The sequence below is a fragment of the Cibotium barometz genome, chromosome 65 (genome assembly GCF_041138505.1).
Source record: "Cibotium barometz isolate CiBa-2024 chromosome 65, ASM4113850v1, whole genome shotgun sequence".
Lineage (NCBI taxonomy): Eukaryota > Viridiplantae > Streptophyta > Polypodiopsida > Cyatheales > Cibotiaceae > Cibotium > Cibotium barometz.
The window spans coordinates 27303002-27416849 of NC_141110.1; the positions used below are offsets into that span (position 1 = coordinate 27303002).

General features: G+C 43.1%; 1 protein-coding gene across 1 annotated transcript; it reads right to left on the reverse strand.

The window, feature by feature from the left end:
• Window positions 1-4209: 4209 nt before the first annotated feature.
• Window positions 4210-77820, reverse strand: LOC147603121 (uncharacterized). Its single transcript, XM_086797450.1, has 8 exons — window positions 76933-77820; window positions 76592-76673; window positions 76364-76439; window positions 75548-75631; window positions 75307-75464; window positions 74851-75103; window positions 57498-57561; window positions 4210-5502 (listed from the first exon to the last, which is right to left on the reverse strand). The coding sequence occupies exons 1-8, from the start codon at window positions 77654-77656 to the stop codon at window positions 4736-4738; spliced, it is 2208 nt and encodes a 735-aa protein (XP_086653576.1). The 5' UTR covers window positions 77657-77820; the 3' UTR covers window positions 4210-4735.
• Between the last annotated feature and the right edge of the window lie 36028 nt (window positions 77821-113848).

A 113848-nucleotide genomic window follows, 5' to 3' on the forward strand; every position in this document is an offset into this window, starting at 1 on the left:
TTTCACTTTGTGATCACCCATTGCTTGATGGCATACATGTTGACATGGGAAGGTGGAAAATAGATCAAGAGGTGCAAAGATTGGGTGCAATTCAGATAAGCAAGTACGCCCTACAACCACCCTACAAAGTGTAAACATACATGAAGCCTTTGTTGTGAACATGCATTCTTACAATATACTTGCTATGATATGTATTGTGTACGGTAATATAATTATATATATAACATTTTTCTCTTACAATATGTATTATATGTATAAGAGATTTGTATAAATACACAAACATAATTGGATGCACACTCATTATCTATTTGTGTTGTTATTGATATACTTACTATCTTAGCATAATATGGTCCATTATTATTTTTAATGGTTTAAAACACAGATAGGCATACAAATATTAGTCAAAAATTAGATAACACAAAATCTCAAGCTGATCTATATTATAACAAGCTAGTAAGTATATTTATACACTCACTATCTTAGCATTATATGGCCCATTATTATTTTGAATGGTTTAAAAGACAGCACATGGGCATACAAAATATCAATCAAATAACACAAAGTCTCTATATTATAACAAGTTACAATACTATTGTGGGCTTTCTTCTTCTAGATTCATCTTGCATACAAACTTGGCCCGCATCAAACAAGTTTAAAATAAAATTCACACAATGGCATAGACAATTCCTTTAGACCTAGCTTATTCACACATCCAAACGGAGCAACTCTCCAAACTTGTACATTGCCATCACACATAGGAAGTTGGTAGCCTAGTCCAGCCACACAAAAGGTGTCTCCAATTCCAGAATTGTAAAGCAACATGAAGAGCTTGTAAAGTAGTGGAAAGTGTGAGCAAAGAACACGAAGTAGCACATATGACCTTGTAAAGTAGTGGAAAGAGAGAGAGAGAGAGAGAGAGAGAGAGAGAGAGAGAGAGAGAGAGAAAACAAAGCAGCACATCTTATGGTGTTAGTGCTTCAACTCTTATGAAACATATTGTGGACCTGAAACATCCATATATTCAATATGATTCAAATAGAGGTAGATTTAAAAATCTTTTTCATTTCTTAATGATACCTAGCACTAACGAAAATCACGAGTGTTAACACAAAACCTGAAAACTATATATAATGTACTTTCCCACAAAAACTATTCTCAACCTGTATCAAAAGGGTCCTCACTAATGTTCACATAAGGGCACTCACCCCACAAACTATATACAATGGAGCTGCAAAAACCAAAGCTGAATCAATTCTTGTTGCGATGTAGATTTAAATATTTTAAATGTTTAGTATGAAAATTCATGCTTACTAGTATAAATTCCAATATAATAGATCTAGAAAAAACACTGCTCTTTTGGGAACCTACCCATGATTATTACATTAACACCCTATGTTTTAGGGTAAAACAGATGACATGGAATTTCTACCTTGGCATGAGAGGAGATATATGGCAATTTTCTTCACAGGCCTTTCTGGGGACCCCTCGAGTCTATGCATCTGGCTAAACCCATTTGGAGTCAGTGAGAGAGACTTCTCCCAATATAAACTGATTCTTGAGGTAAGTGTTATTAATATTCCATAAATATGTATTTGCCAAACGACATCTCTAATGACTCTTTCGTTTGTGCTAGTTTTTGTGATATTAGTGCATGAATGTAAAGGCGACAAACCATGGTAGATGTTGCTTACCTTTGATTGTGTTCCTTCGACACCATACCCGAAATAAGGCATCTATGTCTAGCACTTGAATGATGTAATGTGGGATGAAGTATTTGTAACAAATGATACAAGAGAGAGCATCATGACTTATACGCTCTCTATCAAGCTCCAATCAATAGAATGAGATAAACCCGAAATGGTGATCCGCACACAAACGGTTGTTGGTCTCACTAACGAGTCACAGAAGAGACCTCTGGCTTTGAGTGTAAAGAGCTCTAGCTCAGATTCCTCTTGTCAAAACTTGCTTGGCCTATGTCTTGTATTGATAATCCAAAAATCTTGCCCATTAAATGGTCAACCAAAAACAAAATTCATTGGATCCCTTAGCTTGTGAATGGGTATTAAAATGTGTTAAGGCAAATCACTCAACTCGAGGTGAAGGCCTTCAAGGTATTTCTCTTTTACCATTTTCAAGTCTTGGATTGCTTGGGATATCATTTCCATATTGAGAAATGCCAAAGAGGTGCTACTTAACTACATTAAAGAATATATCTTTGTGGCCTTCCCATAAGCCAAGGCCAATTAGAGTCAATTTTCTTCCCAAGGAAAGGAGACAAAACCTTTGGGAAACTTGTAGAGAAATTCAAACAATTACTTCTCATTCCTTGGAAACAAATAGGCATTTGTTTCATCTAACAAGATCTCTCTCTCTCTCTCTCTCTCTCTCTCTCTAGATACCTAGTATGATGTCAAAAATCCTCATTCCTTTTTCAATATGATTGAGAAGAGAGGCTTTTTTTTTTTTGCGAGTGGTGTATGGGAACAAATTATGGTGACTTGTCTAGTGCTTGTGGGAGAAGAGAGGCTTTTTTTTTTAATCGAGTGGTGTATGGGGACAGATTATGGGGACTTGTCTAGTGCTTGTGGGAGAAATGGAGTGCTCATTTAGCGCGCATTTTTTTTGCAAGTGGTGTGTGGGGACAAATTATGGTGACTTGTCTAGTGCTTATGGGAGAAATGGCGTGCTCATTTCGTGTGCATGCCTTGGGGGGGGGGGGGAGGGAGAGAGAGAGAGAGAGAGAGAGAGAGAGAGCATCTACTAGCGCCTTACAAAAGACAAAAGGTCTATGAGAACAAGATCGTACATAAAGAGTTGACTTCAAACTTTGTGAGAGAGGATGGACCATTAAACCCCTCTCAAATTTGAGACTTCATTGGCAAAAGTTAGTACTTGCAATTAATATTTAAGTCTTTCAATACTTGTTTCTCATAATAACTCAACACGGCCTCAAAGTCGAGAGTAATTCTTACACATAAATGTATAGGGAGGTACTCGCAATAAATTCCTTCTTCAACCACAATTCTTCTTCACATGACACATTCTCTAGATTGTAAAGCTACACAAATCACAACTAGATGTTTTACCTTGCAAACCTGTTCACTACGCATAGTCTCATAAAAAATTTAGCTTCATAGCTTCTTCTTCTGAACCTTCCTCTCAAAGTGAACATGCATGATGAGCTATCTTGTGCACCGTGGTGTATATCTTTTAGCCAAGTTGTGAACATTTAACTTTTAGAAAAGTCCCATCCCCCAACATGGTTCTTTGGTTATGGACGATCGAATCCACAAAGGCAGACATTTTACAACCACGAAGGTCTCACCACATGTTCAGTTCACCCCAAGAAAAAACCCTAAATTAGCCACATCCGCAAAGGAGGAAAACAACATCTTATCAAGGTGTTGATAAGACAAAAACAATATGTACATTGACAAGCTATTTTCTTCATCTGTATACAGTTTAGGTTCATGACTTAACCGATGTAAAGACAACAATGACTCGTTCTAAAGGATCTAAGTATGGCAAACAAAGCAAATCATAAAATGGGCTGGAAAATTGAATGTTCAAAACGCCAAAGAAACATTTATTATAATAATACAAGTATGTCAAAAGCTCAACCAACAAGCAAGAAGTTGCTTTAGAGCGTCTTCAAAATGTGTAACCTACTACTTCCTCTTTCATACATATGCTTTACTATGATGTAAAGCGGCTAATAGATTCTTCTGCAGGAAAGCAAAAGAGGGGCGGCAACCTTAGAAGGAGATTGTAGGGAAGAAGTCAACCTCCAAATACTCTAAGGGAAGATGGCAACTCTACGTGCTTTAAAATAGGTCAGGTCAAACGCCTAGTGCAAACAGCCTGTAATATCTAAGCTCTAGAGGAACAGAACCAAACTGCTGTGAAGAAATATCCCCGTCACCAAAATTGCTCGACACATGTTACATAATTTCCATGCTCGACTGATTGCAAACCAAGCTCCGAGTAGTGCCATTGCCATGATTTTTAATCATTCTTATAATTTATAATTACCTTTATTAATTGTTCTTATGTGGTTACCACCAGCGACTTGCAAATGGACTTTTCCCTCTGCTTTATGAACATGCATTCTCATTCATATTGGCATTCAAAAAGCAACAAAAACCCCTCGCCCCATCAAAGCCGACAGTATTCAAAGCTCAAGTGGCAAATTCAGATGGCTCAAGAATAGGGAAACCAAAGACATGGAAGATTACGATGCAAGCACTTATTCAAGGTTGCCCTGCACTTCTTGGCCAGAGTCCTCAAAGTGGTGGTCAAGGCTTCACATCTATACCGCAAGGAGCCCACAAAACCACATACTGTTATGGTTGATCATGTGATGTATAGCCACAATGAAGGCGTTGCGAGTCAATGAGTGCTACCAAATGGGTCTCGCAGAATTTTGACCAGACTATTGTAAATTGAAGCACACTGGAGCACCCTCAACATGAAACAAATATAAGGGCTTAAGCCTCCCATGCTTAGCACATAGCAACCCAACATTGTGGCCATTGCCCCCGAGATTATTTAATAAGATGGTATATGACAGTTAAAATTCAAGGGTCCAACACTAGGAGTGTGTTATGAGAGTTCAAATTCACATATTACGGAGACTTTGCTTCTGAAGTCTATCATGTACGGGTACCCTAACACCACAGAGTATACACTTAACAAGCAAAATATCCTAATTGAAAGGGCCAACACTACGAGTGTGTTAGCGGCGTCGAGAAGGCGAATGCCTATCATTGCGGTGCATGGACTGCAATGCATCATGGGCCTGTGCCCAAGCCCTCCGCCTTGATTCTAAAACATCCTCCCTATACTCTTGGCTATACGGCGATCTTTGGCTTGGAGTGGATGGTGACTGGTATGGCCGTAGACTATGCATGGGACTTGGTCTAGAGCCTGAATATAGGCCTCCTAAAGGTGGCAAGGTGTGTGGCTCATCGTACGAGACATTTGGACTTTTCCTTCCAGAATCAGATGACGATCTACCCAAGTGAGGGCTCCTAGCTGAAGCTACTTTTCCTGACCTTCCCTGCGCATTTGGCTGCCAAGGAGAGGTTTTGCTATACACAGAGACACCTTCATAACTAGGAGACCGTGTCTTTGAACCTTTTAGGTAAGAGTCATGACCAGTGCCAGGAGGGCCTTCCCAATCATCGTTTCCTGTATACACAATGCCATCAGAAGTAAGAGCTGCTGCAGAAAAACTAGATGAATGGCCAGTCCTGCCCGTTACTCTGTAGGAAGAACGACCATGACCACTAAAATCTGCTGGTGAACCCCAGGTGTGTCGATCTGCATCATCAGGTATAGGAGCATTCACTCCAGGGAAGCAAATTATCTTCTTCTTATTGATGGATTTTTTCCTCCCATACTCCCCAACAATCTCCCCATCCTCCCCTATGAAACTGCCTTCTGCACTATCCTCACTTGTACCAAAGATAGTGATACCAGATGGTTCATCTTCTTGATCTTCTGCAGGTACAAACAAAGCAAATATTATAACAGCATGACAAATACCTTATTAAGCTTTGAAAGACACCAAAACGAAAAAGGGTTTTTTGTGTTAAAGACAGCTCTTCATAATTATGTTTAAGAGGATGACTTAAGCATCTTAATGTACTCCTTGGCTAACTAAAAACTGGTTTCGTTTATCATTGATTTCTCTTATTTACAGATGCAAACTAATTGAGTTGCTATCTGTATTGTTTGGCCCTATTCTTATGTTTGATGCAATCTTTCAGTCTTGAAAAGCAAACTTTTTGGATGAATTGTCTAACCCTAACCTGCCACTTTCTCTCTCTTCGCCAGCGCTTTCTCTTTCTCTCTCTTCGCTACCCTTCCTCAGCCTCCCATTTCTCTGCTGTCTTTTGTGCCTTCCGCACTTGGGCGCTGCCCCTCCGCCTCCCATATCCAACCCACCCTTCCTCAGCCTCCCATTTCTCTGCTGTATTTAGTGCCTTCGGCACTTGGGCGCTGCCCCTCCGCCATGCATATCCAACCCACCCTTCCTCAGGCCCCCAAGGCAGCAACATAATTTTCTCTTATGCCCCCAAGGAGGCAGCAGCATAACCCTCTCTCTCTCTCTCTCTCTCTCTCTCTCTCTCTCTCTCTCTTGGGCTCTCTGCAGAAGAGCTACCACTCTGAGCTTCAGCGTCATCATCTGCCTCCCCTTTTGGAGTACAATGGCACCTGCACCTACCCAATCATCCAAATGGGAGGGCTTCTATGGCAAGTTGACCGACATCACAGACAAGATGGAAAAACGCATTTAAGGACAGAAGGAGAAGAGTGTGCTAGGGGATTTATCAAAGGACGGGTTGAAAGTGATCAAGGACATAATGGTATGGCAAGAAGACACGTATTTAGGTGAAATCAAAGCATTACGAGAGGAACGGTCAACCATGCAAACGGAGATCTCTCAACTTAAGGAGAATGTGCAAGGGATTAAAGAATGGGAAGATGGAGAGATCAGCCCTGACATCGAAGAAATCAAGACAGAGCTCAAGAAGGGGTTTGCTGAGGTGGTGAAGGAGGAGGTGAAGGTGGAGACAACTAAGGTGAAACAGGAAACATGAGGTGAAGGACGGGACAGCTTAAGCAGAAGGTGCAAGGGATTAAAGAACGGGAAGATGGAGAGATCAGCCCTAACATCGAAGAAATCAAGGCCGAGCTCAAGAAGGGGTTTGCTGAGGTGGTGAAGGTGGAGACAACTAAGGTGAAACAAGAAATTCAATCAATTCCAATCCAATATATATATATATATATACAATGAAGAGGGCTAGAGGCACAATCCCTCCCTCTTGAATTTGTCTTGATCACAAGACGTCCATATCTGTACTTCGTCTGGACCAACCACTTTCTAATAAGCTCGAAGTATATCTCGATAGTCCTTGAAGTACTTCTTTGGCATCCGTTTGGCATCCAATAGCGAATAATTCTCAAATTCCAAGAGAAACTTTCTAACCAGTCTTCCTTCTTTTTCTCACTGAATGAGACTCAATCTGTTCTCGCTTTGCCACCCCTGGCAGATCCTTCAATACAAGCTCCTCTAGGAGTAACCCTATACATGATTCGAATAAATTGTTAAGGAAGCATTATGTGTCCTCCAATGATCTCAAAGGTCCAACCGATAACATAGATCGTTGATCTTTCTTGGTATCTTGTATTGGTCCACATACCATCATTTCCATTTCCAGACTTCGGCAATCCAAAGATAAAATCCATAGCAATACTCTCCCATAGAACATTCAATGGGTGCAATTATCCTGCTAGCTTTTGTCGGTCAAACTTGTCCATCTAACAAAACGAAACATTCTTGAGCATAAAACTTAATGTTCTTTCTGCTAGGCCAATAGTAATAGCTTTTGAGTTGTAGACACTTTGTCTTCAAGTCCTTTGTTACACATAAACGGGTTTCCGTCATAAAAGAATCCTCCTTGATGAAAAGAAAAGTCACAAAATTTCCATTATATAATTTGGTCCAACTTAAGATATCCCTGAGATATATCTCCATATAGCTTGCGTGTAAGCTTGATAATATAATCCACAATATCCATATGGAAAGATTGCTAAATGTGTGCACATAAAGCCGATTCCATACTTCCAATATAAATTTTGTGAATTCCTAAATCCTTAGACCAAGCTGTCTATTGCTCATGCTCTTGCTTCATAGCCTATGAAGTGGCTGGTTATGCTTAATAGCAATGATGGTAAGAGTGGTCCCCATTTGAGATCTTTTCTCTTCCTCATTGATAGAAGGAAGCCTCCGCTTCCAAGGAAGCCTATGCCCTGATACCAATGAAACTCGCGGTGCCCGGGGGACTAGGACCTTTGATACACTTGTTGATACCATCAATGCATATTAAAACATTTAGACATGGCCATAGCTTTAACACATATCCATCATCACTTTGCATAAAACACAAAAGCTGGACGAAACATCCACAAATGTTGAAAATGGAGCTTGCACATGTGACACCGCATAGAGGCCGGAATGGGCCGAACCCCCCTCCCCCCCCCCCCCCCCCCCCCCCCGGGAGTATATTATTACCCAAGGGGACCTTTCACATGAGACACCGGCCTGGCCTCATGTGAACATGGCACAATCTAGCTGCTCTATGGAGTGACAGTCTCATAGAAGTGGCACCAAAAATGGAGATGGACCAAATGGGTGGCCAAATGGTGACAGAATGACAATCGGGATCCACCTCAAAGGAAGAAGTTTAAAGACTGATCCCCATCAAGAGTCGAGTCTCAAGAGAAGGAGCAGAGTGAGGACAAACCTCCACTCTTTCAAAGAAGATTGTCGCTTAAGCAACGCGAGGAATACGCCAAAGAAGGGAAGTGTTTCCAATGTGGAGTTTCCAATGTGGAAACAAGAGACATATAGCTGCAAATTGTCCTGACACACCAAAGCAAGAAGCCAAATAGATCGAAAGATCATCAGATTGGCATCTTGCCAGGAAGTTTGTCAAAGAGGAGATTGCATTGGAGCAGTCTTGTACCATGAGGGCCATTTTGTGGCTTATGAAAGTCTTTGATGAGGATTTCAAGGATTGTGGAAGCCCAGCGGGGCGTGCTATGACAGACTCAACCACGTGTCCAAGAGATAAAGATATAAAGAGAGAGGAGAGAGAAAGAAGGGAATGGGGATCTTGCACAGTACACCACACTGAGCGGGGAATAGGCCCCCCCCCCTCTTAGGAATTTATTCAAGAACAATCACAAGGACGCTGGCCAGGATCAATACATTCAATGAATACAAAACAAACAAAAATGTCGAAGTAGAATCCAAGTCGATGTCGAGGCACAAGATCTCTAATGTCGAGCACAACACGGGGATGACCCACAAGTATCTCTCATCAGGCTAGTACCAAATCCAATATCTAAATCCGATGAATCCAAGTCCAATGAATCCAAATCCGAATCCAAATCCAAATCCAAGTCCAAGTCCAAGTTCATATCCAAGGCCATGGCCAAGTCCAAGTCCAAGTCCAAGTCCAAATCCAAATCCTAGTCCAAGTCCAAGTCCAAGTCCAAGTCCAAAAATCATTCGCTCATCCCATGAGTAATCTCCACAACTCCTACAACCTTGTTGATGAAGAAAACCATGCGAAAGCTCTTTCTGGCAAGAAAACTGATATAAAACCTGTTTTAATGGTTTTTGGGCGATAAAAACCTCCAAAAAGTAGTTCTTAGGGTTTTTAGAGCAATTTAATGGTTTCTAAAATTTTGAGGGTTTCTAAAATTTTGAGTCCGCACATGTCCGTACAGCTCCATACACGCGTCCGTATCACCCATGAATATGCCCATACAAGCCTAGGACTGACCGTACGTTTGAAAAGCAAGTTGTAGGTGTTGATGGCGAAGAAGAAGCTCTCCATGATCATAATGATGCCCACACACACTCCAGGATCTCCTTCGTGATGCTACGAGAGAGATTCAAGCCTTTTTATACTTGAAGAGGGCTTTGGTTTTTGCCAAAAGCTTAACCAAGCTTTTGCTTTTGCCTTTTTTCCTTTGCTTTCCACTTTATAATAAAATATTACTCACTTTTGTCAAAGTTCTTTAACTTTGCTTTTCTAATTTCAGGGCCTTGCTTTTTGGCCCTGGAGCTGTTTTTTGAAAAAACGCCTTTTAGCTTAATGGTCCGGCTCAGCCTCCTCTTTCCAATGGTATCCTTGGCTTGTGGTCAACCTTGTTTGGCTTTTTGCTTTTTCTTGCTTTTTGACCAAGAATGATGCTTTTTCTTAATCAAACCTTATGGACCCTATCTGTCACCATTGAGCTATCTAATGGTCCTCTTATCTTCTTGTGTGAGCTTTGGGCTCTGGATGAGCATACTCCGTAGTGGTGCTCCATCGCTAGGACTGGCACGGCGTGATTCGTAGTGCCAGGGACGGGTGGATTGCACACGGTGTATGTTTCTGGATTACCACCGCTAGGACTGGCACGGCGTGATTCGTAGTGCCAGGGACGGGTGGATTGTACACTGTGTGTGTACCTGGAATTGACTTTCCGGTGGGCCTGTTTGTGCCCAGAAATGTCAAGTATTGTGCAAGTACATGAACGGAGATTATCCTTTAACAATGTTGCATTGTGCACTCATGTTTGCCTGCCTTTGAAATGTTTTCGCGTGAACTGGTTTCGTTTGCATGCCTGACATGTGTGTCTAGCTCAGGGGTCGGGGACGCCCTCCCGTGAGCCGTGGAATGCCTTGTCTTCTGACAGGTTTTGTGGCGTGTGAACAGGTGGGAAATCCTTATTTAAATAAGAGTTTTAAGTTATAAGCCTTATAACTTACAGGTTTCATACTTCATTAAAAGTAGGTGGACACTTTATAAGTGTGGGCACCCTCTTTTGGCCTGGGCACCCTTTTATAGCATGTGGGGTGGGGGTTGGCCACCTACCCCACCTACCACACCCAATCTTTTGCATGGGAGGAAGGCGCCTCACTTCCAGCCCTCTCCCTTGCATTTTGGAGGAAGGAAAACACAATTGTTGGCTGGGATTTAGAAAAAAACAGGCTGGAGCACTCATTGTTCTCATGAAACTGGTCGTACAGCAGGTACAGCAACAGGTACAGCAGGTACAGCAGGTACAGCAGCAGGTACAGCAGGTACAGTACCTTCATTAATTGCTGATTCTGGTCGTACAACAGGTACAGCAGGTACACCAGCAGGTACAGCAGGTACAGTACCTTCATTAATTGCTGATTCTGGTCGTACAGCAGGTACAGCAGGTACACCAGCAGGTACAGCAGGTACAGTACCTCCATTAATTGCTGATTCTGGTCGTACAGCAGGTACAGCAAGTACAGCAGGTATAGTACCTTCATTAATTGCTGATTCTGGTCGTACAGCAGGTACAGCAGGTACAACAGCAGGTACGGTGGCTCCAGAAGATTTTCATCGCGAAGAATGGGGAATTCTCCTGCTCTCCTATGTCTGGACTCCTCTTCCATTCACCGAGTCAACTCCGTGAGGGTGCCCCATCGCTAGGACTGGCACGGCGTGATCCGTAGTGCCAGGGACGGGTGGATTGCACGCGAAGTGTGACTCTGGAAGGTGCTATGGACGGGGCAGCCCTTGGTGACTGCAGACTCGGCATCAACAAACATGTTTGGGTTTGATACTTTGTTTTCATTGTGCATTGCTTATTGGAAATCTGGCCTTGGGCCCGTGTACTTGTAACAAATTCTCCCAAGTAATAATATCATTTCCTTGGGGGGGGGGGGGGGGGGGGCCGGCCGTTCCGGCCTCAGTGTGGTGTCATCTATCTATGCTCAGAGTTGTTAATTACTTTTTTGCTATTGTCTTTTAAGAGTGTATATTAAAGTGCTAACTGGAGAAGTGAGTCCAGGAAGGGGTGACCCCTGCTTGGGTCTCGTTTCAGTGGTATCAGAGCACGGATCTTCCTTTTTCTACATTGGGAGACGATCCAAAGGCTTCCTGACCACTCTCCATTAGTGACTTTACTCTTATTATGGCTAGCCAAGCAAGTAGCAAGGAAGTGCCAAATTCAAAGGGGCACTCCAGTGGAACACAATCAAGTGGACGGATGCCTTATGCCCGTGATCATGTATGGTTGGGACAGCCGTCCCGTGGCAAGGAGAAAATGCAGGAGCAAGAGCAAGAGCCAAGTGCCATGAATGCAGAAATTCAGCGTATGCGAGAGCTTCTCCATGCCAGGGAGATGGAATTGGCCAGCCTACGTGAGGACCCACACATTCAACAAGTGCTAGATGCAAAGAAAAAGGAGGCAACCGTCTTTTAAGACTTTGAGGCTTTGGCTCGTGGATCAGGGCTGAAACCTCGTGAGCTAGCTTTTTCATTCTTAGTGGATAAGGGTGATGTATTGCAGGGCCAGGATGGGGAGCTTGTTATAAAGAGATCTCCATTGGTGGACATGCCTGGGATAGCCTCTCCAAAGCTGAAATCTGCTGTCCACAAAGAGGAGCCTTCCATTACATCCCAACGTGATTCTACCTTACATGGGAGGCATAGCCATGCCTATGAAGGTAACATTACTTCTAGAGATGATCGTTACAAGCCTCATTCTTCATCATTGCAGGTTTCTCATGGGCTTAGAGAGCACCGACATCCCCGTACTACTACTTTACCTGTTGAACTCTCCCATGAAGAGCCATTTCTTCATGCTCCCATCTCCACATCCTCTCCGGATCATGCTTATGCTGCAAGAGAAAGTGGTGGGGCTACACACATGCATGCAGGTACAGCACATGGTTCACGTCCACGTATGCCACCTAGGTATGCAGGAGCATCTATGGATGCCAGGGCTGATCCACATGAACGTGGAATCAAGAGGACTCACGGGGATTATGAGCATCATGTTCATAAGCAAAAGGAATTCAAAGCCGGGGACAAATCCGTCAAGTTCGAGACATATCATGGTGAGTTTGATGCTTCCAAGGTTATGTCATTTGTTTCCCAATTTGACATTGCTTTTAGTGATGAGGATTTTTCAGAAAAGCCCAAGGTGAGGCATGCCAGCATGTTCTTGAAGGGCACGGCCGCTCATTGGTGGCTTGCAGAAAAGCTCTCAGGCACTCCCGTGGACACTTGGGCTGAATTCAAAACTAGATTCTATGCCCAATTCTTACCCCCTAATGCCAAGAAGAACATCCGCAAGAAGTGGGATTGGGTTAAGCAGAATGAAGGTGAGTCAGTTCATGCTTATGTATCCAAGTTTTGGAAAACACTCTTGGAAGTTTCCCCTATTATGCAGGTAAATGATGAGGAACGTAAGAGAAAGTTTGAATCGGGACTCCAACCGGTTTACCAATCGGGCTTGGAGTTGTACCCAAACCACACTCTACAACAGCTCATTTCAGCTGCTTTGGCCACCGAACAATTGGAGCAAAAGCTGAAGCAAAATTATAGAGATGGACATGCTCAAAAGGGGAAGGACAAGGCTGTCCCAAATCTGCATAAGGGTGGACAGCCACCAAAAAGGGACTCCAATGAAGTTAAGGGAGCTCCAAAAGCTGAAAGTACCTCAGAGAAGAAGCGTCCCAACAAAAGGCCTAACTATGGACTTACTCCGGAACAAAGGGTGCAATATATACGTGACGGTAAGTGTTTTTCTTGTGGTAGTAAAGATCACATGGTCCGGCAATGCCCAAAGAAAGCAGGCAAAGAGGATGCAAAGGAAACCAAGGTTAATGTGCATATGGTGCCCGATGTACAAGGGGGGACAGCCCATGATGCTTTGGATAGGATGGTATGCAAGGCATGGGGACAGCTCAAAGATCAACCTGCATTATTTATGTTTGATGATTGTGCCACGGACAACTTCATATCATTGGAAATGGCTACAGCATTGGGCATTAGTGTGGATGACATGGGACCGAAGATTGAGGCCGGAAGTGCATTTGTTGGCAAGCAAGTCAAGGTCACACCCCTTATTGGCAAGCTTCGCATGCATATTCAGGGATATTTGGACCATGAGAACTTCCTCATTGCACCATTAAATGGGTGTGATGTATTGCTTGGAAAGCCTTGGCACTCCCGTCTTGATCCTCGCAAGGCTTACAACACCAACCGGATCACATTTATGCATAGGGGCAAAGCGCATGTTATTGATGCCGGTGTGGAAGGGAATTCTATCCCTATTGTATCCCACATTCAAATAAATAAAGCCATGAGAAAGGGTCTTTGCTCGTACATGATTTTTGTTCGTGATAGAGTAGACCATGTTGATCATTCTCTTGATTCTCTCACATGTGATAGGCTGGAATTTTTGAAACAATATGAAGATTGCTTTACAGATTCACTCCCAGGGGAGCTACCACCACCACGGCCCGAGGATCATCGTATAGACCTTGTGCCTGGCAGTTCTCCACCAAATAGGCCGGCATACCGTGTGAGTGCATCACAGCAGGAGGAGATCATAAAGCAAGTCAATGAGCTCATGCAAAAAGGTTTGATCCGCCCTAGCTCTTCACCGTATTGCTCTCCCGTACTTCTAGTGCAGAAGAAGGATCTCTCTTATCGTATGTGTGTGGATTATCAGGCTCTAAATAAACTAACCATCAAGAATAGGTTTCCTATTCCTCGTATTGATGATATTTTGGATAGATTGGATGGCTCGGCATATTTCAGCCGAATTGATTTGAAGAGTGGATATCATCAAGTACGGGTAGTACCAGAGGATGTGCATAAGACCGCTTTCAGGACAGCATTTGGTTTGTACGAGTATCTTGTTATGCCTTTCGGTCTTGCAAATGCTCCTGCCACTTTTAACTGTATGATGGACAGGATTTTTAGAGATCATCGATCGTTCACTGGAGTTTTCTTCGATGACATCTTGGTTTATTCCAAGAGTGAAGAAGAGCACAGAAAGCATTTGGCCATAGTCTTTGAAGAACTCCGCAAGCATAGACTTCACATCAATGCTAAGAAGAGTGAGTTCTTCCTCTCCGAAATTCATTATCTTGGGCATATTGTTTCTCAAGATGGCATACGAATGGATCCCGCCAAGATTGAGGCTATCAAGAATTGGCCTGAACTCAAGTCAGTGCATGAGGTTCGTAGTTTTCTTGGGTTATGCTCATACTATAGACGGTTCATATGGCATTTTGCTTTGATAGCTGCCCCTCTTCATCAGTTGACAAAGAAGAAAGTCTCCTTTCAGTGGACTTCATTGGAAAGCAAAGCTTTCTATTCACTAAAGGATGCAATCATATCTGGGCCCGTGTTGATCATTCCTGACTTGCACAAGCCATTCTTTGTGGAATGTGATGCTTGTGGAGATTGTTTAGGTGCTGTCCTAAACCAGGAAGGACACCCCGTGGCATTTGAGAGCCGCCGTTTGCGTGATACGGAGCTTTCTTTGGGGATCTATGAGAAGGAGCTATTGGCAGTGATTCATGCATTGACCATTTGGAAGCACTATCTTTTGGGTGCAGAGTTTATGGTGAAGACCGACAACCAAAGCTTACGATATTTTCTCACACAAACTAAGCTCTCAGAGAAGCATATGCGGATGGCAAATTTCCTCTCTATGTTTCATTTTCAGATTGTGCATACACCGGGAAAGAAGAATGTGGTGGCCGATGCATTGTCTCGAAAGCCGTATGTAGCTTCTATCTCAATTGCCTCTCATGGAGACTTGTCGTCTATGCAAAATAAGTACCATATAGATGCTGATTTTTCAGATTTATGGGCTGATTTGGTGGCTGGTCATACTCATGCATCATATGTGATCAAAGATGGGTATCTCCTTAAAGATAATTGCCTTTGTGTGCTCACAGATTTGAGGCAAAAAGTGTTGGAAGAATGTCATGCTCCACCGTATGCAGGACATAGAGGTATTCTACCTACTACTCGTATGGTTGAACGCTACTTCTTTTGGCCAGGGATGAGGAAGGACATTGAGGCTTATGTACGTGCTTGCCTCATTTGCCAAAAGGTCAAGTTTGGTCGTCAGAAGTCTCCGGGATTGCTTCTACCATTGCCTATTCCCTCGCAGCCATGGGAGAGTATAGCTATGGATTTCATCATGGATTTGCCTCGCACTCAGCAAGGTAATGATGCTATATGGACTATCGTTGATCGGTTTAGCAAGCAAGCTCATTTCTTGCCGGTCAAGAAAACGATCAAGGCAGATCATATGGCAAAAGTTTTCTTATCACAGGTATTCAAGCATCATGGTATGCCTAAATCTATTGTGGGTGACCGTGATCCTCGAACTACCAGTCTCTTCTGGAGAGCACTTTTTGACAATATGGGCACAAAGCTGAATTTTTCATCCGCTTTTCATCCTCAAACCGATGGTCAAAGTGAAGCAGCAAATTCAGCCGTATTCGACCTTCTCAAATGCTATGTAGCTGATCAAAAGACTTTGTGGGAAAAGTATTTGCCACTTGTGGAGTTTGCATACAATAACACGGTGCATGCTTCTACTGGGAAGGCTCCCTTTGAGATAGTTTATGGCAAAGTGGTATTGCCTCCCATCCTACGTACTAAGGATGAGATTTTTGCTGCTGATGACTTTGTCAGGGACTTGGATGTTGCCTTTGCACAGGTACGGACAGCCATAGCCCGTTCTCAAGAGAAGCATAAGAAGGCTGCAGACAAGCATAGAAAGCATTTGGATGTCAAGGTAAATGATTGGGTATTGCTGAAATTCGAAAAAGCTAGACTCCGTAAGAGATCTGGTAAGGAGAGGATGTTTCCCAAGCTCTCATCCAGGTATTATGGGCCTTTCAAGGTCATTGAGCAGATCAATGAAGTTGCTTTTCGTTTAGCATTGAGATGAAGTGGATGAGTTGGAAGAGATTTTGCAACCAGAGCAGATTGTGTTTCATAAAGAGCGTAAGCTATCTGCAGGCAAGCTTGTAAGACGCTATTTGGTGAAGTTCAAGAACTATCTCCCCATTGATGCTAAGTGGGTTGATGAGGACTACTTCAAAGATTATCCGCAGCTTCTCCATGACTATTTGGAAGCTTTTCAGTTGCGGACAACTGTTTAGAAGACGGGGAGATGTCACCATTGAGCTATCTAATGGTCCTCTTATCTTCTTGTGTGAGCTTTGGGCTCTGGATGAGCATACTCCGTAGTGGTGCTCCATCGCTAGGACTGGCACGGCGTGATTCGTAGTGCCAGGGACGGGTGGATTGCACACGGTGTATGTTTCGGGATTACCACCGCTAGGACTGGCACGGCGTGATTCGTAGTGCCAGGGACGGGTGGATTGTACACTGTGTGTGTACCTGGAATTGACTTTCCGGTGGGCCTGTTTGTGCCCGGAAATGTCAAGTATTGTGCAAGTACATGAACGGAGATTATCCTTTAACAATGTTGCATTGTGCACTCATGTTTGCCTGCCTTTGAAATGTTTTCGCGTGAACTGGTTTCGTTTGCATGCCTGACATGTGTGTCTAGCTCAGGGGTCGGGGACGCCCTCCCGTGAGCCGTGGAATGCCTTGTCTTCTGACAGGTTTTGTGGCGTGTGAACAGGTGGGAAATCCTTATTTAAATAAGAGTTTTAAGTTATAAGCCTTATAACTTACAGGTTTCATACTTCATTAAAAGTAGGTGGACACTTTATAAGTGTGGGCACCCTCTTTTGGCCTGGGCACCCTTTTATAGCATGTGGGGTGGGGGTTGGCCACCTACCCCACCTACCACACCCAATCTTTTGCATGGGAGGAAGGCGCCTCACTTCCAGCCCTCTCCCTTGCATTTTGGAGGAAGGAAAACACAATTGTTGGCTGGGATTTAGAAAAAAACAGGCTGGAGCACTCATTGTTCTCATGAAACTGGTCGTACAGCAGGTACAACAACAGGTACAGCATGTACAGCAAGTACAGCAGGTACACCAGGTACAGTACCTTCATTAATTGCTGATTCTGGTCGTACAGCAGGTACACCAGCAGGTACAACAGGTACAACAGGTACAGTACCTTCATTAATTGCTGATTTTGGTCGTGCAGCATGTACAGCAGGTACACCAGCAGGTACAGCAGGTACAGTACCTTCATTAATTGCTGATTCTGGTCGTACAGCAGGTACACCAACAGGTACAGCAAGTACAGTACCTTCATTAATTGCTGATTCTGGTCGTACAGCAGGTACAACAGGTACAACAGCAGGTACGGTGGCTCCAGAAGATTTTCATCGCGAAGAATGGGGAATTCTCCTGCTCTCCTATGTCTGGACTCCTCTTCCATTCACCGAGTCAACTCCGTGAGGGTGCCCCATCGCTAGGACTGGCACGGCGTGATCCGTAGTGCCAGGGACGGGTGGATTGCACGCGAAGTGTGACTCTGGAAGGTGCTATGGACGGGGCAGCCCTTGGTGACTGCAGACTCGGCATCAACAAACATGTTTGGGTTTGATACTTTGTTTTCATTGTGGATTGCTTATTGGAAATCTGGCCTTGGGCCCGTGTACTTGTAACAAATTCTCCCAAGTAATAATATCATTTCCTTGGGGGGGGGCCGGCCGTTCCGGCCTCAGTGTGGTGTCATCTATCTATGCTCAGAGTTGTTAATTACTTTTTTGCTATTGTCTTTTAAGAGTGTATATTAAAGTGCTAACTGGAGAAGTGAGTCCAGGAAGGGGTGACCCCTGCTTGGGTCTCGTTTCACTATCCCCATGTCTTCTTCCACCTGTTTCGTGTCTGGGCATGGGTTTCATCACGTGAAATAGAGCTATGAGGGCCAAATAGTTACAGATTGTAGATATGGTGAGGAGATATTTCTTTTGGCTTCATGACCAACCTGGCAAGAAAAGCTAAGTATGCTTTGAGTTTGCAAAGTTGGTGCTTTTGCTATTCACTATGAAGTGTTTTTGATGTTCACTAAACCTTGTATAGCCATGCAAGGAGAAAGGTGGTGGTGTTTGCCTTGAGATGATTTCAGGGAAACATTGTTATGGCTCCCTTTATTTGGGATGCACTGGACTTATGAAACTCATGGTTCACATACCCTGTGTAGTGTTCTCTTGTCCTACATGCTCTCTTGAAGATTGTTTCTACCATGAGTGGATGGAACAATAGAAAGCAGATGGAAGGGAACATGGGCACTTCAAAGGGTAGTGTCGAGCACAACATACCATGTGTAGTGTTCTCTTGTCCTACGTGCTCTCTTGAAGATTGTTTCTACCATGTGTGGGTGGAACAATAGAGAGCAGATGGAAGGGAACATGGGCACTTCCAAGGGTATTGTCATGCACAACATACCCTATGTAGTGTTCTCTTGTCCTACACGCTCTCTTGAAGATTGTTTCTACCATGTGTGGGTGGAACAATAGAGAGCGGATGGAAGGGAACATGGACACTTGAGAGGGTAGTGTGAGTTGGTGGCCAAAATGCCTTTAAACTATGTGTAGTAGAAATGCTAATGAAACACCAGGCTATCTATGCTTGCGAGTGATTATTTTATCTTATTACTTAACCCATCTCTCATCCAAGATGTGTGGTCGGAGTACCAACATGGAGTGCAAGTGGTAGAGTGGACATGATGCCTGGTTGGCATGGGACTTATGTCTATGCCAAGGGTCATGTGGATTGACACCTCTTTATGTGCCTTGAGCATGTTTGTGCTCTAGACTAGCACCTGTTTCTGTGCCTTGAGTTATTGGATTATGGATTTGGATTTAATATCCCATGTTTGGACATATATTGTTTGGAGATACGGTTGGCCCTATGCTCGTATCTAGTATATTCTATATGGAGACATGGTTGAGTCTTATTGCCATGTCTAGGATATACTTATTTGACTCATTTTTGAGACAGTTGGTTCTTGTGCCTGTGTCTAGCATATCTTCCACGGAATTCTTGTCCATTTATTTTGGGACATGATTATGATATCTAGACTTATGGGACTGTTTTTGTCTCGCCCATTTACTTTGGGACATGATTTTGATATTGGTATTATGAAGACTTGTTTAGTCTCACCCATTGCTTTGGGACATGGTTTCTTTCAGTTATATTGGATTTTTGAGATTGTCTCGCCTCGCCCACTTGATGGGATATGATTGTATCTTCGATATATGGCTTGAAGCTTAAAGTTGCGGACAACTTTTAAGACGCTAGGGAGGATGTCACCAACCAGGGTATTTCCTGGTATGAAAAAGGTCTGGTGAACTCCAGAACGTCTAAAAATTTGGAAAGTACAAGCTTTGGAAATGGGAGATTATCCTAGAATACAAAGGATCACACTCCTAAAATCTAAGATGGTCACTATTTTTTGCCTGACTCCTATGGAAATTCTGTTCGCGTCATCACATCTGGAATTGAGCAGATACCAAGAGTTACCAAAGTGCCTATAACAGAATGTCTACCATATTTTTAAAGATAAAGTTTATGAAAGAACCCATCTCTTAGATTGGAACATGTGGCAAGAAAGTGGACCAAAGTGAGACAAGTGGCCTCACACTCGTCACAAAGTGGATCAAAGTGAGACAAGTGGCCTCACACTTGTCAATTCAACTATTGTGTGGCTCTTCACTTGTCGTTATAGCCTTCTTTTGCCATTTTAGCTCATGGGAGACCCAAATCTATAAATTGGAGTCCTCTCTCTCTCTTCATTAAATGAGACTCTCTTGTTGCACACCAGCCTCTACCACCGTTACGGACTGCCCTAATGATGGCTACTCTCTTTCTCTCTCTCTTGAAGGCTGCCCATGAAGAATACCAACTGTTGGGGACTATTTTGGAGGCTTGCATCGCAAAGAAATACTGAAGGCAAGGGTATTTAATCATTTTATTATGATTTCTAGCCATTGTACTTGTTGTATCAGCCACTATACTCGTACCAACCACTGCACCTGCTGTACCAGAATTTATACTCGATGTGCCTGTTGTACCAATCACTGTACTTGATGTACCAACCATTGCACTTGTTGTGCCAGCCATTGTACCTGCTGTACTAGCCATTGTACTTGTACCGACGACTGAATGGAGAGTTGTACTTGATGTACCAGCTCTATTGCATGAAGACTCGTGGTTTTTGGGGAAGAATCAGTACCCACCCGGAGGTATATGGATTGTATTATTGGCTCTGCATTTCTACTGCCTATGTTCCGGCTTGGTTGCTTCGTGTTGGACTCTGTTATGGCATTTGTATATGGATAATCCGGCATCTACCGTGGGGAGAGTAAGGCCCTCAAAGCTTGTACATGATATTATTCTCCTTGGGTACTAAAATACTCCAAGGGGGGAATCAGCCCATTCCGGCCTCTATTCGGTGTCACATGTTCAAGCTCCATTTTCAGCATTTGTTGATGTTTTGTCCAGCTTTGATGGATATGTGTTAAAGCCGTGGCCATGTCTAAATGTTTTAGTATGCATTGATGGTATCAACAAGTGTCTCAAAGGCCCTAGTCCCCCGGGCACTGCGAGTTTCAATTGGCCTTCAATGAGGAGCAGTTTCATTGGTATCAAAGCCCGGTCGTCTCTCTTTCTCAAGAGGAGACTGTGTTTTGAAATCGGAAGCAAACACAGACACTTGACTCAATGGACAGCCAAGGCAATCTGTCATGACCTTGTGAAATTGGTACAGCACAAGTGTGGGCATGGTGGTCGGTGAGCAAGATACATTTAATTGTTCATACTTGGGTGCCCGAACAAAAGGTTAATGTGTGGACATCCCCAAGTGTGAAGGGGTACCAAGGGAATAAAGTTTTTAATGTTTATAACCTTGGGTGGCCCCTAGGCATAAGTTTTTGGAAAGAGTGAGGCTGGCTGAAGCGTAGATTGGCAGGCGTGGGAGTTTCTGAAAGAAAAAAGCGCATACAAGCCGCAGGCGTGGAGAGCTTTTCTGAAAACAGGGCGTACAACTGACAGGGCTGCAGGGCTGCGCCTTTCTCACACTTGCTTATTGGAAGGGACTGTAGGCGGGCTGGATTGGACAGAGTTACGCAGGCTGGTTGGGCAAGTTGGAGGTAATGCACAGGGGCTGAACAGCAATTCCCTCTCCTCTTTGCAACTGGCTGGCTGCAGGTACACACGCATGCCCTTACTCTCTCTCTTCTCCCTCCTGGCGACTGTCTGACTGCAGAGGAACTCATGACTGAACTACACGTGGACTGAAGTATAGAGAAGTGCAAGGACAGACTGCACTTTCCTTCTCTCTATTCTCTCTCTTGTGGAGCGTGACAACTTGCAGGAGATATAGAGAAGAGGAGTGTTGCAGAGCAAAGACAGCCGACTAATGTTTCTTTCTCTCTCCTTTGCTTTTGGCAAGAAGATGGTTGTCAGTTGGGAAGTGTGAGTCGTGAGAAGGGAACACAAGGCTGGACAGCAGGTTCTCTCACAAGTTTTCTCCCTTTTCCAACTGGAAGACAAGAGGACAAGACAGTTCGGGGCTTTTCCTCGAGTCTTTTCTTCCTTGTGGAAACCGACATCAAGACTGTAAGTTTCTCTTTCTTTGTGAGCAAGTGGGACTGTAGGTGATGTCTTTTGAAGTCTCTCTTTTCACTGGCTCAAGACTGCTCTAGAGTGGTTCTCTCTAGCCCTTTGTGAGAGGACGGGTTTGGCGATTCAGAGGATGGAAACAGGACAAGTTTGTGGGCTGTATTGGATGAGTTTGTGGACTGGTTTTCATGGCTGAGATTATGGCAATGTGCATGGTTCAATCAGATGCTTCTTTAAAGCCTCATGGATGTACAGGCTTAGCAGATTAGAGGTGATAACAGTGTGGTGTTCTTGGGACACAAGGCTATGTAACCTCTATGCTAAGAAGGTCCTGAGGATTGGCACATTGGACTTGTAGACATACAAGCCATGGATAGCCATGTTGTAATCATCTAAATCTTTCCATTGAAATTGAATAAAGGAGTACCAAAAGGGGCGCCAAGCTTTGGGGCCAACAGGTGTCTTTCTCTTTTTTCTGTTTTGGAGCACTCTAGCTCTTGTTTATTTGATTAATTGTCTAGACTACAATTGGATTGGGTGACTGCTAGTCTACCGCACTTTGGTGTCTACCAGAGGCCGGTTTCACAATCCTTTGGAAGTGCCAAATTCAAGGGATCAATCAAGGTGCCTCTCGAGATTCTGATGCATTACAAGGAAGGCACAAGCCCCTTGAGAGGGTTTATGTGACAGTGCTTTGATGGGACAGCCATCCCGTGGAAAACAGCCTACATGAGAATGAGCCCGATGCATTGAGAGCTGAATTGGAACACATGAAGAAGCTTTTGGAGGCAAAGGAGCAAGAGCTGAAATTTTTGCATGAAGATCCTCATGTGCAAAGTGTCATTGAAGCAAAGAAAGCTGATGCTATGGTGGATATGACCTTTGACTCTATGGCTCGTGAAGTGGGCAAGAAGCCAAGCGAGGTGGCACTCTCCTATCTCATCCGAAAGGGTGATCTCAAAGAAGGAGAGGACAGGGTGTTAATGTTCAAGAATCCACCTCATATGAAGCCTGGTGACCCAGCATCTCAACGGTTGAGATCTTATATGCACAAGGAAGAGGTGTCAGTCACTTCTCGCCATGCATCTACTCCACATGGGACAAGAGGAAACAGGTATATGCATGTTAGAGCCAGTGAAAAGCATGATGGCCTAGTCGTTTCAAAGGATGTATTTCATGGTGAGAGCGGTTGGCATGCAAGCCGAAAAACTTTGCCCATTGAGTTATCTCATGGTGAGGCATTGCATCATTGAGGGAGGTCACATGCATCTCGGCCACAGATTCATAGAGCACATGCCACTGTGCCTCGTGAGACACCTTTAGTTGCTCATGAAGCCTATGTAGAGAGGGCTGCCCCATTGGATAAGGGGAAGAGAAAGAGGGAAGAACACGAGTCACATGCCAAAAAGCTCAAGGAGTTTAAGGCATGTGATAAATCTGTCAAGTTTGATGCCTTTCATGGGGAATATGATGCATCTAAAGTGCTAGCATTTGTGGGACAATTTAACATTGCTTTTAGTGATGAGGACTTCACTAAGAAGTCTAGACTCTAAAGTCCGACATGCAAACATGTTCTTGAAGGGGATAGCCGCACATTGGTGGCTCACCGAAAAGACCACCAAATATCCCATTTGTACTTGGAAAGAGTTCAAGGACAGATTTTATGCCCAATATTTACCTCCAAATGCGGAGTAAACTCTCAAGCAGAAGAGAGAGAGACTTGAGCAGAAAGACAATGATAGTGTGCAACAATATGTGAACAAGTTCTAGAAGGTCTTCCTTGAGGTTACTCCATTTATGCATCTCTTCGAAGATGAGTAGAAAAGGAAGTTTCGCTCCGGGTTGCAAATAGAGAGATATGAGAGAGAGAGAGAGAGAGAGAGAGATGAGAACTGTACACCGTATGGGATCCCGAATTACCCACTGAAGGGCCCCCTATCCCGTTACCGAGATAGTATTTGCTTTATTATCTTTAAAGAGACTGACGATAAGCCAGACGCAAGACCTCTGAAGACCAAGTGTTGGGCTGAACTATACACTGTTGTAGAAACACCAAAGATGTCCAATCTCGAGCCTATGCACTCTTCCCAATGGTATGAGGGAGGGATGCAAAGCTAGGGTTGAGAGAGGAGCTGTTTGGGACTGTTCCAGACTGAGTATGAATGTTGTAAATGAATATAAATGCTCCATTTTACCTTCACCAAGTGGCTGGGGCAAAACGATGAATGGATGAATGCTGAAAACTGTATGGATGCAGAAAAAGCAAAGTTTACTGATGGCTGAATGCTAAGAACTGTTGCGTTTGCTGATGAAGGGCTGAATGCACAAGCGTTAATGCTCCTCTTGCTGTAGGATGACACGCTTCTCCAAAACGCATGGGACTGAAGTGAATGCAAGACTGAATATGATGCGCCTGAATGTTGATTGCTGAATATGATTGAATGAGTGAATGATTATGCAAGGATTCTATTTATATGGACACATGAAGCCAGTCGGCTGGCTACTGAGCTGGCCAACTGCTCATGTCCAATAATACATGCATAAATGTGTATAAAATGCTAAAAATGATGGAAAAAATACCAGAAAAATCCTAGTAAATATCCTGATAAATACTGGATGATATCTGGGGTTCCTGCAATGGTCTAGATGCTATGCATGAATGATGTGCAATATGCAGGATGCTTTCCGATGCAATCCCTAAGGTTTCTACTCACTGTATATGCATAAATGTGTCTCTTTAAGTAGGTTAAGGGACTTAGACTAACTGACTGACTTGCTATGGCTGAGAATGACCTACGTAGCTCGTGCCTGACTTATCCTGGACTGAGGATTACAATGGGGTCACGGCGTACGACAAATATCATCCTGAAAGGAACTAATACTGTACAATGTTGCACTGATGATGATGAGCCAGTTTGTCACCATGCACTACGGTGTAGAGTGCATGTGACACAAGATAATGGGGGTTCTAAGGACAAAGAGAGGGTTGCCCCAAACCTGCAAAAAGGTGAACATCCACCTAAAAAGAACTTTCGGGAAGCCCAAAAGGGAGGCAAAACAAAATATACATATACATACATACATACATACATACATACATACATACATATATATATATATATATATATATATATATATATATATATATATATACCTAGATGAATCCACGAACATGTCCAAATTCACCTTTTAGGAACGTGCATGTTATATACTCATGGTAGTCAACCCACAAGACTATATAACTATCAACTCCATTATGCATAGTATGGACTAGATACTACGACATCCCCACTACCGTCATCAATGCCCAATAGTGGGTGTAGAACTTTGTATCAAGATATGCCCTGACACACGCACTCCACACACACACACACACACACACACACACATAAGAGCATATATTCACACAAAGCCCTTCGTACTGAGTTTCTGTCAAAACTCCAGAGATGTAGGGCAAACTCAGCCATAGTGAAGCCTAGCACTAAGGGAAGTAGCAAATAGAAAGAATTAGTACAACAAACACCTCAACTAAGGACAATGGGCCAAAGAAGAACAAGTTTGGCTTGATTCCCGAGCAAAGAGACCAATATGCAAAAGAGAGCAAAAGCTTTTCTTGTGGTAGTAAAGCGCACATGTTTAGGCAATGCCCAACCCGCAAGCAACAGCAAGAGGATAAGCAACGTAAGATTATGTGCCGGTCGTTCCCGATGTGCAAGGTAGCACTGAGCATGATAGCAAAGAGAGGGTGGTATGCAAAGCTTGGGGGCAAATCAAGGATCAGCCCGCCTTGTTTATGTTTGATGATTGTGCGACGAATAACTTCATCTCTACACAGATGGCAGTCGCCTTGGGCATAGAGATTGGGGACATGGGACCCCAAATTGAGACACAGGCTTTTTTGTTGACAAAGAGGTGCGCAAGTTACTCCTCTTATTGGGAAGTTGAGAACACATATACAAGGTTATCTGGATCATGAGCACTTCTTGATTGCTCCTCTGAATGGATGTGATTTATTGCTTGGTAAGCCTTGGTATCATAGGCTTGAGCCCCGCAAAGAGCATAAAACAAACAGGATCACTTTTATGCATAAAGGTCGCATGCATGTCATTGATACTCAAAGAGGGGGATTCCATCCCAGTTGTATCACACATCAAGATCAACAAGACAATGAAAAAGAGTCTTCCGCGTATTTGGTTTTGTTCGTGATAAGATCGAACAAAGTAATGTGAATGTGGATGTATTGACTCAAGATATGCTGAATTTTCTTAATGCATATAAAGATTGTTTTGCTGATGCATTGCCACCAGGAGAGCTACCTCCTCAGAGGCCTGAGGATCATCGCATAGATCTTGTGCCAGGTAGTTTCCCACCTAACAAACCCACATAACGTGGGAGTGCCGCACAACAAGAGGAAATCATGAAACAAGTTAATGAGCTTTTGGAGAAGGGTTTGGTTCAACCAAGCTCATCACCTTTTTGCTCTCCCGTGCTTCTCATGCAAAAGAAAGATGGCTCATTCCGTATGTACATGGATTATCGAGCTCTAGACAAGCTCACCATCAAGAATCGGTTTCCGATTCCACGCATAGATGACATCTTAGATAAACTTGATGGTTCGGCTTGTTTTAGCCGCACCGATTTGAAGAGTGGTTATCACCAGATTCGTGTGGTACCCCAGGATGTCCATAAGACCGCATTCAGGACAGCTTTTGGATGGCCTTACCAATGCCCCAGCAACACCGCATTCAAGACAGCTTTTGGATGGCCTTACCAATGCCATAGGCAATTATCCTTCATGAGATAACCCTCTTTGAATACAATGTGTCCCAAATAGTGTATTTCTGAGAGAAAGAACTCACTTTTCTTGGCATTTATGAAGAGTTTATGCTTTCGCAACTCCTCAAACACTGTGGCCAAGTGAATCCTATGTTCCTGCTCATTCTAGAAAACCAAGATGTCATCAAAGAATACACCTGTGAATTTACGATGGGCTCGAAATATCTTGGTGGTGAAGGATATGCGTCCAAACATTATGGAGGAATGTCACGCTCCACCTTATGCTGGTCATAGAGGTATTTTACCTACAACATGCATGATAGAGAGAGATTTCTTTTAACCAAGCATGCGTAAAGACATTGAGGCTTATGTACACGCATGTATTACTTGCCAGAAGGTGAAATTTGATAGGCAAAAGCTTCTAGGTTTACTTTAGTCTTTGCCTATTCCCTCGCAGCCATGGGAAAGCATTACTATGGACTTCATTATGGACTTGCCAAGATCCCCACAAGGGAATGATGCTATTTGGACCATTGTGGACAGGTTTAGCAAGCAAGCTCACTTGTTGCCCGTCAAGAAAACCATTAAAGCCGATCATATGGTGAAGCTTTTCCTTGCTCAGATATTTAAGCATCATGGTATGCCAAAGTCCATTGTTGGGGACAGAGATCCAGGACTATAAGGCTCTTTTGGAGGGCTCTATTTGACAACATAGGCACTAAGCTTGAGTTTCTCATCTACCTATCACCCGCAAACGGATGGTCAAAGTGAGGCTGCAAATTCTGCTGTGTTGGATTTGTTTAAGTGTTATGTGGCAGATCAAAAGAGTGCATGGGAGAAGTATCTTCCCCTTGTTGAGTTTGCCTACAATAACACGGTGCATGCCTCCACGGGAAAGATCCCGTTTGAGATTATTTATGGCAAAGTGATTTTGCCACCCTTCCTTCGCACAAAGGATGAGATTTTAGCAACCGACAAGTATGTGCATGATTTGGATGTCGCCTTTGCTCAAATGCGGACAACCATTGCACGGTCTCAAGACAAGCATAAGAGGGTTGCCGACAAGCATAGAAGAGACATGCAAGTCAAGGAAGGTGATTGGGTATTGCTGAATTTGGAAAAGCTAGTCTTCGGAAGAGGCCAAGACGAGAGAGATCATACCCTAAGCTTTCTACTCGGTATTATGAACCCTTCAAGGTGATTGAGAAAATCAATGACGTGGCTTACAGGCTTGCTTTACCCAATCATTGGAAGATTCACAATGCCTTTCATGTGAGTCTTTCGCGGGAGTATGTGGGACCAGATCCTGAGAAGCCTATCACAAAAGATCCGCCAAAGGTTGATGAGCTTGAGGATATCCTCCAACTAGAGCAGATTGTGTTTCACAAGGAGAGAAGGCTACCAACTAGAAAGGTTTCCAATAGATACCTTGTGAAGTTTAAAAATTATTTAAAGATGATTACTTTGTTCATTACCCACAACTTTTGCAGGCGTATCTTGAGGCTTTTCAGTTGAGGTCAATTGTTTAGAAGCCGGGGGGGGGGGGGGATGTCACCATTTGGCCACCCATTTGGTCCATCTCCATTTCAGGTGCCACTTCTATGCGACTGTCACTCCATGGAGCGGCCAGATTGTGCCATGTTCACATGAGGCTAGGCCGGTGTCTCATGTGAAAGGGCCAGTCACTTTGTGTGACATGGACGAGAACCAGTTTTGTGCCACCCGTGTGTGACCAGGATCATGCCATATGGACGAGAGCATGTATCATGCCACCCGTGTATGGCCAGGACGATGTCTTGCCCATGGGACTGTCACTTCATGGAAGGACCCATGTTTGTACCGCGTCTTCCCTATGGGACTGTCACTCCGTAAGAAGACTAGGGTTTACACATTCTATCACACCAGATTCGTGCCCGACAAGAATGTCTTGTACAAGTTTCATAAAAGGGAGATTTTGTCCATTACATGTGCACATGCATCCATCTTTGCATGTTTAAAACTGTTTTCACGTGACTTGTATTTGTGTATTTGTCTGCTATGATGTGCCACTTACTGAGCGGGGACGCCTACCAGTAAGCCGTGAAGTTTGCCTTGTCTTCTGACATGTTTTGTTGCGTGTGAACAACTAGTAAGTTTGGTTTACTCATTTATTTTAATGTGTTATTCTAACATTTGTATTTATAAGGTTAAGTATCCACATTCATTAAAATTATTGGCCATGGGCAATAATAAATGTGGGTGCCAAAAACCCATTTGAAGAAAAGTCGTGTATTTGCCATAAAAGAACACACAAATAATGTTGGAAGAGACACGTAAGGTAAATGCATGGAAGAAAGAGCGTTGGGCTGCTTTCTATCTATGTTGCCGACGTGCTGAAGGGAAGGTGAACTCTCTCTCTCATGGTCGGGTGCTGAAACAGAACCCGTACACGATCCTCTCCAAGCTGACTGCAGCAAAGACCCGACTGCGCTCTCTCTCTCTCTCTCTCCCCTTCACCAAAGCGTGGAGAGCCGGGAAAGACTCAACACGCAAGCGAGCCCTCATCCTGCAGTTTGCAGGAGAGACGGAGAGGGTCACCTTCATGAGGAAGAGGGTCGTACTACGGGGTTTAGAGGGAGCTCCTATTTTCTTGGATGATGATCTCACGAGGATGCAGCTTGAGCATAGGAGAACTTGCATGCCACGAGTCTTACACGCGAGGAGAGAAGGCAAGAAGGCCTTCTATCGAGATGGTCGGGTCATCATTGATGGCCGGCCCATGGATTAGCGGTTTGGGGTCTATGGGACACAGACCAGGCCACTGACAGAGATACACATGGCAGTATGGAACTGTAATGGTTCACTATGGGTGCAGCCTGGACGACTGGAGCATGTTATGGTGGGGAGAGACATCATACTTCTGACAGAGACACATCAGAGCCCAGAGAGAGGGCTACCTCGAGTAGAGGGATTCCAGTGGGAGTCAGCATACAGGAGGACCACACGCCAGGGTACCTCGAGAGGGTCGGGGGGAGTAGCAGTCCTATTCAGACGGGAGCTACAGGGGAGACTGAGAGTGGTAGCACAGGATCCAGAGGCTAGATACATGTGGATCAGCTTACAGCTCTCACAGGACAGGGTTATATACATAGCTTTATGTTACTTTTCTCCATCAGGATCCTCCTATGTCATTACAGAGGACATGCCACAGGAGGAGGAGACAGGAGCCTCGCCATACACTTGTCTGTCAGAGGAGATTATGCATTATTCTACACTAGGGGAAGTATTTCTTACGGGCGACTTCAATGCCCACACACAGAGCAGACAGTGTGAGGTGTATGACTATGATGACATGGAGATCCTCCACCCTGTGGATCCAGAGGAGATAGGGGCTAGTCGGGCATCAGAGGACACTGGACCAGATAGAGGACATTATGGGGACCACTTACTAGAGTTGGGAGCCAGGCATCGTCTCGTTATTTATAACGGGATGCTACAGTGGCCGGGATCAGGAGGGCTGACATGCTTTCCACATGGGGGTCATACACGGACCGGAGGCACGGTGGTAGACTACATTATGGGGTCTTTGGAGGCATCACAGCTTGTCACCTCATTCTCCATTCCACCTCGTCCTATTGGGGCAGATCATACATACTTGGCATTTTCACTAGCCGGATCACCAGTATCACCAGCCCCCCACATACCGACGCCACACACTACCATCTACTTCACACATGACATGGCAGACATATACACTGGCAGAGTAGAGGATGGGCTCCTACTCATGGATCCCCTAGCACCTATGGATACCATTACAGCCCAGCTCGCATCACTCCTACACACGGCTGCATTACAGAGCTTCCCACATCGTGTACACTCAGGAGAGCCTGCGAGACCTGGGACTATGCCCCAGAACAGATGGTATGATGACGAGTGCAGAGCCCTATACTCACGGCTCCGCATACAGAGAGCCTTGGGAGCCATCACAGAGCAGGAGTCGAGAAGAGAGATGAGGAGACTTACTCGCCGCAAAAGGCGGGCCTTCGCAGATTGCAGACCCACAGACATGGCACACATATGCAGAGGGACTATACCATGCCCCACAGCAGCCACCTATACCTCAACCACAGGAGCCTCGACCTACCACAGCTAGCTTCTTTACCCACTCGATGGTACAGGAAGCTATCCGCCGCCTACAGCATGGACGGGCCGCCGACCATATGGGCCTGCAAGGTGAGCATCTCATATATGCAGTAGATTCTTTAGCTCCTTTTCTTGCACACCTGTTTAACAGGGCACTAGCAGAGGGTTTGCCTGCAGAATGGACGATGCATACCATTGTGCCGATTCACAAAACAGGGGATATGCTCGATCCGAGCAACTACAGGACGGTTATGGTTGGCCACGTGCTGGCCAAACTGTATGGTGCAGTGCTGGAGCAGGAGCTTAGCTTATATGCTGAGCGAGCAGGTTTACGCTCATCAGGGCAGGCAGGCTTCAGGAGAGCTTTCTCTACCACCGACCATGTATTCACTTTGAGATGTATGATTGATCAGGCCAGAGTGAGGAAGAGAAAGCTCTATTGCTGCTTCGTGGATTTCCGCAAGGCATTTGACACAGTACCACGAGAGAGGCTCTTTCAGCGCCTGCAGTCTCTTGGCATACCAGCAGATATGACATGGGGCATCTATGCATTATATGAGCAGGTTTTTGGGCGAGTCAGATGTCCAGGAGGTATGTCCGAGACTATTGCTAGCACCATTGGTGTGAAGCAGGGATGCCCACTTTCCCCCACGCTATTTGGGTTATACATTGATGAGGTGGCTGACTTCATTACACGGGGAGGCGGAGATGGAGTTGATTTAGCAGGTACCTCAGTACATATTATGCTCTATGCTGATGATATTGTATTAGTGTCTGAGTCTCCAGGTGGTCTACAGCAGCATTTACATGCACTCCATGATTTTTGCACACAGAGGGGTCTTACTGTGAACCTTGGGAAAACCAAGGTTATGGTCTTTCATACATCGAGACAGGGCAGGAGTCAGCTGACATTTACTCTCGCAGGATGCCAGGTGGAGGTGGTGACATCATACGTGTACCTAGGGGTTACCTTCTCTGCAGCAGCCACACGCTTCACCATGGGTTCAGCAGCCAGAGCTAGATTGACACGGGGATATGCAGCATTGGCTATGCTAGAGAGACAGTGCCACCAGGCGCATTTTCAGGAGCCCCGGACGAAGGGGTGGCTATTTGACACATTAGTCACACCGGCATTGATGTATGGAGCAGCGGTATGGGCGCCAGGCCTTGCTACCCATTGGTGGACACAGATAGAGAGACCACAGGCCCTCATGATGGCACGCATGATACGCAGCAAACCGTCAGTACCTCATGACATTATCCGAGCAGAGTTTGCTGCGCCTCCTATGATGGTAGAGGCCATATTTCAGACTATATGCCTGCTAGACAGATTCAGAGAGATGCCACAGGATAGATTGTCATAAAGAGCTTTTGAGGCATCTAGACAATTGGCTGAGGCAGGAGACAGAGGATCATGGTATGCACAGGTCACACATTGGTTCTCACAGCATGGCCTAGACATGGATCATCTACCACCATTCCAGTATGATAGGGATGCACCACATATCCGTCTCTCTCATAGTGAGAGGAACAGAGTATTGAGACAGGATCTATGGCAGCTCTATACACGAGAGACATGGATATCGCCTACACAGCCTCTTCCACCGAAGATGCTATACTACAGAGATCACTTCATGAGTATCACTGATGATGGATTTATAGAGAGGCCTAGATACATGGAGGGCTTTTTATCACACGGCTCCCGAGTGGCTATTGGTCAACTCAGAGTTTCATCACACCGATTGGAGATTGAGACTGGCAGAGCAGCACGGATCCCCCGAGAGGAGAGGGTATGCAGATTGTGCAGAGAGGAGGTGGAGAGTGAGGAGCATTATGTATGCAGATGCAGAGCATATACAGCCATCAGAGAGAGATATCCCATTCTATTCAGAGAGCCACGTTCCCTACGCCAGATCTTTGAGGCAGCAGACCAGCGCATACTGGGGAGATACATTCTAGACATACAGCGCCACAGAGAGACATTATTACAGGCTCAGACAGCTCCAGAGGGGGGGAGACAGACACAGATTACTGCATTTTTTCAGAGATCCATCCCCCTCCCAGCCCCTACACGGCAGGGAATTACTCTCCAGAGAGCAGAGACACTTAGAGCCCGCAGGAGACAGAGGGCACCTGGCTTTCGGACACCACGCCTATACCAGAGAGATGACAGAGATCAGAGCTCAGTTTCACAGAGAGGGTGCGGAGCGACTGGCTCGCTTCAGAGCACACCCAGGCATGTTCTTCAGGGAGCTGTGGACACCCCCTTCACTGATGTATACCATTCTATACCCCCAGTATGGTATAGGATGGAGCTAGCTAGGTTGCATATCATGATTGTATACTCCATGCATATAGCTTTGCATTTCTCCTAGTAGTAGAGCTCCATCCCCCGCACACCCAGATTCAGCTTTTTTTTGTTCAGTACTTTTTCATTTTGTTGGGATGACAGAGGATACCCCATACAGGTACTCCGATTTGTCTCATAGGCCGAGTTCGGTCTTTTGGAAGACGTTAATAAAATCTTTCTTTCTTTCTTTCTTTCTTTCTCTCTCTCTCTCTCTCTTCGAGGGTGTTGCAGTCTCTCTCTTCGAAGGAACCCAACTGCTCTCTCTCTCTCTCTCTCTCTCTCTCTCTCTTCGAAGGTGCTGCAGTCTCTCTCTTCGAAGGAACCCGACTGCTATCTCTCTCTCGCTCTCTCTTTTCTAAGGCCCTATTTGATGTTGGTACTTGCTCAGTATTACTCTACACAGCCTGTACCCACCGCTAGTTGCAACCAGAATATTGAATTGCCTGCACACTTCTCGTGGAAATGGCAATGGTTTCATTCATACAGTAAAAACCAAGTTTTCTCCTCTCTTATATAGCAAGATTTCTGCAAATCGAATTTATCTATTTTGTTTTGCAGAATTTATATTGCAAATGTTTCTTTTCTCTCTTTCTTTTGGGATTCTATGAAGTCCTATTTCCCTGGACTTGCCCTAACCGTGCTCTCAAGCTTTGAGAGCCAGTGAAGGTCAGTGGGGTTGGAAAATTTGGGAGCAAAGCTTTTATCGGAAGAACCAGGTTTTCCTCCCTCCGCGGTGAACCACCCTTCCAAGTGTTAGTACGGGCCTGCTCGTTGGTGCACGGTCCCGCAAGACCAGTATAGTGCGGGTGCCTAGCCCAGTGAAGGTGGGAGATTGCCGATGACACGGTCTTCATCAACAAATTCTCTTGACCGGCAACATCTATGGTATTGGATTCATTTGTATTCACTCCATGTTATGGAGGAATCTGGCTCATAAGCCCATGAAAAATGTAATCATCAAATACTCCAAAAAATACAATTTGTATTAAGAGGGGATCGGCCCTTTCCGTCCCCAATGGTGATGTCAAGTTGTGTATGGTCATTTTCAGATTTGTGGATGCTTATGTTGTTCATAATTGTTAAGGTTAAGTGATCTAAATTTGTGCATTTGTTTTCCGATTGTGGTTGGTTTCCAGTGAGGAGCAGTTTCACGTTCTTTGTCTTGCCATCCATCCAAGGCATGTACAAGGCCTCGTCTTGTAAAGCTTTGTCTTGGGCTTCTTCCAATGTTTTCGGTCCAACCATATAAACTGCTTGCATAAGCTTAGGTTGCAATCCATTCAGAAACTTATGTAGCTCCAATAGTGGTGGAATGGAAGTATAAGAAGTAAACTTCAAAGAAACTGCTGAAAATTTGTTTAAGTAAGATGCCACATTCTCATCAACTTTCTGCTTTACCTCATCCCACTCCTTCTGCACATCTGCTTAAAAGTTTGTAGATAGAAACTTATTGTTGAACACAGTCTCGAATTTGGTCCATGTCTTCGGCTCGATCCCTTCCTATACCACTTTAAGCCACCAATTCAAGGCGGCATCCTTCAAATGCATGCGAACCGTTCGAAGTTTTGACTTTTCGCAGTAGTTGTGTCCTCCAAAAGCGCATCAAACTGTTTAACAAAAGATAATGCTTTTTTTGTATCCCGCTGTCCATGAAAAGCATCAAACTTAACGCTCTTCTCTCTTGGTTTGAAGTCCATCTTGTTGGTTGATGAAGGCTTCTTTGCCTTCCTCTCCTTTACCTGTCCTGAAGAAGCTGCATCCAAGGAAGCGCCTAGGGATAGCCTTCATGTTTGCTCCATGAAAAATGGAACGGGTAGCTCTGGATTCTTCTGCAATAGTGGCTCCTTTGGCACGGAGATAAGCTTTGGCAGCTTCTACTCCTCCAGCTTCGGTGGCTTGGTCCTTGATAAAATCTTAAGACATCCGAGCCCTTCTTTGGTCGTGTTCCTTCTTGGCTCTCCAAGCTAGGAATTCTTCATCTTTAGAAACTGTCCGAACTCTTGAAAATCCCAATACTCTGCCGATGTCATGGCTGTGGTGTCATGAGAAAGACAGTCGGTCTTGGTTCCCATCTTGAAGTCCTATATTGGCCAAATCCAGGTCCAGAACCTGCGCAGAGATGCCATGAAACTAGACTCAGTATCAATCCACCAAAGTGTGCTTTTGCAGTACACCAATGGAGCATTGCTTGGCCACATTGTTTCAAAAGATGGGCTAGCAGTGGATCCTCAAAAGATTATCTTCATTCGATTGCATGCTCCACACAACACTAAAGAATTGAGCAGATTCTTGGACATTAAATGGCATACAAGGTTTCTCATATATATAGCATGTAACTATTTAGCCCTCCTAGCTCTTTTTCACATGATGGAACACAAGTCCGGAGGCCGGATAGATGAACAGATTGATGAAAGCATGGAAACAGGGTTCAGGAAGTGCTAGTCAACAAACAAGTATGCATCATTCGCGTCTACTGGGTATTCCAAGTACTCGCCAGGTAGTCTCGAGCCCAGTGGAATATCACATGCCATAAATCCAAGCATTGTCCACACATCAAAAATAGCACACAAAGTCAAAAAAATTCAAACATACATCACTATGCAATGCACAAGTAATAATCCTCCTGTTCATGGATTGTCCTATCTGGTTTCATCGGAAACCATGCTGAGCTATCTAGCTCCCGAGGGACACCGCTCGGACTATCGCTCAAGGCCATCTGGTCATTAAGACCGCCCGAGAGTTCACTCAAGGCCATCTGGTCACTAGGACCACTTGAGAATTCGCTCAAGGCTATCTGGTCCCTAGGACCGCCCGAGAATTCATCAATAGTCGTCTGGGCGATCTGGTCGCATTGACCGTCCAACTATGAAATCCAATAGTCATCTCGGCCGTCTGGTCGCAATGACCGCCCGACTGTGAAGTCCAAGATACCTGGCATCATTGCCATCCAATGGATCATCTAGCATCATTGCCTCCCATATACAAATCTCGTTTTAGCATCGTTGCCGTCAACGGGTCATCTGGCATCGTTGCCTCCCATATACAAATTTCGCTCCTTGGGCTATCAGACATCATTGCCACCCAAACTAGAGCATGTCCAAGTAACCATTATATAAGCAGAATAATGATCAATTCCAGTCAATATATATACAATGAAGAGGGCTAGAGGTACAATCCCTCCCTCGTGAATCTGTCTTAATCACAAGACGTCTATATCTGTACTTCAAATATATCTAAACCCACCGCTTTCTTATAAGCTCGAAAAATATCCGGATAGTCCTAGAAGTACTCCTCTGGCATCCAGTTCGCATCCAATAGCGAATAACTCGCGAATTCCAAGAGGGACTTGCTAACCACTGTCTTTCTTCTTTTTCTCACAGAATGAAACACAATCTGTTTTGGCTCTTCCACCCTGGTGGCTCCCTTAATACACGCTCCTTTGGGGGTAACCTTGTACATGGTTTCCATAAACTATCATGGAAGACATTATGTATCCTCCAGTGATCTAGTGATCTGAATGGTCCAACCAATAACAAACATGGTTGATCTTCTTGGTATCCTGAGAAAGGTCCATATACCATCATTCCCTTACTTAGGCAATCCAAAGATAAAATCCATAGCAATACTCTCCCATAGACATTCAATGGATGCAATAATCCTGCTATCTTTTGTTGATCAAACTTAATCATATGGCAAAATCAAACATTCTCAAACATATTACTCAATGTTCTTTCTAATACAAGGCCAATAAAAGTAGCTTTCCAAAGCTTAAGTTGAAGTCAGTATGCTTCTTTGCCCTTTATAAGGTGGAGCATGGCTTTTCTTTATTCACTTTTGGCCTCAAATCCCTTTGTTTCACATAAACGAGTTTTTACTTCATAAAAGAATCTTTCTTTGATGGCAAAAAAAGTCACAAAATTTCTATTCTAAAATTTGTTCAAATACAATCCTAGAAATCCTCATCTAAGACTTTCATAGGCCACAACATGGCCCTCATGGGCCAAGACTGCTCCAATGCAATCTCCTCTTGACAAACTTCGTGGCGGAATGTCAATCTGATGATCTTCCGATCTGTCTGGCTTCTTGCTTTAGCTTGTCAAGACAATTTGCAGCTTTATGTCCCTTGTTTTCATGTTGGAGACACTTCCCTTCATTGGCGGATTCCTCACGTTGCTTGAGTGACAATCTTCTTCGAAACAGTGGAGGTTTATCCTCACTTCGCTCCTCCTCCTCTTGAGACTCAGCTCTTGATGGGGATCGATCTTTAAACTTAAGTAAATCCCGGTTGTCGTTCTTTGTCTTGCCATCCATCCAAGGCATGTACAAGGCCTTGGCTTGTAAAGTCTTGTCTTGGGCTTCTTCCAACGTTTTCGGTCCAGCCATATAAACTGCTTACATGAGCTTAGGTTGCAATCCATTCACAAACTTACACATCTCCATTAGTAGTGGAATGGGAGTATATGACGTAAACTTTAAAGAAACTGCTGAAAATTTGTTAAGATAAGATGCCACATTCTCACAAACTATCCGCTTTACCTCATCCCATTCCTTCTGCACATCTACTTCAAAGTTTGCGGGTAGGACCTTCTTGTTGAAGTCGGTCCATGACTTCGGCTCAGTCCCTTCTTGTACTACTTTTAGCCACCAATTCAAGGCGGCATCTTTCAAGCGCATGCAAACCATGCGAAGTTTTGACTTTTCGGATTAGTCATCTCCTCCAAAAGTGGCATCAAACCGCTTAACAAAAGATAATGCTTTTTGTGTATCCCGCTTTCCATGATAAGCATCAAACTTCACACTCTTCTCTCCTAATCTGAAGTCCATCTTGCCAGTTGATGAAGGCTCCTTTGTCTTCCTTTCCTTTAGCTCTGCATTCAAGAGAACGGACCTAGGGATAGCCTCCTTGTTCCTCCACGAGGAGCGGACCTCGTCGCTCCTGATACTTCCGAAATGGTGACTCCTTTGGCTCGAAGATAAGCTTTGGCAGCTTGAACCCCTTCCGCTTCGGTGGCTCGGTCCTTGATGAAATCTTTAAACATTCGAGCCCTTCTTTGCTCCTATTCCTTCTTGACTCTCCATTGGAGAAATTGTCTAAACTGTTGAATTATTCAAGCTGAGGAGGAATCTTACATCCTCTCCCACTTGAAAAACGCGAGATGTCCTCATCTTGCAAAGTGGGAGTAATCCTTGGCCAACTCTTCTTCTTTCTCCCAGGTGGCGTCTTCTAGACGGAAGAACTTCCACTTTACTAAGAATTCTCTGAGGACTCTGGTCCTGAGATTCTTCTCCCGAACGTCAAGGATTTCCTGAGGTTGGAGTACCATCTGGCCTTGAGTCGGAGAGATCAATTGTTCATCATCAAGCATGTGACTCGAGCTAGGTACATACTTCTTAAGCAAACTAACATGGAATACATCATGTACCTTCAGATGGGGAGGCAAAAGAAGTTTGTAGGCTAGATCGCCCACTTTCTTTATGACAGCATAAGGCCCACAGTATCTCGGAGAGAGCTTCTTGTACTTCCCTAAGGATACGAAACTTCTTTTCGGTCGTACTCGAATGAAGACCATATCTGACTCTTCAAACTCTCTCTCTGGTCTCTTTTTATCTGCATAATGCTTTTTTCTGTCTTAGGCTGCCTTTATATCTTTACGGATTGATTGCATCTGCTGGTCCATGTCATCAAGCATTTATCTGGACATTTGGACTCTGATCAATGGGTCAGACCAAGTCAACAGTGTAAGGCAATCTTGTCCATACAAAGCTTTGAAAGGACTCATCCCAATGCTCCGATGATAAGAAGCATTGTAAGCAAATTCGACCAAATGCAGATGATTTAACCACTTCTTGGGTTCCCTGCAGCAGCATGACCAAAGGATATCTTCTATTACCTGATTCACCCTTTCCGTATGGCCATCTGTTTCGGGGTGATAGGCTGTGCTGAGATCCAAAAAAGTTCCTACTGCTTCAAAGAACGCAGTCGAGAATTTTGATGTAAACTTGAGATCTCTATCACTTACTATCCTCCTGGGTAAACCATGCAATCTGAAGATCTACTTAAGGAAAACTTTGGCAACATCCATTGCAGAGTATGTTTCTTTCACTGGAATCAAATGGGCAACTTTGGTTAGCCTGTCAACTACCACAAAAATGGAGTTGTAACCTGATTTGTGAGGTCCCTTGCCCGCTCCGGGGCTCTTGCCGGCGGCGGAAGCGGCATCGGCCTCCCGTGCGGGGTGGGGTCCACACACTCGGGGCCTCGCCCGCAGATGTCGTCCGGGACAAGAGGCTAGCCCGGGCGGCCCCTCCGAGACCGGGCCCGGAAGACTCCCCTCGTCCGAAAGGCACGGGCGATTCTGCCAATTGGGAAAAATCTTCTAACGGAAAAATTACTCTAACGAGTCAAGTCTTAACTAGATAAACTAATCTGACAAAACCTGAAGTCACATGGTCAGATCAAGAAAAGACTTGCACTTGGTCCATGGAATCACCACTTTTTTCCTCATTTACGAGGCACAACCGATAATCCCCTCCCACAGAACAAGGTCTTCTCAGGATTTAAACTAATTAACGTAACTAATCGTATCTAGGTACTCTGTGTTGGGATAAAGGCACTATGCCCACCCTTATAGTGTGTACAAGCCCATAAGTTATAGTACATAGTACACTTAGTACTTTTAATGTACTAAGTGCACTATGTGTACTAGTGCAATATACATGTGTGATAGGGGAGTCACACACTCATTCCCATGAGTTGACTTATCCCCACAACTCTCTCTCTCTCTCTCCCCCTTGTTGCTTCTCTGTGTATGTCTCCCACACATGAATAACCTAACCCTAATTCATTCTCTCTCCCATTCAACTGGTATCAGAGCATAAGTTGCTGTCTTGATCCTCTGTAGCTGAGTTGTCTTCAGAGTCTCCAGCCAATCCAGAAGCTCCAACTCGTTGAAGAAAGCACGGTGACCAGCATCTGTCCAGTGGCGCTAGAGGGAGGTTTGCCCAGCCAATCAGGTGAGCGTTCGTAGAAGGCTGCCCAGGCTGCCTAGCGCAGTTAACCTACAGCAGCTGGGCGTAGGCAGCCCAGCCAGCGTGGGCTGCTTATTCAAACTCCAGCCAGTAGCGTAACGAAGGGCAGGCGTGTCAGGCGCCTACTGCAACCAGGCGGATACGTAAGCGTTGGGTAGCTGGCTGCTGGGCATGAGCGAGTACGTGTAGCGCAAGCCACTGAAGGAGGCGGCGAAAACACAGCAACGAGCACTGGCGACGTGTCGGCTGGCTACTAGGCGAAGTTGGGCGCCGTGCTGGAGCCTTCGCGCACAAATGGAAACTCGTCACCGGCGATAGCTCAACTCTGAAGCCTTGACCGTCTGGAGGTAACAACAACAGAGGAGACTTTAGGCCTGGCGGTGAGCGAGACAGAAAGCGCTTCAGGCCGTGGTGTTAGGTTTGTCAAGGGCTACGCGAGCGACACGGAAAGCGCATGGAATCGTGATCTGCAAGGTGGCTTCTCGTGCCAACGACGCTCTGGTGCCTTGACGACCTCCAACGTTGGATTAAAGTTACCTCAAAAATCTGGATGGAAAGAAGGATCGGGCTTGGGTGTATCTGAGCAGAGCATCAGATTTCTGCAGCAGCACCAAATTCAGCACACCCCCCTTTCCTGCAACAAAAAATCAGAAATTACAAGGTATTCTGCTTCAATTTTTTTTTTGGGATTTGCAATTGAGCAAGTACAATCATCAATTGAGCAGGTACAAGTGCCAAATTGCTCAATTTCTGAGCAAAATTGGCAAAATTGGGTGACATTGGTCACAATCAAGATCAATTTGCAAGAAATTGGATGTCGAAATTTGGGGCTTTTGATGTAATTGTGCAATTAAGCACTCATACATGCTGTATGATGTGAGAAATCGCACATTTGGGCAAAATTGCAGCAAATTGCAGTGCAAATCAAGGGGCTTTTGTGCCAATTGGGTTGATTTGCATGCAGGCACTCGCAGTTGATGCTGTGGATAATGTGTTGATGCCTTACAAGCACTCAATGTGCCTGTAAATCAAGGGGCTTTCATTATTTGGATGTATATGTGGCCAGGGGGAAGCATCGTGAACACTCTGGATGCCTTTATGTGCGTCAATGTACCATGTATGATCAGCAATTGATCTTAAATCAAGGGGCTTTTCAAGTTCGTATGCTTGTTGAGCTTGGCAAAGCAGCAGGCAAGACTTTTATGCCTTAAATCCTCAGAAATCAGCTTGCAGTCAAGGGGCTTTTGCCCAATTTCTGTTCGGGACTGTTTTATGCAGTGTTCGGGACTGTAAAAGTCTGATTTTCACTCATTTGGACAGCCAGGAGAGCATTTATTGCTACTGTACCTGCTGGTACAGATTTGGCACAGCTTTGTGCAAGTTTTGGCATGACTGTACACTGATTTGAGTGAGGAAAAGGTTCAATTTCAGCTGCTGTACTTGCCGGTACAGATTTGGTACATCATTTATGAGCAATTGGTACTGTTGTACAGTACTTTGGAAGGGCAATAGAGCACATTTAAGGTGCTGTCCAAAATCTGCAGCAACCAGATTTTGGTGATTTCATCACATAAAGTGGGAGAAAAGTTGCATTTGTGCTTCCGCAGTGGGAGATAAAGCTTGGGAGAATAACTGTGAGCACTTTGTGTGCTTTTGGTGCAGTGTTTGCACATTTTGCAGGGAGTCAGGCATTGACAGGTTGCATTTTGCTATGGCAACCACAGGTGACAACTCTTCATTGCTTCACATCAAGAAGCTTGAAGGCTCGCAGAATTATGATATTTGGCAAACCCAGTGCTACAATGTGTTGCTTCAGAAAAAGCAGCACAAGCCTATCAAAGAAAGGGGTGTGATGCCCGCTTCTCTTACTGCTGAAGAGTGGGAAGATATGGATGAGCTGGCAAGATCTACTATCATGTTGTCTGTGTCAGACTCATTACTTTTCAGCATTCGTGAAGAGAAGACAGCTTGGGGAATGTGGCAGAGATTGCAAGACTTGTATGCCCAACAAAGTGCCTCAAGCAAAGTGTATTGGTTGAAGAAACTCATAGGTCTTCAGATGAAGGAAGGGGCTTCTATGACAGCCCATCTCAATGAGTTTAATGGTATTGTCAGCCAAGTCATTAATCAAAAGTTGGCAATGGACGATGAGTTCAAAGCCACTTTTTTGTTATGCACTTTGCCAGAGAGTTGGGACACATTTAGGACAGCCACTAGCAATTCGAATGCTATGCTGTCATATGCAAATGTTGAGGGTGCTCTTCTTCAAGAAGAGATGAACAGGAAGAACAACTCTGTTGGAAAGTCCAATGCAATGAATGCACGTGGGAGATCCCAGCAAAGGGGTAAAAGCCAAGAAAGGGGAAGGAGCAAGTCCCGCTCTAAAAAGGACTTGGAATGCCATTATTGTGGAAAGAAGAGACACATTAAAAAGCAATGCTACAAATGGAAAAATGATCAAAAGGAAAAGGGAAAAGGCAAAGACAAAGAGAAAGATGAAGCCAAAGATGTAAAGCCAAAGGGCAAAAGTGGAGTCAAGATTGAAGAAATCAATGTGTCACATGTAGGTGGCAGTGAGGATGAGGTCCTATTTACGTCTTCACTTGATGCCCATTCACTTCTTCCAGGTGGTCATGGTATGCACTCATGGATCATTGATTCAGGTGCCTCCTTTCATGTCACAGGTTGCAGAGACTTGTTTGTCAGGTATACTGCTGGAAACGAAGGAGTGGTTTATTTGGGTGATAACCATGCATGCAAGATTCTTGGCAGAGGTGATGTGAGGCTTGTGTTTTCAGATGGCTCACAGCTTATGCTCCATGATGTCAGGCATGTACCTGAGATCAAGAAGAACCTGCTTTCTACTGGACAGCTTGATGATGCTGATTATGTTACCACATGTAGTCGTGGAAAGTGGAGAATTAGTAAGGGCTCACTGGTTGTTGCCAGAGGCTCTAAGGTGGACACTCTTTACTTCATGCATGCAGGTGTTTGTCACCATGCTAATGTAAATGCAACCGAGTTGCCGGAAATTTCTATGTGGCATAGCCGGTTGGGACACATGAGTGTCAAGGGAATGGAGCAATTGTCTCGTTTGGGTTACTTGCCTTCTCTAAAGTTTTCAAGTTTTCAGTTTTGTGAGCATTGTATGTAGGCATATGCTCACTTATAGTAGTGCTATGTGTGAACAGGGCTTAACCAAGGGCACTTTTTCCCATGTGGTTTTTCCCCTTGGACATCAAGTGTGAAAGGACACTCTAACATATAATATTTTGTACTTCTATATTATATGGATGTGGCACACATGCAAGGGTTGACTTGCATTTTGTGGATACCACACTTTTGGCTCTCTCTCTCTCTCTCTCTCATTTCTGTGTGTGAGCTTCTCAACCTTGCACCTAACCCTAAAGTGCAGGTTTGTGTGTGTGAGTGTGTGAGTCCAACACCCAACATTTGGTATCAGAGCTGGGAGCTGGCCCTGGAGTGGTGGCTGTGCAGAAACTGCAGAAAAAAACTGTGAAATTCCGTCGATGTTGTGTTTTTTCCGTCGACTGCGAATTTCCGTCGCCGTCCGTCCGTGATTTCCGTCCGCCGGTTCCGTCGCTGCTCCACCATCCGGCCACCAGCTCGCGGGCGGCACTAGTGGGGAGCCCACCACCACCGCCCCTGCATCCGGCGGTTACAGCAGCAGCCGGCGGCGCTCCTGTCCGGCCTCTGCATCCGGCGGTTATACTCCAGCAGCCGGCGGCCGCTCCTGTCCGGTGGTTATAGTCCTCTGCATCCGGTGGTTATAGTCCTGTGCATCCGGCGGCCGCTCTGTCCCGACCGCCCGCCATCGCCGTTCAGTTCCGGCCGACCACTCGCCATTCCGGCCGACCACTCGCCATTCAGTTCCGCCCGGCGTCGCCCACCGGTTTCGTTCCAGTCGGCCGTTGCTGTTCCCTTCCCACGGCGCCCGCGTAATCCTTCCTACGTCACGGCCTTCGTCGTCGTCGCCGTCGCTCAGCATCGACCCTGACCCCGCTCGCCGTTCAACTCAGGCCGCACTTTCCCTTCCGTTCCGACCAACCATGCCCGCCGTTGCCTCCCGTGCGTGCCCGTTGCCCAACGCGCCTGTGGCTGGTACGCTCCGGACGTCTACAACAGCCGCAACCGTCCTGAGCCCTCCGTGCTAGTGCAAGGCCGCCGGCGGGTCCTGCCTGACACCAGCCCTCTGCAAACCTCTTCGTCGACTGCAGGCGGGTGTTTGCTCGCTCGACACCTCCAGCTGGGCCCCGTCACCTTCAGCGCCTGCTCGCCCGACGCCTATGCACCGTGCTGCTTCCGCCTGGGCCCCATCACCTTCAGCTCAGCTCCCCGTTGGCTGCCCAAAGCCATCCGCCGTCCAGCTGCCTCCTTGTGCTCCCAGCCTACACTCTGCAAGCCTGAAGGTATTTCTCTGTCAAAATTTTTTATCAAACCCAAATACAAAATCTGCAGCCATTGCAGTGCACAGGTCATATGCCGATTTTGCAGACAATGAAATTGCAGATGAAATTTGGGGGTTTTTGAAATTGAGGTCAAAATCAGCAAATTGAACCTCTCTAATTTGCAGAAATTTGGGGGTTTTCAAAATTGAGGTCAAAATTGGCAAATTGAAGCTCATACATTTGCAGAAATTTGGGGCTTTTGTGAAAATTGGCCAATTAGATGCACATTGAAGCGATTGGAGTGCATAAAAATTGGGGATTTTCTGATTGGAGCATGTAATTGGGCATTACAGCTGCGATTTGTCGCGTATGTATACACATTGAGTGTAATTGGACAATTTGGTGCAGGTTTACACTTGCTTTGGTTTGCAGGCATACATTTGCGCAGGACATTTGGTTGCCTGGCAGTGCACATTGGTGCTTGGTTTGCTTGCAGTTATACTTTGTTGACATGGCACAAAATGCTACGGATGTATTTGGTGTGCTCACCCAGGAGGACAAGCTGGATGGATCTAACTACTCCCTCTGGAGTTTTATGATCTGTAATTTGCTGGTAGCCAAAGGGCTTTGGGGCATCGTGTGTGGTGATGACACACGCCCACATACCATTCAGCCAGCCACGCCTCAAAGGGGAGGTGCTCAAAGAGCTCCTGATGTAGATCCTGCTCCCACACAAGAGCAGAAAAGATGGGACTCTAGAGATGCACAGGCCATGTCATTGATAGCCCTTTCAGTGAAAAGGACTATTATTCCGCACATTCGTTCGTGCAAGACATCGAAGCTTGCATGGGACACATTGGAAGCAATGTATCAGGTACGCAACGAGGCAAGAGTTGCCTACTTGAAGAGGCAATTGGATCTTCTTTCTATGGATGAGGGTGACTCTATGGCAGATCATCTCACCAAAGTGAAAGATTTGCAGGAACAATTGCTCAACATTGATGAGGTTATCCCAGACAGACAGATGGTCACCAACACTCTTCATTCTTTACCGCCTTCCTACTTGGGCTTTCACACCTCTCTCAACCTCTCGATGAGAGGAGGTGGTGATCCCGTCACTTTTGAAGAGCTCGTGGGTTTACTCTTGCAGGAAGAGCAAACAAGAGCAAACATATCGAGCAACCGTGGTGGAGAAAAGGCATTTACAGCCAAGGATAAGGGTAAAGCAAAGAGCTTTAAGCATGGGGGACAACAGTCTAGCAAGGCTGGTCATGGACAGCCCTCTTCTAGTGGTGAAAAGTCTGACAAAGGGGATGCAAACAAGCCCAAAAAGAAGGGCAAATGTCACTACTGCCATAAGCCTGGACACTACATCAGTGAATGTAGGAAAAGGATTGCAAAAGAGAAAAAGAAAGAAGCAGGCAATGCAGTAGCAGACTCTTCGGATGACAAAGCACAGCAATCAGCTAATGTAATCCAGGAAGAGTACACTTTTTTGGTCACATGCACTAGTGACACACCAGGTGCTTCAGACACTGATATGTCTTGCATTGCATCTGACAGACAGAATGCATCATGGTATTTTGATAGTGGTGCTTCGAGCCACATCACTTCATGCAAAGATGTATTTCAGCACTTGGTTTATGCTTCAAATGGCCGCACTGTATCATGTGCAGATCATACCACATATCCAGTAAAGGGAATTGGTAATGTCATACTTATTGCAGCCAATGGTGCCAATATATGTATGAAAAATGTATTGTATGTTCCAGGTATAAAGAAAAATCTGCTCTCCGTCTCAGCCATAAACGATCAAGGTTTAAAGGTTGAATTTGAAGATGGGAAGTGTTTGGTAAAAGACCCATCAAAGGGTTATGAAATAGTCACTTCTGGAACACGATACAAAGGCTTGTATAAGCTGGACAGCTATGACAAGCGCAATTATGATGCAAATACAGTGGCTGCCCACACTCCTGCTATGCATGATGCAGAGCTATGGCATGCTCGTTTTGGGCATGTAAATTTTCAGAGTTTGATGCTTTTACAGAAGCATCATATGGTTGATAATATGCCGCCTCTTGAGTCTCCGCCAAGGCAAGTATGTGAGGGGTGTATTTTGGGAAAGATGCATCGGAAACCATTCCCCAAAGATGGAGCTGTTAGAGCTGAAAATAAATTACAGCTCATACATAGTGATGTATGTGGTCCAATGCGGACAACATCCATAGGGGGGCATCTTTACTTTGTCACATTCATTGATGACTACTCCAGGTTTGCTTGGGCTTACCCTTTGAAAGCAAAAGAAGATGTGTTTACATGCTTTCGACATTTTGTAGCAATGGCTGAAAATATGTGTGCATGTAAAGTACAAACACTTCGCTCAGATAGAGGTGGAGAATACATGTCAAATGCATTCAAGGATTATATGCTTCAAAAGGGCATCAAACACCAATGTACTGTGCCTTATACACCGCAGCAGAATGGTGTAGCTGAGAGGAAAAATAGATCTCTCATGGAGATGGCAAGATGCATGGTAAAAGCACAAAAGTTGCCTCACAAATTCTGGATGGAAGCTATAATGTGTGCAACTCATGTGTTGAACAGGTGTCCAACAAAAGCTTTGAAAACCATAACACCATTTGAGGCTTGGTATAGCCGAAAGCCAACAGTGGATTATATGCGTACATTTGGGTGTTTGGCATATGCACATGTGCCAGAACAACTCCGAACAAAGCTTGATGACAAAGCAATTAAATGCATTTTTGTGGGCTACAGCAATGAAAGCAAAGGATACCGTCTTTATAATCCAACTACACGAAGGATTTTTGTAAGTAGAGATGTGGTATTTGCTGAAAATTCAGAACAGCCCATGGTCAGCTTGTATAAAAATAATGATACAGGCATACAGGACATGTTTGATGGACTTTTACCCATTGCAATTAGGGGGGATTCAGATCAGCCAGCCCCTACACAAGAAAATCCACATGTAGAACATGTGGACCAGCCAGCCATTCAGCCCCCTTCTGTGGAAGAAGTCGAAGATCTTGTCAGGGAAGAGCAAACAGCCATAGACACAGCCAAGTCAGTGCCAAGATGGTTGCTGAAAACTTTGCAAGAAAGCAAACTTGCAGCTCCACTCACAGGTAGAACAAGGGCTAGTTCCAGCCATGCTTTGAATGTACATCGTGGGGAGTCTGCATTCGCAATGGGTGGTCTCTTTGATTCAGAAGAGCCTTCTTCTTATGAAGAAGCACATGAGAATGAGCATTGGTTGCAAGCTATGCAAGCTGAAATTTCTTCTATCATGAAGAATAATACATGGGATCTTGTGGAATTGCCTAAAGGCAAGCATGTAATTGGCACAAAGTAAAAGAAAGTCTGATGGTACTATTGACAGGTACAAAGCAAGACTTGTGGCTAAAGGCTACTCCCAGAAAAAGGGAATAGATTATGAAGAGACTTTTGCTCCTACTTCGAGAATGACCACAATAAGATCAGTGATTGCATTGGCTGCCCATAAAGGATGGAAAGTGCATCAATTGGATATCAAAACTGCATTCTTAAATGGGGATTTACAGGAGGAAGTATATGTAAATCAGCCCATTGGTTTTGTAGTTCCTGGTGAGGAACATAAAGTATGCAGGTTGCACAAAGCATTGTATGGGTTAAAACAAGCTCCAAGAGCTTGGTATGATAAGATACATGCTCATCTAACCAGCCAAGGTTTTGAGAATAGTTCAGCTGAAAGCACATTGTATGTGAAGAAAACCGATGCCGATATTCTCATAGTCATCTTGTATGTAGATGACATGCTCATTACAGGTACAAGCAAAGCACAAATTTCAGATTTCAAAGCTGATTTGAAAGCTGAATTTGATATGTCAGATTTGGGGCCTTTACACTACTATCTCGGCATACAGTTTATGCATACAGATGATGGCATTGTTATGCAGCAAACTAAGTACATAAAAAGTTTGCTAAAAAGGTTTCACATGGATGAATGTAAGCCCATTTCTACTCCGGTAGAACCAGGTGTACGGCTTACTATGCATGATATTGGAGAGCCTTTTGAGGCTGGCCTTTATAGCCAGGCAGTGGGATGCCTCATTTACTTGTGTAACACGAGGCCAGACATATCTTTTGGGGTGTCTTTGTTGAGCAAATTCATGCACAGCCCAGGCACAAAGCATTGGCAAGCAGTCAAACGCATTTTTCGTTATCTTAAGGGTACCCTGGATCTTGGTTTGTTCTATCCCAGGGGGGGCAGCTTGCAGCTTTATGCATACAGTGATTCAGATTGGGCTGGTGATTACGATACCAGGCAATCCACCAGTGGGAATTGTTTTTTTCTTGGCAGCTCATGCATATCTTGGTTGAGTAAAAAGCAACCCACTGTTGCTACATCTACTTGTGAGGCTGAGTACAGGGCAGTCTTTACAGCTACAGTAGATTGTGTATGGTTGAGGAGACTATTGGCTGATCTTCGTGAGTGTCAGCAGACACCCACCACCATTCTCACTGATAGCCAGAGTGCTATGGCTGTGGCACGAAATCCAGTATTTCATGCACGTACCAAGCACATAGAGATTCATTATCACTATGTCAGAGAGAGGCTACATGCAGGGGAGATCAGTTTATCTTATTGCCCTACACAGGATAATGTTGCAGATCTATTCACAAAGGCTTTATCTCGAGAAAAGTTTGAAGCTTTCCGCAAAGCTTTGGGCTTACTCTCATACAGAGAGTGATCTGCTACCTTGTACAGGTTCACACTTCCACTACAGGGGGGATTTGTAGGCATATGCTCACTTATAGTAGTGCTATGTGTGAACAGGGCTTAACCAAGGGCACTTTTTCCCATGTGGTTTTTCCCCTTGGACATCAAGTGTGAAAGGACACTCTAACATATAATATTTTGTACTTCTATATTATATGGATGTGGCACACATGCAAGGGTTGACTTGCATTTTGTGGATACCACACTTTTGGCTCTCTCTCTCTCTCTCTCTCATTTCTGTGTGTGAGCTTCTCAACCTTGCACCTAACCCTAAAGTGCAGGTTTGTGTGTGTGAGTGTGTGAGTCCAACACCCAACATTGTATTTATGGCAGGCAACTCCAGTGCCCCCACAAGAAAGCTCTTGGACAGAAAGATGCTCAGTTAGAGCTTGTGCATACAGATGTATGTGAGATGCCTCAGCTTTCTTTGGGAGGGGCAAAATACTTTGTGTCTTTTATTGATGGTGCCACACGCAAGGTGTGGGTTTATCCTCTTCGTTTGAAGAGTGATACATTCTCAGTGTTTCAGAAGTTTGTTGCTCTTGTTGAGAATCAAACTGGCAAAACACTGAAGGCTTTGCGTTCCGACAATGGTGGAGAGTATATGTCCAAACAGTTTCAGGACTTTTGTGATGCTAAAGGCATCAAGAGGCAGCTCTCTACTCCTTATGATCCTCCACAAAACGGGACAGCAGAGAGGATGAACAGGACCATTCAGGAAAAGGTCCGTTCTATGTTGTCACATGCTGCATTACCTCATGGTTTTTGGGCTAAAACTGTTATGACAACCGTTCACCTTATAAACAGGTCACCTAACACGAGGCTTGGTGGGAAAGTGCCAGAGGAAGTATGGACAGGGAAGCCTCCGTCATACAAGCACTTGAGAGTGTTTGGTTGCGTTGCGTACGTGCACATACGCAGGGAAATGCGCACCAAACTTGATCCTAAGTCTCACAAATGCATATTCCTAGGATATGGTGACAGAGGTGAAATGGGGTATAGACTTTGGGATCCCGTGAATAGAAAGATTATACGCAGCAATGATGTCATTTTTGATGAAACATGCATGTATAAGGAGCCTGCAAGGCAACAGGAGCCTGGCAGAGTCATCTTTGATGATGATGGACATCATGGACAACAACCAAGGGCTGTAAATCAGCCATTACAGCAGGAAAACCAGCCCTTAAATGGTGCTGAAAATGGTCCAAATGGACAGCCAGAGATGGCAGAAGATATCCCTATGGATACCCCACAGTTAGAGGAAATACCGGGCATGATTTTTCAGCCCTATGGCATGGAACAGGAGCCACCAATGGGTGATAAGCAGGCTAGACAGCAACCTGCAAATGATGGTCATTGGGTACGAAGGTCCACAAGACCCTCCAGAGCCCCTGACAGGTTTGTTCCAGGGGTTGACTACTTGATGCTTACTGACTGTGGGGAGCCCTCATGTTACAAGGAGGCTTTACAGAGGGCAGACAAAGCTCTTTGGGAGCGTGCCATGAAGTCAGAGATGGATTCTCTGCATAAAAATGGAACTTGGAAGTTGGTGCATTTGCCTGCAGGCAAGAAGGTTTTGCCATGCAAGTGGGTTTACAGGCTCAAAGTTGCACCAGATGCAAAGCCAAGATACAAAGCCAGGTTAGTGGCTAAGGGCTTCAAGCAGGAATATGGTGTGGACTTTGATGAGATCTTCTCTCCAGTGGTCAAAATGACCACACTTAGAGCTGTGTTGGCTTTGGTTGCGCATGATGATCTGGACTTGATTCAGATGGATGTGAAGACTGCTTTTCTTCACGGTGATCTCCATGAGGAGATATATATGCAACAGCCAGAGGGTTATGCAGTAAGTGGAAAGGAGAAGCTTGTATGCAAGCTGAAAAAGAGTCTTTATGGGCTCAAACAGGCACCAAGGGAATGGTATCATAAATTTGATACATTCATGAAATCACAGAAATTCAAGAGAAGTGACATAGATCACTGCTTGTACACCAAGAAAGCTTTGGATGGCAGTCTATTGATCCTCATCTTGTATGTTGATGATATGTTGATTGCCGGGAAATCTCGTAAGGAGATGGATGCCTTGAAGCAGAGGCTGCATCAAACCTTTGATATGAAGGATTTGGGTGATGCAAATCACATTTTGGGTATGCAGATACTTCGGGACAGAAATCAGCATGTGTTGTATTTATCTCAGAAGGAATACATTGGCAAAGTCTTGCAGAGGTTCAATATGGACGGGGGGAAGAAGACTAGTACTCCTTTGCCTCCATATGCGAAACTCAGTGCTATGGACAACCCAGAGTCAGATAGTGGCAGGGCTGATATGGCCAAGATTCCGTATGCTTCAGCTTGTGGCAGTCTCATGTATGCCATGGTTGCTACTAGGCCGGACATTGCATTTGCAATGGGAGTGGTTTCTAGATACATGGCCAACCCTGGCAAGAAGCATTGGGAAGCAGTGAAAGGTGTCATGAGATACTTGAAGGGCACACAGGATATGTGCATTTGCTTTGGCAAACAGGATGCATTAGTGCATGGTTACACGGATTCGGATTATGCAGGTCATCCAGATAACCGGAAGTCTACTACCGGTTATGTATTTACATTCACAAGAGGTGCTGTGTCATGGATATCCAGGATGCAGAAGTGCACTGCCTTATCTACTACAGAGGCCGAGTATATTGCAGCCACAGAGGCTTGCAAGGAGGCATTATGGCTATCTCGGTTAGTGGTTGATTTGGGTTATATAGGGGATATTCCATTGTTGCATTGTGACAGTCAGAGTGCCATTCAGTTGGCAAAGAACCCTGTTTTTCATGCAAAGACGAAGCATGTGGATGTGAAGTATCACTTCATTAGAGAGGTGATAGAGAACAAGCAAATTCAGCTTGTTAAGATTCATACGGATGACAACCCGGCTGATCTGTTGACAAAGAGTTTGCCTCCAGAGCGGTTTGCTCATTGCAGACACTTGATGGGCATTGGATGAGGCCAGTTTCAGCCTTGATATGGCCTTGTATATTATCATGTACATGCTGATTTTTTCTTTTCCTTTACTTAAGGGCACTTTGCCTTTAAGTGGGAGGTTGTTGGGGTAAAGGCACTATGCCCACCCTTATAGTGTGTACAAGCCCATAAGTTATAGTACATAGTACACTTAGTACTTTTAATGTACTAAGTGCACTATGTGTACTAGGGCAATATACATGTGTGATAGGGGAGTCACACACTCATTCCCATGAGTTGACTTATCCCCACAACTCTCTCTCTCTCTCTCTCTCCCCCTTGTTGCTTCTCTGTGTATGTCTCCCACACATGAATAACCTAACCCTAATTCATTCTCTCTCCCATTCGGCACAAATGTCCCTTGATTTGCACTGCAATTTGCTGCAATTTTGCCCAAATGTGCGATTTCTCACATCATACAGCATGTATGAGTGCTTAATTGCACAATTACAATAAAAGCCCCAAATTTCGACATCCAATTTCTTGCAAATTGATCTTGATTGTGACCAATGTCACCCAATTTTGCCAATTTTGCTCAGAAATTGAGCAATTTGGCACCTGTACCTGCTCAATTGATGATTGTACTTGCTCAATTGCAAATCCCAAAAAAAAAATTGAAGCAGAATATCTTGTAATTTCTGATTTTTTGTTGCAGGAAAGGGGGGTGTGCTGAATTTGGTGCTGCTGCAGAAATCTGATGCTCTGCTCAGATACACCCAAGCCCGATCCTTCTTTCCATCCAGATTTTTGAGGTAACTTTAATCCAACGTTGGAGGTCGTCAAGGCACCAGAGCGTCGTTGGCACGAGAAGCCACCTTGCAGATCACGATTCCATGCGCTTTCCGTGCATGTCTCCCACACATGAATAACCTAACCCTAATTCATTCTCTCTCCCATTCACTCTGCTGATGTCATGACCTCGATTTCATGAGAAATAGATCGACGGCCTTAGATTTATCTAAATTAGTGAAATACAAAAAAGAAAACAAGCCCTTGGTCACCAACCCAGCTATCTACACAACTGTTCGCACAGCTAGCTATGTTTCAAGCTTGTTGGCCACTCGTAGGTTCCACCAAACCACCATGCTTGCCCGGAATGACGTCCTATATGTCTTCATGACTGAAAAAAGCATGCATATTATCCAAACAGTCCCAGACAACTCTTTGGCCGAAATGCTTAGCAACCTGTACATAAGGAGGAAAAAGAGTCAACCTGTCACCATATTGGGCATCTCCAAAATTCATGTGTGTGGAAGGGCTTTGGACGCCCAAAAGATCAAGAATGTACAAGCTTTGGGAATGGGGAATTATCTAGTACAGAGGACTAAGTGTTCGTAGCATGGTCCAGGCACTCGAGACGGTTTCTTGACACAGAAATGGGCTTTGGAGCTCAAGTGTCAAGTGAAAAGTAAATATGGCGAACTCTTAAGGATTTGGGGGAGATCGACCAATAAAACAGGTTTCTACATGGTGCTTACATGTATTTCTCATATGGTGGAACACAAAGAGATCATCTCCTAAATTTTTGGCAATTTTCGATGGAATTTCCGTTCGCGTCATTACCTCCGGAACTCGATAGAGATCGAGCAGGAAAAGTTGCTATTTTTGGCAATTTTCGATGGAATTTCCGTTCGCGTCATTACCTCCGGAACTCGATAGAGATCGAGTATTGCCAAAGCGTCATCGTGAAATTAGCTATCATCTGGGATATTTTTTGAGCTGAAGATTGTGGAATTTTTGGCCTTTGAATTTGGGACGTGGGAGATAAGAGGATAAAAGTGAGACAAGTGTCCTCACACTTATCAATTTAGCTCTATGAGTTCATGGATGAGCCACATGGGCTGGTTTACAAGTTTATGTGCTCGTGGAAGAGCCATATGGGCTGTCATACAAGTTTATGCGCATGTGAAAGAGCATGTTTGTGCGCCTATGGAATGACATGTTGGATAGCCATATGGGATGAAGAACAGTTTTATGATTGTATATGGATAATCCGGCATCTCCCATGGGGAGAGTAAGGCCCTCAAAGCTTGTACATGTTATATTTCTCCTTGGATAATGAAATACTCCAAGGGAGGGATCGGCCCATTCCAGCCTCTATGTGGTGTCAGTTGTGCAACTTTTATTTTCAGCTTTGTGGATTGTTTAATGGTTGTGATTAAATGCCAAACTGTTTAATTGTGCACATGGTCAAAGCGATGCACACCCACACCCACGCTTCCCGGGCAAGTTACATTGGCACAATCACAGGGGACGAAGGGGACGGAGGCTTGGAACGCCGGGACGGCGAATCGGGACGGCGCAGGGACGAGGACGGACGGACGTCCCCTACAGGACATTTCTCACAGGGGACGACGACGGGGACGGCACAGGGACGGGGACGACGATCGGGGACGGCGCTGTGCGGGGACGGCAAAGAGCCGTTGCGCCTGCCGTTGCTCGCCGTTGCGCCTGCCTGCCCATTTCTAGCCGTTTATGGCTGTTGGGCCTTGGCTCTTCTAGCCGTTTATGGCTATTGGGCCTTGGCTCTTTGAGGCTTGGCCCTGTCTCTCTCTCTTGCCCTTGAGGCTTTCCTCTCTCTCTCTTGCCTATCTATATAAGAACAAGCCTCTACAAGGCTACAAGCATACACAAGTTCACAACTCTCAAGGCTCAAGCTTTCAAGGCTTAAGCTTCTTGAATCTTCTCTCTTCTTTTTTCAAGTTCCAAGCTCTAGGGCCTAGGCCCTCACCTCTCCCTCAAGCCTCTTGAGTCTTGACTCTTCCAACTTCCAAGCCTCTAGGCTCTCTCTCTCTCTCTCTCTCTCTCTCTCTCTCTCATTCCTCAAGGCTCTCTCTCTCTCTCTCTCTCTCTCTCTCTCTCTCTCTCTCATTCCTCAAGGCTCAAGAGTCAAGCCATCTTCAACCATGGCATCCTCCTCACGTGCCGGGGCTTCTCGTAGAAGGACAACGGGATGGACATGGTGGGAGGAGGTTAACTACACCACATCAGTTCATGGAGGCGGTTCTCGGCCACGGGTATGCAAGCTTTGCCCGTACCGGCGAATGGGTGGTGCCAACAAAGTGCGAGCCCACCTCTTGCATGAGAGTGGGCATGAGGTGAGGTTTTGCACGATGGAATGGTTATCATTCTCCTATGCATGCTGCTGCGTATGTCTCGGATCCCGAGTTCCAAGGATGTGGACAAGAGGCCAATGATGAGGTGATGGATGGTTGGGAGACAATGCTTTCTAGGCAGGTTCGTTATGCAGATAAACGAAGGTTGGTGAAAGACCAACTTGGATTTTATCGCAGCAAGTTGGGAAGGTTTGGATCGGCTGATGCACAGAGAGATAGGTTTAAGATAGGGGCTGCTTTATGGTGGGAGGATTATGGGGCTCGTACACCATAGCTTCAATCATTGGCAGTAAGGATCTTGTCTCAAGGTGCAAGCTCCTCTCCGATTGAGCAACTATGGAGTGTGTTCGGCCATGTTGCATCCAAGAAGAGAAACAAATTTGGGACAAAACAAGTCAATGACTTGATTTTTGTAAGTGCTAATTTGCGCTTGCTTGGGGATATGGCTTCTCCCAAACCAGAGAAGTTTATATTGCGTGATGAGGAGTCCTCGGATGATGAGGAGACACATGTACTTGCAAATCCTGGTCAAGATGGAGTTGACGATTTGGATGCTGCAGATGTTGGTCTTCATGATATGGCTTTCTTGGATGACATAGATGATAGTCTCCTTGATGGCATCACTAGCAGTAGCCATGCATAATATCTCCTTACTATTTGCATGTCACCTTGAGGCTTGGACTCTGGACTTGGTTTGTTTCTTTTATCTAGGCCGTGGGGCCACATTTTGTGCTTTTTGTCACTTATGGCATGTATGATGTCACATGTGGGCTAATTTTAACTTGTGAGATCTGTTCAGTGTTAGTATCTAGCCATGCACATTGTGTGGTGCACTAATTTGGTTATATAAATGAGCATTGTATGTTAAGATTTATTGTCATTTCTAGAAATTATCTAGGCGTTCCCTGTTTTCGTTCCCGTTCCCCCTTTTTCCCGTTCCCATTCCCTTGGTGGTGCTTTCGTTCCGTTCCCGTTCCCATTCCGTTGATACTATGGTCCACAAGGTGTCTAGGCCTCCCCGATGACCGTGGACATTCACAGGCAAAATACAACAGGCAATGTCCAAGTAACAAAACAAGTCACACATGCAAGTGCATTTCATAGGCATATGCTTGTGCATAATAATTTGGATTAAATCTCCCAACTTGCCATCTTGTACACCAAAATAGTCCCAACCACGGGCACCGCCCATGCAGGATTCCAAGTACTCACCAAAGCAACTACCCTTCCATGAGTTCACAAAATCACTCACCAAAGTTACCACCCTTCCATGAGTTCACAAAATCATTCTTGTGGATACTCCCAAGACAACATCGTGGAGATCCTTTCGCATGTCACAGCTCTGGAGGATTTGTGACACTAGACCCTCCACCTGCCAAGGTGGCCAAAGAGAGATTATGCTAAAGGTCAATAACTCAAAGCTTTTGCAAACCCACAAATCAATCTAATATCGCTCCAAATATTTGATGTGCCTTCATCTACTATTTTGGAGTTGTCTATTTTCTTGTGGGCACAGGATGGACTAACGCAAGTTCAAAAACCAAGGGCTACACACACACAATTCCATCAGTCTGTAATCACCTTCAACAGGCTCCGCAAATAAATGTTCATTTTCAGCAAGATAATTTTCAGCATTCTACTTGCATTTTTCTTTTGCACTACTGGCTTCTCCAAGAGATAGGAAAACATGCACATTGTCTACATCTTTTAGACACATATGGAAAAAGGCAGGTAGATAAGTCAACGCCAAAAATGCTGTGGGAACAAGAACTGAGAATTGAGAGAGAGAAGGGGAGACTTTTGTAGGAGAGCATGATGAACAAATGGCAGCGATAGCACATGCCATACTTACATGACTAAGCTTCCAAATCACAAATCCAAGATGAGGCCTTGAAAAAGCACGTTCTTCAAGACACTTTACAACTATCCAGGTTTATGTAAGTGAATTGTTCAGGGATCGACAAAAAGCAGGAGCAAAAAGTAAAATACTGACCAAGGTATCCAGGAGGGTAGCCTAGCTCTCGCATTCGATTGAGCCATGGAGGTGGATCTAGCTCCTGCACAAAATACAAACCATTAAGAATATTGAGTGCACATAACCCAATGACCAATGAGCTTTTGTAACCATCTGAGCATTTGTCAACTGAAAGTTCAACTTTATGTTTGTGTGCTTCACTGATCTCATAGGTCTATCACATCAGTTTTTAAAAAAATGACTCCAACAATCATTCTTGAAAAGAAACACTCAAATGGTCCAATTTGCCTTAACAATCGTACACTAGGTTTCCACCCTCACGAGTCACTCCTAATGATTCCAGATAGGCTGCAAGGGTACAACAATGCCCCCACACGGATAGAAGCGCCACGAGGTATTTCCACACGCTCCAGCCTCCCACACTAGTCCTTGTACTAACTTGTGTTCGATCTGCAAGCTAAGCTACTTGAGATCATTGTACAGCAAAGTAACCCTGATCCTTGATGCGCTTGTTTTAAGAGCGTTAAACCGTGTGCTGCAGCAGATCAGAAGGGTGCAGCACAAGAACATTACAGAGGCACATAAGCTGTTATATTCCTGGTAATACTGATGAGGTTACACCAATGCTAATTGCTGACTCAATAATGGGATTTTAATTTTAGCGCTTATTGTGTATTTGTAAGGTACTAATTAATGAGCAAGAGTAACATTACCTTTTAGTCAAGGACACTCTCACCAATCATCTATCTACGTGATTCTCAAGAGGGTAGAGGCCCTGGAATCAGAACCCCGATCCGCCCTTGGTCTGACCCAAGTCTTAACTTGAACAGTGCCTAACACCAAGGGTTGGGTCAAAAGTCAAGAATGGTGTTGATCGAACCTCGAGCTCAAGCCTGACCCTAGGGCTTGGGTCAAGAGTCAGGTATGGTGTTGGTGTTGTTCTTCCCAGGGGATGTGGAGGGGTGGGGCGGGGCGGGGGGGAGGAGAGAGAGAGAGCTCACAGCCTCAATCACCTGCAGGTATAGAGAACTGGGATGGCAAACACAGATGGTACATACAGTGAGTGAGGTACAAATCACAGAAACCCACGTAATTGCTTAGATTAACCATAACCCAGTTTGCCTAATACAACCTTTGAGTAAGTGTATATAGTAAATCTCCACGCTAATGCCAAGTGTCAGTAATGCTATATATGTGAGTACTAAGGTTTCTAACCCTTTTATTTACTAGCATGTGTGTGTGCACCCCTAGCACTTATTACCACTACTAAATGTGCATCTCTCTCACAAATCCCCCCCCTGTAGTGGTAATGTAAATGTACAGAGAGTATATCAATCCCCAAAAAGAAGTAAGCCCAAAGCTTTGTGGAAAGCTTCGAACTTTTCTCATGGAAGCACCTTGGTGAACACATCTGCCAAGTTGTCCTCAGATGGACAAAAGATAAGGCTGATGTCACCTGCATGTAGCCGCTTCTCACATAATGATATTGGACCTCAATGTGCTTTGTCTGTTCATGGAACACAGGATTCCTCACAACAGCAATAGCACGCTGACTGTCTATGAGTATAGGTGTAGCACTCTACTGACTAGAATACAATGCTCTAGAGATATCTGAATATGAGCTTCACAACTAGACAATGCTGTGTACCCCCAGTCACAAAAAACGTGTTTCAGATTTTTGAAACCTTTGAAGCGTTTTGAGTAAGTGAAACATTTCTACAAAACGTGCAAAACCCTTGCCCGGAGACGTTTCACCCAAATTGAAGGTTGCCTTTTTCCTCTTTTTTTCAGCTTTGGTCGCGATTGTTGGGTATTTCGGAGTAAGTATGTGTGGCCATCTTCTGTATGTACCCGTGTTTGTGTACCAGCTTGTGTTCATGTGTGAACTACTGCCCCATGTATGTGTGTGTGTCCACCCTGTGTGTGTGGGTATGTGTGACCTTGTTCTCCCTCTCCGATGGATCACTCCCAACCGCTCCCTTCTCCTTCCTCTCCCCCTGCCCACCCCCCCCCTTCCTCCTCCTCCCTCGTCCTCACCTCCGACTATTCCTGCAACAATCCCCTTTGCCCCGTCCTTTTCGTCCGAGCTTGCTCCCCCCCCCCCCTCCCTCCGCCTCTCCAAAGCACTCCCACCACCCTCCAGGAGCACCCGACTCGCCGGAGGACTCGCCAGAGCAGAGGCAGCCGGTGAGCTCTGTTTGCCGATTGATCCATAGATTCTCGGAGTTGGTAGAGATGACCATCGCCGCTTCCCCGGTGAGGGCTCTCCCGCCGGAGTCCCCAGGTGGGTCCCCCATGATCTTGGGGTTGCCTGTGGATTACAGTTTCTTCCGATGTCTTCCGGTGGAAGGGACAAATCATTTTGAGGAGCCAGTAGCGCCCATTCGGATGTGTCATGTTTCATCACTCCAGACCTTCTACGCCAGAGAGTGGCGCGATGATCTTCTCTTTTCTGTTGACTGCAGCCCCAGAGACAGAGAGGGACTCGGAGTTGGTGGCTGCCTCCATCCAGGGCCAGTCAGTCGAGCTTTCACACCATCTTCACGATCTTCGCACCACCAATGTGCTCACCCACCTTTGGCCCTTGGCTAGGATGGAGCTTGGAGGCTCAGGCCATAGGGACCAAGACGGGCAAGTGGTGGCCTCCAGCCTGGGGGTGCTACTCTTTGTGTTCCTGCTTATCTTAGTCACAGTACCACTCCCCCCTTCTTACAGATACCTCCATTGTGATCGATGGAGTTCAGTGTAGCCTACTCTCGCACTTGAACAGAGTGGAAACACATGGAGGACAGGATTGTTGGGGTAAAGGCGTTATGCCCACCCTTATAGTGTGTACAAGCCCATAAGTTATAGTACATAGTACACTTAGTACTTTTAATGTACTAAGTGCACTATGTGTACTAGTGCAATATACATGTGTGATAGGGGAGTCACACACTCATGCCATTGATGAGTTGACTTATCCCCACAACTCTCTCTCTCTCTCTCCCTTGCTTCTCTGTGTATGTCTCCCATGAATGAACTCTAACCCTAATTCTGTTTTCTCCCCATCAACTGGTATCAGAGCTGTGGTCACCAGGTTCCCCTCCCTCTCATCAAGAATTGTTTGCCCTTTTGCTGGTCGTTTGTTCATTCTGTTGTTCGCCTTTTTGCTGGTCGCCTGCTCCCTCTACTGTTGATCTCATTGCTGGTCATCTTGATCGCTGCCCAAACTGCAGCGCTAACCAGCCTGTAGTGCTGCCCAGGCAGCCAGCGTTACCCTGGCTGCTGCCCAACTGGCTGCCATGTAGCCAGCACAGCCAAAGCAACAGCACTAGGCGCAGCCAGCGCCTGCAAAGCAACGTGCAGCAACAGCCAGGCGCCGCCGTACAGCAGCAGCAGCAGCAGCAGCAGCAGCAGCATCCGTATTGCAGGCAGGTGAGCCGAAACAGGAGGTGGCGGCCCACAGCAGCGCTCGCAGCAGGGGTCGACTACAAACGTGTAGTGCTGGGCGTAGATGCGCTCAGGCGATAGCACCATAAGCGAAGTGCAGGCGAGACTAGCAGGCGAGACCAACTAGCGGGAGTTAAATCATTAGCGAGGAGGCCAGCGAGGAGACGTCTATTGTGTTGCCCACGAGGAGAGCTATGCAGCCTAGCATCCGTACACGCACAGCAATCTGCAGGCGCATCAGCATCAACCTGCTTGCTTCCCAATAGTGTGGTGCTGCTTCAATAGCCGCACGAGCTGCTGCAAAGGAGTCCTTCATGCTGCACTAATACTGCAGCAGCATCAGCAAACCCCTCTCTTCTGCAAAACAAAATTCCGCCTGCAAATCAAAAAAAAATCAGAAAATTACAAGGTATTTGCCTCAATTTTTTTTTTGGGATTTGCAATTGAGCAAGTACAATCAACAATTGAGCAGGTACAGGTGCCGAATTGCTCAATTTTTGAGCATAATTGGCAAAATTGGGTGACATTGGTCACAATCAGGATCAATTTGCAGGAAATTGGTCACAATCAGGTTCAATTTGCAGGAAATTGGATGTCGAAATTTGGGGCTTTTGATGTAATTGTGCAATTAAGCACTCATACATGCTGTATGATGTGAAAAATCGCACATTTGGGCAAAATTGCAGCAAATTGCAGTGCAAATCAAGGGGCTTTTGTGCCGATTTCGTTGATTTGCATGCAGGCGATCGCATTTGATGCTGTGGATAATGTGCTGATGCCTTACAAGCACTCAATGTGCCTGTAAATCAAGGGGCTTTCATGTATTTGATGTATATGTGGCCGGGGGGAAGCATCGTGAACACTCTGGATGCCTTTATGTGCGTCAATGTACCATGTATGATCAAAAATTGATCTTAAATCAATGGGCTTTTCAAGTTTGTATGCTTGTTGAGCTTGGCAAAACAGCAGGCAAAGACATTTATGCCTTGAATCCTCAAAAATCAGCTTGCAGTCACGGGGCTTTTGCCCAATTTCTGTTCGGGACTGTTGTATGCAGTGTACAAGACTGTAAAAGTCTGATTTTCACTCATTTGGACAGCCAGGAGAGCATTTATTGCTATTGTACCTGCTGGTACAGATTTGGCACAGCTTTGTGCATGTTTTGGCATGGCTGTACACTGTTTTGAGTGACCAAAAGGTTCAATTTCAGCTGCTGTACTTGCCGGGACAGGTTTGGTACATCATTGGTGAGCACTTGGTACTGCTGTACAGTACTTTGGAAGGGCAAAAGAGCACATTTAAGGTGCTGTCCAAAATCTGCAGCAACCAGATTTTGGTGTTTTCATCACATAAAGTGGGAGAAAAATTGCATTCTTGTTTCCGCAGTGGGAGATAAAGTTTGGGAGAACATTTGTGAGCACTTTGTGTGCTTTTGGTGCAGTGTTTGCACATTTTGCAGGGAGTCAGGCATTGACAGGTTGCATTTTGCTATGGCAACCACAGGTGACAACTCTTCATTGCTTCACATCAAGAAGCTTGAAGGCTCGCAGAATTATGATATTTGGCAAACCCAGTGCTACAATGTGTTGCTTCAGAAAAAGCAGCACAAGCCTATCAAAGAAAGGGGTGTGATGCCCGCTTCTCTTACTGCTGAAGAGTGGGAAGATATGGATGAGCTGGCAAGATCTACTATCATGTTGTCTGTGTCAGACTCATTACTTTTCAGCATTCGTGAAGAGAAGACAGCTTGGGGAATGTGGCAGAGATTGCAAGACTTGTATGCCCAACAAAGTGCCTCAAGCAAAGTGTATTGGTTGAAGAAACTCATAGGTCTTCAGATGAAGGAAGGGGCTTCTATGACAGCCCATCTCAATGAGTTTAATGGTATTGTCAGCCAAGTCATTAATCAAAAGTTGGCAATGGACGATGAGTTCAAAGCCACTTTTTTGTTATGCACTTTGCCAGAGAGTTGGGACACATTTAGGACAGCCACTAGCAATTCGAATGCTATGCTGTCATATGCAAATGTTGAGGGTGCTCTTCTTCAAGAAGAGATGAACAGGAAGAACAACTCTGTTGGAAAGTCCAATGCAATGAATGCACGTGGGAGATCCCAGCAAAGGGGGAAAAGCCAAGAAAGGGGAAGGAGCAAGTCTCGCTCCAAAAAGGATTTGGAATGCCATTATTGTGGCAAGAAGGGACACATTAAAAAACAATGCTACAAATGGAAAAATGATCAAAAGGAAAAGGGAAAAGGCAAAGACAAAGAGAAAGATGAAGCCAAAGATGTAAAGCCAAAGGGCAAAAGTGGAGTCAAGATTGAAGAAATCAATGTGTCACATGCAGGTGGCAGTGAGGATGAGGTCCTATTTACTTCTTCACTTGATGCCCATTCACTTCTTACAGGTGGTCATGGTATGCACTCATGGATCATTGATTCAAGTGCCTCCTTTCATGTCACAGGTTGCAGAGACTTGTTTGTCAGGTACACTGCTGGCAATGAAGGAGTGGTTTATTTGGGTGATAACCATGCATGCAAGATTCTTGGTAGAGGTGATGTGAGGCTTGTGTTTTCAGATGGCTCACAGCTTATGCTCCATGATGTCAGGCATGTGCCTGAGATCAAGAAGAATCTGCTTTCTACTGGACAGCTTGATGATGCTGATTATGTTACCACATTTGGTAGTGGAAAGTGGAAGATTAGTAAGGGCTCACTGGTTGTTGCCAGAGGCTCTAAGGTGGACACTCTTTATTTCATGCATGCAGGTGTTTGTCACCATGCTAATGTAAATGCAACCGAGCTGCCGGAAATTTCTATGTGGCATAGCCGGTTGGGACACATGAGTGTCAAGGGAATGGAGCAATTGTCTCGTTTGGGTTACTTGCCTTCTCTAAAGTTTTCAAGTTTTCAGTTTTGTGAGCATTGTATATATGGTAGGCAACTACAGTGCCCCCACAAGAAAGCTCTTGGACAGAAAGATGCTAAGTTAGAGCTTGTGCATACAGATGTATGTGAGATGCCTCAGCTTTCTTTGGGAGGGGCAAAATATTTTGTGTCTTTTATTGATGATGCCACACGCAAGGTGTGGGTTTATCCTCTTCGTTTGAAGAGTGATACATTCTCAATGTTTCAGAAGTTTGTTGCTCATGTTGAGAATCAAACTGGCAAAACACTGAAGGCTTTGCGTTCCGACAATGGTGGAGAGTATATGTCCAAACAGTTTCAGGACTTTTGTGATGCTAAAGGCATCAAGAGGGAGCTCTCTACTCCTTATGATCCTCCACAAAACGGGACAGCAGAGAGGATGAACAGGACCATACAGGAGAAGGTCCGTTCTATGTTGTCACATGCTGCATTACCTCATGGTTTTTGGACTGAAGCTGTTATGACAGCCGTTCACCTTATAAATAGGTCACCTAACACGAGGCTTGGTGGGAAAGTGCCAGAGGAAGTATGGACAGGGAAGCCTCCGTCATACAAGCACTTGAGAGTGTTTGGTTGCGTTGCGTACGTGCACATACGCAGGGAAATGCGCACCAAACTTGATCCTAAGTCTCATAAATGCATATTCCTAGGATATGGTGACAGAGGTGAAATGGGGTATAGACTTTAGGATCCCATGAATAGAAAGATCATACGCAGCAATGATGTCATTTTTGATGAGACATGCATGTATAAGGAGCCTGCAAGGCAACAGGAGCCTGGCAGAGTCATCTTTGATGATGACGGACATCATGGACAACAACAAAGGGCTGTAAATCAGCCATTACAGCAGGAAAACCAGCCCTTAAATGGTGGTGAAAATGGTCCAAATGGACAGCCAGATATGGCAGAAGATATCCCTATGGATATACCACAGTTAGAGGAGATACTGGGCATGATTTTTCAGCCTTATGGCATGGAACAGGAGCCACCAATGGGTGATATGCAGGCTGGACAGCAACCTGCAAATGATGGTCATTGGGTACGGAGGTCCACTAGACCCTCCAGAGCCCCTGACAGGTTTGTTCCAGGGGTTGACTATTTGATGCTTACTGACTGTGGGGAGCCCTCATGTTACAAGGAGGCTTTACAGAGGGCAGACAAGGCTCTTTGGGAGCGTGCCATGAAGTCAGAGATGGATTCTCTGCACAAAAATGGAACATGGAAGTTGGTGCATTTGCCTGCAGGCAAGAAGGTTTTGCCATGCAAGTGGGTTTACAGGCTCAAAGTTGCACCAGATGCAAAGCCAAGATACAAAGCCAGGTTAGTGGCTAAGGGCTTCAAGCAGGAATATGGTGTGGACTTTGATGAGATCTTCTCTCCAGTGGTCAAAATGACCACACTTAGAGCTGTGTTAGCTTTGGTTGCACATGATGATCTGGACTTGATTCAGATGGATGTGAAGACTGCTTTTCTTCACGGTGATCTCCATGAGGAGATATATATGCAGCAGCCAGAGGGTTATGCAGTGAGTGGAAAGGAGAAGCTTGTATGCAAGCTGAAAAAGAGTCTTTATGGGCTCAAACAGGCACCAAGGGAATGGTATCACAAATTTGATACATTCATGAAATCTCAGAAATTCAGGAGAAGTGACATAGATCACTGCTTGTACACCAAGAAAGCTTTGGATGGCAGTCTATTGATCCTCATCTTGTATGTTGATGATATGTTGATTGCCGGGAAATCTCGTAAAGAGATGGATGCATTGAAAAAGAGGCTGCATGAAACCTTTGATATGAAGGATTTGGGTGATGCAAATCACATCTTGGGTATGCGGATACTTCGGGACAGAAATCAGCATGTGTTGTATTTGTCTCAGAAGGAATACATTGGCAAAGTCTTGCAGAGGTTCAATATGGACGGGGGGAAGAAAGCTAGTACTCCTTTGCCTCCATATGTGAAACTCAGTGCTATGGACAGCCCACAGTCAGATACAGACAGGGCTGATATGGCCAAGATTCCGTATGCTTCAGCTTGTGGCAGTCTCATGTATGCCATGGTTGCTACTAGGCCGGACATTGCATTTGCAGTGGGAGTGGTTTCTAGATACATGGCCAACCCTGGCAAGAAGCATTGGGAAGCAGTGAAAGGTGTCATGAGATACCTAAAGGGCACACAGGATTTGTGCATTTGCTTTGGCAAACAGGATGCATTAGTGCATAGTTACACGGATTCGGATTATGCCGGTCATCCAGATAACCGGAAGTCTACTACCGGTTATGTATTTACATTCACAGGAGGTGCTGTGTCATGGATATCCAAGATGCAGAAGTGCACAGCCTTATCTACTACAGAGGCCGAGTATATTGCAGCCACAAAGGCTTGCAAGGAGGCATTATGGCTATCTCGGCCATAGTCACAAGGGAACGGGAACGTTTTGGGGAACGGATGACTGTTTGGAACGGGAACGAAAAGCTTGAATAAAAGGGAACAGAGTCGGGAACGCCACATCATTGCATAAATATGTTTATAAATTTACTTTATATATCTGTAAATGCTTTGGAAAGAGGCATAGTAAAGAAAGAACCTCAAACCATCTCAGTAGTGGCCATGATAATGCATAGATGTGTTCTACATGATACATAGTTCACTTATATTTCTTACATGGTCTGCGGTGCCATTTTGGAACGGGAACGGGAACGGGAACGGCTATCTCTATGGAACGCGTTCCCCCGTTCCAAGAGCTTGGAACGACGTTCCCTTGTGACTATGATCTCGGCTAGTGGTTGATTTGGGCTATACAGGGGATATTCCATTGTTGCATTGTGATAGTCAGAGTGCCATCCAGTTGGCAAAGAACCCTGTCTTTCATGCAAAGACGAAGCGTGTGGATGTGAAGTATCACTTCATCAGAGAGGTGATAGAGAACAAGCAAATTCAGCTTGTTAAGATTCATACGGATGACAACCCGGCTGATCTGTTGACGAAGAGTTTGCCTTCGGAGCGGTTTGCTCATTGCAGACACTTAATGGGCATTGGATGAGGCCACTTTCAGCCTTGATATGGCCTTGTATATTATCATGTACATGCTGATTTTTCTTTTCCTTTACTTAAGGACACTTTGCCTTTAAGTGAGAGGTTGTTGGGGTAAAGGCGTTATGCCCACCCTTATAGTGTGTACAAGCCCATAAGTTATAGTACATAGTACACTTAGTACTTTTAATGTACTAAGTGCACTATGTGTACTAGTGCAATATACATGTGTGATAGGGGAGTCACACACTCATGCCATTGATGAGTTGACTTATCCCCACAACTCTCTCTCTCTCTCTCCCTTGCTTCTCTGTGTATGTCTCCCATGAATGAACTCTAACCCTAATTCTGTTTTCTCCCCATCAAGGATCCACACCCATTTGGCACGCCTTCACCCCGGGACTAATTGTGATTATTCCCCATCTAATCCCACACCCAAGACTCTTCGAGTGGAGGGCAATTCCGATAGTTCCGCTTCCGACAAAGATTGATATGCAGATAGCCTCATGGGACATTCAGGGTTTAGAGGGGCCTCAGTGCTTTCAAAGGCAAGACGTCCTCAGAGGCAAGCTTCACAAAATTACAGTTGGGGGACCCATCGACGTTCTTTTCCTTCAAGAGCACCACCTTTTTGAGGGACGTACCCAACGCTGCAAGAAGATTTTACCAAGCAAAAGCCACACTTTTTGGTCACTCTTTCGACCCGTCGAGGATGCAAGGAGGAGTTTGTATTTCTGTCAATGATGAGGAGCTCTTGCTGGCAGTGACAGGCTCAAGTGTCATAGTATCTAGGCGAGCACAGTGGGTTACCATTATGATTGGAGAGGATTGCCTGGGCTTCCTCAATGTTTGTGCCCCGAACACTGCAGCAGGTAGAGCCATATTCTGGAGCACAGTGTGTCAGGCCCTTGCTCAGGCTGACTTTTGGTGCATGGGTTGTGACTTTAACATGATTGAGGCAACAGAGGACAGACTCCGAGGCGACACGGAATAGAGATAGGCTCAGCATCGACATCGACTCTGCTATTCCTCAAGAGTGACTGACTCCTATCCCAGACCTGATCCCCCCACTGTGGCTAGGCATGTTTACCAGGCATGATATTCTATTGGCAATCCACAGAGCGGATGAGGGCAGTGGTTGGCTCACTTTTTCTATTGGCCCCCATGGCAAATTAGAGAGATCCGAGCCCCCCTACGAGGATTTCAATGGCTCCACTTTACAGAGGGTGAGTGAAACCAGCCTAACGGGCGGTGAAACAACTCGACATCCACAAACAAATCCAGCCATTGCTCACATCGAAAGACTCTCTCACATTGAGTCTGCATACAGAAACTTTCTCCCATGATCAAGGCTGCCACAACCATCCATAGCCTCTCACCCCATGAACAGCATCACCCTGACACATCCAGTGCTTCTGCATCACAACACAGACTCCCAAACTGTCTCTCAAAAGAGAACTCATATCACAGCACAGCATACCATACAGTCGACACACCTGTACAAACCCTCTCTACCTTCCAAGGGTACTATCCATCTCTGTCATGGATTCCCTGTCCCCTGCCCAATCAGTAGCAAGGCTGTACCAAACATGTGTCCATTCCTGTATCTTCTGCCTGCATGTGACCTATCTCTTGGAGAAACCCAAATACATGTTTCCTCGAGAAACCTACGACCTGTTTCCACATGAAACCCTTAGGCCTGTTTCCCTTTTGAAACGTCTGTCCTGTTTCCATACATCTAGTTACCTGTTCCCTCATGAAACATCTGGCAACATAGAGATGCCCATAATTGTAGGTCCCACTGTTCCTTTCTAGCAGGAAGAAAACAATCTGCTCCATGAGCACGCAGCCATGCGAGCTTGCATCTCTCCCATGCCAAGAAACATAACCAAATGACCTTGTACTTGCAGCCAAAAACCCAAGCACATAGCTGAATTTGCAGCCAAACAAAAACAGCCCATAAACAGTCCTGTTTCCACCCTCTGAACTGTCAAACCCTTCCTCTCACAAAGGGCTAGAGAGAACCACTCTCGAACAGTCTTGAGCCAGTGAAAAGAGAGACTCCGAAAGACATCACCTGCAGTCCCACTTGCTCACAAAGAAAGAGAGACTTACAGTCTTTATGTCGCTTTCCACAAGAGAGAGAAAGACACGAGGAAAAGCCCCGTTGTGTCCTGCCTTCTTGTCCTGCAGCCGCCTGCAGTCCAGCACCTGATTCGACGTGATAGGGAGAGGAGAGAGAACACTTGTAGGTGGACCTACTGTCCAGCCTTGCACTCCCTCCTACAGTCCACGTTTCGATGTCAGCTCTGCCTGTATGGACAGCAGTGTAGCCAGCCAGTCTCTTGCTAATAACACAGGAAAAAAAGAGAGATCTAGAAGGCGCCTGTGTATACTGTTGCGCAGCAGGCCAGACAGCCCTCCAAAAGCCAAGAAGAAGAAGAAGGATTCAGTCTGCGCCTGTCTTCTCTGCTGAACAGCAACCAGCCCGTGTACTTTTCCCAAAAAGCAAGCCTATCTGTGGAGTTCAGGTTGTGTGTATTTCAGCGCAGCCCATCAGCCGGTTCTGTGCATCAGTCCTTTCCACGCCTGCCATCAGCCCAGCCTTGTATGCGCTTCTTTTTTTCCAGCAAGATCTCCACGCCTGCAGCCTGTCCACTATCCCCCCAAAAGCAGGAATCCAAGCGGTGCAGCCTGCAGCCGGTTTGCGCTTTTTCTCTTAGAAACTCCACGCCTGCCCTTCCACGCTTCAGCCAGCCTGCCTTTTTTCCAAAAGCACACACGAGGCCCCAAAATAGCATAAGGGCCACGATTATCCCCAAAAAAGGGATTCTTTTATTTTTAAAGGCTTTTAAACCTTTGTCCCCTCCAAAACCCTTTGTCACCATGGGTTATGAGAGAAGATTTTAATCACTTGGCCCCCCCCTCCACACTTGGGGTTGTCCACACATGGGTTTACTTTTTGACTCCAACCTGATGCCATTCACACTGTCCACCATGTCCCCGTGCACACCTGCATCTTGTCCAGAGAAAAACACAGGGTCGTGACAGTGAGGGCATAGTCACCAGAAACGTTTCGGGGTTTTTGAGGTTTCGGGACAAAACGTTTCGTCTTTCGGCTAAGAAACACGGAGGTTTCGTAGTTTTTTCTATATAAATACAATAAATGGTTTAGAACTTGTAGTTAGTAGAATTATTTATAGGCCTACCTCATGCTAGCTAGGCTCTTAAAATATGGTAAAAGCTTAGGTAATTGTGGTCACAATTGGGCAATTGGGGAGTTGTCGAATTGTGACTCGTGAGAAATTGGAGATTTATGAGAAATTGGGCAATTCAAAATTTAGGGAATTGGGAATATTGGGGAATTTGTGAGAAATTGGGGGAGAGAGGAGGAGGAGGAGGAGGAGAAGAAGTGACTACAGATTGCGTGCGAGAGAGAGAGAGAGAGAGAGAGAGAGAGAGAGAGAGGGTGATTGGATTTCACGCACGGGAGTGGCACATAGACCCGCACTGGCCAAGGTGGCCAAGGAGAGATTTTGGCAACTATGGATATGGGATAGCCGATCTCTCACGTGCCTCCATTGGGACCCGGGAGAGTGGACTTGGCATTATCCTATTGATCGGGACGAGACTCAAAGTGCCTCTGGATGACCATGGGTTCCTCCAGTGGAAGCCCAATCCTGCAATGCAACCTCTGCAACCTCACCACCTCACAAGCAGCATCACAACAGCCCGGTACTCTACCGCTGTCAACGACAAGGCAAAAGATGACTGCCTCTTACTGCTCCATAAAACTGCTCCTGGGCCTAAAGTAGATCTCCTCGGGTCTGGATCTCCTCCCCAATCTGAGTCACTCCAACCGTGGAGTCGGACTCCATCCATCAATCCCCCTCCCGTGTAAAAGAGTCCATGATCCTTCGCATGCCGCAGAAACCACAGGATATGCAATCCTGCCTCCCAAAGAGTCATATGCAACCATGAGCTCAACTGCCTCATCAAGAAGCTCACGTCCAATCTGGTGTCCATCAACCAAATCAATGAACCATTCTACTTCCGAGTCAAAGAGACATCACACTGCTCACAAGGAGCAACACCTATTACGGTGCAAAGCCAAGTCCTAGAAACCTGCTGAAGACCATGTAAGGCCTTCTGAAACCTGTCAACCACCCCCACTGAATCCGGAACCACAAAGCCTGGTGTATGCACCTCCTTCTGCAAGTAATCAACTGCCACCTGCCTGGCTTTCCGAGAGGTCCCCGTGGAAAGAACATCCTCATCTACAGGAGTTTCTTTGTCCCGAATATTGCGAGACATCAGAGCATAGGTTACCTGTGTAGTTTCCTTTGACTGACGAACACAAGAACCACCAACATCAGTACTGGAAAGTTCCTGCCAAGTGCTGCCATCAACTGGCAAGCTATCCACCATCTAGTCCCGGAAAGCCTGCACCTGCAGCGTATCCACACTTAAGTGGCCATTACCAGACTGCCACTCATCACAAACCTGAGGACCTGGGAGAGAGTGTGCTGAAACCTTGTAAACTCCATTCTCCTTTTGGATCGATGGTAACTCCCCTTTCTCTACTTCCGGCCGTGGAACCCCAACAATGATGAAATGAGTGAGGTCGTAAGACTCCAGAACAGATTCCATCATAACCTTCCAAATGCCGTAGTTGTTCCCGTCCAACTGACGGTCCATCGGGAACGTGGGGAGTGTAGGGATCTTCACATGCCTCTCGGCCATCTCTAACAGATCTGCCATTGCAAGGGGTGAACTTTAGTCGTGTGAATGGGGAGGGTGAGGGGAGACAAAACCTGAAGACGAAGCTGCACTTTCTGCTCCCTGCTTCGCCACGTCCCAAACAGCCCACAAGGGTCCCCAAACAGCACTAAAAAAAACACGAACAGTCCCGCTCCTCGCACGGGGGGGGGGGGGGGGGTTGAACTTGGTCTTCTGAAGGGAGGGTGGGTGGGAAACACAATGAAGATGAGGCTTGAACTGCTTACTCCTCGCTTCTCCCCGTCCCACACGGTCCACCGATGTCTTCGATCAGCACCAATCACGAACAGTCCCGAATCTCCAAGTCTCCCGCAAGCTCTTCCAAGGTCTGCAAGTGCTTCAACAATCCCGCAAGCTCTCCACGTCTCCAAGATCTTCAAGCAGCCTTGTGCTCTGATACCACGTCGGAATGCCAGCGGAATATGAGACACACAACTGAGAGCAAACACGTGCAAGACTCCACGCTGAACAAAGGCCCAAGTAGAAGACAAGCGCCAACCTGCAACAAACAGAATTGGAAGCAGAAGGAGAAAAACGCAGACAAGAGTGGCTGGGTATGAACTCTGTATACACACAGGAATCCCGAATGAATGATACAATGGCATGGGGGCTATGGGGCCATTTTATATGGCCCCAAATACCCAATCGGCCAGGGCTGAAGGCACCCGACTGCCTCACGACTGGAATCATCCCAGTCCGCCAACATAGGTGGGGTACACGACTTGTATAAGCCAGTCGGCCAACCTCTATCAAAGGTCACATCCACACGTGTGATAATCGGCCTGAACCTGGAGCCTCCTGCCAACACAGGGCAGCCTCCCAAGCCATGGGAAAAATGGAAAAAAATATGGAGTGGGGAAAAATGAGAAAACACCTAATAAGGGCGGGCACACCCACAACAAAGGCCCTGGTGTATATGTATAGACCGGAGATGACTTCTAACAGTTACATCCTCTCAAATGTTTGGAAGAGGCTCTGGCACAACTTTAGATCCCAAAAGATCACCCTCTTTCTTTGGCTAATGGCACACAAGAGATTGGCGGTCGGCACGTGGTTGGCCATTGGAGGTCAACCAGCAGCTTGCATGAGGTGTGGCCACCCTCAAGAGTCTTAGCGACCTTGTCTTTGGGATTGCCTGAAGGCTCAGCAAGTTTAGCAATGGATTCTTCACATCTTCATGAAGCCTCAATCCGGATCATTACATGGGGGCAACATCGCTTGGGCCAGAGAGGCTGAGGTTGTCAGGGCTTATAAGGGGGGATGGTGGGGGGCTAGCCCTTCAGGTTCCACCTCCGCCTTTCGGCAGTACCAATCACAGCCCCATCTACTGCCCATTGGAGACCGGCCTCATGTCGGAGATGGGAGATTTGCAGTAGCACTGTAGCCTGGCACATATGGTGCGCTAGATGCAACAAAGCCATCGAGTCCACCAGGAGCATTTGTCTCGACATAATCCAGGCCCTCCGAGGTCAATGGGGGAAGTTGCAGGGTGGCTCTAACCACATGCGGGAGCGGCGAGACGCTTTCTTGAGGCTCTAGCGGTTGGCCCTTTTCTCACCAACAATGGAAATAGATCCTTCTATTAGTTAATGAAAAACAGCCACGAAGGGTTAAATACAACCACAAAGGGCTAGATACAACCTCACCTCATGTACACGGTGGGGAGCAAATAATCAAAGGTGGACAAAGATCCACTTCTCCTCTGGCTGGCCGCTCTATGAGGAGAAGGCTGTCTCATATAGGGGGAGAGGGGGGGATAACCACACAGCTGGCCTGTAATGCCAAATGGGATCACCATCCCGGAAAAAAAAAAACTTGAAAGCTTGAAACATAGAAACTTCAACGCATAAAAATCTAAACTCTAAGATGTGGGTACAATCACTTGGATTTTGGCGAGGAGCTGTAAGAGATGACAAACTTGGAGAGATGGGAAGATTAGTTGAAATTTAAAGAAAACTGAAGAATGAAGAAGAAAAATAAGGAAAGACAAGGAAAAGGAACAAGAAGAAAAGAAGAGTAAGAAGGGAGAGGAGGCAGAAGAAAGGAGGAGAAGAAAAGCAAAGGAAAAGAGGAAGATGGAAGACAAGATGGGTTTTGGCAGGTCACACTCTAAAAAAGGGCCATGTACGGGGGATCAAGACAAAAATAGGCGCACAAAACTGGAGAAGAAAAAGGGGATTTAAGAAACATTTAGAGGACCCATGGTTTCCATGGTCCTTATCCTTATCTTCTGACATAAAGTAAGTAGGCTGAGTAGAGTGGTCTTGTCCCTCCAATGCAGGGTATACCTCCTATTTCTTTGACTGATGCTTGTATAGCTGGAAAAGCCTGATCATCGCGTCTATCCTAAATCTTCATGTTTTCTGAGCCACGTTGCTGGGCACTGCTTCTCTTCGAACATCAGAGGCATGCATAAAATCTCTCCAATCGCTTCTACAATCTGAAGCATTCATTAAACAAAAAACCTTCTTCTCTCCATTGTTTCTGAGAGGGTTAATAAATCCATCTGGACCACATACACACAGCAGTGGATTGGTCCAAGATGGCAGAATCTTTGAATCCTTGTTCAAAGTTCTCCACGAACTGATTTTCATGTTGTGGTCTTTTACCTAAAGCCGCCTTAAACACTGTCCCTAAGTCTTGTTCTTGCTTCCAGTTGCACTACCTTATTGGTCAAAGTCTGAAGCTGATCTTGCATGGCAGCCATCCACTTCATCAATGTATCATGCGATATCTTTCATGTATCTTCATTATGCCAAAACATGAGTTTCTTGGCCTTCTCTATACATACTCCACTAAGAAATTGAATCAACTAGGAGAAAGGTTTGGTGTAGACTTCTCTCCTCTTCTTGACAACTGCTTCTCTGCAGATGATAATCTTCTTTTCCTCATTGCCATGAAGTATGTGATCTTGCTTTGTCACTGTTGCTGATGTGGACTGCTACAAGGCATCATGCTGATGAAAGAATCAACTATGTACATTCAAACAACTGTGTCGTCTGTGTGAAGCTAAGAGTGGCAGAAGGTAAATTTTTAAAAAAGGGCATACAAACGAAACCTACTTGGCAGAAAAGAGCATTACATAAAACTGCTGCTGAGTGCAATGCCATATTTAACTTAACGTCATAAAAGCAGTTGACTGTAAGCAAAAGTCCCCAGCAAAATTCATGATTATCAAACACCACTTAATCAAGAATCACTTACCCCAATGCCAAGTAGCTGTCTTGTCTCACTCCCAAGAAAACCCGGCTTCAAATCATCAAATTTTCCACCCGGAGAACTCTGATAATATCTGGACGCGGCTCGAGATCCATTGGCCGACCCCCGCTTCTCTGCCAGCAGCTTCCGAGCATTACTTATCGCAGCATTATCTCTAGGCCTTGGGCACTCTTTTAGTGAATGGCTGTATGATCCACAGTTGAAACACCTTGCACCTTCATCCACACGTTCCAAACCCCTGGAAAACACAGGCCATCCCAAACCACTACTTTCAAGTGAGAACAAACCTCATCCAAGAACAAGTAATGGTCATATATAGTCAGAAATCCACTTCTGCTAGCTTGAGGGGTACAAAATTAAAAATGTGGTATATCAGAAATCTGGCGGCCATTGTGCATGGAGTACTGAAATTTAAACACAAATTAAAACTGAAGTGTGTACCCTTCTAGAGATGTCTCTGTCTCTTGTGATATCAGAGCTCCAATCCCTGCCCGATTGTACAATGGCACCTCTTTCTCTCTGTCCAGGCTTGCAGGTGTTAACTCACCAGTTGCATTCTCTGTGCGAGCATGTTTTGAAGGCTTATCCATCCAAAAGGACTGCATATACAAGCTCTGAATCGTCAGACTTTCAATACTAAGCAGACCAATCTTAGCAACTTTTTTATTTCAAAGCTTCATACCATAGTTGCTTTGCTTCCTCCCCCAACTTGCAAAGCTGGAAAATACATTTCATCTCCACTTTCCAAGGATTCTCTGTCAGCTTCCTGAGAATGTAACATGCACTGATTCCCTTGAATGGCACTTCATAATACCACAGCACAACATACAGACCCTTGCATTTTTAAAAACTGACTAGGAGTGGGCGTAGACTATGCAATGAAAGGAATGTTATGATTAATTAGGGCATTTCAATCATGGGTAGGTAATCAAGGAGCATTAATAAGTGACCACCTACGCCCCCCACATGAAATACTGAGTGCACACACCAAAACAAAGGCTACAGCCTACACTACTACGTCTGATATTGTAACCTCAAGACTTCTAAAAATGCCTAAACCAGGCTTAACGTCAGGATAGAGACTGAAAACCAGTATGCCTTGTTGAACTGCACATTACTGAGTCTGATGGTCTGTACACTAGATCAAGTCTATGACTGATTTTGCAGGCATTTGGACTAGCTCTATTGGTCATGCAAGAGTGTGATTTACTCCTCCTTAAGGCTTGAACAAGGTCAGTACTACAGATTAGAGATTATGTTTAATTTAAATTCAAAATATTCAAATAAAAGAGAAGAAAAACTACACACACCAAGAAACAAATTTTCTGAAGAGTAGCAATCTTAACAGCCTACCTCCTCCCTTAACTTGGATTCCAATCGACCCTAGGTTAGCTACAACCATTGATAACTAATATCGATGAGCACTATACTGAATAATAATCCTGATCTTTCATATCAATTGATACTATGCAAGGTGATTTTAACTGGGTTCATGTACCTTCTTGGATCCAACGCACTCACCATGCCACTCAGCCCACAGCCGCAGGAGCTCTTTCAGCTTGTTTTTGCTCTCACTGTAACATGGTGATGCAACTAAGTGACATTGGAATAGTATAATGATGCAGAAAAGTGAAGGTGCAGAAAACCAAACTTTTCAACTTGTCAGTACAGTATGTCGGTCTATGAAACGACTTTAAAACCACTTCACACAGAGGATGAAGCAAACCTAGTGAGACAATTGTAGATCACTTGAACAGATGGAGTGTTATCGAAGCAAGACGAGCGGGAGCGCTTCAAACTTAACCTTCCTAATTTCTTGTCAAGAAAAGCAGATATGCTTTGAGCTAACCACACAAGAACTTAACAGAATATTACAGGAAACGGATCAATCAATACTCAGCCATACGCCAGCAGTACAGAAATTGCTGGCATTATAAGTAGTAGATCAAGAACACCACAGCAAGTGTGCATCAACAGTACATGCACATGTAAATTCCCCTTTGGTTTCTTTAACATTCAAGTGCAAACTTTCTGTGAGATTTAAGAGACTAAGAACTACAAGGATACTGTTACCCTCTTGTGATTCCGGCAAAGTACCAAAGGCATCAACAACATATCCTTCATTCCAAGGGGTATCTTCCTGGAATTGGACGTTGGAAGCTTCCCGTTCACAGCTCTCTCCATCAAAAGGCATCATTAGCTCATCTGCTTGAATTGTGTCGTTTGGGTTTCCGTTTACTAGAACTTCATTGTTAGGGTTGTCGGTAGCTTGAATTGAAACATTGAGGTTGCCACTTGCTACATCTGCATCTTCAGGGTTGCCTCTTGCTTGGACTGCCTCCTTAGGGATACCGTTAGCTTCATCTGTGTCACAGATCGGTTTGCATTCCACATTGCTGTTTGCTACAATTATGTCGCTAGGGTAGTAGTTTGCTTCGCTTGTGTACATAGGATTACAACCCGCTTCTTCTGCATCATTAGGGCTAGAAAATGCCGACACGGCTTCTTCGTTCTGTCGGGATTCTTCCATCGGGTCGCCATTTTCTTGAACAGACTCGTGAGATTTAAGGCTAGGATCTGCGTGAACCAAAGTGTTAGGGTTAGGGTTAGGCATACCTTCATCTGCTATGACTGAGATGTTACGGCTATCTTTATCTGCTTGTGCTGAGATGTTAGGGTTAGCGGGGATGTTAGGTTCTTCTGCTTGAACCGAGATGCTCGGGTTATCTTCACCTGCTTGAATTGAGAAGTTAGGGTTTACGGGAATGAAATCCTGCGTAGCCGCCTCCATCTCTCTGTCCTCTGCTGTGTCTAGGGGCAGCTTTGCCTCCTCCACAGGCTGGGGGGACCGAATACTAATTAAGCTTACAACTTCTGCAGCTGCTTACGATGCCGGTGCACAGTTCCCAAATACACAGAAAATTCGTTTGAATGAAATTCGATCTTGATATTTTTGCAATATATGTTGATTTAAAATAACAAATAGGTGACTTGTGGCATCAAGTTTTTGCTTGTATGTATCTATGCATGTATACTCGTCTGAACCGAGCTTTGCATGTCTTTTGAGGCTTCCAAAATCAAATGCTACCCAAACCTCCTTAAACCTCCTCTTCCCCTTCCCGAACCTCCAAATTCTTGCCACGTGGCAGCTTTGTGAAACTCTTTCTTAAGAGAATATAGAAAAGAGAAGCGTATCTGAATGAGTGTGTACAGAAGCGTATCTGAATGAGTGTGTACGTGTGGTGTGTCTTTGTATATGCATGTATGCACGTGTGCATGCATGTGTATGTGCATAGGTATGCGATTCTCATATAGACGCATATCTGTGTGTCTCTATCTCACATGCATTCTCTTTATGTCTTTGTCATGTACATAGACACAACTCTCTCTCACACATATACACATACACATGCACTCTCTCTCTATCTCGCATACACAATCTCTCACACACATAGAAACTCTCTCTTCCTCTCTCATACACACACACACACACACCCTCCACACGTACGTGTGTGTCTATGTGTATCCGTACATATGTGTGTGAATGTGTTTATTAAAAATTAATACTATTATGTATTTCCTATATGCATATTGATTTATATATCATTATTATAATATATTGTTATATATTTACTATATATATATATATATATAATTTTTTTATTTAAATTTATATATTATATATATATAATACTATATTATAATATATTAATATTTATTTATTTATTTTATATCCTCACTCGTTATACGTTTATATATCTCTACTATCTATTAAGCACACAGCTTTTCTCCACCATCGCCACATGGTAGGAGTCGTTTCTTCCATGTGGCAATGGAGGAAAGATGCCGGTGTCTCATCACTTGGACGCTCGGTTCGCTCACTCCAGCTCAGTTCGCAGTTCAGTTCACTACACTCATCATCACCTAGACATACGATTCATCACGTGGACATCGCTCCACACTCATCACCTGGACATTCACGCTCATCATCACTTGGACGTTTAGCCGAGTATGGAAGAAGCGTGAAAGACACGCTCATTGCTATCGATGCTCCGGCTCAATTCGCATCGCCTCCATGTTCTAGCTCTAGCTCAACTCCATCTATTCACTCGCTCAACTCCTCCATGTTCTATCTATAGCTCGACTTCGTCTGTTCGCTTGCTCATTTCCACTCAACGCTCATTCATCATTGCCTCCATGCTCCAACTGACCTTGGCTCTCGCTCAATTTGCTCGGGTTTGAACATGCTTCGCGCTCCACTGACCTCGACCTCGACCACGCTGCAACTCAGTTTGCTCGCCTCCACGCTTCAGCTTGGCTTGCTCTAGCTCTCAGCGTACATGACCAAATTTTGGGCAAGCAAACACTCGCTCACACTTATATGAATGTATGTATGTAGTGGATGAAATAAATATATATATTTATTGTACTATGTGTGTAATCTTATGTATATTATGTGTAATCATACGCATAATATATATGTCTTTATGTTTTTATATAAATTTTGAAACTTGAATAAGAAGAGACATAAAGTTGGCATAGTGAAATCCCATAGTAAATAAGTATGGTATATATATATATAATACATGTATGTTTTACATATTATATATATATGGATTTTATACATATGTTATGTATAAAATCTTATATATGTATGTATGTATGTATATATATATATATATATATATATATATATATATATATATAGAGAGAGAGAGAGAGAGAGAGAGAGAGAGAGAGAGATTTCCTTTAATGAAAAAGGGAAAAAAGAGTGTGCATGTATACTCGGTGTTACAATACACTGAGCGAACAAAACCGAGCAAGCCCCAAACTCGAGCAATGGCAAAAACCCTATTGTGCTCTATATCATTTTAGTCTTCTCAAATCAACATGCAGCCATAAAAGGTGAATCATGCAACATACTCAAAGCACAAAAATAGAGTTAAAAATAGACAAAGCAATCAATGCTTTCTCACCCTACAAGCATGTGTTTTACAAGCATTGACTCGTATTGACAATCTACCAACACATGCAAGAGCCATGAACCAAATAAAAACCAAATGGAATTCAAAGTGCACATGCCATGACATCAAAGATAGCAAACGCATCATTCGAGAGGATGCTTATTAGCACACTATCTAACCCTCCTCACACTCATCATCCACATAAAAGCACGATGCTCAATGTGACGGGCTCATGACATCCTTTCATACTTCTTGTCAGCAACCATTCTTTGAGTTGTAGCCTCCACATAAGAGGGCACTGCACTACAATGACAACAAAAGCACACATGTCAATAATACAAAGCCTTCATTGAATCCCAAAGCACACATGTGCCACAACCTAACTCCAGGACAATACCCATGGACGACAAAGCAGCTCCAAGAAGCACAACAAAAATGTATGGCTCGTCTCTTTAGCCCACCTCGAAGCTCCAATCTTCCACTATTGATAGTGCGCTCACTCACTATCATGTAATGCATAACACATGAGTCCATGGCTCCCATTCACAATGCCTCAAACAATGTTATGCTTGTTGGAGTGAAAGTGGGTGTGCAAACATCCCTCTTTTGTGAATAAGGTACATCATGGAAGTCCGAAACTGTGTTTCCATTCAAGAAACACGTATAAACTCAACCATGCAACAGAATCCAGTTACATAACACCATGACAGAATCCAGTTACATAACACCATAGAAACAGCGACGCAAATGTCATAGGGCATTAAAAGAGCAAGTCACATTACCTCTGTCATGTTGCCCTCTTGTTCAATGTAACCATATGTTGAGTGATGGAAGACCATAATCCATATACCCGTGAGTAGCGCTCAATCCACCCCATGCTATCTCCTGCACAAACCTCTTGACGAAGTTGGATCCTACAACAAGTAATTGGCGAACTGAAAATTGATTTCAAGTAAAGCTCTAACCTGCCATGTAGGACACCACCACCAACTAGCCACCATCTAAAAGAGAAGCAACCGCCAAAAACAGACCGTAACGGACATGGTCCTCTGTGAACACATCCCATGGAGGCCTCTGTGGACTCTCGTGGAGACTCCCTCCAAATGGGAGGTCTAACAAAACAAAGTCTGCCACCATGGGACTTGCTTCCCTTTCCTAGTGTGCACACCACTCATAGGGCTATTCTTCAATGTGAAGAACTCATGGATGCGTGTGTATACAGGGTCTCTTTGACCACTAGCGACGACGAAAGCCTTGCCAATCACAATATAGTCCCCAGTCACACAGCCATGCACGGAGAGACACCATCAAAGTGTGTTGCGTGCTCCCTCAAAAAAACGAACAAAAGTGGAAGATTCAAAGTAGATGCATATGAAGGAAGAGTCTCTACGCAAGAGCACAAAACAAAGAAGAACCATCACACAAACACCACGATGCAATGCTCACAAGAATTACAAAAGGAGAAAGCCAACCACTCACCAGTGCGAGCCAGCTCATCCTCATCGGCAGGCAAGTCATCATCAATGTGGTCCACATGTGGCTCAACAACACTGGCTCCCTGATTTCTTTTTGTGTCACCTGCAAGCCCCTAAACAAACTCAGGAAGAACTACTAACATACTTCACATTAAGTTTTCATAAATTGCCCAACGAACCTTGTGCTGACAATGGGGGATCATCCGATATGTATCCTTTCTCATCATAGAATGCGTCTTGAATGCCTCTTTCTCTCGTTCCAGGATGTGGCCTTTCTCCATGTCTAACCACCATCGACAATTATCCAACTCCCAACGGCTGAGCAAATGGAAATTTTAGGGGTACATGGTGGTTTCCACATTAGCCATAGAGATCCACTGCCTTGCCCAGACAAGGAAACCATCCAAAAGCTGGCTCTCCTTCAAACAGAGTAAATATCTGTTGAAAAAACAATGCACAGTCTGGTTGCTTGCAAAACTCAACCAAAACACAACCAATATACAAAGCCATGCAAAGCAACCTCCAAAGTGGAGAGGCTAGGTGGTATGTACCTGAACAGTAGACGCTCTGCAGCCATTTACACCATATCCACCTTCTTTAAAGCCTGCACCTCTTTGTCTCTTGAACGGACCCATGTCTTTCTCACCAATGGAAACATGTATCTCTGTGCTTCTATCTTCACTTCCTCGTAGTAATCCTGGAGTGTATAATTAGATGGCAACACAATGCCCTCCGAGATGGAGACATAGTTCGCCAAAATCTCTAGTGAACGTTTCTAGATTTTATCCAAAACAAGTTCCCTTGGGAGCCATCCGAGGATAGCACACCAAAACACATCAAACCAATATGCTACAATAAATCTTGAAAAGAAAGCACCCATAGAGCCAATGAAGTTGGAATATCACATTTTATACTCGTGGTCGCCCTTGAGAAGAGAAAACATAGCTTTTGTAGTCTTGTTTGCTTTAAAAAGAGAAATCCATCGCAAGCTCACATCCATGCTCACATCACACAAGTAAATCAAGCTTTTCTAATGAAGCAAAACTATCTTCACTCCATTTCAAAGAGAGTACTGCCTTCTTCCATTTATCACCCAACTTTGGATCCAAAATATTTAGGATCTGTCAAAGCCATAGCAATCTTCAACTCTAGGGTGATAATGGCTTTCAAGACATACATTACAAGGTAGAAGCCAAAGAATGCACCAATAATATACCTTGTCTATTCTGTGTGAGTACTTTTGAGTGAGGTATACATTTTCTTTCTTCTCCAACTTAGCAAACTCCTCATTGGACACTTGACCTTTGAGAGGACCAAGCCTCTTCTCCAATGCATTTTGATATTGCACCTACATAGACCACATTATATACACTTTAAAAAAAAAGCACATCACTACATTAGCTATCCAACATGTGCATGGAAACCTGTGTTATAAACAAGCTTTCCAAGGTATCCACGTGTCAAGGGGAGCCATGGCTTAACTCCCTTAGTGTTTCTCCGACGGATGGCATCTACTGTCTTCACATCTGAACTGGGAAGCTCTCTCAAAAAATCATGCGAGTTAGCTGAGCAAATATTTACACTGTTGACAATCTCGTCTCTAAGTGAGGGCACCACAAGGGTATGCGCCGAGAGACTACATATAAAAATAAATAGATCACACTCAAAATATTACCCAGAAAAAAAAATTTACACCGAGAGACTTACATATTCATTCTTTGAAGCCCCATCAATAAAGCAATCTCACTGACCTTCCTATAATATATTTACATAATACATACATGTATTATGTATTATATGTTAATAAATCTCTCTCTCTCTCTCTCTCTCTCTCTCTCTCTCTCTCTCTCTCTCTCTCTCTCTCTCTCTCTCTCTCTCTCTCTCTCTAAATGTAAAAAGATATGTAACATTAGACAAAAACTTACATCCACTATACAAAACAACATACCTAAGATACTTAAAAGCATATTATTAAACACCACATGTTTGGGACAAAAATTACTAAAACAATAAGCAATTAATCTTATTAATTGTGGTGAGCACCTTCTAGCTCGCCTTACTCGAATTTGGAATAAGCACCATAGAATGATCAACTCTTCTTTCACTCCTACCGAAGACAATCTGAAATGAGAATAAGATCAACGACATTATAGCAAGTGCGAGTATACGAGGATGGCCATTTCACGAGCGAGAGAGAACGAGCGAGAGCGCGTTTCGAGAGGAGGGGCAATGATTTGTAATGAACATGAAGACGCTTGTTGTATTTTTTTCGTGAATATATCACCGTTGGATCATCCAACCACAACCTTGATTTTTATAGGGAAAAAAAAAGATCGACCGTAACAAGAAACCTTAAATGGTAAATCTTAACTTCTATTGAAGATAAAATTCTGACAACAACAAGAATCCTTAAACCAAAAAATCCCCAACAATTTTTTTTCCACATTCTAGGTCACCGAAAATAGTATCGAGCATCGCGGGATCAAATATAAGCGTATTTTCTACAAATTTAGAAAGTGTGACCTTGACCAAAAACCCAAAAACAAAACTCTAAAGTTAAGGCTACACATATTCTCCTCAGAAGACTAAAATACGGGTGACCAAAAACATTTGCCATGTGTTTGTAGATAGCATCCCAAAATGTGTCAATGTATATTCAGACATCCCAACAATTCCGTATGGCTCTACAACATTTGCATGGTAGCAAGACGACTAGACAATGCTTGAAACAGTTCCACATTTCTCAAAGCCTACAGGTGCATAAACTCATGCACAATCGCATCAAGATTCAACACTTGCAAAAAAAACATAATACATATGTTTGCAAGGGAGGTACGTCTCATGCTTTGCTTCTCTCTTTTGGAAATCCGGACAAGAGCAGCTTGGGCACTTAGACACATTCACCACATAATTCACTCTAGCCACACGTGAGCCCTCTGTGCTCATATATAAAACATGTGCAATTCATTATAGACAACAAAGTCTTCTCAAATAGTATAAGCTAAAATCGAACACCTTTTTTGTACATTCGCTTAGAATTCTTTAGTGAGCCTCTTGTGCTAACGGACAACCTCACCAGCCCGATACTTAGGTCTACATGAGCTTGCAACTATTTGTGGTAGGCATGATCCTACTATCAATGTTGGATTATGTGGGACGGTGCTACTTGTCTCCAATAGAAACCCTGCTCTCTAGATCGGCCACCTACTCGGTTGTAAGGTTTGTACCTTCTGCAACAACTGGCCAAACACCTAGAGAGCGGGTCCAGGTGGTGTAATCACCCACTTGGTGTCCACGTGCCAGCAATGTGTATTCACAGTAGCACAGAACCATACAAATCCCTCTCGAATGCCACCCAAGGTACCATCACGTCCTGGGTAAGTACGTCATCCCCAAAAAATAGAGCGCAGGCACAACACCTTGTTGTGGTCCACCCTGTGGATTAATCAGGGCACCGCAACATTGCTTTGTATCTTGCTAAAATCCAAAGCATGTAACTTTAGACTTAGGTTCTGTCCGTCTTATTCCCCATAGTGTTTTCACTAGTGTTTTATCTTGAATGGTGGGCAACATGGATTTTGGAGGAGTCGAAAGAGCTGGTCCTTTTTTATTAACTGTCCAGTCACGTACTCTAGTCTATGGCTATCATTCTCTAGCACAACACCTGGAGATGCCAAGATAGGTCTTTTACGACACAAAGATTTTTGCTCTTGGTCCACTTTTGGGCAATCCAGATTAGCCTATGACATTGCACTATGGGTCAAGTCAATTAGTCTTTTGCTTGTTGACGCCCAGGAAGCGCTCCTTGATTCCTTGCAGTCTCGGTCCAGTCCTAATATAACCACCTACCAAGTATGCATTACTGTGTGCACTCCTGCAACACAGCCATTGAAAGGTTAACAACAGTAGCCTCATACAAAGACAATTGCTTCGGCTTCATTGTCACCCTTGACCTATGCAAGCCAGAAATATATCTTAGTCGCATGTCAAAAAATGAAACACTACACCATCAAACAAACAAACCTACATTTAACACTACAATAAAACTCTCATTTGCCTTCATATTCCTTTCGAGTCCTCATAGAAGAAAATTTTCATAGCTCCATATTAGCTAGAGATTCATTGCAAAAAGTAAATATTCACTGTTGTGGAACACCTCAAAACAAGGTACATTCGACCTCAATACACTCTTCACATCATCTTTGGCCATGGGAAAGGCCAAGCCTATCTGTATGTATGTTTAGGTTTTACTCTTATGAATATTTATTCACTTAGTATTGACCATGACTCCATTTAATCAATCCTTAGCCACCCTCATATGCATTGATTTCTCTATTAAATCCTCGGAGTTGCATTTAGAGAAAGTCTATCAAAATTTTAAATACCACCAAGTTCCACCTATATTGCTTTTATTGCAAGCCTTTCCAAATGAATGTTTTTGGTCATGGCATGCACGTCTTTGTCAACAACATTAGCTAGAATTGCCGCCACTAGGATAGCGACCACATTTACATCACACAACCATCTCTTCTTGCTAATTAGAAGAGAAACTAGCTCTTGTTGGTAGCTCTATGTTACTGTCATTGCATCATCCATGCTCGTTGCAAAATTGTTGCCACTCATAGCACTCTTGAGTGTGCCACCATCGATGCTTATTCGCTAACTACTCCCACTCATGCCGCCACCCCTAGCGGAGCTGGTGATAGTAGGCCATGGCCATGGGCCTTCAAACGTATCTATCATCCCGCCCTGGTTGCTCATCTTCATCCTCTTTGATGCACCTCTCCTGAGGGCCACAAGCTCTCCAAGCAGACCAGTGAGTGCACGTGCGTGTGGGCATGCGCATGGCCCCATCATCGCTGACAAAAAGCAAAGTGGCAAGGCTAATGTCTCTATTTGTTCGAGTGCAAGGTCCGGTTCGTATAAGAACTTCATGGGAAAGTTTAGAAAGCACTTCCTGCTCGACAGCTGATTTGCAGCCATGTTTATAACCACACAATATTAATCACGCATTTTTATCCATTTGTGTCCACTATCACGAATAAACACCCAAAAGCTTGACCTTTTGTAAGTTTTGTTGTAAGCTTTGATTTGTAATAATTAATAATGTATTGCTATGTCTTAGTAACGTAAAAGCAAAGGCACGTATTTGTTGAAAGGCTCAATTCTTTATTAATAATTTATTAGGTCTTACCCTTGGTTGTTCATCTCCGTTCTCTCTACTAAACATGCAAGGTGGGCTGTTGAATAAGCTACTCGTCGGCATTATCCCCTGATGCCTAATGTCGTTAAAAATTTAATACACCTAAAACCATATTGGTAGTATCAAAGTTTTCATCTCAAGGGGGAGTTTTGAAATTGGGAACTTTACTTTTTTAGAAAACATAATTACTTGGAATAATTATTTCAGAGTGTTTATCTCAAGAAGGAGTTTAGGTTACAAGAGAACTAACAATAGCCAAGGGACAAGAAACTCAATAATCTAGGATTGGAAGGACATAAAAGATTAAACACTATGCCAAAAGATGAGAACGTGGTTGTCCCCAATATAGTTATGACATGTGTTATTTGATATGTGATGTAATATGTTACACATTCTTTCAAACGCAATGTTACACACCATCTTAGTGCATATCCTAGAGGCTCTTATGGGGCTTGGCCATGGATTTGCCACTGAATACATGGCTAAACTTCAAAGCCTTGATTCGTTTCCAACTAGAAATACATGGCTAACATTGTAGTGGTATTGTTGGCGTCGACGCGGGCTACTTCCAAACAATATTGGCCAACAATACGACTACAATGTTAGCCATGTATTTCTAGTTGGAAACGAATAAAGGCTTTGAAGTTTAGCCATGTATTCAGTGGCTTCTACTAGCCGGTATATGTTGATTGTCTTGCAATGTTGTGTGACCCAAGCCAATGCCTTGGCCATGGCCAGAACTATTAGGAAGCAGCCTGCATCGACGCGGGCTGCACAGTATTGGCCATGGCTTGGACAACGATGTTGCTTGCTCATAGTATGGCTTGCACATTGTGTTGATTGCTGCATCATGGAGAGCATAATGAAAGGGGTTTTCAATTCTTGCTTTCTCATAGTGTGGCTTTATTTTTTTAGGTCCACCAAGGTGAATGATTATCTTTTAACATGCTTACAATCACTTTATGCCCAAGTCGATGGCCATGGCTGAGACAATGGTATTGCTTGCACACAGAGTGTTGTTTGTATGAAGTGTTGCAGACTGTATCATGGAGATCATAGTGATGGCTACACATTGTGTTGCGTACATTGACAATGCTTCACACTAGGGACTAGCTCACTTTAATTTTATGTTAATGAGAGTTTGAATTGTTTTGTCATGATTTGTTTTTTTTGTATAGAGTCCCTTTTAAGTTCTTTTGTTGTAGTTGTTCTTCATGCGTGAGTGTGTGGTGTTTTTATTTTGTGTTCACAGGATGGAGAGCAAAACTGATGCGAAACAAAAACAAACGACAAGAAGAAAGAGAAATCAATTGTTGATCAAGGATCGACAAAGAAATTGTGGAGAAAGTTACTCCTCCAACGATTGATGAGTTGAAAGAGGCTTATGGAGATGGGAGTGGGATGGAAGAAATTGAGGGGGGGAGGGGGGGAGAGCAAGTTGATGAGACTCAAATTGCAATGGAGGCTTCCCTACAAATCGTGCCATATGTACCCACCTTTGAGAATGAGCCAGGGGCCAATGAGGAAGGTGAAATCACCATGATTCGTGGTGAGGACATCATAAGGAGGACAAAGATTATGAGCTCTACAGTCTATCCACCTATTCCGTTATGTCGCTTGATTCCACATGCCAAAGTCTATGGACTACGAGATGATGTTTCTTCTCTTAAGGCAGCCTTTCAACATGAGGGTTACATGGAGGAGAAGGGGGTTTTATAGTGTCCTTATATACATCACTTGGGGAGGAGAGCATGGTCATTGATGACATTGAGCAGAATTGGGATGAGCACTGGAGGGCTATCAATATAGAGTTTAAAAATGACATCGCACAAAGTGACGAGCTGAAAATCTTATATGGACACATGTTTTATGTATGGGAGGGAAATAATAAGATAGTGGCATGGTCATCAATCATAACAGAGAAGTTCTCTGACACAAAGAGTCGACATGTGAGAGTGTTTTGCACAATCATTGATCATATATATATATTATAATACATAATATATGTATGTAATATGTAAATTATATATATATATATATATATATATATATATATATATATATATATATATATATATGGATATTGCCTAGCTAAGTATATTAAACTTTAAAAAGTGGTAGAAGTCTTGAAAGTGGGAATGGTTTAATATACAGCTAAGGTTGGTTTAAAAAGCAGCGTGGATTAGCGATGGTGGTAGGAGTCTCAACGATGGGGGTGGTTTAATATGCGGCTAGGATTAGGTGGCCTAGAGCATTGTTAGTGCCACACTATTTATACAAATATTAATATTAACAATGCACACGTGTTAGTGCCATGTGTACACATATGCACATGCAATAAAGATTGCTAAGGATTAAATGAGATTTTGAATATAGTAAAAGTATATAATCTTTCTTATACATTTAACTATATGGACAACAAAGAAATATTGTGAAGTGTTCTTCATAAGCTGAGGATAAAGACTTTAGTGCAGAGTGTTCATAATCTCAGTAATGTAAGGTGAGCTTAGATAGAAGCAAGTCATTTTGTTTGCTACAAATTTTGCACAGATATGGGCTATATAGAAGGAACCTAGAAAGCTCAGCAAGGACAATGCCATGCTGTGTGAAGAATAATGTGTCTCCAACTTCAAAAAAAGTACGGCAGTTCATCGCTAATACCAACTCTTGCATGTCTAATGTGGAGAGTACATGATTAGTAGCTTGGGCCGCCAGTTAAGTAATGAACATGGTGAAAGTAGTTCTATATGGGAATCTATTTCTTCCATTATAACTAGCAATCATCAAAATAAGGAGATTGTGGAAGAGGTACACCTCTATATGTAGATTCATGTGTCGAGGATTTTCTAGAGGACTAGGTCTTTGTGATGTTGGTTGTAAAAGGACTATTGACATTATGAAGGAGCAACATGACAAGTTAGATGGCCATATTACCATGTTAGGTAGGGAAATAACCAGCCTTAGAATAGCTTTGAATAGGCTTGCAGCTTTAGTAACCAAGATGAATTGCATGTTTGAAAAGCGTCGATGATCTTATGTATTGAAAAACATATTGTCCTTTTTTTGGCTTTGATTAACTTCGTTAAGTATTAAAAGTGTTGATGTCTTTTTTATTTTAAAATCTCTTAGTTTGTATGTGTGGTAGAGAGAGAGAGAGGGGAGGGGGAGAGATAAAATTTGGTATAAATACATATAGGTACATAAATACATATAGGTACATAAATTTGGTATAAATACATATAGGTACATAAATTCTTAAAAATTTATAATATATACATCTATGTGCATATAGACATAAATGTATGACTATGAATATGTGTATAGACATTTGTAATATATATATATATATATATGTATATATATATATATATATATATGTATATATGTATGTATATATATATATGTATGTATATATATATATGTATGTATATATATATATGTATGTATATATATATATATGTATATATATATGCATACACATATATGCAAGCAACACAAAAGTTTAGGGTACATATATATACATTCACTAAAACTTTTTGTTAAGGTATTTTCGAGTCCAAGCTTAAATTAAGTATTGATAGGAACTGCTAAAGTTACATGATAGGAGTAGCGTTTAGGTAAAACACTCTATTTTTTTCCATGAGCATTTTTTCAATCATATTTTTTTCATTTTGTCTTATTATTATGTAAATTGTAGGTGTGTTTTTTGTGTGTATTATGTATGTTTTTGTGTGAGTTACTTTAACTAGATGGATTCAACAATGGACCAATTTACCCCCTTAGAAAAAGTTTTATTTGTGGTTAGATTGATTCTTTTTTATGAATATAAGTTTGTTTATTAGTATAGATGTATTAATGTTTAAATATTTATATGTATATATATAAATATTTATATTTATATTTAGAGAGAGAGAGAGAGAGAGAGAGAGAGAGAGAGAGAGAGAGAGAGAGAGAGAGAGAGAGAGAGAGAGAGAGGTATAGTGATTCTAATTGCTATGATGCAAGGATACATAGTATTACCTATAATAATGGTGATATATTGATGCAAGAGACTCACGTGATATATAGTGGATTAGGACATTATGTTGATCATGTCAAGATAAATAGAGAGAGATTACAAAAACTTTTTATCATATAAATAGTTTCAATTCAATTCAGGACACTGCGTTGATCACGATGAAAAGGATAACTTTGATTCATATAGACAAGGGGATGTGCACAACTCTATGTCAATAACAAAAACTACTTCAATGCATGCTCGCCAAGCCAAGATTAGAAGATCCTAGATTGCTCGAGATAGAGTTCAAAGGAAAATGGTGAATGCATCTAACAAGGGTATACATCCACAAGCAGTAACTTTGAAACTTAATAGAAGTATTCGCCATGACATTACTAGGAATAGGACTCTTTGGAAAGGAATTAGAACTTATGAAGACATGTTATTGCCAGAAAGATTGAAACTTACTAGAAGTGTGCGTCATTTAATTGCTAGGAATAGGACTTCTTATAATGCAACAAGAAGGGGGACAATGAATGGACCTAATGAGGGTCCTCCCATAACAGCTTCATCTTTGGCACAAAATATGAGAATAGTCATATCGCATAATGGAGCCAACAAGAGTGCAGTAAGAAGAGAAACAATACCTTCATGTATGGCATTGGCAGAGAGATTAAAACTTACTACGAATAGAACTTCTAATAATGTATCAAGAAGGGCAAAATTGAATGGAAATAATGAGGGTCTTGCTACAATACCTTCATGTATGGCACATAATGAGAGAGTTGTGGGCAACTGCAAGTGCAACTAATAATGAGGGTGCAATAAGAAGGACAACAATGAATGGTACTACTGTAGTATCTTCATCTTTGGAACATAATGAGAGATTAGTGGCATATGTGAATGGAGCTAATAAGGATGAAACTACAATGTCTTTCTTTTTGGGTCATAATGAGAGAGAAATACCAGTTGTTGATACAATGAGAATAGTGAATGTGCAAGAAATCCCCCGCTATGTTTTTCATAAAGAAAAGGAAGGGATTTTGTTAATCCTTCATGAGTTTCCACCTTTACTAGGTATACATCCTTCAATGTGGCTTTTGGTATATTCAGGTGCTACAATACATTCATTTAGGAGGGTTGACATATGAGCGTGGTTTTGTGGAGCACAATTGTGGGAGTGCCAAAAGAAGATGAGTTGTATGCAAGTTGTTGGGAAATATTATTGCAAAGGTGGCCGTGTGTCTCTTCTTGCTCTAGCACAATCGCCTAAGCTATTGAGGTCTCTGTTATGTGCTAATGATACTACAAGTAAGAAAAGATCTGAGCTTATAACAGTGTGTTGGTTTTTGCATCATTGGGTGAACTTTTTTATGAATCTCTCTCTTATAACAATAGTGTGTACACTTGGCAATGTATATCATCAAATTGGTTCTTTATTCCCTAATGGTATGCCACAGTTTGCACAACTGCATGTATTTAATACAGAGCATGAATTGTAAAATCGATTGGGTGTTATGGATGGTTTGGAATCTGTAACTTTAGAACCACCCGACAATTTGCTTGTCTCTATAGTTCTCAATGGCTTACATAAATCTTATAAGGATTTGCTACCACTCTCTGCCTCCTGATGACAAAGAGGAATAAAAATTTGCATACACGATGATTTGGTAGCTCTCTTGTTATAGGAAGAGCAATCTCCTTCCAATTGAAAAAATATGATTGCTTTAGATCAAGCTTTTGCTACCTCCCATTATGGCAAAGGAAAATCTGGGGCTGCTTCTAGTTCAAAACCTAAGGGCAAAACACAAGCCCATTTAGATCCTCCTAAGTCCCAAGTGGAGAAAACTGAGAAGACGAAGAGATGCAACTATTATCAAATCAGGTCATGTAATTACGGAATGCTGGAAGAGGAAGAGGACAAAGAGTGAGAAAAACACCAAGCAGCGAGGTCTCGCTCTGCAACTACCACTAGCAATGCCCAAGAAGCAAATTTCGCACATGATGGCTATGTCTTAACAATCACATGCAGTGATTTACCTGCTTCTTGTTTGTCATTGTTGGATGCTGATTGGTACTTTGATTTAGATGTAGAATTGTTAGCTGGTGTTAGTTCATCTGATGTAGCAGAAGAGGCTAATTGGGCTCATGGTGATTGTGCCTTTGTCACTACATCTTCATTGTATAATGTTGCTATGCCATTCATAGATTTTGGTGATGATCTGTACTCTGATGATTATGCTTTATAACACTTGTCACCTGAGTCTTCTCTATGGCCGTTGCATTTGAGGGGGGCCACATGTTATGCATTGCTATTGGTCTCCTATTGGTGATGTCCTTGGTTACTTATGCGTTTGACCTCTCAATTGTGCTATGTCTTGGATACATACCTTTATGCAGTGATGTTCACTTGCTAATATATATTACTCTCTTTTGCTAGCTTCTCAAGTTGCCTCCCCTTTACAGCACATTTACATAAATGTTAATGGTGTCAAAATATTACATTGTCTTTAGCTTGGTTGCCTTGTCACTATGCATGGTTCAGGGGTTTCTCTACATCAATCTGTGTGGGATTACACATCTCTTTTATTTTGCCATACACACCACAGTGGATGGTGTTACTGAGAGGTTGCCTTATACTCTCATAGTAATGGCTGGATGTATACCTTATAGCCCCCACTTGATATTTAGTATGCAATGTCACAGTTGAGCAAATTCATGCATTGTCCTGGCACTCGGCAATGGCAAGCAATATAGCGTGTCTTTCGTTACATTCAAGACACTCAGGACTTTGCATTGTTTTATAGAAATGCATCTTCTTTATGCTTGATCACCTACACTAATAGTGATTGGGAAGGATGTTATGACACTAGGGTGTCAACCGATGGTAACGGTTTGCTTCTTGAAGTTCATGCATTTCATGGCTTGGCAAGAAGCAATGGCCACTTCTAGTTGTGAAGCTGAGTATGAGTACAGGACAACATTCATAGCAGCTATTATGGACAGTGTGTGGCTTCACTGTCTATTGGTAGATCTTGGTATTATACAGCCATCTTCTACCACCATTTTCACAACACTGACAAACAGAGTGCATTAGCAATCGTGTGAAATCTGGTTCTTCATAAATAGACACAACACATTGAGGTGCATTATCATTATGTCAGGAAAGGCTCCATATAGAAGAGATAGCCTTGACTTATGTGCCTATGTGGCAGATGTGTGTGTGTGCATAGCATCTACTCCCTCATCCAACAAGAAGATGTAGAGAATGACGACTTCTCTCCTGAGCTAGAGGGTAATTTTGACCATGAATATCTTTCACATGATTTGGGTGTGCCTAAACCTATTGAAAAACAAGTTTCACCTTATATGCTGATTGGTACTTTGATTTAGATGTAGAATTGTCAGCTGGTGTTAGTTCATTTGATGTAGCAGAAGAGGCTAATTGGGCTCATGGTGATTGTGCCTTTGTCACTACATCTTCATTGTATGATGTTGCTATGCCATTCATAGATTTTGGTGATGATCTGTACTCTGATGATTATGCTTTATAGCACTTGTCACCTGAGTCTTCTCTATGGCTGTTGCATTTGAGGGGGGCCACATGTTATGCATTTGAGGGGGGCCACATGTTATGCATTGCTATTGGTCTCCTATTGGTGATGTCCTTGGTTACTTATGAATTTGACCTCTCAATTGTGCTATGTCTTGGATACATACCTTTATGCAGTGATGTTTACTTGCTAATATATATTACTCTCTTTTGCTAGCTTCTCAAGTTGCCTCCCCTTTACAGCACATTTACATAGATGTTAATGGTGTCAAAATGTTACATTTGTCTTTAGCTTGGTTGCCTTGTCACTATGCATAGTTCAGGGGTTTCTCTACATAATTATGTGTGGGATTACACATCTCTTTTTTTTTTGCCATACACACCACAGAGCATGGTGTTACTGAGAGGTTGCCTTATACTCTCATAGTAATGGCTGGATGTACAGGTTATTTCATTTGGGATTTCTTTCTCCCTTTATTTTCACCATTTTCAGCCCACCTACAATGCTTAAAATTTGTAATATCAGCTTGTTTCCATTGCTAATTATCAGCTTATCAGCTTGACCATTGACTAAGGTTCCTTTATTGATGTATTGGCATTCATTGAACCTTTGACAGCTTATGCATTGTTGTTGGAAATTGTGCCATAACACATTGTCCCTAGTGCTTACATCTTCATGCCATTATTTGGTACCAGTGGTGAATCCGTTGATCCTCCTTTGGCTCTAAATCAACCTTCTATTGCCAGCAGCAGTCCAACGTTCCTATATTGCTTAAGTGAAAGCCGCAATTTGAGTAGGATGTCATGGGTGATACATTAAACGAAGAGGATGCAACCATTTGTGACTCATAATAGAGAGTTCTTTGCTGACAGCAGCACCAAGCGGCCTACACTTATGTCAGGTTGGACACACGATGCCTCTTGACATCATGCACCTCATTTTGTTGATACAGATCTTGTTGCTTCTACATTAAATGACGAGCCACTTTCTCCTTTTGTTGCATTGGAGGATAATAATTGGGTTGATTTGCTCATGACTAGCCCTGATGAAAGGTAAATTTTTGCTTTCATTGCTAAATTACAGCATGCATTTCATGTTATAGACATGGGGCTTTTGTATTATTATTTGGGTATCCAGTTTATTCAGCAAGCTGTTGGATGCCTTCTATATCTATGCACTACCTATCTTGATATTTAGTATGCAATGTCACAGTTGAGCAGATTCATGCATTGTCCTAGCACTCGGCAATGGCAAGCAATATAGCGTGTCTTTCGTTACATTCAAGACACTCTGGACTTTGCATTGTTTTATAGAAATGCATCTTCTTTATGCTTGATCACCTACACTAATAGTGATTGGGAAGGATGTTATAACACTAGGGTGTCAACCGCCGCCGATGGTAACGGTTTGCTTCTTGAAGTTCATGCATTTCATGGCTTGGCAAGAAGCAATGGCCACTTCTAGTTGTGAGGCTAAGTATGAGTATAGGACAAAATTCATAGCAGCTATTATGGACAGTGTATGGCTTCACTGTCTATTGGTAGATCTTGGTATTATACAGCCATCTTCTACCACCATTTTCACAACACTGACAATCAGAGTGCATTAGCAATCATGTGAAATCTAGTTCTTCAACACATTGAGGTGCATTATGTCAGGAAAGGCTCCATATAGAAGAGATAGCCTTGACTTATGTGCCTACAAGCCAATGTGGCAGATGGGTTTACCAAGTCTACTACACCATGCACATGTTCACACCATTCACTTCAAGGGTGTTTGTTAGTCTTTGGACTCCGAGAAGTCCTACTGTGAACAATCTTACTCACATGCAAATTTTACTACATGTACTGGGAGGGGTTTTTCCCCCGTGTGTGAACACACTGTAGTGTGTTGGGCAAGTCAGCCCTAGAACTACAAGTATCTTGTACTCCGCTCATTTCATATCATTATATTGAATACTTCTAGTTATCACATCTCGTCTCTTGTAGTCTTTGAGCTTGATATAACTATGTGACTGTGTGTGTGTGTGTGTGTGTGTGTATGCATAACATCTACTCCCTCATCCAACAAGAAGATGCAGAGAATGACAACTTCTCTCCTGAGCTAGAGGGTAATTTTGACCATGAATATCTTTCACAAGATTTGGGTGTGCCTAAACCTATTGAAAAACAAGTTTCACCTTATATGCTGATTGGTACTTTGATTTAGATGTAGAATTGTCAGCTGGTGTTAGTTCATCTGATGTAGCAGAAGAGGCTAATTGGGCTCATGGCGATTGTGCCTTTGTCACTACATCTTCATTGTATGATGTTGCTATGCCATTCATAGATTTTGGTGATGATATGTACTCTGATGATTATGCTTTATAGCACTTGTCACCTGAGTCTTCTCTATGGCTGTTGCATTTGAGGGGGGCCACACATTATGCATTGCTATTGGTCTCCTATTGGTGATGTCCTTGGTTACTCATGCATTTGACCTCTCAATTGTGCTATGTCTTGGATACATACCTTTATGCAGTGATGCTTACTTGCTAATATATATTACTCTCTTTTGCTAGCTTCTCAAGTTGCCTCCCCTTTACAGCACATTTACATAGATGCTAATGGTGTCAAAATGTTACATTGTCTTTAGCTTGGTTGCCTTGTCACTATGCATAGTTGAGGGGTTTCTCTACATCAATCTGTGTAGGATTACACATCTCTTTTATTTTGCCATACACACCACAGTGCATGGTGTTACTGAGAGGTTGCCTTATACTCTCATAGTAATGGCTGGATGTACAGGTTATTTCATTTGGGATTTCTTTCTCCCTTTATTTTCACCATTTTCAGCCCACCTACAATGCTTAAAATTTGTAATATCAGCTTGTTTCCATTGCTAATTATCAGCTTATCAGCTTGACCATTGACTAAGGTTCCTTTATTGATGTATTGGCATTCATTGAACCTTTGACAGCTTATGCATTGTTGTTGGAAATTGTGCCATAACACATTGTCCCTAGTGCTTACATCTTCATGCCATTATTTGGTACCAGTGGTGAATCCGTTGATCCTCCTTTGGCTCTAAATCAACCTTCTATTGCCAGCAGTCCAACGTTCCTATATTGCTTAAGTGAAAGCCGCAATTTGATTAGGATGTCATGGGTGATACATTAATCAAAGAGGATGCAGCCATTCGTGACTCATAATAGAGAGTTCTTTGCTAACAGCAGCAAGCCGCCTACACTTATGTTAGGTTGGACACACGATGCCTCTTGACATCATGCACCTCATTTTGTTGATACAGATCTTGTTGCTTCTACATTAAATGATGAGCCACTTTCTCCTTTTGTTGCATTGGAGGATAAGAATTGGGTTGATTTGCTCATGACTAGCCCTGATGAAAGGTAAATTTTAGCTTTCATTGCTAAATTACAGCATGCATTTCATGTTATAGACATGGGGCTTTTGTATTATTATTTGGGTATCCAGTTTATTCAGCTAGCTGTTGGATGCCTTCTATATCTATGCACTACCTATCTTGATATTTAGTATGCAATGTCACAGTTGAGCAGATTCATGCATTGTCTTGGCACTCGGCAATGGCAAGCAATATAGCGTGTCTTTCGTTACATTCAAGACACTCAGGACTTTGCATTGTTTCATAGAAATGCATCTTCTTTATGCTTGATCACCTACACTAATAGTGATTGGGAAGGATGTTATGACACTAGGGTGTGGACCGATGGTAACGGTTTACTTCTTGAAGTTCATGCATTTCATGGCTTGGCAAGAAGCAATAGCTACTTCTAGTTGTGAGGCTGAGTACGAGTACAGGATAACATTCATAGTAGCAGCTATTATGGATAGTGTATGGCTTCACTGTCTATTGGTAGATCTTGGTATTATACAGCCATCTTCTACCACCATTTTCACAACGCTGACAATCAGAGTGCATTAGCAATCGTGTGAAATCTGGTTCTTCAACACATTGAGGTGCATTATCATTATGTCAGGAAAGGCTCCATATAGAAGACATAGCCTTGACTTATATGCCTACAAGCCAATGTGGCAAATGGGTTTACCAAGTCTACTACACCATGCACATGTTCACACCATTCACTTCAAGGGTGATTGTTAGTCTTTGGACTCCAAGAAGTTCTACTGTGAACAATCTTACTCACATGCAAATTTTACCACATGTACTGGGAGGGGTTTTTCCCCCATGTGTGAACACACTATAGTGTGTTGGGCAAGTCAGCCCTAGAACTACAAGTATCTTGTACTCCACTCATTTTATATCATTATATTGAATACTTCTAGTTATCACATCTCGTCTCTTGTAGTCTTTGAGCTTGACATAACTATGTGACTATGTGTGAGTGTGTGTGTGTGTGTGCATAGCATCTACTCCCTCATCCAACAAGAAGATGCAGAGAACTACGACTTCTCTCCTGAGCTAGAGGGTAATTTTGACCATGAATATCTTTCACATGATTTGGGTGTGCCTAAACCTATTGGAAAACAAGTTTCACCTTATATGCTGATTGGTACTTTGATTTAGATGTAGAATTGTCAGCTGGTGTTAGTTCATCTGATGTAGCAGAAGAGGCTATATGGGCTCATGGTGATTGTGCCTTTGTCACTACATCTTCATTGTATGATGTTGCTATGCCATTCATAGATTTTGGTGATGATATGTACTCTGATGATTATGCTTTATAGCACTTGTCACCTGAGTCTTCTCTATGGCTGTTGCATTTGAGGGGGGCCACATGTTATGCATTGCTATTAGTCTCCTATTGGTGATGTCCTTGGTTACTTATGCATTGCTATTAGTCTCCTATTGGTGATGTCCTTGGTTACTTATGCATTTGACCTCTCAATTGTGCTATGTCTTGGATACATACCTTTATGCAGTGATGTTCACTTGCTAATATATATTACTCTCTTTTGCTAGCTTCTCAAGTTGCCTCCCCTTTACAGCACATTTACATAGATGCTAATGGTGTCAAAATGTTACATTGTCTTTAGCTTGGTTGCCTTGTCACTATGCATAGTTCAGGGGTTTCTCTACATCAATCTGTGTGGGATTACACATCTCTTTTATTTTCCCATACACACCACAGTGCATGGTGTTACTAAGAGGTTGCCTTATACTCTCATAGAGTAATGGCTGGATGTATACCTTACAGCCCCCACTTGATAGGTTCTTTCATTTGGGATTCTTTCTCCCTTTATTTTCACCATTTTCAGCCCACTTACAATGCTAAAACTTTGTTATATCAGCTTGTTTCCATTGCTAATTATCAGCTTATAAGCTTTACCACCATTGACTAAGGTTCCTTTATTGATGTATTGGCATTCATTGAACCTTTGACAGCTTATGCATTGTTGTTGGAAATTGTGCCATAACACATTGTCCCTAGTGCTTACATCTTCATGCCATTATTTGTACCAGTGGTGAATCCGTTGATCCTCCTTTGGCTCGAAATCAACCTTCTATTGCTAGCAGTCCAACATTCCTATACTGCTTAAGTGAAAGCCGCAATTTGATTAGGATAATTTGATTAGGATGTCATGGGTGATACATTAATCGAAGAGGATGCAGCCATTCGTGACTCATAATAGAGAGTTCTTTGCTGACAGCAGCAAGCCGCGCCTACACTTATGTCAGGTTGGACACACGATGCCTTTTGACATCCACCTCATTTTGTTGATACAGATCTTGTGGCTTCTCGATTAAATGACGAGCCACTTTCTCCTTTTGTTGCATTTGGAGGATAATAATTGGGTTGATTTGCTCATGACTAGCCTTGATGAAAGGTAAATTTCAGCTTTCATTGTTGCTAAATTACAGCATGCATTTCATGTTATAGACATGGGGCTTTTGTATTATTATTTGGGTATCCAGTTGATTCAGCAAGCTGTTGGATGCCTTCTATATCTATGCACTACCTATCTTGATATTTAGTATGCAATGTCACAGTTGAGTAGATTCATGCATTGTCCTGGCACTCGGCAATGGCAAGCAATATAGCGTGTCTTTCGTTACATTCAAGACACTCTGGACTTTGCATTGTTTTATAGAACTGCATCTTCTTTATGCTTGATCACCTACACTAATAGTGATTGGGAAGGATGTTATAACACTAGGGTGTCAACCGATGGTAACGGTTTGCTTCTTGAAGTTCATGCATTTCATGGCTTGGCAAGAAGCAATGGCCACTTCTAGTTGTGAGGCTAAGAATGAGTATAGGACAACATTCATAGCAGCTATTATGGACAGTGTATGGCTTCACTGTCTATTGGTAGATCTTGGTATTATACAGCCATCTTCTACCACCATTTTCACAACACTGACAATCAGAGTGCATTAGCAATCGTGTGTGAAATCTGGTTCTTCATGAATAGACACAACACATTGAGGTGCATTATCATTATGTCAGGAAAGGCTCCATATAGAAGAGATAGCCTTGACTTATGTGCCTACAAGCCAATGTGGCAGATGGGTTTACCAAGTCTGCTACACCATGCACATATTCACACCATTCACTTAAAGGGTGTTTGTTAGTCTTTGGACTCCGAGAAGTCCTACTGTAAACAATCTTACTCACATGCAAATTTTACCACATGTATTGGGAGGGGTTTTTCCCCCGTGTGTGAACACACTATAGTGTGTTGGGCAAGTCAGCCCTAGAACTACAAGTATCTTGTACTCCACTCATTTCATATCATTATATTGAATACTTCTAGTTATCACATCTCGTCTCTTGTAGTCTTTGAGGTTGATATAACTATGTGACTGTGTGTGTGTGTGTGTGTGCGCGCGCGCGCATAGCATCTACTCCCTCATCCAACAAGAAGATGTAGAGAATGATGACTTCTCTCCTGAGCTAGAGGGTAATTTTGACCATGAATATCTTTCACATGATTTGGGTGTGCCTAAACCTATTGAAAAACAAGTTTCACCTTATATGCTGATTGATACTTTGATTTAGTACGAGTACAGGACAAGATTAATAGTAGCTATTATGAGGCTTGGCAAGAAGCAATGGCCACTTCTAGTTATGAGGCTGAGTACGAGTACAAGACAACATTCATAGCAGCTTTTATGGACAGTGTATGGCTTCACTGTCTATTGGTAGATCTTGGTATCATACAGCCATCTTCTACCACCATTTTCACAACACTGACAATCAGACTGCATTAGCCATTGTGTGAAATCTGGTTCTTCACGAATAGACACAACACATTGAGGTGCATTATCATTATGTCAGGAAAGGCTCCATATAGAAGAGATAGCCTTGACTTATGTGCCTACAAACCAATGTGGCAGATGGGTTTACCAAGTCTACTACACGATGCACATGTTCACACCATTCACTTCAAGGGTGTTTGTTAGTCTTTGGACTCCGAGAAATCCTACTCTGAACAATCTTACTCACATGCAAATTTTACCACATGTACTGGGAGGGGTTTTTCCCTCATGTGTGAACACACTGTAGTGTGTTGGGCAAGTCAGCCCTAGAACTACAAGTATCTTGTACTCCACTCATTTCATATAATTATATTGAATACTTCTAGTTATCACATCTCGTCTCTTGTAGTCTTTGAGCTTGACATAACTATGTGACTGTGTGTGTGTGTGTGTGTGTGTGTGTGTGTGTGTGTGTGTGTGTGCATAGCATCTACTCCCTTATCCAACAAGAAGATGCAGAGAATGACGACTTCTCTCCTGAGCTAGAGGGTAATTTTGACCATGAATATCTTTCACATGATTTGGGTTGCCTAAACCTATTGAAAAACAAGTTTCACCTTATATGCTGATTGGTACTTTGATTTAGATGTAGAATTGTCAGCTGGTGTTAGTTCATCTGATGTAGCAGAAGAGGCTAATTGGGCTCATGGTGATTGTGCCTTTGTCAATACATATTCATTGTATGATGTTGCTATGCCATTCATAGATTTTGGTGATGATCTATACTCTGATGATTATGCTTTATAGCACTTGTCACTCGAGTCTTCTCTATGGCTGTTGCATTTGAGGGGGGCCACATGTTATGCATTGCTATTGGTCTCCTATTGGTGATGTCCTTGGTTACTTATGCATTTGACCTCTCAATTGTGCTATGTCTTGGATACATACCTTTATGCAGTGATGTTCACTTGCTAATATATATTACTCTCTTTTGCTAGCTTGTCAAGTTGCCTCCCCTTTACAGCACATTTACATAGATGCTAATGGTGTCAAAATGTTACATTGTCTTTAGCTTGGTTGCCTTGTCACTATGCATAGTTCAGGGGTTTCTCTACATCAATCTGTGTGGGATTACACATCTCTTTTATTTTGCCATACACACCACAGTGCATGGTGTTACTGAGAGGTTGCCTTATACTCTCATAGTAATGGCTGGATGTATACCTTACAGCCCCCACTTGTTGATAGGTTCTTTCATTTGGGATTTCTTTCTCCCTTTATTTTCACCATTTTCAGCCCACTTACAATGCTAAAAATTTGTTATATCAGCTTGTTTCCATTGCTAATTATCAGCTTATCAGCTTGACCATTGACTAAGGTTCCTTTATTGATGTATTGGCATTCATTGAACCTTTGACAGCTTATGCATTGTTGTTGGAAATTGTGCCATAACACATTGTCCCTAGTGCTTACATCTTCATGCCATTATTTGGTACCAGTGGGTGAATCCGTTGTTCCTCCTTTGGCTCTAAATCAACCTTCTATTGCTAGCAGTCCAACGTTCCTATATTGCTTAAGTGAAAGCCGCAATTCGATTAGGATGTCATGGGTGGTACATTAATCGAAGAGGATGGAGCCATTCGTGACTCATAATAGAGAGTTTTTTGCTGACAGCAGCAAGCCGCCTACACTTATGTCAAGTTGGACACACGATGCCTCTTCCTCTTGACATCCACCTCATTTTGTTGATACAAATCTTGTTGCTTCTCGATTAAATGACGAGCCACTTTCTCCTTTTGTTGCATTAGAGGATAATAATTGGGTTGATTTGCTCATGACTAGCCTTGATGAAAGGTAAATTTCAGCTTTCATTGTTGCTAAATTACATCATGCATTTCATGTTATAGACATGGGGCTTTTGTATTATTATTTGGGTATATCCAGTTTATTCAACAAGCTGTTGGATGCCTTCTATATCTATGCACTACCTATCTTGATATTTAGTATATGCAATGTCACAGTTGAGCAGATTCATGCATTGTCCTGGCACTCGGCAATGGCAAGCAATATAGCATGTCTTTCGTTACATTCAAGACACTCTGTACTTTGCATTGCTTTATAGAAATGCATCTTCTTAATGCTTGATCACCTACACTAATAGTGATTGGAAGGATGTTATGACACTAGGGTGTCAACCGATGGTAACAGTTTGCTTCTTGAAGTTCATGCATTTCATGGCTTGGCAAGAAGCAATGGCCACTTCTAGTTGTAGTACGAGTACAGGACTAGCAGCTATTATGAGGCTTGGCAAGAAGCAATGGCCACTTCTAGTTGTGAGGCTGAGTACGAGTACATGACAACATTCATAGCAGCTATTATGGACAGTGTATGGCTTCACTGTCTATTGGTAGATCTTGGTATTATACAGCCATCTTCTACCACCATTTTCACAACATTGACAATCAGAGTGCATTAGCAATCGTGTGAAATCTAGTTCTTCATCACATGAATAGACACAACACATTGAGGTGCATTATCATTATGTCAAGAAAGGCTCCATATAGAAGAGATAGCCTTGACTTATGTGCCTACAAGCCAATGTGGCAGATGGGTTTACCAAGTCTACTACACCATGCACATGTTCACACCATTCACTTCAAGGGTATTTGTTAGTCTTTGGACTCCGAGAAGTCCTACTGTGAACAATCTTACTCACATCATGCAAATTTTACCATGTGCTGGGAGGGGTTTTTCCCCCGTGTGTGAACACACTATAGTGTGTTGGGCAAGTCAGCCCTAGAACTACAAGTATCTTGTACTCCACTCATTTCATATCATTATATTGAATACTTCTAAGTATCACATCTCGTCTCTTGTAGTCTTTGAGCTTGATATAACTATGTGATTGTGTGTGTGTGTGTGTGTAGGCTGAGTACGAGTACAGGACAACATTCATAGCAGCTATTATGGACAGTGTATGGCTTCACTGTCTGTTGGTAGATCTTGGTATTATACAGCCATCTTCTACCACCATTTTCACAACACTGACAATCAGAGTGCATTAGCAATCGTGTGAAATCTCGTTCTTCATGAATAGACACAACACATTGAGGTGCATTATCATTATGTCAGGAAAGGCTCCATATAGAAGAGATAGCCTTCACTTATATGTGCCTACGAGCCAATGTGGCAGATGGGTTTACCAAGTCTACTACACCATGCACATGTTCACACCATTCACTTCAAGGGTGTTTGTTAGTCTTTGGACTCCCAGAAGTCCTCCTATGAACAATCTTACTCACATGCAAATTTTACCATGTGCTGGGAGGGGTTTTTCCCCCGTGTGTGAACACACTGTAGTGTGTTGGGCAAGTCAGCCCTAGAACTACAAGTATCTTGTACTCCACTCATTTCATATCATTATATTGAATACTTCTAAGTATCACATCTCGTCTCTTGTAGTCTTTGAGCTTGATATAACTATGTGATTGTGTGTGTGTGTGTGTGTGTGTGTAGGCTGAGTACGAGTACAGGACAACATTCATAGCAGCTATTATGGACAGTGTATGGCTTCACTGTCTATTGGTAGATCTTGGTATTATACAGCCATCTTCTACCACCATTTTCACAACACTGACAATCAGAGTGCATTAGCAATCGTGTGAAATCTGGTTCTTCATGAATAGACACAACACATTGAGGTGCATTATCATTATGTCAGGAAAGGCTCCATATAGAAGAGATAGCCTTCACTTATATGTGCCTACAAGCCAATGTGGCAGATGGGTTTACCAAGTCTACTACACCATGCACATGTTCACACCATTCACTTCAAGGGTGTTTGTTAGTCTTTGGACTCCCAGAAGTCCTACTATGAACAATCTTACTCACATGCAAATTTTACCATGTGCTGGGAGGGGTTTTCCCCCCGTGTGTGAACACACTGTAGTGTGTTGGGCAAGTCAGCCCTAGAACTACAAGTATCTTATACTCCACTCATTTCATATCATTATATTGAATACTTCTAGTTATCACATCTTGTCTCTTGTAGTCTTTGAGCTTGATATAACTATGTGTGTGTGTGTGCGCGCGCGCGCACGCGCATAGCATCTACTCCCTCATCCAACAAGAAGATGCAGAGAATGACGACTTCTCTCCGAGCTAGAGGGTAATTTTGACCATGAATATCTTTCACATGATTTGGGTGTGCCTAAACCTATTGAAAAGCAAGTTTCACCTTATATGCTTTTAAAATTGAAAGGATAAATTAAGGGCAAGGAAATAAATATATTGCATGATGATGGTAGTACGCATGATTTTATTTTTAAAAGGCTTGTGCATGCTCTTAAATTGAATGCTATTCCTTCACAGTATAAAATTAACACTGCTTTTCAAGGAACAAAGTATAACTGCACTAAGGAAGTGAAAGATGTTGTTTTATCTATTGCACCATATAGTCAACGTGGTACTTTTCTAGTTGCACCTTTGCATTTATATGATGTTATTCTTGGAATGCCATGGAGACATGAGCATAACCCTCACATTGATTATGATTCTCATGATATATCTTTTGAATTCAATGGTGAGAATGTATATTTAAAAGGATTACGGGAATCCAGTGAATGTGCATTCCTTAGCTAAGCGAGCCATGAGGAAAAAGGAACATACTTATCTAGGTATGATTAATGCGGTTTTTACCTTTAAACCAATTTCCAAGGACACCTTACACAAGCCATGCATTTCATAATTTTTGGATTATTTCATGAATGAGCTACCTCCTGGATTACCTAATTCTAGACTAGAAGATCATAGAATAAACATTATCCTTGGTAGTATTATGCCTTGTAGAGCTCTTTTTATGGAGGAAATTTTCTAGAGCAAAAAGAAATCTAGTCTCGGATTAAGGACCTACTCGATAGGAAACTTAGCCTAGTAGTTCACCATACGGAGCACCTGTTCTTCTTATCAAAAAGAAGAATGGAACGTTTCATATGTGTATTGACTACCAAGCTTTAAATAAGAATACTATCAAGGATAGATATCCTATCCCATGTGTGGATAATCTCTTAGATAAGTTGAGAGAGAGGAGCCAAAGTATTTTCCAGAAGAAGTAACCTTAAGTCAGGTTATCATCAGGTTGGTTGAAGAAGATGTCTATAAGATCACTTTTTGCATGCAAATGGATCATTATGAGTTTTTAGTAATGTCTTTTGGACTTACTAATGCTTTGGCTACATTTAGTCGCATGATGAACCACATATTCCTGAAGCATTAGAATTTCATGGTTGTTTTCTTTGATGACATTTTAGTCTTCGACAAAGATGAAGACGACCACGAAAAGTATTCGGAGACAGTATTCAATCTTTTGAAGGAGAACTAACTCTAGGCCAATCTGGATAAAAGTAATTTCTTTCAAAAAGAAATTGAATACCTTGGGTATATTGTGTCTGTTGATAGAATTTATATAGATCCTAAGAAAATAGAGACCATCAGGACATGGCCTAGACCAAAGGACATTCGTGAGTTGAGATCTTTTCTTGGTTTATGTTTTTATTATATAGAGACCATTAGGACATGGCCTAGACCAAAGGACATTCATGAGTTGAGATCTTTTCTTGGTTTATGTTCTTATTATAGAAGATTTATGGAATAAAAAATTTGACAAGGCACATTACTTGACTGAACTATAGAAAAAGACTTAAGTTTTTCTATGGGATTGACATGCATAAAAAATCTTTTAAGTACGCACTTACCCATACATTAGTACTACCTGATTTCCTTAGAACATTTTTTGTGGTTTAACTGATGCTAGTGGACATGGTATTGGTGCGATGCTTATGCAAGATAACTATTCAATTGCTTTTGAAAGTAGAAAATTAAACCATCTGACCTTAAGTATAGTACTTATGTGATAAAGAATTAATTTCTATTGTTCATGCATTGAAAATTTTAGAAACATTATCTTATGGGTTCTGAATTTATCATTAAAACTAATCAAAAAAGTATTAAACATTTACTTTCACAACCTTTAATATGAGATAGACATATTGAGTGGGCATCATTTATTCAAAGTTTTCATCCAACGATTCAATATACACCTGGATGTGAGATGTTATAGCTGAATCTTTGAGTAAGAGACCTACCATATATCTGCTATTAAAGGCATTTCTTTTTATAACATGAAGGGCACATATAAAAATGAGTTTGATTTTTTTGATCCATACAACAAGATGAAAGATAATGGTTGGTTACCTCATTTGAATTATTCATATAATGATGGTTTTCTTTTCTTCCAAAAGAGATTATGCATTACTAGACCATTTAGACAAACTATTATAGAAGAATCTCATTAACCACCTTTTGTTGGTCATAGAGGAGCATTATCTACTTTCCAAATAGTTGCCATACATTTTTGCTGGCCTACTATGCATAAAGATGTTACTAAGTTTGTGTCTTAAGTGTTGTTTGTCAAAATATTTAGAGTTGTAAAGGAAAGAAATTTGATTTGCTTATGCATTTACCTATTCCTAATGAGCCATGGGAACAAATAAGTATGGATTTTGTTACTGTTTTTCCTTTGACTGCTAATAAGAATGATATGATTTGGATTATTATAGATAGATTTAGCAAACAAGCCTATTTTATTGCTTGTAAAAAGACATTTATTGCTTGTCAAGCTGCACATGTTTTATCAAACAAGTATTTGTGCATCACGGATTACCAAAGATCAGTGTTTCTGATAGAGATAGAAAGTTTTGTAGTGATTTCTAGACTACTTTGTTTAATTATTTTGGAACAAAAATTGATTTCTCTACTGCTTTTCATCGTGAATCTAATGGACAACCTAAGTAACAAATAGTATAATTCTTGATTTGCTTAGATTATATGTTACATTATGAAAGCACCATTTAAGATAGTCTATGGTAAGACTTTAACAACAACCACTATTAGACTTTCACATTCTATAGAGGTTGTATATTTGTATATTTTTTATTAGACTTAGACCAAATTCATGAGTTAGTGGAATTCAATATTCAAAAAGCTCAATAAAAATACATGAAGTACACAAATCGTAAATGCAAACATGTCATCTTCAATGAAGGCGATAAAGTACTTCTTTGTATTGAGAAAAGGAGACTTAAATCTATATAGACCCATCCTATAGTAAATTTAGCTCATAGATTTTATAGACCTTTTAAGATAATTGTTAAAATAAACCATAATGCATATAAGTTGGAGCTACCTTCTAATTAGCATATCCATAATTCTTTTTATATTAGTCTTTTGAGACCTTTTACAGGACCTCTACTCTCTCATCCTACATTAGAACAACCTCTTGTGTCCAAGTCTACTGTTGACTATGAGACCATCACTATATACACGTGCAACACTTATGTTAAGTAACTTGTGACTTTCAACAATCATCCTATTGAAGATGCCAAATGGATGCTAGAAAAATGTTTTTGTTCTTACCAAAATCTTATCCTCTTAGGATCCACAAATTGAAGTTAATTGTAACCCGAGTAAGAGAGAATGTTAGTTATAACCTCTATATGGGGATGCCCATTATTTTATTTCAAAATATTTTATTTTAGATATGCCTTTTATTTATATCATTTACCAGGATTAATGTATTTAATCAGCTATTTTGTGCACTGGTATTAGATAGTTAAGATTAATGTGTTTAATCACTCATATGTACTGACTAATATTATTTTGGATGTAGGCGATGATTGAGTGGCGGATTATGTATTAATCATAGGTGGAATATATTTTGGACCACTATGAGATATTTTGGAAGACATATGAATACCTATTATGGTTTCATATTTTGGCATTAATATTTTTGTAAGGCTAAGGTCTCAAACCTTTGTATATACCAGTTAGTATTTATACTTTTGGTAGGCCCAAGACTTGATATTTTGAGCTTGCTATATTTTTGGAAGAGCTTGTATGCTTAAACACTCAAAAATCTCTTAAGCTTTATTTTCAAAGTTGTCTTTTTAAAAAGCAAGCTTTTTCTACCTAGCAGCATATGCCATCTCGACTACTATGAATCATTCTTATCCAACGATCACACATAAAAAGCAAGATTTTTCTAATACATATAAATATGAATGAGTGGTACAAGGGCCAAACTCACCCAAGGGAGATTCAACCCAATCTTGTGTCGATGGTGATCTCTTTCCTATTTTCTCCATTTCTCTTATTTGCTTAAATTTTTTATAAAGGTTTATGCTTTTAATTTGTGCAAGTATATGTTATGCTCTAAATTTTGTGATTGATAATTAGAGTTCCTTCTCCAAGTGTCATAAAGGTCTTGAAATTTCTCTACAAATAACTCATATAGGGCAGAGGTGGTACCATTTTGGGCATCAAACCGAATCTCTACATATCACTCATTCTACTGTAGCTTTTATAGACACTGCATCCCCATGGCTTTACTCATCAGCATATTTACAAGAGGCATCTTGATTCACAGTAAAGAGGATTTTGCAAAAGAGAGAGAGACCTTGCTCTGTAGGGGGAGAGAGAGAGAGAGAGAGAGAGAGAGAGAGAGAAGCTTGTGTGCATAACCTTGGCAACTTGGCAATAAGAAAGTGAGAGGAGAAAGCGACAAAGAGGAAATGGAGCTGGTAGGATTAGAACCTTGCCAATGAGGGTTTCAACATAGGAAGATAGCTTGAAAAACAAGCCCATAGCCTCCTAGGGACCCTCTAGAGAGAGACTCACCATGAGGTGACCCTATAATACTTGTGAGCTTCCTTTCATCTTGCTTGCTTATGCTCTATTTAGCCTTATGTACTTGATGGATTCTTGCTAGATAGGATTGTTTGTAAGTTTTCCTCTTGCATTAGCTCCTTCTTCCCTTTCCTTTTGTGAGAGAGAACCACCAAAAAGACGGATCTCGATTTACCTACATCTACATGAAGATAGCTTGGGTGTGATAATGAAGTGAGGATGAGACAGACAAGTTGGCACACCCACATCAAAAAGTTGAATTGTGGCTCCAACGACACATGCTTCAATAAGGCTAAGATAAGCTCTTGACATATTTGATGCCGTTGATAGGGGCTAGCCTAGGGCTTAGCTCCATCCATTCCAAGTGATTAGGATTACCCAATATTACTTGGGTGTTGATTAAGAGGTCACACTCCAAAAAAACATACAATTTTGGAGCCTTGGATGTGTTATAGTTACGGTTTTTTGTATTTTGATTTGAAGCTTGTTACATTAGGATAAGGGCATTATATTTGATCTCTTGGAAGGGTACCCTAAATTCATTAGCATTTACATGATTTTGGAGCCCACAAGGCTTAGAATTCATTGCATTGAGCCAAAAAATAGCTTAGAAATTGTGATTAAGAGAATAACCAACTTCAAAAACATGAGCATCAAGTTCCATCAGGGGGGTGAATTAGAGTGGGATAGTTAATTATGTTCATACATTTCATAAATTTTTCATGTATTGTTTGAATTGATAACTTAGAAGCATGAAAATCCAAATAACAAAATCAAAAAATACTTAATTACTTACCTAACCACCATTAACTAGGATTACCCTTAATCACCTCGCATCAAGTCTAAAAAAATCCAAAAACCGGGCCATGCTAGCTCTCGAGTAAGACGTGAGTCTAGACACATAGGCTTATAGATGTGAGACTAAAGACATGAGATGTGAGCTTAGACACATGAGCTATGAGCCTGCAAATGATGTGAGTCTAAGGTAGGTAATAATTAGTTACTCAGTTAGGCTAATATTGTACTACTGACTAATTATTACTGCCTTGAAGACTTGTAAAGACATACCTACCTAGAATTTTTGGAGCTAACTAAATTGCTAAGCCTAACTGAGTAACTAATTATAAACTGATGGAACTATCAATGTCCAACAACTATGTTAGTAATGAGTGCTAAAATTGTACACACTTCCCTGAGCATCTCTAACTTGAAGTCTTTGACCTTGCTGAACATTTTGTACTTCAATGTCCATAGGGATAACTCCATCAATCGGAAACTTACATTTTCTATTGTCTTTTTGATGTGAAATTGGTTTCCAAGTTTACTAATGAGAATCACGTTGGACACCTGCTTCAATTCTTTGTGCTATCTCCATGGCTTGTTTAAATGCCTTGGGTCCCTAATCTTGCACTCTTCTTGTAAGTTCATGTCGCATACGAGGCCATAAAGAATACATCTTCATATCTTTAATCATATTAGGATCAGTCCTTACCAACAACTGGTTTAATTTTACCCTGGTTCACCTTGTAACTGATAATATTCACTTATTTGCTCAAGTGCAGATTGGGCAACATTTGCTTGAGCCAAAGAATGAGTGAAATTTGTTTTTATCAAAGTCCACTCAGACTTTGTAACATCATCTTGTTGTGCATATCATGAGGCAACTATCCCATCCAAAACTATTCTAACTTCATGTGCTTTTCTATCATCTGTCCACCCATGATATGTGGCAACATTTTTAAGTTTATCCAACCATGTCAAAACGTCTTCAGTTGTTAAAGCTAAAAAGTTTCTGGGTCTGAATCCTTTTTATATGTTTATTGATTCTAATTGTTGATTTGTTATAAGATTTACTAAACTTTGATTCATTTGATGAATTTATAGCATCAAACTCTGCATCAATGGAACAATTGATTATATGGATTTGAAGATTGCCGTGCCCCTTCGTCACGAGCATCTACTTGCATAGCTTCAACGTCGAACTCGTCTATGCCATATCAAGCCTGTTGTCTCCACCAAAAGATGATGATGTGAAATTCTATAGATTAAGGTTAATTAATTAATGCTACCTCATAGCATCTGCCCCCCATTGACACCAAGAGTATCAACAAGACATCCAAGCAACATATGTAAGATTGTTTTTGAGAAAAAAAAAAGTTTTTTATCACTTCATTGTTTGTCATTGGTTGTGGCAGTTGTCTTATTTTGTGTTGTCTGGGATTCTATAATACATGAGTGTTTATGTGAAATATTATATGACACTTGGTGTAGGAACAAACCATTAATAGTATATGAGTGAAATGTGAAATCACAAGTGAATATGTGTGTATGTGTTACCGATGTGTGCTATGAGAATGTGTAGGAGCAATCAATAGTGGATGTGTGTATGTGTGTATACATGTGTGACTACAAGAAATGAAAGTCATGAGGAAGCATGTGTATGTGTGAGTATGTGAATGTGTGTGTATGAAAGAACCAACACTATATTAACCTATATACGAGACAATAAACTTTAGCAGCTTAAGTATATATGTAGGACATACAACTATGTGTACAATCAGCCTTGAAAAGTATGTGTAATTTAGACAATGAGAAAGCGTGAGATAGTGTATGAGTGTGTAAATAATGTTATCAGTACGTTCATGTGTGTGTAAGAGCTAACATTTAGTGGGCACGTGTGTGAGAGAAGGCGCCAAAATTTAGTGGGGATGTGCATGCGTGTGTGAGAGAGTGGTTGAGAGAGGGACACACACACAGAGAGGGAGATTTGGAGTATATAAAGGGGGAAGCAAAAGCTCTTAGCAAGCTTGAAGGTAGAGCTATGCAACTACACAAGGGGGCAATCCCTATCTCTGAACAGATTGCAAATGTAACAAGATTCAATAAATTTACTCAAATGTTTCTATATAGACGAGCCAAGACAAGAAATAGCAAGTAGCATTGGCCAACTCCCTTGTTATCAAAAATAGTGTATATTTGGTCTTCTTATGACCTCTCTCTAGAGCAGCAAGGGGGAACTATGATTAGTGTATAGTAGCTTCAAGTTTTGATGATGGCATTCTATGTGTGGACGGGTTCCTCCAGTGGAAGCCCAAACCTGCAATGCAACCTCTGCATTCTGACCACCTCACAAGCAGCATCACAAACAGCCCGGTACTCTGCCTCTGTCCTTGTTGACAAGGAAAAAGATGGATGTCTCTTACTGCTCCGTAAAACTGCTCCTGGGCCTGAAGTAGATCTCGTGTCCAGATCTCCTCCCCAAACTGAGTCACTCCAGCCGTGGAGACGGACTCCATCCAACAATCCCCTTCCTGTGTAAAAGAGTCCATGATCCTTCGCATGCCACAGAAACCACAGGAAACGCAATCCTGCCTCCCAAAGAGTCATCCGCAACCATGAGCTCAACTGCCTCATCAGAAAGCTCCCGTCCAATCTAGTGTCCATCAACCAGATCAATGAACTATTCTGCTTCTAAGTCAAAGAGGCATCACACTGCTCACAAGGATCAACACCTGTTACGGTGCAAAAACAAATCTTGGAAACCTCCTGAAGACCACGAAAGGCCTTCTGTAACCACCCCCTCTGAATCCGGAACCACAAAGCCTGGAGAAACCACCTCCTTCTGCAAGTAATCAACTGCCACCTACCTGGCTTTCAAAAAGGTCCCCGTGGAAAGAACATCCTCATCTATAGGAGTTTCTTTGTCCCCCGAATACTACGAGACATCAGAGCATAAGTTACCTGTTCAGTTTCCTCTGACTGGACGAACACAAGAACTACCAACATCAATACTGGAGGCCATGTGCATCCTGCTCTTCTCAAGGGGAAGCTACTTTTGGTGCATGAGAGATAACATGTTTCCTCCA

Coding starts and splice junctions, on each gene's coding strand:
- LOC147603121 (XM_086797450.1), bottom strand. CDS start 77,656: ATGGAGGCGGCTACGCAGGATTTCATTCCCGTAAACCCTAACTTCTCA. Junction 75,104..75,306: donor ACAGAGACATCTCTAGAAGG/GTACACACTTCA, acceptor TGTGTTTTCCAG/GGGTTTGGAACGTGTGGATG. Junction 57,562..74,850: donor GACAGCTACTTGGCATTGGG/GTAAGTGATTCT, acceptor TATTTTGTGCAG/GAGCTAGATCCACCTCCATG.